Source organism: Numida meleagris, chromosome 1, assembly GCF_002078875.1.
Source record: "Numida meleagris isolate 19003 breed g44 Domestic line chromosome 1, NumMel1.0, whole genome shotgun sequence".
NCBI lineage: Eukaryota > Metazoa > Chordata > Aves > Galliformes > Numididae > Numida > Numida meleagris.
The window spans coordinates 123,801,870-123,946,048 of NC_034409.1; the positions used below are offsets into that span (position 1 = coordinate 123,801,870).

Below are 144,179 nucleotides of genomic sequence, written 5' to 3' on the forward strand. Positions count from 1 at the left end.
TTCAGTGGTGTGAAGCAACAGGACAATGGGCAATGGACAAAAACTGGAACACAGGAAGTTTCATACAAACATGAGGAGGAACTTTTTTATTTTGAGGGTGACAGAGCACAGGAACAGGCTGCCCAGAGAGGCTATAAAGTCTCCTTCTCTGGGGATATTCAAAACCCACATGGATGCTTTCCTGTGCAACCTGTTGTAGGGAACCTGCTTTAGCAGAGCGTGGGACTGGATGATCCCCAGAGGTCCCTTTCAGCCCCCAGTGTTCTGTGATTCTATGATTCTTTGATCCTCTGAGTTTTATCACATGCAGAAAACCTCTTCTATTGACAGCTTACAAAAGTAACATCAAGATTTTTGGTTAAAATACTCTGTATATTTTAAGCCAAGTTACTAGACAGTTTTGTAATATGAAATGGAGACAGAACAGTGTAGTTAGGCTTGTGCCATCATCTCATGCAATCCAATGTAACAAGGGACTCAATATTCTGATTTGTTGAAGGCAAACAGAGTCCCTTTGCCCACACTGTCTGCTTTGAATTCTCAGAAAAAAATGAAGTAAAGAAACAGGAGTTATTAAATCCCTACCTCAGGAATGAAGGGTGCATGTAGAAGAATGGCAGATCTAAGGATCTAAATAGTTTGTGGGATTAGTGTCAAGGTACAGTAGTTACTTTAAAGTGCCATGGTAACAAACACTACAGAAAATCAGTGTTCTGCTGTTCTAATGTTGGGGTCCATAGAAATTGTTATAGAGAGAAATTACAAAATAATATGTTTGAAATAACAACAGTGAGATTCACACCTCAGTGTGTTTAACTGAGAAAAGATTTTTTTTTTTTTACGCATGAGGTCTTTCCGTGGGCTGGTACTGAATACACTTGTCTGAAATCATGGCAGTATTAAGGATTTTTTGCTAATTGACTAGTTAACACAAGGTTTAAAAATTTAACTGAGTTTTGTCTTCTGAAGTCACTGTTCTAGGTACAGATCATGCTAGATTAATATCTAGGGATAATAATCTACTTTGCACTGGAAAATTACATCCATAACTGCATTTGAACATCTCAGATGAGGGCAAGAAGTGCATGTATTTAGCTCTACATCAAGCGATTAGACATTTTGTAGTGAACCCCATCATAACAAGATGATTTTCTAATGTGAGCTTTCAGATTCCTCTTGCATTAAGTAATAAAGGAATTACACTGTAACTGTCTGATCCAATCATTTTTTTCTGATCTGTACATCTTTTAAAGAAATGTCATTGTGCTACAGTTTCAGAAATCTATTATGTAACCTACAATTATAAGCAAACACTGTTATTAACAAGATTCATATTTTCTGTCTTCATTTCATTGTACTGTTCTTTCGTGTGCTTTTGTCAACTTTCTGTTACAGAAGGGGAAGAGGCGAGCTGGAGGCCTTAAAAATGATAAAAATGGAAATTCTTAATGACAACATTCTTTTATTATTACTTTTAGTCTTCTGTTCCATCACCATTGTCCACAAAATTCTACGTTATCTCGTGACCTCTCCATGAACGAAGAAATGATTATCACATAACACTTGTAAATGGCTTCAAATTGTGGTAAATGTGGAAAATGTATTTTAAGCCAAGACTTAAAGTATGAATTCTTGAGATTCAACCTGAATGCCAAAGCCCTGACCTTTAACACTCACTAGTCTGAAAGAGAAACTATAACAAATATGTGTCAAGAGGTGATGACTCTTCTCTCTGTCATCTTAAGAAACTTAGCAGTATCTGTGTGCTTCCAAGCATAAGCGTTATTACAGCAATGAGAAGTGATGTCCAGATGAAGTAAGCTAATCTTTAACTAATTAGGAAATAAGCTGTTTCATATTGTTTTCTATTTGGTTAGCTTTCATTTGGTGAATGCTATCAAGATCTTATCCTTCCTCAGTTTTCTCATTTTGGAAATAGTACCTAAGAAATAGAGAATACTACTTTGATCATTATAACATTTACAACTATGAGACTTACCAGTTGCTCTGTTAAGCATTAAAAAATACTTCTGCTTTCAATCTAAATGGCTATTAACAGAATATGGATGACTTAAGTGAAGATGTACTTACACATGTATGTACAACCTTCATAGAAAACTCCACAACAGATGTAAAAACTTGGAAGTTAAGTGAATTATGAAATTTGTATGATTAAGTGCACATATGAAAAAGATAATGTCACTATATTAGTGTGGACAATATATTTTCCTTCTTGTAGGAGCAACATGAAACTAGAGAGTGGTACGCCGTGTCTAAAATTAATGCAATGCCAATACTATTTTATTGCTGTTTTGTTTTCCCCTAGAACAGTGTCAATGAGAGAAGAAAACAGTAAAAATAGATCCTTGTTTTTCTCTACAGTGCTACAGAAAGTGATATTAAAAGTACTGAAACACTAACACAGGAAAAATGTAGTTAGTAAATTCTAATGGTGTGTCATTCCATTTTGAAAAACCTGGAAATAGGTATCTGATGCAAGTACAAAAGGATTATTGCAATGCAAAGAATTTATCAGAAAACACAGAATATCAGGAACATGATGTCAAATCTGTGCTTTAAGACTACAAAGAAGCAGTCAGCAAATCAATAGCATTTATATGCAGTTTACTGATAAATCCAGGAAATAAAATGACCTCTCTTCAGCTAAGCCTCTAATCTATGATTATCGTACCATCAAAGTAAGTCTTCCATTTTCCCAGGGCATAACTGGATGCAAACAAATTTGCAAAGAAGATTGAATCCATTTTGCAAGAATAACACCCTGTTATCATAAATCACACTGCAACTAAACGTTATAAGTCATTATAATTTGACTACCAGTGGGAGAAGAGTACAGAGAATGTCTTTTTAGGAGTGAAAGGGAGTAAAATAACCTGAAATTGCATGGAACTACTGTCAATAATGCAGTTAGCACTATAGCTATACTACTGTACTTGCAGAACATGGATAGCCTTTTCCTTTTGAGTGGTTTGTGAATCCATTTAATCACCTTTTTCCTCCCAGGGACAGCTCTCAATTCTGATAATCTTCTCTTTTTTTTTTTGCTGACAGTTGCAGCTTTTTTTGTCAGTTTCTAAGGTGAAAGATTTTCTGTAAATGACAAGCAAAGAGAATGGTTCATACATTGTTGATGAGCCAATAAAATTTCTAGCAGGCCATTTAATCATCATATTTTTCTTGTGTACGTAATCACATGTGCATATTTTTGCTATTTTATGAGCTCACTTCTATAACTACTGATTTTTTTTCTATAAGAGTCCATATTTTATCTGTGAAAAAGAAGTTACAATAACTGGTCTGCACTCATTTTAGATAATAAATCTGTAAAATATTAGAGACTATTTTTAATTAAATTAATATAATTTAATGAATTATATTGAGTGACAACTTATTCAACAGCACTGTCATAAATGTGCATAACACTTCACATTTTATACTGAAATGACTGGTCAGTCTTTTCTCAGTTTCTCTTGCTCTCTAGAAAATAATATAGATAATAATAATACCTATAAAATTATAGTGATTCTGTCTATATACTAATTAGAAATACCAAATTAATAAAGATTTTTGAAATGCTGATAGCAGATAATCTGAAAACTCTTTTTCTATACTGCAGAAATTAACATTTGCATTTTACTTCTCATTTTAATACTATTATCTCAATCCTCCTCATCAATATTAGTATATGCAAGAATACTGAACAGTGTCCTTCAGAACACAATCTTTCAGTGTGCCTTCTAGAGAAAAAAAGAGTCATTAATGTATTCAAAATAAATACATTAGGAAAAAAATACTTCGGGGAAAAAAAGAAGTTCAAACTTGACAGTCAAATGTCATTATGTCATAAAATGTTGTCGGACAAACTGGCTGCAAACAATCTCACCAGCAGTCATTGCTCCTTTTCTTTGTATTGCAGTGCCCCCAGCAGGTGTAAAAGAGCCTCCGTTCCTCCATAGCGTCTTCAGTTCTTGGAGTGGAGCATTTCATCATGCAGAGAACAAGACTTCAAAAAACCCTGCTAATTCCAAAACCTTGTTTGAAGAACAGACCAAATATATAAAACTAGAAAATAGAAGACAGATGGAACAACAAAATTTATCTATGCTGTATTTCAGATGGAGAAGGCAATATTCATAAGACACAGGAAGAAGAAAAACAAAACAACAAAAATAACAACAACAAGATAGCACCTTACAGAGGCTAGTGAAAACTTGTGTCCTGACTTTTACTCTTTAGGTCTCAAGAGTTTTAAACTGGAGGAGAATATAATGGTCCTCTAATGCAATTTAAATCAAAACACTACTGGCCTCAGTCTTAAATGATCTGCAAGTTGCTATTATTTTTTCTTATATAAACAGAAGAGAAAAAGGTAAATGAATCACCTCAGGATAATATATGTTCCAAACTACAACACCAGTGTATGTTATGCATGAAACTAGATGACTGACTTTACGTAATTACATTTCAATACATATTTTGACAAAAAATCTATGATCATTCCTTTTTGATAGGATTGAGATAGCAAGCTATAGAGCAGACAATTGAAAAGGCTGAGGAAGAGATGTGGACTTCTGAAACTCAGATGGGGTCTTGATGTCACTCAACAGCAGTTGTGCTGGCATGATTAAAGTGATTATTAATCTCTCCAAATTACATTGTAAACAGGGAGATTTTTTGAAATTGTTCACAGACTAGTAGCTTCATTAAAGAAGCATGTCAAAAAAGAGACAAAGCAAGGAGATTTCATGATTGTTGGTAGGTAACATTTGTTAGTTAAATGCCATGTTTCCTACTTTGTTAAACTCTGGAAGAGTGCTAAGCAGAAACTCCACAAAATAATTACAACATAGTTACAGCAGAAATGGCACAGATCAGGCAGGAAAGAGTGGATAGTGTTTTCTCCATTTCTGCAGAACACACACAGTCTCAATATAGGCAAAGAAGATGCTTTCACCTCAGTCTGTAGGCATGGTCCTTTGTCCACCCCTCATCCACTAGTTTGAAATATGATGGTTAAACCTATTAATGAATTTATGCTGTTGACTGCTCTGCAAACAAAGATGTTTCTATGTAAATACTGACAAAACTAAATTAAGAGAATAGTTATTCAGCTGCAACAGAACTTATATATACATTATTGATTACAAAAATAAATAAGCAACATTTCAAAATACTTCTGTACAAGTAGTCTCTGCTAATTTTAAATTGACTTAATCTTCAGTGGCATTGCAATATCATTTTGGAAGAGTTGAAGAGTGAATTCTAGTTCTAGAGCTTTGATTAAAAACTTCCATTATATAGCTGTTGTAGTTGGTTAATTAGTAGTGACTGATGAAGTTGGGCAAATGCTACTTTTTTGCACAATTGATATATTCCAAGCTTCAGGACTGAAATTCATAAAATTAGTCCACAAAAAATTCATTAAGAAACTATTTAACTCAACTTTAGATTTAGAGATCTCACTTTATGAAATGAGGGGTTATAGTGCAGCAATGGTGGTTATACATAAAAATATATATAAAGAGAGACAGATGCACATAAATACATATACATACACACATATATCTGGACATGTCCTTCATTTTTGAACTGTTAAATAACTACACTAGGTTTTAGCTCTATCTTGAAAATTAAAATGTTCATGTGGAATTTGATTCTCTTTAACCCTGCTGACAATGACAGATTCACTCAGGATGTATGCTGTAGAAATAGAACATTATAAGCTTTAGGAAAGGCAAGGCAATTGTCATATGTAAGTATTTTCCTTAACTTATACCTTGATCCAAGGTCACCTGCTTCATCTTCTTTTCTACTCACCTTTTTTCTTCTATTTCTGCACATCCTCTTATGCCAGTTATCTTGCTGATTACTACCTCAGACAATATTTCCTCTTGTCATTAATGGAGAAGTGTCTATTAAAACTGAAAGGAGATAGGTCTTAACTTAAGAACATAGATGGGGTTAATAATAGATCAACACATTTTTAGTGGTCAACAGGTTGACCAGTGAGGAGTGGTGTCCCCCAAGGGTCCATCTTGGGACTGGTGCTCTTCAACATCTTTATCGATAACGTAGACAGTGGGATTGAGTGCACCCTCACAAATTTGCTGATGACATTAAGCTAAGTGGTACAGTTGATGCAATACAAGAAAGTGATGCCATCCAAAGGGACCTGGACAAGTTTGAAAGGTAAGCCCACTGGAACATAATGAGTTTCAACAAGGCCAAGTACAAAGTATTGCACATGGGTCAGACCAATCCCAGGTATATGTACAGACTGGGAGAAAAACACATTGAGAACAGCCCTTTGGAAAAAGACACGGGAGTCCCGGTGAACAAAAAGTTGGACATCAGCAGTGTGCACTTGCAGCCTAGAAGGCCAACTGTATCCTGGGTTGCATCAAAAGAGGATTGGCCAGCAAGGCAATGGAGGTGATTATTTTCCCCTCTACCTCTCTCTATCCTTGTAAGGTCCCATGTGGAGTACTGCATCCAGATCTGGGGCACACAGTACAAAAAAGACATGGAGCTGTTGAAGTGGGTCCAGAGGAGGGCCATGAAGATGATCAGAGGGCTGGAGCATCTCTCTCATTAAGAAAGGTTGAGGGAGTTGGGTTTGTTCAGCCTGGAGAAGAGAAGACTCTGGGGAGACCTCATTGCAGCCTTCCAGTACTTAAATGGAGCTTATATACAGGAGGAAGACCAACTTTTTAAACAGTCTGATAGAGATAGAATAAGGAGAAATGGTTTTAAACCAAATAAGGGTGATTTAGATTAAATATTAGGAAGAAAATCTTTACTCAGGGGGTGGTGAGGCACTGGAATAGGCTGCCCAGAATTGTGGACGCTCCATCCCTGGAAGTACTTGTGTCCTGCTTGTATGGAGTCCCGGGCAGCCTGAATTAGTGGGTGGTAATGCTGATCACGGCAGGTTGGCTGGAAATAGATGATGCTTCTAATCCAAGCCATTCTGCAATTCTGTGTCTTTCTTTAGGCTCTGTAAGCTGGTGGTCATTTCCTACACACACTCAGTACACTCAGTAAGGTTTTGGTGTCCTGCTATTAAATTACAAACAATAATAATTTGTGACTTTGTAGTATGCCTTTGCCTGTGCAAATTGGATATCAGCAAATTAACCATTCAGTCACTGTTCAGTTTTCAAGATGTGTCAATTCATCTAATTAGTTTATTATTGTGTATCACCTATAAGGTATTTTTGTGTGTGTTTGTTTAGACATTTTTTTTTTTTTAATTCTAATTCTAAGCAGTCTAATCAAAGGAAACAACCTTCATGAGGCAACACTTTATTTGCTAGGCAAGTATATGGAGTTGATGAAAAGATATTTTTAATTGGCCTAGAGATAACTGAAAAATCTAGAAATAATTGGGTGCAGACTTGATTTAACAATTATGTCGCATCTTATGGTTTACCTAAGCACTCTTACACAAGAAGACAATACAAAAAAAAAAGTAAGAAAAATTTAGAATGAAATGTAAAAGCTGCTCAATTATTGTTTTTGTTCAGTGCTGAAGAGGCACATGATATTACCAAGTAAAACTAATTTTAATGCTTTTTCATGTTTTATGTCATTAAACTTCATTTTTCTTAATGAATTTTATATACATAACTTTGGTCAGATGAATACAATGCTAAATATCTAGAAGAAAAGTAGATACTCTAAACTGTTGTTCTATATTCCCTCTGCAGTGAGAGGATTGAAATTTAAGATGGGACAGACATTTAAACAGGCAGTGAAATTGATTGACACCTGGAAATATCCATCTCACTATCCCTCCAAAGTAATCCAGAAGAGTAAATAATAATAATAAAAAAATCAATGTTGTATTTCAGTGGAAATTTTGAGAAATAAAAGTGGATTAGTGTAGTCTTCTCAGTGTAAGAACATCTGAATGCAATCATTATCAAAAGTACTTAGAAACTAAAGGCAAATAACTAACAACTTATTAAAAAAAAAACATGTTGAGAGCAAAATAATAATGAAACTACCCTAGATTAAAATTTTTCTAAAAACAGTGAATAAAAATGGTCCAGAGGCTATGTTTGAGTTCAATAACTACAAATTATTAAACACAGCACTAATATTTTGCCATAATACTGGAAACTTTTGAAATGAAATCCTTTAAAGTACATGTGGGTGAAAGTGAATCAGCTTCCCCATGTATCACTGAAATATCCAGGTAAATTGTTGCCTGATACTAAAACCATTTTCAGATCACAAAGTTCTTCTTAAGGTTCATAATGCTATAAATTAAACTCCAGTATAATGATCTTTCCTCGAAGTCAAAAGATTGTGGCTGCATGACTGAAAGAAGAACCGAAGCAAACAAAAGCAGTGACTTTTACTTTCATATTCTTGACTCAGGGAGATTTGCTTCTCTACTGGTACATAAAAGGAGATAGCCCAACTTTTCATTTTTAGAGACAGCCAGAAGCTAGGACTACATTCATTGCAGGAGGGGGACCAATTTTTGTACATGATCTGATAGTGATAGAACATAGGGGAATGGCTTTAAACTTAAAGAAGGGAGATTTAGTTTAGATGTTAGGAAGAAATTTTTTGCTCAGAGGGTAGTCAGGCACTGGAACATGTTGGCCGGAGAAGATGTGAATGCCCCATCCCTGGAGGTGTTTGAGGCCAGGTAGGATGGGATCCTGGGCAACCTGAGCCAGTGGCTGGCAACTCCGCCTATAGCAGGGGGATTACAACCAGATGATCTTTCAGGTCTCCTCCAATCTAAGACATTTTATGATTCTATAATTCATATCTTCGACTAACCTCTGCTCCTCCTCTGGTAAACATATATGACATCAGCAATTACATTTGATGCTCAGAGATGGGTAAGATTGTGATGTGCAACAGCAAAGCACTCTAATGTGCTATCAAGGCCAAGTTCTGTGAAGTTCTGATGCTTTTTGTGAAATTCACTAGAAAATATTTCATTTAAATGAGGCATATGAAGATCATCGGAGGTCTGGAGCACTTCCCCTAGGAAGACAAGCTGAGAGAGATGGGCTTGTTCAGCCTGGAGAAGAGAAGTCTGTGAGGAGACCTCATTGCAGCCTTCCAGTATTTAAAAGGGGATTATAAAAAGGAGGGGAATCAACTTTTTACAAGGGTAGATATTGGTAAGACAACGGGGCATGGTTTTAAGCTCAAGGAGGGAAGGTTTAGATTGGATGTCAGGGGTAGTTCTTTACAGAGAGAGTGGTGAGGTGCTGAAACAGGCTGCCCAGAAAGGCTGTGGATGCTCTGTCCCTGGAGGTCCCCAGTTCAAGACCAGGTTGGATGGGGCCCTGGGCAACCTGGTCTAGTACCAGATCTGGAGGTTGGTGGCCCTGCCTGAGGCAGGGGGGTTGGAATTTGATATTCTTTGGGGTCCCTTCCAACCGAAGACATTCTATGATTCTGTTATATGTACTGTTTTCTTGCATACAAACAGCTCAAAGGCTGTGTTGTTCCATTAGAAGAAAGATGCTTGCATGCATTTCTGGATTTCTGGATAAACCTAAGAAAAAAATGCAGCATAGTAAGTTGTTCTACTTCTCACGTCTCCCTGAAGAAAACATCAACAACATTTGTATGAATTCAGCATGAAGGCACCTATCTGTCAATTCTGATTGATAGTGCTGAAAAATAATCAAGCATTTAAAACGATATATCTTTCTAGCTTTATAAATACTGAACAAGTCAGCTTGAAGATAATAACTAGGGCAAGTAAGACTCTTGGTCCAGAACAATGAAGGAGACTGCATTACTTTCTTAAAAGTTAGAAATCTGGTTCCATAATGCCATTTGCTCAGTTTAACTTGAAATTTAATCTATTTTAAATCAAAATGCTTAGGAAGAGGAAACTGGAACTTCAGTAGAGGTTATACAGAGCCTTTCAGAGCACCTGTTGAGATATGTCTTGGGTTGCATTTTTTAAATGAAACAGCTACTACAGTATAAGATCCAAGCTACCACAGTCTTAGAATTGTGACATAGTCAAGCCACTCTGACATAAAAAACTGATGTTATTTCTGCTGTTGGTTGGCATTCTTCTTAAGAGGGGCTTTTTTGCTACATATACATTAAATGTTAAAAACTGAATCAAAATTCTGTTTTGCTTCAAATTTGGGGTTTTGTTTTTGTCTTAAAATGTTACAGTGTCATCAAAGTTTTTCAATTCTAAATCACAGAAACTAGGCAGGCAGAGATGAGTTGTAGAGAAAAGGGAAATATAATGGGAGGTATGCAAACAAGTAATCAAATACATTTATCCTGAGAAAATTACACCACAGATTGAACTATTTTAGGAGTAAGCTTAAAACTGTAGAAGGATTTGAAGAAATTTGCATTTCACAGTTCAAGCCAAGCATATGCAAATTTCTTCATCTTGTACTACTCATAATTACAAGATAAGAATTATTTCCTCATGGATTCACCTTATGTGAGAGCATAAATACCAAGAACTTGTCAAAATATAATCTGCCAATCTTAATATAAAATTCAACAAATTGACTTTAAAGGATGATAAAATCTTTTTGTAGTAAATGCCTGAAGCAAAAAGTACTAACATTACTTTTAGTAAAAAAGTAAAATACAAGACGAAGAATATATGAACTTGAAGGCTTTGTACCACAAGGCCTATATGGTCATGTGGTGGATTGATGACAGTTTTCTGTCTGAGAGTTTGCCCTTCAAAAATTCCCAGTCACGTGTTATCTTAATGTGGATTGTCATAACTAAAGATTCTCTCATTTAAAAAGTTAGTCCAAATGGAAATATGAATCAAGACAAGTATGGATTTGTAGACAAACAGCATCTGAAAAATTTAATTATTTTTAAAGATTCATCTAATTCCTATCAAAATATTGTATTCATTGGTTTATACAGGGCGCCATCACAGTCTTGTCCATGAACATCCCACTCAGGGCAAGTGTTATCTTTCATTTCTGAGAGACTGGAGAGCAGCCCTGTGGAAAGGGATTTTGGGATTCTAGTTGATGGCAAGTTGAACAGCCAGCAGTATGCCCTGGCAGCCAAAAAGGCCAATCGTGCCTTGGGGTGCATCAGTCCCAGCACCGCCACAGGGAGAGGGGAGGGATTGTCCCACTCTGCTTTGAGCTGCGCAGCCTCACCTTGAGTACTGCATGCAAGTTTGGGCACCAAAATATAAGAAGAACATAAAACTATTAGAGAGTGTCTAAAGGAGGGCTACAAAGATAGTGAAGGGTCTGGAGGGCAAGATGCATGAGGAGCAGCCGAGGTCCTTTGTTTTGTTCAGCACAGAGGAGACTGAGGGGAGGCCTCATGGTGGCCTACAGTTCCTTATGAGGGAAGGTGGAGTTCAAGGAGTGTTTGGGCAATGCTCTCAGAAATAAGGTTTAATATTTAGGTAGCCCTGCGTGGAGCTAGGATTTGGACACAATGATCTTTGTGGATCCCTTCCAACTCGGGATATTCTATGATTCTAACCTCATGCTTCAGTGAGACTGCAAGGATAAAAAACTGTTTTTCGTCTCAGATTCTTTAAGGTCAGTTACCACTCCTGAAAGAACTGAACTCAATTAAATGTAACTGAGGGTTTTTTTTTTTTTTTTGCAGCTTACACATTCATGCAAAAGTGCAAAGACTGACCAATGTACAAAGTACAATTTCAAAGTTATAGATCTATTATTTATCAAAAAAAATGAAACTTTATATTGCTCGAAACAGAATGCTTCAAAAAGACTTCAGTATGCATTTGAAGGTTGCATATCCACTAAAATATCATGAAATGTACTTTTCCCTGCCAACCATGTTGACTGATCAAGATAAAATAAAAATGCAGCTCCCTTCTTTAGGTTCTGTGAATTCCCCTGTTGTCAGAGAGAAGCAGAGGCAGCCCGTCTTCCAAATTCAGAAGTGCATTCACTTATTCTCCTCATAAAATCAGCATATGTCATGATTTTCTCTGGGATAGAGTTAATTTTCTTCTATGAGTCTTGCATGATTCTGTGTTTTGGATTTTTGATGAAAATAGTGGTGATAACACACTAATGATTTTAGTTGTTGAAGAGAAGCGCTTTCACAGAGGCAAAGATATTTCTACTCATGCTGCCCTGCCAGTGAGCAGGCTAGGGGTGCACAAGCAGGTGGGATACAGCCAGGGTAGCTGATCCAGACTGACCAAAGGGCTATGCTGTACCACATGGCATCATGCTCAGCAATAAAAGCTGGAGTAAAGAAAGAGGAACAAGAGGGCATTCAGAGTTTCCCAAGAAACCATTATGCAGGATGAGTCCTCACGTCCTGGAAGTAGCTGAACACCTGCCTGCTGATGGGAAGGAGTGAATGAACTCCTTATTTTGTTTTGCTTGCGCACAGAGCTTTTGCTTTACTAGTAAATTGTTTTTATTTAAACCCACAGGTTCTCACACTTTTACCTTTCCAGTTCTCTCCCCTATCCCACATGGGGAGAGTGAGCAAGTGGCTGTGTGTTACTTAGCTACCTGTCAGGGTTACACCACAAAAGCATCTAAGGCGAAGTCTCTTTTAAAAATAAGCAAAAATACATTCCTTTATTATGTCCTTTAGACTCTATATTTAAGATGTTCACCAGGCTCTCTAACATTGAGCAGTCATTGCTTTTTTCTGTAAGCATTTTTTTGTATTTTGTATTTCTCACGAGGATCACGATCATAGAGATTCCCATGTATTTTAAAACAGGAGTTACTTGTTCACAATACAATAGTGACAGAAGAGACTTTGTTTTGCAACTAACAGGACCAGCCAAAAGAAATGCTGTCCAGTAAGGACAAAGAAAAAACCTGAAATTAAATATTTCTGCTGAGATATTTACGAGTTCAATTTAGTATTATTTCTCCAGTTCAACAAGTGTTCAGAGATATCTATTCAATGCTTTGTAAATTACAAAATAATGAATTTAAAATTCAATTTTTACAAATTAATGAATTAACTGAATATTTAAGGATTTTTTTTGGTCATAAAAAATGATAAGAAATAGCATAAAATACTGTTTCTGAAATTGTATTCCGTTCTGGTAGGTTATTATTAAACCAGTGTATTTTGCTTTTTGTTTCCAATGGTGTAATATTTTGAAACAAAAACTTAATAAAAATAATTGGTTGGAAAATAGATTGCTATCAAATATGAAAACATAAAAGAAATGAGTAAGTGTCACAAACTCAGAGCAAAATATCACAGAATTGAGCTACATTCAGATACCATGCACTGCCAATATTGATGCACTACATGTTGATGCCAAAGGTCAGCATGGACCATTTACAGCATTTAAGTCTAGTCATAAAATAGCAAATTATACTGAAAGAACTGTGATAGTTTTAAGTGTGTTTGTAAAGGAAAAGCATTTTTTTTGGTTCAAATTTCACCTGCAAGGCTATATGAATGAAGACAATCTAAAATAATTTTGTTGTTCCAAAAGGGCTCTGATCTTCCACAGTATTCCCAGTTCTGATAAGCCTTGCCAGCTGAGAATGAGACAGGCAGATTCCTTGCTCTTGGGCAGAACTTCTTGCTCATGTTTTAGACTCCTGGAAAAGAAAGTCAGGAAACCACCATTTGATGGCTGTTTTGCTGTTTGCTGCCACATGTAACCTGGATTCAGTGAGATGTGACTCTTTTCCTCCTCTGCAGTGGAAAACACTGTAATGCTGCTTATGGAAGAGGTTTGTGCAAAGACTCCTAAGGCTACACAGCAAGAGAATATAATCAGACAAGATTGCCATACAAGGACACAGGGATTTTTCAACAGATTGTTTCCAGCTATAGCAGCAAAATCATTCAGAAGAAAACATCTTTAAAACTCCTTAGTTATGGGATGGCATTTCTAGCACAAGAGCAAGGCCTTCCTCCAGAGTGGTAGACAACGATCTCCCTTCTAAGGCCAGTTCTGCCCCACGTGGAATAGGTTTCACCTCAGGTGAGCTTTTCACCAGTCAGTTATTTCAGGATAGGTATATTTCCACAGCTTCTGTTGGAGCTAAGCTATTTAAATGCCTAAAGAATGTAATTCATGTACCAAGAAAAAAATACTTGATGTGGGAAACAAGATTACCAAAGGGGAATTTTTACGTCTAGAATTCTCATCTTAAAAACATCAGTACTGAAAACAAATTAATTGATATAAGCATAGAGTTCTTTCACATCTTTCACACAGGCCTCATTTAAATCATTCTAGAGTTAGACTAGTTACACTGTTAGAGCTTCACCTTCACTACATGCCACAGTAGTAAGCTTTCCACTTGTTTCAGGATATCTTTCTTTTGGCAGAAGAAGAGCAATATTGAATAACATTCAATAACATCTAATCAAAAACTCTGCTTTGTCAGGGCAAAATCTTGATCTCCTGGTAGATAATGTTATCAGAATAACCTTAATATTTTCATATTTACCTCTCAAGAAAGATTCAGTGGATCTGCCAGCTCTGCAGTCAAGTTTAGCAACATGCATCAGTTCCAACCATCGACCTGACCTACCAACTCCTACAACTAAACCATGTGCCTTAGTGCCATGTACACACATCTCTTACATAACACCAGTGATGGGTACACAACAACTTCCCATGTTTCACTTGAAACAGTGTTACATAGCCAACAAATCCAATGATGTGCTTATATTGTATTCAAACACAAATTACTATTACAAGATCTCAACGTCATTCAAGAGCATACTTACTACAAACATGAACTCATTATATCAGACTGGTGATAGAATTCTCAGAAAGGAAAGCCCCTCCAAACTGAAAGGTTGGATTTATAGCTTTGCCCTATCTCTAAAGTAGAGTACAAGTTAAATCTGACCTTCATATACTACAGTAATGTGGAAAGAGCTTCAACTAGCAAATGTTATGCAAATGTTGCTCAACAGCTTTTAAGTAATACTGCAAAGTATTATTTCAATAATGTCTTTTGCTCATTTTACAGCGTTGGAGATTATTTTAGCCAGTAAAGGTTACTGATATAAAATATAAAGTGAAATATAGAGCTGAAGGATCTGTGGAACTAAAGCAGAATTCAGAGAAGACATATTTGATATTTTTTAGAAAGATCCAATGCTAAAAGTGCCAAAACAGGTCCTACGAATAGGAATTAAGATCATTTTGTCTGTGTATAGAATGAATATTTCAGTCTCAACAAGTCCTTTCCTATTGTTCTGCTCAGCAGATTTTCTCTTGCTCTGGAACAAACTTGATGAAATTCTTTACAAAGAGGTTACTTTTAGATAAAGAATGTCTTTCTCAAAGCAAAACAACAAATAATTTTCTCCTTGCAGTCTAGTACTGTCTCAGGCAGAAAAGGAGACATGTAAGTTAAATGTTAGTGTTGGTACAGTTATATAGTATCTTTAGATAATGTGCTTTTGTCTGAGATCATGTGCTTTTGAAGTATGACTAATGAAAGAGAGGACAAAACACTTCAACTGCTAAATGCCATTTGTGAGCACTTTGGAGCTGTGCTGACCCAGCACATACTGTCTGCACAGAAAGATGATGCTATGGTTTTACAAAGTAGGAAGACAGAAGACAATGGAGTGTACAGAGATCAAAAGTGTCCCCCCAAAAGCTTAAGTGGTCACTTATGTCCTTACTAAGGGAGTTTGTCCTTCAAATCCTTTTTGGATTTTTACAAAGATGAAATTCCTGCCTAAGTATAGGAAGCAAAATATTATCTGTTCTTTCTACCTTTTTATTAACAGAAAATGAAAACAAAGTTGAAAGTGCTTTAATATGCTTTGAGAGCTCCATTTTAACATCCAAACATTATTTATGTCTACAAGTTTCGCTATGGCCATTTTAATTCTGAATCACAAGCTACAAAGAATTAATGAAGCATAACTACTCATAGAATCATAGAATTGCTCCAGTTGGAAAGTACCTTCAAGATCATCAAGTCCAACTGCAACCGAACCATACTGCTCTAACAACCCACCATTAAATCATGTCCCCGAGTACCACATCCAAACCGTTTTTAAACACTTTCAGGGATGGTGACTCAACCACCTCCCTGGGGAGCCTGTTCCAGTGCTTAACAACCCTTTCTGTAAAGAATTTTTTCCTGATATCCAACCTAAACCTCCCCTGGCGCAACTTGAGGCCATTTCCCCTTGTCCTGTCACCTGTCACCACTGAGAAGAGACCAGCCCCACTCCACATCATCTTCTCAACACTAGCTTATTTAGATAAGTTTTCTTTACCATTCCTACACGGAAGAAAGTTCAATAAAGACTAATAAACAGATACAAAGCATATTACAAAAAAATGGATTGGCAATTAGCTTAATCAGTCTCAGAAAGAAAATGCTGTTAGAAACAATTCTATTTCTAGAAATGCCACATACAAAACAATGTGGATTTATATGAAAGATTTGTAAAGAAATATAATGTAAGTTCTCTGCTTTACATGGATTCAGTTCATATAACAGGTGAAATATAAAGAAGATGAGAGAAAATAATGGGAAGATGAGATAAAAGGTTAAAAATAGACAGATGTCAAGAAAATGTGAAAAGAAGATGAAAAAGATGACTTCTGGAAACTGCACGAGCAATAGGTTATGCAATAGAGGGAACACATCAAAAGTACAAAGATTTCAAATTCACTTCCAATTACATAAATCAACTTTTTTTTTCAATTGTAGTACACAACTGGGAAAAAATAAGATATTCAGATAATCAGGTAAAAATGTAATAACTTATCAGTTTGGTAGACTTTAAATATTAGAGAAGGTGCAAAACAGCTAACTAGTTAGTGATTGATTTGGAAGTTGGAAAGGAGCATCAGAAGTCTACACATCAACAGCAATGTTTATGAACTGATACTGTTGGTATACAAAACTTCTTATCAATCCTCCAATAAATCTGAGTCAGTCATATTTAACAGAGAAAACAACTACAAAAAAATACCTACAGAAGATTTTGCAAGGAAGTGGTAGTGAGAAACTTGGGCATGTCAGCTGTGAAGCCAAACACAGGCATCCATGCAGGCTGTGACAAGAGAAAAAAGATGGAGTGCTAAAGTAGACGCTTTAAATGGTGTCTAAGGAAGTTAAATGAGGCAAATTATAAGCAGATGGAGTGATTTAACAACAATGTGCCATTCCCATCTATGGTGTCCATTTTTCTGACTCTATTTTCCATTTAATGGATGACTTCAGGTTTTGCTCTCTGGTTTCCAGACAGTTATTCATCTCACCTCAGAATTACAAATGATGGTGGACACAACATTTGGCAGCTGAGTGTACACTGTTGCCAGGACAGAGGTTCATCTTGAGAAACCAAAGGCATTTACTTCTGAAAAGGTTTCTGAGACCTTTCCAATGTCAATAAAGAAAAAATAAGCAGCTGTAGAGAATTATTATTCTAATATACTTAAAATTATACTGTGAGATATAATGAATTCCTTTCAAAAAATGTATACTTCTGCTTTCTGAACAGTGCGGCAGATCAGAATAACTAGCTTAAATATCCATGTCTAGAATTTAGTCTACACTTACTTCCCTTAGATGAATCCCACCCAAGATGTCAAAAACTGAAAAGGGAAATATAAAAATGATTACTCATATGAAAACACAAACAAAAACTTCTGGGCCTTTTATGAAGTATACGGACATATAACACAATATCAAACAACACGTATATTTTTATGTGAAAAATAAAAAATCTTTGTATCTCGAAGAGTAAAGACCAACAGCAGTTCTAGACTGCTGAATAAAAATCTTCATTGTCATATCAGTCTTTTGTTTCAGTTATAATAAAAATTAGGAAACAAGAAAAAAAAAGCCCACTACCTCTGTTCTGACTACTAGTTTCAGAAAATATTGCTATATTTTATTCAACCTGTTCTAAGATTTCCATGAATTTTTGCAACAAATGACAAAGATCTGTTCTACATTAGTTGATTTATAAAGATTTCTAGTTGGTTTTGTTGTTTTTATCTATGCCCTCAAATTAACCACCTGGCAATGTCATAAAATGATAGAATCACTGAACGGCTTGTGTTGGGAAATTAACGATCATCCAGTTACAACCCCCTGGCTATGGGCAAGGACACTTTACTCTTGAACAGGTTGCCCAGGGCCTCATCCAACTTGACTTTGAATGCTTGCAAGGATGTGGCATCCACACCTTCTCTGGGCTACCTTTTCCTGTGCCTCCACTCTCATAGTGAATAGTTTATTCGTTACATCTAATCTAAACTTACCCCTTTTTATTTTAAAACTGTTGCCCCTTGTCCTATCACTACACTCCCTGATAGAGTCAAGCCCTGTTTAGGTGCTGGAAGGCCACTATAAGGTCTCCCCAGAGCCTTCTCTTCACCAGACTGAATAATCTCAGCTCTTTCAGCCTCTCTTTATAGGTGAAGTACTCCAGAACTCTGAATCTATCTTCTTTATTATTTAGAAAATATTTGCATTTCAGAATTCTGCTTGACTCCTTCACCAGATCAAAGAGACTACGAAAATGGGAACTGGAAAAAGAAAATGTCTTTTGTGTTGATAATATTGATCTATAAAGACAAGACAAACTGCAGTGCCACCTACTGTTTAGACTTTAAATATGGAAATTCCTAACAGCTGATGGGGTAGGGGTATTTTTCTAGCTTATACTAGCTGTCTTTCTCTTGTATTGTTCACATAATTAATAACCTACAGTGATCTTGCTTTGTGTGTGTTCTTTTATTATCTTAACCCTCATATGTGTTACAGACAGATATACATGTATCTATGAGCCTGCTACAAATTTTCTGTTGAGGTTGCCACCAGTAAAACAATCATTGGACTTCTGAAGACACCATTCTAGGAAGTTGTAAGTGCTAAACACTCCACCTCTCTTGCAAAATGATTAAAGTATTCTAACAGTATATAAGTTCTTAAATGTAGGATACATATTAATTGGTTAAGCTATCTGGCAGTTGTTGCTCTAAATCAACCAGCTTACATGTCTGAAAGAAGAGGCTATTCAGAGGATCACTTCATCTTAACATATGATATGAACAGATGTGTTCTGTAAAACACATTGTGTTTATACATGGTGTAATGTGTAAACATTTACAGTGTTTACTGTAAAAGAACGTCAATGTTGTCTACGCATTAAAGACATAAATGAATAATTGGGGCAGAGGGGAGGGACAGAATGAATAGGGCTTAGATAGAAATCATTATCAATCCTTTTGAACAGCCTCCTCTGGAATATCTGCTGTATGTGACAAAGGAAATCAAAGATCAGTTTTACAGGCTATCTGCCAGTGAAGACAAATTTTCTAGTCTAAAACGGTCAGCTGTATACCACAAAGGACAACCAAACTCTTATCTTACTTCTTCTATCAGTGACATGATGATAACCAATACTGAAAATGTCTTTTTAATCTTCCAAATAGATAATAATGTAAATACATAGAGGCAAAAACTAAACTCTCAGAGACTGTTGGGAGATACAAAGTTGCTAAAAGGCTGACCTAGTAAACCTTGTAGGAAGAAAAATCAGATCTAATGCATGATTTACATAATGCTAATCTAGACAGATGAGGCGTTTGGAAATTGAGGAAGAACTATCTTCTCTTTGATACTGAGAACTAACTTGAACGTGTTATCGTCGGACTAGATAGCAGCTATGAATCAACCCAGGGGAAATCTTACACTCAGTCTTTCTGTTAGCTGATGTTACTCAGTTTTAATTAAAAGAATTGTCCAGATAAAGCATAGACAGGAGAATAAAAATGAAGTGCACCTTGCCTATTTAGCTTCAAAGAAGTCACTTTATGTGGCACTCAAGTGATAAACTGCAGGCAGAACTCTGAACAGAGAGAAATGAAGATAAAAATAAGTTTTAACAGATACAACCATGAAAAATCTAAAGTTATGTGTTCTTTTTAAATGAGATCTTATCATTTTATTTAAGAAGCCTTAATACAATATCAGTTACTTTTCACAATATTTGTGTTTGGTTTAATTAATTATGCTGATTATAGCAGCACTTGCAGCTGAAATCAACTACAAGCTGGTCAGAGTGCAAGCTATATTGTATGAGGTTACTAGGCTATATTGGATGTGACTAAACCCAGTCAAAATCATTCAGGCTTGAACTGAACTTCTGCTAAGGTTTGGCATAGTTAGCTAACAGTTTCATACTAGCTATATACTATATTACATAGTACTTTTTTGTTCAGAAAGGCTGAAACCACACCTTCAGTATCTAATGATTTTCTTGGCTAAAATCAACGTAATAGGACAACTGTCTCATATCATATATTTTTTGTTCTGTTGTATCTAAGGGGAAAATTACAGGTCTATATCTTGAAAAATCTGGCCTATGCACTGGAATCCTGGAAACTTAAGTTCCAGCTGCTTAAGATAGATTTATATTTAATAGAATACAACACAGAAGAAAAGACTCTAAGCATCTCAAAGGACAGTTTAAAGGAGGCAGTACAGGGGTTTCCCCCCATTTACTCAGATTTCTATGGAAGAGATTTTTTAACCAGTTAAGGCTTTAGATTTAATAGATGACAAATTTTAGCTTTCTAGAATTTGTACAAACTAATATGCAATGTCTGCACGTCTGCCACAGATGCTTTTGTCTGCTTATATACTGTTGAGAGATTTGGCCTCTAATACTGCGAGACACTGCAATTACTCAGTTTACAGTCAAAAGAACAATTAGAAACCACTAGACAGTAATTAATATCACAAGGCTGTGATAGTTACAATTGTAACCAAAGTTGTTTTCTACACTCCCTGCTCTGAGAAATGATCTTCCCATATGTTTACTCCACTTTTTCAGCACATTTAGCTACAGTCAAACTTTTTTTCCTATTCTTGTAAGTATTTGCATAAAATATAATTTTATAAACATTTTTCCCCCAAATTTTTTTGGAAGTACACCTTAGAAGGATTCCAATCATTATACAGTGATATGCTGGATCTATTTTCACCTTGTCTTTTAAAAAAGACAACTCCAATTTGTTTTATTTTTTTCTTTTCTATTAAATATTTAATAATTCTGTATAAAACATTTTTTGACCAGATCTTTGCTATCTACAAATTCATAAAACTGGCTGTAAGTTTCATAGATGGTTTCTACATCACATGTTGAACTTTCGCTTTCTGAAATTCTTCTGTACTGTTCTGTCATAAGCCTCAACACCAATCTTCAGCTTCTTTAAATACCTCCTTCACTCACAGCTCCCTTGCAGCCAGATATTTCCACCCTAATTCTTCTTCCCTCCCCCATGAAGTTTCCAGCCTCACTCCAAAATAGACTGTTTTTAATCCAAAAGTATCCCTGTTCTTTTGACTTTTTTTTTTTTTTTTTTTTAATGACAATTCCTATATTTGCTTAATTTATGAACTTCTTCCTCCTGTCATCATTCTTCTTTGGGTCACTGTTTGGAAAGCTTAACCATGGACAATGTGATTCTGGAAGCAGAATACACCCAGCTTAGATGTATAAATAAACTATTTATTGGTTGTAATACATAAATAATGCTAGTATAGCAAATATTAATATACTCACCACCTCTTTCAAGAATCATGAAGAATCATTGCTAGCCAAGCAAACAGCTCTGAGGAGAAGGGTCACTTCTTGTAGCTTCCTTGGAGCACAGCCTGGTTCTTGTCTTCCACTTCTGGCACCCTGTCATCTTATACTTGTCCAAATCAGTACTTTTCCTTTTCTCATTTGTCTGCAATTTTATCTCTTTTACCTCACAAGAATCTACAGACTTTCCAATAGCTTTTTCTTTTTTTTTTTTTTTTTCCCCCGCAACATAGCAAATTCCTTACAAATTTGAGCCATGGTTATGTACTTGCGCAGTATCAGCAATGAGCCTTAGTGCACAGACAACCAAAGAGACTTTGGAAGAGAGAGTTACACTCCTTTTAAACAGTTACTGGATGTAAGGAAATGGTTAGCTATAGGTGGCGACCATTAAAACTTACAGGTTGCCCAACAGCAACTCATGTGTTTACTCTTAGACTATAGGAAAAGCTTACCCTTTTCCTTACTAGTTTTGCAGCTGATGGTTTTTTGTTTTTTTTTTTTTCAGTTGTTAAAATATGCTAATAAATCATTGCATTTTCTTGAAGTTTTCAATTCATGTATCACCATTTGGATCTAGGCCAGTCTGAGTTAATGTTGCAAAACACTATGTTGAATTCTTCAATGACATACACCCAAAATAAGAATATCCCATCTTCCCCAAGAAAATTGACTATGCTGAGCTCATAAAAAAGAGCCATTCAACAGAAGACATAATTTTTAAGTATATTTAATTCTGAATAATGCATGGAAAACTTTGTCAGTAATAAGACTTTCAAATTAAGTTTTACTCTCAACTGATTTTCTTTCTATATCTCTTCACTTCTATGTAGGACTCAAACTGTGAAATAAGCATTCACAGTCTTACTAGCAGAGACACATAACAGTAGTCACACCACTAACCAACTTACTCATGCTGACCAAAAATGTACCAATATAAAACCACATTATCAAGATCTTCTTTTGCTGCTGCAGCTTAGCTTGTTAAGGGAACTGATTTAGATACACCTTCAAGTAATTTGAAACTTAACCATCTTGGTTCTTCAAAACACCTGTAACGTCAAACACCACATTGCAAAGCCAAGGAAATTTTTACATACCTCATGCCTTTATATAACTCATGACTCACATACCGTTTTCTGGTGCACTCTAGTCTTAAGAAAATGACAGAGTATTACTAAGAACAGCAACAGTTAAAAGAACAAAAAACAGAAGATAGGTATCTTGCTATAAAATATTGAATAAGGACGAATTTATCTAAGCATCAACACAGGGCAGTTAAATGAGGCTTTGACACTCTGAAGGTAAGGATCCAACTGGTTCTAGTTACAGAAAACGTTAATAGAAAGGATAGAGTTTAAATAGGGACCTGAAGAAGTCTTATTTATACTCTCTTTTAAAAAGTCAGAAGAGACACAAGCAACTGCTGCTACCTTTGAGACAGATACATCTCCTTAACTAATGGGAATGACTATTACTTGCTTTTCCTATACTTGGAACTATCCCTGATTAAAGTTTTAATTCTCACCAATTCAGTAAATTAATCTACATCATTAATTTTCCAGTTCATTAATAGATTAGACAGGAAACAGAAAGTTCCGTTCAATTATTTACTGTTAATCTGTACACATCTGGACAGTTGAGAATGAAAAGGGTCATCCTGTTGTTTTAGAGACATTTGTACTTGCCAAAGCTGTCATCCAAAGTATCACTTCAGACGTAAACATGGTCTCCTAATGCCTGCTACAAATTAGAACTCTCACTACAGTTAAAACAAGATGTTTTTTCCAGTATCAGGCCTCATCTGTTTTCCTCATCTGCAGGCTCACCCTGTCAACAGGAGGAAAGAGTGCAGAATGGTAAAAAAGAGAAGAGAAACCATAAGATGGCTTGGTTGTTGTACACAAGACAATTTTACAGTTCTGTTCCGCAATTTCTTTTTTTTTGTGTGTGTGTGTGTGTGTGTGTGTGGAAATGTGCTGCAAGTCAGTTGCTGTTGTTGCTGCTTCCTCTTCTTGTTCATACAAAAATATTTGCAATAAATTTCAGTTTAAAATAAATTCCCAAAATAATAAATCACTCACAACACAGTCTGTAAAGTATTGAAGAACTATTTCTTAATAAACAGAAAATAAAGCAATGCTTTATGCACAAAGATTTTAGCATAACTTCCATCAATTCCATGGAATTCGTTTTAAAATATTTTTTTACAGATCGCCATTCATGTGAAAATGCCAAATATCCATCTTCTGTTCTGCTGAAAATTGGGACAGTCAGACATTTCTGTACTGTTCTAATGAGAAGGATATTTAGGATCGTGCCACTGATTGTTTTAATTACCTTCTTCCTTCCATAAAAGTAGTATTTTAATTTATAGATTGAGAACGTGCACTAGCTATCACACAAGAAAAAACTCCAAGGTGACTGATTAGATTCACAGCAAGCAGTTCCAAGGTCTCATTAAACAAGAAGATACATTTCCAGAGACATTTTCTAAATGTTGTTTTGCTAGCTTGTGTCATGCTGAATATATCTTTTCCTCACACTGAAAAGCAGTGTGCAAATTGATATCTTCTAGTGTCCAGGCTTATAGACATACATCTGTCCTAGTATCTAATGGTCTGATAATATCCGGTAGCTGCTGGTAACATACATACATCACAGAAGCTGTTAGTTTCCTGTGATTTACTTTTTAAATGTTACATTTTCTTCCTGTCTAAATTCTGCTGATTTATCGTCATTATACATTGACAAGTGCAGCAGTGGGTTATGTTACAGTGGGGTCTGCAGCCTCTACACAAGAAAATATGTACTCTATGTGACGATCCCATGTAGAAACCATCGCGTAAACTTTTATTCCCCAATTTTCTACGTTAGGAAAGGTAATTACCCCCTTACAAATCTGTGTCTGTGGGTAAGGCACGAGGGTCAAAACAATCAGTGTAAAGAATGTATGACTATAAACTGCGTATTCTGCTTCTTAAGCCCTCCTGCTAGCACGGACAACGCAGCGCGGGCGGAGAGCACCCCGCGAACGGCCCGTGCCAGGGAGCCGCGGCGCTCCCGCCTCCGCAGGCCGCCCAGGGGCGGTGGCACGGTGCCGTTGCCATGTTCACCCCCCCGCCCGCGGAGCCCGGCAGTCTCGCGAGCTTTGGCGGGGGAGGCGGCCGTGCGGCGCCGGAGGGCCGGGCTTGGCCTTGAGGTGCGGCTTGGGGCTGCTTGCCGGACCCGCTCTGGAGTTGGCGGCGGATGTGTTAGGGAGAAGTGGGGCCGTGCCTCCAGGCCCCCCCGGGAGCCGATCCGAGGGGAGGGCGCTGCTGCCGTGTGGCGGGTGGGAGACCGATAAAAATGAGGAGTTTAGTTTAAAATTGGAAGGTAGGCGGCCTGCCAAAACATTGGCCTTTTATCTCAAGTCTGCAAGCGTAAACGGCTTAGTTACTCTTCTCAGTGTTACGGTCGTGTACACTGCCGCTTGGCTTTCTGTATTTATTCTGTTTAAAAATTATATCTCACTGTTTCAGCACTGTTGGGCTTGTTGATACCATGTTTTTACTGGGCATACATGGAGGGAGCACCAGTCAAACGGCGTTGTAGGTCTCATCTTACAGCCCGCGGGGTGACGTGGAAAACCTGAAACACACGGAGTGGGATTGCGTTTGAAGCTGCTCATGTACCCCTGAGACCCCGTCCCCTCAGGACTGCGCTGTTCCATTTTACCCAGGTAGACAGAGCAGTAGCCTGCTTTTCTTTTCATACTATTTCCATTATCCTGAACAGTCAAAGTCTTAATGGATGTAAACCAGACTTTGAGCTTGGGGCATGTGTAATCCTTTTGACATGCAACCCTGAAAATTACAAGGCCAACCAGCATGCCTGAGCAATTCTTACTGGCCCTGACGTCACTGCCTGTTTTTTTGTGAACAACAGGTTTGAATTCACTAGAGCAGTCCTTGAACTTCTTTCAGTGGAGACAGAATGCACAGCATGTTCATGTTAATTATAAGGAAGCTTGCATTCGTTTGTTCTCTGTCTTAGTCATTGTAGCTCTTCATGTTTTTGAAATGAACAGTTGACTTCATTGTTGGAGGTGGGTAGCACAGTGCTAGATGGATGCAGAGAGAGAAGGAGCTACTGAGAAAGAGTTACAAAGGAACTTAGACATCTGTGTTTTGTGTTGTGATTCCTTGAGAACTAAATGTGAGGGCTGTAAGGGGAGCCTTGTTACAGGATCAGGGCCTTGGTGTGCAGCCACGTTTCAATTGCTTGTTTTTTTTTATTATTATTCTTTTTCTTCATATTTTTAAACAGGTTACCTTGAGAAGAAAATTCTACACTGTAATTCTGTGGTGTCCAGGCAGCTCATCTATTGATACTTCCTAACTCTGTGGTAAAACAGCTTCTGAGAGTGCCATCATCTGGATCCAGAGGTTACTTTTAAGAAAATGTGGACTGCTAGAAGTCTCTGTACTGCACAATTACTTGAGTTGAAAGAAGGCAGATTGTGTAGTTCCATTTTTCCAAAAAATCAGCAGTTCTGGACTGGAATTCTAAACTATTGTACCCTAAGAACACCACATAACAGAGCTAAATGCCAGGTAAGGATTTACTTCCATAGTGTTCTAGGTATGTGTGATAAGCACCAATACAGTGTTGCTATCACTTTCTTAATAACCTACTTGCCTAAGTGTTTTTTTAATCACAGGTGTCTTTTGATGCCAATGAGAGGCATCTCTATGAATTGAAGATGCCTTTCATAAGTAAAGGTGAAGGGACAGGCAGCAAGAAATTTCAGGATAACCAGTATTGTAGTATGCTTCTTGTGTGTGTGTGTGTGTGTGTGTGTGTGTGTGTGTGTGTGTGTGTGTGTGTGTGTGTGTGTGTGTGTGTGTGTATCTTGTAGTTCTAAGCTGGGGAGAAAGTTTAACTTGTTTCAAGTTATACTCCAGACAATACAGAATGATAACTGACAGAATTAATGGCTGATGAAAACCATTCATTGAAGAATAAGAGCAGAATTCTCTGGAAAATTGTCTTTACTAATTTAGTATTGTGCAGAGGGCAAGAAAAGTCTGTGCTTACCAGATTGGGAAGAGAAGATAAAAATGCATGAATTCGATTATTAAAGAAATCTGTGGATATAAACAGAACTAGTGGGAAATGACACAAAATTAAGGCTTATCTTAGAGACTTGGCTGTTCCAAGTTGTAATGATTTTCTTTTTCTAGATGTCTATTTAATTTAATCTTTAAAATATAAGTTGCTGCACATGGCTTATAAATAGTCAAACTTTGTGGTTTCAAATAGTTTAATGGGAGCTAAGCAGTTACAAGAAATTCTTTCAGACGGATTTATGAGTATTTCAGTAGAATTTTTAGGTCTATATAAGGATAAATAAGGTTTTTTCCCCCCTTATGTGTACTCATTATTTTGCTTTTAAATAGTAATATCTGATTGTAATATTATAGGTTTCCACGATAAATGAAAACCAGTCAGTAATAGATACTGCACTTGCTATTAGTGAAGAAGGAACTAAAAGAGCTTCTGGAAATAGTCCCAGTGGAGAATATGATGGAAGACAACACACACTAGAAGGTATTAAAACTTCTGCTATCTTAAGAAGCCAGCTTTTCCTGTCTTCTCTAGACATTTCGTGTTAGTGATCAAGATGATCAAAACTTGAAAGTCTGACATCATGTGTTTCATTTATTTTTCTTATTTTAAGGGAATTATATGCAACTTTTATACCTTGCAAAGACTCATACAGTTTTCCTAAGAATCTTAATGTTTATTTGGGTAACGTATCAATTTTTTAAATTATTATTGTTATGTTTCTTTTTCTCCAACTCATCAAACTTTTACAGTGCTTATTCATTGTGACTGGATATATGCAAAACTTAGCTTTACCGTTCTCCTGCCAGCTGTTGTAACTCTTAATTAGAGTGCAGTCTGTTAAATGGGCTATCATTTTCTATGCACCTATTTTTGGCTGAGAAAACAATTTATTGAGTATTTACTGAAGGCTGTTAATGGTATGTGGTGCTAGTGAGCAATTTTTTTTTTCTTTGATGTACATGAAGAAGTATTAAACACATGGGTGGTGATTTTTTATTTGGCTAAATTTAAGATTATCATGTCCTTTAGTAGTTACAAATATGACCTTTCTTTTAGCAGTGCTGCTTAGCTGAAAAGTTCTTTCCATACCTTTGCTTGCATTCTCACTCCTAATTACAAATTTTCAAATGTCCTGATATGCGTCATACCTTCTAACTCATTTGTACTCCTGTGCTTCAGGGTGCTTAGTCATTCTTATTCTATGTCTATTTAATTTTTGTTTCTAAAGGCTTTCTAGTCAGTTGCTTTGGGCATTTACAGCTTTTGTTTAGAAACAGACTGACGAAGAGGTAGTTATGACTAGTTAAGGCACTGAGATCATAAAATGTTTATGTAATTACATTGCTCAGGAAACAAAAGTATGAAAAATTGTTTCATGCTTATGACAACTAGGGAAAACAGTGCTCACTAAAAGCTGAGTTGTAACATAACATAGTTCTCCAGTACAAGCGTGTCTCCTTATATATATCCTGGTTGAGATACAAATGGTTGAGATGCAACTGACGATAGATATGACTCCCTTCCAAATATGTTTCTCATCACCAATTAATTCTTTTTGCAGATGTGAGAATCCTTTTAAAAAAAAATCATATGGTTATTTTTATTCCTGAATGCTTTTGCGTTATCTGTGAAGTTGGGAGATCGAGCAGCACCATTGTCCTAGCTTCTTGTATTTATCTGGTCTTACTTTGTTTTTTTTTCTTGTAGGTAACAGAACTATGCCCATCCCTTTAGCCAGTTAAAATACCTTGAAATTTGTCAGTTGTGTAAGTTGAAAATGTTTTTGGAAAGCGAAAGCAAGTACATTTGCCTTGTCTTGTTAAGTCATATTTCTACAGTGTATACACTGTCCAGAGCTATGCTGAGATGTATTTGTGCATCTTGTAAGGTGCATTTAATGTTATTCTTAAGACCATACCCATATGATATTTTTGTAGTTAATAGGTAATATCTCTAAGAGTAAGAATTCCATTAAGCCCTCAAAGAATATTTATTCTGAAGTCTTGCATGTCATACCATTTCTAAGACAACAAGATTTCTGCTGTTTACTCAGTCAGGTGAAAAAATGGTCTTTGTCCGGATGTGACAGTGTTCCCATTTGTGGTGCTCTGTTAGAAACTGGCAGGGAATAGTAATATTCTACACTCGATCACATTTCTCCTTATGTCTCTTGAGAATTGTTATAACCCTACTGTTCTTTTTGATCAAAAAGCAGTGATTCACTGGATCACGAAAGGAAAAGAATTTCTGAATCATACTGTCTCTGAAATGCATTCTAACCATTCTAACTTGCAAATCAAGTGCTGCCATGAAAAATTTGTAAGAATCAAAACAAATGAAACAGTTTATATTCTTACAAAAGTGGGTATGTTGGTTTCCTTCCTCTGTTTTTACAGGACATTCATCTAATGCTGTCTCATCTTTTCCTCTTATAGAATACTTTACAAGGTGAAACAGCATAGCCTAACTACATCTGTCAGATGGTCTCAGATAGTCTCTTATAGAACCATGATTTTTATTCATCTGTGTCATGTTAGTAGAACAACTGCTTTGTTACAGGTTTCTTGTTGCAGTTTGATTTGTTTCTATGTATGTATACGTTTGTAGTGTGTGTTTGTTTGTTTCATGGCGTTCATGCTCACTAATGGATATGAAAGTGTTCCCTATGTGAAGGGGGATAAAGCATGGTTAATAAGTTGATAAACTGCCTTATGGTAGCGTGGTTTAGCAGAATGACTTCTCTTCTAAAACAGAAAATGGTACGCCCTAATGCTATGAGATCTCTCCTTTTGTAACAGAAATAGCAGTCCTTCGATTTAAGCAAAGAGACTCATTCATGGTCTGAATTTAAACATAGTGTATGTAAAGAAGTAGAGTTTAGCATGTCTCCTTATCTCACGGTTTAGAAAGCTGCTGCTTTCCCACTCCTTTCATTGCTGTGCTGAAGAGGCAACTTAAATCAAAATGTGTTGCTGTATATCTGCCAAGATTCATCAGAATTGACACTGTATTGTCTCTTAAGTGGTTTCCAAAAGAAAAATTTCATCAGCTACGTCACTACAGACCAGAACAATCAGGTATACTCTTGAGTGTACTGATGTATTCAGTCCCATTCTTATTGATTTGTACCCAGATACTCTTAGTAGTGAATTAAAATATAAAATTACTGTATCTGGGCAATGTCTGTACATCTGTGCAGTACAATGTAGAATATCTTGCTCTCATAATTTGTGGTCATTTGCAGAAGCAGAAGAGCTAATAAAATATATAGCTTCATATATATATGTAATAAACCACCTCTAACAATCCAAATTCTATGCTTCCTTTTTTTTCTGTGCATAATACCTTCATATTGTGTTCATGTGTTTATGAGCAAACTTTATTTTGCCTCGGTGTTTTTATATTTTTTAGTAGTAACAGCGTTGTTGTGTCTTTTTCCTTTCTAAATAAGAAATGACTTTATATAGGAGTTTATCTGTTGCTGAATACTAGTACTAGTAAGTAAATGAGTTCCAGAGATGAAAGACAAAAAATATTTCACTAGAGAATTTTATTAGTTTCAAGGCTTCATGTGTAACAGAAGTATGATGATACTTAGTGTTCCAGCATCACCTTTAAGTCACTACTTTATTTGATGAAATAGATGAAAATGTGTTGTTATGTTATATATAGATACATACTTCTATGTCCTGATTGAAAAAGGAATTTGTGCTAAGGAGCATTGTAGAGTGATTGTTCTCAATTTTGGAGATGCTAAACTCAAGCAGCTAATTATATGATATACTGGTTAACCAAAAAGTGCTTACTACTCTAAAATAAACAGCTTTTTTAACATAAATGTTATATATATGTTATGTATTATTTGCCAAAAGCATAGTTGTGTGTTGTAAGATAAAAGGAACTGGTCCTCTTCCTGACTGCAAAACTTTTATTTCCACAGCAAAAATGAAGCATGTCAATCTGTCATTTGCATCTTGTGGGTTTCTGGGTATTTACCACTTGGGGGCAGCAGCTGCTCTTTACAGGCATGGTAAGAAGTTACTGAAAGTTGTGAAAGATTTTGCGGGAGCTTCTGCGGGATCCCTGGCTGCCACTGTCTTATTAGCAGTACCTGAAAATATAGAGGTAAATTAATAAACTCGTAGGTATAGGACATAATCATTTTCAAAGATTATTTTAAAATATTTAAATTTTAAAATTTTAATTGTAGACGTCTCCTTAGTTGTTTTTTTTTTTATCTTCACCTTACTTTTTGTAAAGGAACAGCACTCATATATGTTTTCATTAGCAAAATCTGTGAAGCATGAACCAAAAACAAGTATTTAAGCAAAAGCAGGTGCTCAGTTTATAGTAGAAAATTATGTGGACAGTATATTTTAAGCTATGTAAATATAGACTTCATGTGTCTGAATGTTGAATTGCATTCAGCCGGATGTACTTTATTTCTCGTATATCAAAAATATATCTGTGTTTTACTTACTCACTGTGCATTACAAAGTTGATCATTGTTTTCTTAGCTAGAGGCAGACTGTTAAGCAAATGTGTAGCAATGTCCTTTGTGGAAGGATATGAAAATGATGACTGACCCTATCCTTAAAGCCAGAACACCACACACAGGCTCTAATTTTCACAGGCTCCTTTCTGTTTGTTCTTGATTAGACAACTTTAGAAAGGACATGCTTTAGACTTGGTACAATTTAGGACTTAATAGCAATAGCTGCACTGTATGCCTGGGGAAGATTAACCCTCACAAGCTTTTATTCTAGCATGCCGCGTACAGGTTAGGCCTACTGTAAGGACTTTGATACAGTCTCTCACAACATTCTTGCCACTAAATTGGAGGGATATGTTTGATGGATGGTCTGTTAAATGGATAAAGCATTGACTGAATAGATGCATCTAGAGAGTTACACAGCTCAGTGTCCAAGTGGAAAACAGTAATGAGTGCTGTCCCTCAAGGGTGTGTACTGGGACCGATTCTACTTGATATCTTTATGAGTGTCATAGATAGTGGGATTAAGAGCACACTTAGCAAGTTTGACACTGAGATGAAGTGGTGCAGTTATTACACTAGAGGCAAGGGACTGATGGAGCACAGCTCTACGGGGAAGGACTTTGCAATACTGGTGAATGAAGAAGTTGACATGAGCCAGCATGTGTGCATGTAGATCAGAAAACCAAGTGTGTTTCAGGCCCACATAAAAGGAAGTGTGACCAGCAGGATGAGGGAGATTATTTGTCCTCCACTGCTCTCATGAGAACCTACCTGGAGTACTGGATCTGGATCTGGGTTCCCCAATACAAGAGAGATAGAGACCAGTTAGAGAGGAGGGCCACAACAAAGAGACACACACATCAGAGAGCTGGAACACCCTGCTGTGAAGAAAGGCTGAGAGAGTTGGAGTTGTTCAGCCTGGAAAAAAGAAGGTTCAGAGAGACCTTGTTACAGCCTTTCTATACTGAAAGATGTAAAAGGAAGACAGAGAGAACTTTTTACCAAGGCCTGTGGTGACAGAGCAAGGGGATGCAGTAGTAAATAAAAAGGGAGTCGATTTAGACTGGATAAAAGAAAGAAAATCATCACTATGAGATTGATGAGGCAGTCTTTACCCAGAGAAGCTGTGGATGTCCTATCCCTGGAGGTGTTCAAGACCAGGTTGGATGGGACCCTAGGCAGCCTGATCAAGTGGTTGGCAACCCTGCCAGTGGCAGAGGGTTGGAACTTGATGATCTTTAAGGTCCCTTCAAAACCCAAATCGTTCTGTGATGCTATGTTTCTGTGGGGTTTTTTTTTCCCTCTAGAGATGCTACTCTTTTTCTCACCATGGAAATGGTGTAATATAAAGACAGCAAAGTGACATTCAGTGGCTACTTAATGTTTTCCCAGAACACCAATTATTGTTTTTTTCCATTTTTGTTTTGCTTGTTTTTCCCCTTAGTTTAAGGCTACTTTGCCTTCCTGATGTGCTTTTAATGGCTTTCCTTTAATATACTTAGAGGAGCAGGCCTTGCTGAAATGTTAGTAGTCATTTAATATTTTAAATTGTTATAAACAGCATTTTTGGGGATGAGGGAGAACACTGTTAGAGAACTCTTTTTTTTTTTTTTTTTCCCCTAAGTTCTTTTACGTTTCAGTCTAATGAACATTAGGTAAATTTCTCCAGTTTTCTTGGTAAATACTTCGGCATCTTTTGATTTGAATACTGTCAGCCCAGATCACTTGTTGCCACTGAACTCTTTGTTTTGCTGTGATACTAGCATAGCCTGCAGTTGGCTGTACTGTTGCTTTTAATAGTAAGTTCTTCCCTGGCTTCTTTTTACCTCCACCTCCACAAATGCTTTCTTTATATGACTCAATATTAGCAAGTTCCACACGGTTGTCAAGATAACTTTATATGTGACTTGTTAAAGTGTAGTCTGTAGTTTCTGATTAGTAGTTCAGTTTCACTTTTGCTTGGTGTAATACTTACCTCTGCCCCTAATTTCTTGTATGGTAAGCACGGCAGCTAGCTTTTTTTTTTTTTTTGGAGCCCAAGTAAAATGTCTTTAATTTTTTTCCAGGCACAAACATTTGTTTCTAATCTGATTCAACTTAAAAATATGTCTGTAAGTCAAAATATGAGAAGAGTTTTTGTTTTTGGGAGTTAAGCTTATATTGTATTGGGTTTTGCCCTGACAATATCATTTTAACATAAACTGTAGAATGTGTCATGAACTTTTTATCTCTTTTAGTTTTTTTTATTAACTTTTAAGTCATTCTATTACATTGCTTAAATGTAAATTTGAGAACTCTTTTGGAGTTAGTCAGAAATATTTCCTAGTCATTATGGCATGTAATTAAGGACAGTGTTGTATACCGAGTAGAAAATACTTCATTTTAATATTTTTTATTGACAATTCTACAAAATTTTCATATTGGGATAATTATATTATTACGTTTGTTATAGCATTTCTAGGTGTTGAAATATCCACAAATATAATTCTGACTTCAGTTAGGTTTTCTTTTTTTTCTTTTTTTTTTGGAGTGATGGCTGTGTTAGATAAGCTATAACTAGGAATTTCTCCATGTCCTGTTCTCAAAGCTCTAATATAAACTTCTGTGAACTAGGAGGGAATGTAATGTTGAAGATTCCTTGTCTTGACCATTGTTCTAATATAACAGCTTGCAAATGCGTGTCTGTAATATCTCAGATTTTTGTCACTTTTCAAAAAGCATGGGACTTCAGAACTGTAGGAACAGATTGTCAAATATATGAAGGCTTACAGAATTGCAGATGAGCACTTATTTCTTTCAGAAGTATGTGATCATGTTAGATGTCAAGTTTACTTAAATCAATAGAAGTAGTTACCATTTCTAAACATGTCCTCAGTCGCTATTTGAAATTTAGATACATCATTTAAAGTTTATGACACTAAAAATTATAAATAATTCATAGCTTCAAGGAGACATCCCCTTTGACAGCAAGGATCAAGAGTCTAGGTATGAACTGTTCTTAGCACTTATAATATGGAAAGTAGGTTTTTGTCATTCACTTAAGTTTGCAGTTGTCTAGCTCCCTTTTACTATTACTTCCCTGCCACTTCAGTCACTCTATTAAGACATTTTAGATCTAATGATCCTAATAATTAGGTGCTTCTGTAATCTGTAGCAGTTTAGGGATTTCTTCTGTCCCTTTAGAGAGAGACAGAGGTGCTGAAGATTTGAATCACTGTCTGAATATGCTGCTTTCCTGCTGATTGGCTACAGAAGCCTTGGAATAAACTGAAGACCTGGTGGATGTAACTGGTTTTATATATTTGAACTGGGCTGGAACTGGCAATGGTGAATGAAATACTGCCTAGAGCAGAAGTGAAAATTTAACCTATGTGTAATGAATTAGTGGCCATTGCTTTAAGAGATATAGAGCTCTTAATTTTCACTAGCATTTTTGATGCATTTACTGGTAGAACATATAGAAAAAGTGGGTGCAAGATCTTCATCTCTGCATTTTGCTTAGACAAGTGCTCTATCGCACTTGTACAGAGTACAAGTGATTTGAGGGAACTAAACTGCTCCAACCAGCTTGCTCCTGATCTTCAACTCAGTTTTTTTTCCTGTTTCTTCTTGCACACGCTCCCTGTCTTCTTTTTTTTTCCCCAGTCACATCAATCATTTATTCTGTTACTATCAATATATTTCTTCATGCAATAAGCTAATAATCCAAAAACTCCAAACTATTTATAGACAGTTCTTATATTCTTTTAAAAAATGTGCTTATATAGGTACATGTAGATGCAGTATGTTTTTTGAGTACCAATTAAAGAAAGTTGGGAAAGACTGAATTCTAGATTTTTCCCAAGTCTCCGAAGTCATATAGTTTGCATGGGAGAATAATAATAAAGTAAAAGTGATACTGAATAGCAAGTCTTATGCATTTAGAATGATAATTCAAAGTTTCAAAATTTTTTTCCTAAAAAATAAACACTTCATATTCTTTTATTTGTTTTTTTAGTTCTGGTGCACACTTCAGGCTATTTTTTCACAGTAACTAAAACTAGGCATTTCAGCTTAAGTAAGAGAGCTTCTCTGGCTGTGGAATCTATGGCCTGGTTTTCTGCAGTTGTCTTTTGTTCCTTTGTCTTCCATCAGTTGTAGTAAATATAGTATTTTATTCACGAAAGGTGTGTTAATAGCATTTTTTTTTCTATTAGGAGAAATTATGATGTTTTTAATTCTTACAGCCATCTTAAGATACTTATGTCCGGTTTTAGTAGAAAAGTAGACTTTAACATAAAAGGTGGCTGTATGCTTAGATAAAATCATCATTTCTGGTAATGACATGATTCAGAGAAATGATTATCAAGCAATAGTAATACCTAGAAAAGTAGCCTTTAACTTTCCTTGGGTGATGGAATGGTATTGTTGGGAGGTTTGGCTTTTGGGGTTTTTGTTTGTTTGTTTTTTCCTTTTAAATATATTTGTTATTAACTAATTAGTTTTCTTACAAATTACTTTGTATGACAGGATCAACAGTTTGTTACACGTATCTTGATGCAAACCACTCACATGTGGAAAAATGTCTTAGTCTGGCCTTGTAGGTTGTTCTTGATTAAAGGTTTAGGTGTTAGTATGTTCTAGAAACCACAGTTGAACATACTTTCTATAATGGAAACAATAATGAAAACATCTTTAACGGTGGATATTTTAATTTTCAGAAATGTCAGCAGTTTACCTATGAATTTGCAGAGGAAGTTAGAAAATTGGACTTCGGTGCAGCAACTCCTGGTTATGATTTTATGAAAAGACTTAGGTACCTATCTTAAAGCATCTATTAAATCATTTTTGTGTGAAGCTCTCTAAATAACAGTGGAGAGTAAAGCATATTTTGTTTCATACTGTGGAGAGCTTTATCCCTCAATGTATTTGTAAGATTTTTACATGGTGAATAATACGTAGTGCTTTCTTCATTCTAGGGAAGGCATAGAATCTATTCTTCCTTCTAATGCTCATGAGATAGCTGAGAATCGACTCTATGTGTCTGTTACTAATGTGAGAAATGGGAAAAATTACTTGTTTTCAAGTTTTGACTCCAGGGAGGACCTCATTAAGGTAATGAAGTTGCATATTTCTGCTTGAAATAAAAGTTCATGAGTTTCTTCAGTGTGTAAGAGTGTTATTATTAGGTGTATAATAAATAACTATTTTATTCAAATAGTCACACTACAGTGCTGCTATGTAGGTGAACAACAGGCAGAATTTGATACTGAAGTTTTGAAGATTTTGCTAAAATTTATTTTTGATCTGTCTCCTTAATTTGTTTCAGAAGTATTACATTGTAGGCAAGCAAGCCCTATTGAAAATAACAGGATAACTGTTAATTACCATTTAATGGTTAATTGCTTAGGAGATGAGAATAAAATAAATAATAGTCAAGTTTTATAACAATTCTGTGAATCTTTTTGCATCTTTTGATTCACTGATATTCACTGAAGTTCAATCACAAGACAAAGTGAACAAAAGGAATTCCTGTCTTAAAAATAAATTAACAAATCCTAGTACTGTGTGGGGAATAGACATACTGCCATATTAAGTATCATACATAAACTATATTTTAACTGTTAGCAGAAAGCATATCTTTTACTGCCCATCTCTTCTCTTTTGAATGCCATTTTAAAAATCTAGTTCAGGATTGTAAACGTAAACTGGTTTATGAAATGCTTGGAGGAATGCACCTGCACTTAAAGGAAATGTTCTTTCTAATAATTGCTTGTATTTTAGTGGAGGATATTATGTGATACCGCAGAAAAAAAGTATGAAATAAGCAGGAAGCTTTAAAGAGGAATTCCTTTTTTCACCATCTTTCTAGATGCTTTGAGGAATGGGTTAGAGGTGGATGTTATCTTACTGTTTCGTCAGGGAAAGGGCCTGTTGCTAGAGAAATGTTTCTATTTTTTAAAGTAGAAGACAAAACCTTCCTGTTTAAGCTCAGACAAATATCTGGTGCTTTAGATCACTGGGAATAGAAATAGGCAGGAAAAAGTATGAGGTAAAGCCTTCATGTAAAACCTTAATCCAAATTCGTATGGGGAGAAAAAATGTTTAACACTGAACGTAGCTTAATTTGTTGTAAAAATAAATACAATTCCTGGGGGGGGAAAAAAAAAAAACACCTTGGACTTTTTTTTTCCATAATCTCAATGAATTATTTGTTTGTTTCAAGCTGGTGACATTTTGCATGTGTGTAAGCTGGTTGTGTTCCCAAGATCTGTTTGTCATTCACTCCCATGCATATGAGCCACATTTACCTGTACTGAAATATCTGACGTATCTGACACGTCTAGCTATATACAGATCCCATACACAGATCATTAGGTACATGTACATATACATAGATGCACATGCACACATTCATAGGTACTGTTATGAATGGATAGAAAGGTATATGAATGTGCAAATCTGTACATAGCAGAAGTGTCCTAGTGTAAAATAAATCTGAGAACTGCTCTAGACATCAGTGTAGCTTGCAGAAGAAAAGGTAGTGATTTGTTAATACCTGAATATATCAAAGGTAACATATTGAACTAATATGTAGTTCAATAGAAAGATGTACACAATGAATTTCCAGGCTTTTTATAATGTTTAATGTTCTGGATACATGCATGAAAATATTTATTGGTTCAGAATTACTTGGTTACCTTTTCTTCACTCTTCGTCTCCAGTCCTTCTTCTTTCTTTTATCTAGGTCCTGCTAGCAAGTAGTTTTGTACCAGTATATGCTGGAATGAAGCCAGTCGAATATAAAGGAGAGGTAAAGTTTCACTGTGTTTAAGTTTGGTTTTTTTTTATTATTATTTTCCAGGAGCATCCTTCATTTATGATATAATTGTTTGATCTCAAGGGAAGTCAGGTGGGAATTGCAGTACTTTATTCTGTAGAATCTTTATTGTTTCTGTTGACATTGCAGGGTAACATGAAAGATGCCATGAGTTCGTTCATAGATTGTTTCAAAAATTGAGAGTGCGGAGACTGAAGTGATCTGTGCAGTATGAAACTGTTTCCTAAACATAATGTCTAACATTTACCAAGAGAGGAAGCCTCTCTTAGAACAAATGCTTCTTCTGACAAGTTGCATTACTGACTCCAAAATGATCACTGCAACTTAAAGATCTGTCATTCTGCTTTTCTGTGTAGTGGAGGGAATTATAAGGGAAGCCTTGACGTCTCCTACTCTGCTTGAGTACTTCTGTCTGTGTACATGTTGCAGTTGTGTTCAGAACATGGTAATAAGTTCACCAAACACATATAAATCTTTTATCTCTGGGCAAACATTATACAATAAACTTTTCCTTATCTCACAATGCTGTGAAGTTTTGAGAGGCATATGCTACTATAGGAAAAAACATTCACAGTTTTCTAGACTTAATTTAGTTCCAGTAACTTTTTTGTCTTCTATAGATATAATAACATTTTAAGAATTATTTTTTATTTAGTTTTTAATTACTAGAACCAGTAAAATCTTTTCTTTCTAAAAAATGTTACTTCTTCCTTTTTGTTTCTCATAGAAGTCCAAATACTGTATTTAGCTTATCTTTCATCCTCATGACCACCACGCATGCGCGCGCGTGCACACAAAAAATCCACTAAAACAACACTAAGCTATATCCATTTGTCTCTAAAGATTATATTTCTATCAAGGGACTTTGAGTTCTTTTCCGATATCAGAAAACTGGTCTGCTTTACGGCTATTTATACATCAATAGATATCAGCTAAAATGCCTGAAGAATTCAAATCAAAGTTTACTTGAATGCTTGAGTTAAATGAGACTGCTTGCATTTTGCCAAGATCTGGAGATTTTGTTGATTGAAGACCTTGTTTGTTGCTTATGCAGCTCAAGGGGCATACATGGATGTTTGAGGTTCATTCTGCCACTTCTCACAGGGAAGGGAGTATCTTTGTTAAACTTTTTACATCATTCTTTCAATTAACAAATTGAAAAGCTGGATCAGAGATCTGTCTAAATTGATTGAAAAACCATTTTGCTGGATGAACATTGCTATTAGGATTTGCCCAAGTTTTGTGGTATTTACTGAAATACATGCAACCTCTTCTTAGTGGACAACTCTCATTCCTGTTTAGCTTTAGTTTTTGCATTCAGAAGTTAAATCAATGAATGTTTCTGGATGGCTAGTTCTTCTGTTATTTAAAAGCTGCTTGTCATTCCCAGAGTCTCTTATTACACTCATGTCAGGTACATCAAAGGTACTTTTCTGAGAAAGAGGTTAGTTTTAATTTTATTTGTTGGAATTTCTTGGATTGGTGCAGTGGATGAGGGAGTGTGAGTAGGCAATAGGGGATGTAGAGCGTGCAGAGTAGAGCCAAGTATATGGTTGCTTATGTCACCTGCTTGCACATCACCAGGTCATCTGAGGTGGGGGTGAATGTGCTAAGTAGCATGTTAGCGTAGGCATCGCATCAGTCTGTTCATAGCATGTTTTCTTTTGGTTTGATAAGCCTGAAAATACGCTGAAGGAAAAGGATGTGTAATACAAAGAAAACATCTGATAACTTGGTCTGTTAGTGGTCTTAACCAGACTGGGCTAGTATTTAAGATTGACTTGGGTTGCACTTCCATTAACAGTAGAGTGGCCTTGACTATGCATACTTGGGCATACTGGCTTTTGTTGAAACAAACTTTTACTGGAAGTGGTGGGACACCCTTCTTGTGCACATCTAGATGGACGAAACCTGCTCCAAGTGAAATTACCTTATTTTGAGTTGAGTTGGTGTCTGAATGCCTGGGAAGGTTGATCTTTGAACTGAAAAAATGTTCACAGATGACTGAGTTGACTGCATGTGATGATGAAGCTGAAGTTTGAGTCACTGTAGGTCTTAGAGAATGCCTTTGTAAAAGTGATCTACTGGTAAATTGGTAGACTCCATTAGGTCCAGCCTGCATCCTTAAATTCTGTGTTTGTCTTGGTTTTCATTGCACATTATTTTAGAATTTTCTCTGTCTTTGGACTGTACTTACATAAAAAAGGAACTGATTCAGAAGTTACCAGAAATTTGTCTCATCAGCTGAGAAGCGTTTTTGAAGAACTGATTAATAGAATTACAAGAAGCTGGAGCATTACATCTCTTTACTTGCAGCATGGAAATATTCTGTTTTTAACTGTAACGTGAAGGACTTTGGAGCCAAAATATTTTTGACTGAGAAACAGTTTCTCACAGGTACTTGAAAGAAAAGGAAATGCTATAGAGAGCATCGTACAGGAAGTACGTAATCTAGAAGAGATAGTGCTTAATGAAAGGTGTTGCCGTTGCTTTGGTAAATGTTTTTCAAATTTTCAAGAAATCTTTAAGTTGCATTAAGAGAAGAAGGAGGGAAAAATAAATAATCAGAATTTTTAAATGTAGAGGATCTTGAAGGGTGGAAAAAGACTAAGCTAGACTTGTGAAAGGTGTTAATAAAGTCTTCTGTTATAGTATCCTTGATTTGGCTTAGGCAGGGATTTCACTGTTCTCATTGCTATCGAAATCAGAATAAAAAGAACACTTTTGAAAATCCAAGGATTGTTGCATCTAAATCAATAAAAAAGCAGCTATCTATTGACCAAAAAAAAGGTCAAGAATAGATTCAAACTGATAGGCATTGGTGTTAGTTTCAAGGTACATCTCAGCTTTACTGAGAGTAGTACTACTGTAATGGAGTTTGATAAATCTGAAAGATAGTTTTAGATGGCTTTTTTCCCCCCTCTTCTAAGGCAAAATAATCTCCATACTAGTGTATTTTTGTGGGAAGTGAAGGAATTCAGTGGTGTATTATGGCTACAGACATCAGCAGCTAATGTCAAGAGTCTTAAAGCTGATCATGAAGTAATAGGACGAGAAGGGTCATATACATATTGAATATATAGGTCTGTAGCTTATATTTTGATTCTGCGATTCTATGATACTTTAAGCTCAGGAGCATAAAAGAAATTTGAAATGTCAAATTGAATCCAAGAAGGTGAAGAGGTGTGGATGGGTGGACAAAAATCCAACAACCTGGTTCTTGCTGTATATGCATATGAAGAAGTCTTAAGTCCATCCTGTATTAGAAGATATGGAAGTTGACAATGGAGTAAGGCACTAGTGCCAACAAAATCTTCCGACTGCGTGAACTCTTGACATGGCACTGGGGAAAAATCTATACCTATGGAATTAAGAGGAGGTTTCCTTCAAGTGAGAGTGAAGGATACAGCTAAGAGCAGTCTATACAACCAAATCATGAACCTCAGTGATCTGAAGGGCTTCAGAAGCACAGGCACTATAACCTGAGATTTTGCTTTCTGTATAGCAGCCATTACACAGAATTCTGGTTCCTTGCCAACAGTATGAAGACAGTTTAATTTGAATACCATAAACAATTTGCCAGTAGTGTGTTTTTTATTGGAAATGGGTTTTTTTGCTGCTTTTGTGTCTCAATTCCTGTAGCATTTTCAGGAATTTTGTGAGATAACTTGCATTATTTTAGCAACTTTATTGTGGTCGCAACACCAGGTAGACTCAACTCCTATAGCAGACTTGATGTCTGCTCCCTCTCAAGTCCTCTAAGTGTCCATCTCCTCCCCACCTTTATCCTCTGCTTTCCAGCTACTGCTGTTTCGTGGTGCACAACTTTTTCTGTGTGTAAGAAAACAAGACATTCTAGGAGAGGTGAACTCGCATTTGTTTTAGCTCATGCAGCCATTTTCCTTCCACGTGCACATTTTCCAGCTCCTAGTTTGCAACAGATTAAAGCTTATAAAAGTATATGTTATGTGGTATGGTTCATGTGTAATAGTAATGATCTTACCTTTTCCTTTATCCATAGATAAAGATAGATATCCTATAAAAAATAGATATTTTTAAACTCTCTAGAATGTTTTGTTAATAGATCAACTAAACAGGACTTATTCGATTTAAATGTCTGGGAAGCGTATGAATATGTTTCAGCTTTGTCAAATGCTCATAAATTGAACACTGTATACATTGTTGGTTCTTAGATTTCAAGGCCTGTTAAAGTTGCCTATTCATTGAGAATAAAACTTCTAGATTTCCTTGAGAGTGTTGTAGAAGAGGCAGGGACAGAAAAGATAAAGCGTTCAGTTATTATCATGTTGTACTTAAGCTATTTTGGAAATTTTATTTTGCAGTAGAAGTGGGTTGATGGTGGCATTACCAATGGCCTTCCTATCTTGCCTTTTGGACGAACAATTACGATTTCTCCTTTCAGTGGTCGATTAGATATCTGTCCACAAGATAAAGGACGTGTGGATCTGTATGTTAAATTTGCAAAACAAGATATAATGGTGAGATGCTTGTTTATTTATTAACTTCAGAAGAAGAAAAGGTAGTTGAGCAGTTCATGCTTATTTTTAAGTGTTTATTTTTTGTGTATAATTTTCTTTATGTAATGTTTTTTGCATTTTCTGTTTTGAAATGTAAACTTTTCCTTAGACACAAAGGAAAGAAAACTATTGTAAAAATTCGGCCAGAAAGGTTGAAAGGCATGTATCTAGTACAAAATAGAGCAAGTATGTCACAGGCTATTCAATTTAAATAACATAGGCTGGCTATACATATCAGCTACTCCCGTAAAATACCCGAGAGGGAAACTGTCACATCTGTTCGTACTTACTAAGATTAGCTGCTCTGAGTTTAAAATAGGTATTTAAGTTCTACATTTGAAACTGTATCCAATGACTTGACACTTAATTGCTCGATTGAGTTCATGTTAAGATTTTAAAACTCGAGACTGCAACACTTTTCCAAAAATTTTGTTAGATGTTATAGAAATGTTTATGTAAGCCAACACTGATTTTTATGACCTTTTCATTGTTAACATTTCTGTCTGTTTAGACTTTCTCGCAAACTTTTACTACACCATTGCATCCTTTGTCATGATGAAAGAAAATACTGAATAGCAGTAGATCTATCATTGCTGTCAAAGAAACAGAAAGGAAAAAAAAACTGGTTAGCAATAGTTGCTACACTTCTAAAGTTTCACTTAAACTGTGTTTAATATGTTTTCTTAAATTGGGTAAAATTAGTGTTCTTTAATGTTCTAAATTGGACCAATTTGTAAATCTTTGTAGTCTTTCACAGCATTGTAGTACATGGTAAATGATCATAAAGTATGAGTTTATAAATTTATTTTCAGTAAGATAAATAACTTTTTTTGCATTTCTTGATTATTGTTTATGTCCAATATCCACTGCATCTAGAGGAAGAAAATGAGTTGATGAGTGGAATAATTCTGAGAATAAATTGCAGAATTGCATTGCTTCTACGATCATCCAAATGCAGTCTTATGTAAAATCTCAGGCAGCGTTTTAAACTATTCTTTTTGAACTATTTTCGGCTTTTAGAGCTGCAAAAATGTGAACTAAGAATGATTCTCTTTCAGCAACATCATACATAAAAGGAACAGTTGTCTATGTCTGTTTGTGGATTGGAATGAGAACGGTGTTTTCATTTTGAACGTCCTCCCTCTGTTGGTGTCAGAATTTGAATACTTGTTTCAAATAACAAAGATTATTTTGGCATTGTATTGAAAAATATACATAAATAAAGTATGTGGCTAAAATGTGATTAATTGCACTAGGAAGTGGTAAAAATACTTCCTTGCAGAAGTATAGTATGTGTCAGCTACCGCTGTCTCAGGCAGTTACTGGTGTGCTTCTGTACTTAAAACATTTCAGAAACTCTGGGCAGTTTTACAGTCAGCTTGTCTTAGAGGCTGTGAATTTACTGGAGCATACTCAGACTATTTGTACAAGTTTGCCTTGATTTTCAGCAGTGTGCCTGAACATACGTGATTTACTAGCATTGACAGTTTTTACATATGCTAACCTAAACAGGTGACAGAACACGTAACAACAGACAAGTCTAAGATAAGTTGGTTTAATAAATTAATTTCTAGCACCTCTCTCTTTTGCAGTTGTCTTTGGCCAACCTAGTAAGACTTAATCAAGCTATGTTCCCACCAAACCAGGAGAAAATGGAATCACTGTACCAAAATGGATTTGATGATGCTGTACATTTTTTGCTAAAAGAAAATTGGTTTGAATAGGCAAAACATAAAAAATAAAACCTGATGGCTTTCAAAACACAGCTATAGGCATTCTGCCTCAAATCTAAGAGATTGTTATCACAATTTCTGTTTATTGAAATAAAAATCCCATCGTCATCTGCCAAGAACGTAGAGACTCCATTCAGAAGACCTGATAAACTTGTCGGATTGAGAACTGTGCTTGCCTAGTGGTTGGCTTGTTTGAGAAGATTCAATTTTAGATCCATTGTGCTTCAGAAATGGACTTTATGTTGGCAATTGTAAAAGCTTGTGTTACCATGATTGTAGAAATTTTGAAAGTCTTTTCCAGTATTATTTCAGAGACTAATCATTGCTGTACCATGAAAAATTTTAGTCTGTATTCCTCACTTAACATAGTAGTTGTGCATACTCATTGAGTGTTTGCAGTATTGATAGTTTAATTTCCTTCTTAAAGTGTTTTAAAGGATCTGAACTCTTAGCACTAGCCACAAGAAATAAGACATTTGCACTTTCACCTCTGATACGTTTATTTTTTTAAAACATTATAAGTTCTTGTGGTTCTCAGTGAATGCACTTCCTAAATTAGAAATACTATTTGAAACTTTTTTAACAGAATTGTGGTGTTTTGTTCATTAAAATATCTTATAAAGAAGAGTAGTTATTTTTGTGTTTCCTTACGCTGCTAAAACGGAATAAATTTATTTTCTTGAAACTTTCGTGAAGAGCTTATTTATAAATTTCTTAGAACGCTTTGTTTAAAAATAAATGTTTTATAACAACCTGATACAGTCGTTGGAAAGAAGTAAGTCGGCAGGTAGTAACTCTGACACAGATGTTGTTCTTTTACCATTCACCTTGCAGTGATTTCCTTAAATGCAGGTTCAAAAATTTCAGTCCTAATGCTTAAATTCTAAATTCAACAACTACTTAAAATCGAAGTGTTTGTTTGTTAAGTGTACTTCTTAAGATGAGTTCTTAATGCTTACAAAAAATTGAGATTGAAGTATGTATAGCACTCCTCCAAAATAATTGAAAATCTAGGTAGGTGAGAATTACAGTTAAACATGCATGTGTAATATTTTGTAGCTGTTTGAATGTCTCTTACTGTAAGTAACAGTTTAATATTCATATGTAGGTAATATGAGGATAGGATTCATGTGGCAGGATTGAATTCATCTGTTAGCTGCTTTTGCTAGAGTGAATAAATAATAATGCTTTGCATCAGCATTTTTAGATGCGTCAACACTTTTAGATGCATGAGGTTGTGTATGCAGTGAAAAAAGGGTATAATTTCCAGCAGGACTCCAGATATGTAGGACAGCATTTCTACAGGTAGAGCTGAAATACTTTTGTGGTACAAAGGCACTTGTGGCTTACTTGTTCATCCTTATTCACACAGATGAGAACTTTTAACATAAATAGAAATAGCGAATAATGCTATTAAAAGATTATTGCAAACTGGTCTGCTATAGCCTAAGTTTGTAGTTCAATTTCAATACTTATTTTGGTATTATGGCAGAATCTTCTTTTTCACATAGCATTTTCGAGGGCTTGGAGCTATTCACGAGCTTTCAGAAGTAGCAGAACCAGCACTACAGCTTCCTGAGCAGTCATGGAGCCATGTATATTTAGCAAATCTATACAAAGCTTGTTTACCTGGATGCAGTTTTGTAAGAGTTGCCTTTTAATATTATTAAATGGAAAGCTCAATTCTTGATAATGTATATTGCTTTTGAGCATGGTGTGTTGCAGTTTGATGCGCTGTTTACTTTATGAAAACCTGACTTCTTTCTGCATGCATAATGCCACCTGCAGGAGTATATGCCATATCCTGTTTACCAAGTTCTGAGTGCCCCAGGCAATGTTCAGTGCTTTAGAAACTGACCTTCAGATGTTTATGATAACATAATACTTTTCATAGGGAATAAAATCATAGTAATGCAGAGGAAAGGTGTAGAAATGTTTATTATGATAATAGGAGGATTTTTTTTTATCTTAGAGTATTAAAGTTGAATGAGAATGGCAAGACTCAGAGATTTTTCATTTAGCACCATTTAATATTTTTTTTCTTATTGCAGATGACCCACCAAAAGCAAAACAGTACAAGCTTACTGTCTTAAGGCTGCTAATTTGGTTATAGTGAAGCATAGCGAAGCACGTTCAGAAATGTTTTATTCTCAGCCAACAATGTTTGAGTCTTTGAAATAAAATGTTTATTGACCAGTTAGCCTTTTAGGGAAGTATTTGCCATTTTAAATCAGGAGAATAGATGTAATCTCTTTGTTTCATAGAGGAAATCATCTACTTCTGTGCGTTCCAATTTTGTGAAAACCACCCATTTTATTTCCTCCTTCCCCAGTGCACAGGCTGTACCACCTTGAAAATTTCAGATGCTGCTTTAAGAAAATCTTTTGTTTTTCCAAATAAAGTAGTACTTTTACAATAGTGGCATACCTTATAAAATACAAATTTATTTTCTTCCTGTTTTAGTCTCCAAGATTGTGTGGATTGGTTACAATTGCCTTCTATTTATCTGTGTGAAACTCAAGACTTTTAATATCTCTTATAAAATAATAATTTCTGTTGCTGAAAATAATTCAGAATAGGAAAGTCCATATGAATTTGGTGAATATTGCTTCCATTTTTGCAGAATGTGCACGGTGTTTGCCACTACACAGGTAAGAGATAACCTAGAAATGTTTGCAGAAGCTGTTTCTAGGTTAGAAGGGCTAAAGTACCTTCAGGTCCATTGGTTTTATGGCAAACAATCTGATCCCTTTCAAATACTTTCTTACCCACCTCTCTTCATCTGTAGTAGTGCCAATTCTTTGCACTCCCCTTCTAGCTCTCTCAGTTGTACATAAATAAGGCTGATTGTGTTCCTAACCTACTCCTTTGTTCTGTATTTTATCTCTTCTGCGTATGGGCTTACTGGACAACTCGTATACATCTTTATTGTTTAAATATTTTCTGTTAAAAAGGGAAACATCTAATAAAATGAGAGCCTCTTGAACTTTGTTTCCTATTATCAACAGTCGTGTTTTCAAGAAGTGAATATTGGCTTTTCTACGTGAAGGACATTTACTTTAGTTTGTTGTATTTGTGTGTGTGTTTGGTTTTTGCTTTGTTTTAAACCATGCTGCAAGTTCCATAGTTTGGCATTTCCTGGCGAATTTTGCTGGCTAATAGCAGGAGTTTTCTGGTAGAGCATCATAAATCTGTTATAGTGAGAAAGGATTCTGACCACCTTATTAACGTTTATCACAAAAGTCTAAGGTAATAGGGAGTTCTCTTTCTCCTCTTCAAAGAAATGCTAGGTAAATTAATTAGAATTGAATTTGGATCTCTTCTGTCAATACAAAGTCAAACATATAAGATTTTTGAATTTTAAGAATATTTCTTAAATAGATTCTGTTGTTCATTTGCTGTTAGAGGTGTTTTAAGTGAAGTCCTTGTACGGCCGGAAGCATAATTTGTGCTTGCTAGAATTTTGCCTTCTGTTAGGCTTACTACATAAATAGGCTGTTTAGCTTTTTAAGAAAATACATCATTAGTATCTTAAATGGTTGAAGGAAATCAAACTTGCCAAAACTCATATCTATTTTCTACCTTTATGCTGCTGCTAAGTTATTGCAGTCAAGATACAGACAGTACAGAGAGCCCACTTCGGGGACACAAAAATCATTAAAGGACTGGGACATCTTACTTATGTGGTGAGGCTGAGTTCTGGATCTGTTTAGCCCAGCAAGGAGAGAAAGTCCATGAGGATCTCAAATGTGTATAAATAGCTGGTGAGAAGGAATGAAAAAGATGAATCCAAGCTCTTCTTAGTGTTGCTCAGTGTCAGGACAAGAGGCAGTGGGCACAAGCTGGAACACAGCAGTTCTCTCTGACCATTAGGAAGCACTTCTGTGCTGTACAGATACCGGAGCACTGGAAGAGGCTAGAGTTGCCCAGGGAGGGCAACTTCAAAAGTCACTTGGGTATGGACATGGACAACCTGCTCTTAGGAGGCTTTGCTTGAGGAGAGATTGGACCAAATGAGCTGTAGAGGTCTCCTCTAAGCAATAGTTCTCTGATTCTTTAATTTACTGTAGAATCAGAATTTCATATAAATGTTAACATTACTTATGCTACAATATGTGTGTTTAAAAATATATAAATTAGAAAATGTAGTATTTCATAGATCTGGTACTAAAAATTGCTTGTGCTCTAAACTAATTCTGAATTCAGTCCCAGTGACCTAAAATTTCCACAACCTTGCTGACTGCAACGTAGCAAATAATGATTTGGGTGTTTTACTATGCTTGTGCTGTTACACATATGTCCTATTATTTGTTTTCAGACCCTCAAAACTTTGGAATATTTAACCTTTCTGACTTGAACACTATGTCCAACTTATTTGGAAACTTTACATAGAAATACCTCTGGTGTTTCTAAGAAGCATGTGAAAAAGTGTAAACATTGTGCTGACAGTTTTGAAGGACCACTGATCTAAAATGGAAGCAGCACTGTAACACAGAAAGAAAACAGCCCCATTCTAGTATATGTGTTATCTGAATGAGACGCCTTAAAAGGCATCTGCCTTGCAGTTATGTCTGCTAGATTAAGAATGAATTATTGTTATTTTTGCCAAAATGCAAGAGATGGAAGGTTCTACTGAATGCATTAACGTCTTTGCGCTTCTTGAAGGTAATTTTGGTTCACTGAATGCCTTCACAGAACTGCATCTTCCTTTCAGATGGATCCTCGTAAGGGATCTTCTCTAAAGCTACATGTAAGATGTATAAACGATCCCTGTATTTAATCCCTTAGTATGTAAGCCAACTAAAAAAAATAACTTTAAAACAAAGAGGTTAGTCATGTATTATAATCAACAGGATTTTTTAAAGATTTTTAAAATAGGAAATCTGAGGTGCATCTGAAGAGCTAGTTTCTCTGGAAATTTATGTATTTTCAACCCCAGTTAGAGCTTGAATTTCTGAATCTGGAAACCTGAAGATGCACTCAGAACCCAGTTTGAGTAGAGAAGTGAGGAAGACCATTATTTAGTTCCTGCTATCCAAATTTAAGAAAATATGATTTTTTCTTGACTTCATGGTTGCCCTCCTCCTCTCCAACTGCACAAGCATTGTTTGTCTGTCCTTCTGGAAGTCACACTTTACTTCTGATTCACTTAGAGAAAGTTCTTTCAACAAAAGGAGTCAAATAGTGACGTCAGTTTTAAAGATTATTTTTATTACTTTTTTTACTTATAGAACAGGCAAATATATTTTAGAAAAATACAGTACCGATAAAGCTTTAGCTGAATTTCACTAGCAACGTGCATCCATGTCATAATGTACAGCCTTGAATATTAACTATGACTTGTTGCCCCTTTGAGTAAAAAAGTAAAAAAAGCTTACTCTTTGCTTTGTAATTACTGCATAGTTAATGTATAAGTCTATAATCTTTGGCATTTTAGCCTATGAACATTTTCCTTTCATAATGTATATTTTCAGTGTTAAAAAAAACTTGATACACAGTACTCAGATTGTGATATGTAATTGTCTGAGGGAAAAAAATGTCAATAACTCAAATAGAGTTTGTCGAAGTATTAACCTCTCTCAAGTCACATGTATATAACTATTCCAAGGCAACACTTCCTCTGAGCACTTAATTATTATGCAAATTATGATAAACTCTTTCTATTAAGTTTAATTCTATTGTTGCTATTTACATGGACTCCAAAAGCATTCTAAGTACATTAAAACAAGTTTTAGAGATATTTTTAATCCAAATACCTTACATTATAATCTTAGATATGCCACGAGAACAGCAAAGACAAGCTCTTCACCAGTAATTATTATGTTTTCTTCTGAAATTATAACTATTAAAAACATTCAGTATTTTAATTCTGTTGAGAGAAGCAAGTACGAATGTGCGTTATATGAGTGGCATAGCTGGCTACACAACTGAAAGGGGAAGAAGCTGCAGGGATGTATCAACATGAGGGCAGGATAAGGAGCTGGAAATAAGGTCAGTACATCAGGAGCACATGAGAAATTCATCTATGACAAAATCTTTTTTAAAATTTATCTCAGCAGTGGGCAAATACTGTAGTATAGAATTTGCCATTGTTTTTATAAGACAAACAAGCTATCTTAACCCAGATAAAAACAAAATAACAGATGTTTCTTTGAGTTTGAAATAGAAAAAAAAAAAAGAAATTCAGCATATATGATCAGCTTTCTTGGCATTTAAGTTTGAATACCTTTAGCTTTTACAGTACTTTTGTGGTAGCTGTGCATACTAAATATCATTGCATTTGTAGCTGCACAGAGTGTTAATTTCATTAGTTTTGAAGTAAATACATGAATAGATGAAAAAAATCTTGAACAAAGAAGATTCCAGGTTTACAGTATGACTCGTGCGTATGTTTCCTCTGTATCCTGAAGTAGTACACATCATTCACATGCTCATAGCTTTATGGTTACAACTGTGAGGCTTGTTTTTCATATCACTTTCCTTTCAATGTGACTGAAAGTTCTTATTAGTGACATATCTTCGTATTCTTGGTTAGACCCATTATTAACAGGTTTGGATGGCTTATCATAAATCCATTCACTTGGCAGGGTAGTGCTGCTATCTGTATTTCTTGAATCATTCTTGCACTTTTTACAGTACTGATGAATCTGTTGCAATATTCCAAAAGATATATTGTTAAGCTATTAAAATGTTTTTCCATCAGATTCCCCATTTTTAGAGAATATATTCCTAATGTCACTAAGATACTAATGAGTATTAATTCTGAATTGCTCGTAATGTTACAATGTGTATCACAGTCACAATGAAATACAGAAAAACTAATGTTTACAGGTTGTGGAATAAGGGTAATTCTTATCTTTTTACAGGCAGAATGTGAGTCTGACTGTATATCAGTGTTTTCATTTGGTTTTTCTTCAATGCATGGTACTATTTTTTAAGGTGCATAAATTTTTTTACTTTATTTAAACACAAAGTTTTTTTAGAGAGAAAGAGGGGTTTTAAAATTTTTTCCTGTATTCTTATGTAGCTTAAATGATCTTTTTGGAGAGTTGATGGGATGGATATCTTCTTCTGGGGAGAATCCAGAACTGATAGCTCTAATGGCTTCCACATAAAATATGCACAATTGTTGTGCAGGTTTCATGGGAATAACATGTTGCTATGCCCTAGTCTTGATTTTGAAGCGCAGAAAAAAGTTTGACAGAAGTAAGAAGAAATATAAGAGAAATTTAAGCTAAGAAAATACAAGTCAGACTTCTTCCTCTGATAGCAGCTCCTTCCAGAAGGTACCTGAGGGGCTCAGCCAACCCTGACATACCAAATTTAAGCAGTGGCCTAGAAGTGTCAAAAAGCCAAGGGGCTTTTGAGTGATCTAGTACCTCTGTCATTATTTCACGCTCTGATTTTGACACTATACACATTTTCATGATACAGCACATTTGTCATTTAGTGAAGAAATGACCTGTAAGAAGTTATAGACTCCCTAACTTCAAAAATGTCAGTGTCTTTCTCTTTAGCTGCTGTGCTGCCTTGACCCTGGCCAGCAGCCAAACACTCACAGAGCTGCTCACTCACCACCCCCTCCCCAGCAGGACAGGGGAGAGGACAAGAAGAACAAAAAAGAGAAACCTCCTGGGTCAAGGTAAAGACAGTTTGATAGGTGAAGGAATGAGGAAGAAAAAAACAACAACCAAGAAGTCCTAAATGAAACAGGGGAAATCACTCACCACCTCCCTCCATCAGACCGATGCACAGCCAGTCAGTAAGCAATGGTCATCTTGTTGGCCAACAAAAACCCTTTGTTCTTCCTCTACCCCTGATTTTATTGATGAACACAATGTTATGTGGCATGGAATATCCCCTTTAACAGCTGTGGCCAAGCATCCTGGCTGCATTCCCTCCCAGCCTCTTAATCACCCCCAGCCACCTCTCTGGGGAAGCAGATTCAGAAATGGAAAATGACTTAATGCCATGCCAGTGCTGTGCAGCCAGTATACTGGTATGCTATTGATACTGTTTTAACTACAAATCCAAAATGTAGCACTGTATGAGCTCAATTCTCCATTGAGTTTACTCAATGAAGAAAGTTAACTTCATCCCTGCCAGACCTGGTACATTTTGCTACCAGTAATTTTACTCATGGTGACTCATTTTAGGAAAGATTCAGTTGGCTCTTTTTGTATATTCAGATGTGAAAGTGCATTTTGACAGGCTTCTACTGCTATTGTATCTTAGCAAATGTTGTTTGTTTACCACCTCTCTTACTTGATTTTTCTCTGTCTTCTTAAATACGTATCCCTTGTCACCTACTGCCTGAACTGTGTGAGCATTTCTGATTTTGATGTGGCTTTGAAGTAACAGCACTTAACAACTGGTTTCCAAAGAAAACAAAACCCAAACCTTACTTAACCCAGAAGGGCAATCAGATACCGTAAATGTCTGTAGGTCTTGTAACGTATCAGTGGCGCTGCATCTTTTGATAATGAAATCAGCAGAGAGGGAGCTGTTGCTATAACGCTAGACTCAGTAACACTTAAATGGCCCTTTTAACTGTGCAAGCTGAGAAAACCTGGCAAGTTAGTTACCTATTGCCTCTTGGTCCAATTTAGCCTGCATCTGTTAACTTCTAAGGGACTCCACAGTATTGTTTTTGGATGGGAAAGGTTACTGGTGATGAACAAGGAATTTTTTAGGTCTCATAAATTATGATTTTATACGCTTGCAATTAAGGACTGTGTAATTACAACTAGAGCCCATTTTAGTACTGTCCATACCTTCAGAGACAGAGATTCTAATTTGCATCATGTTATGGCATAGCTTAGATTTATTTCCTTCCAAATGGTTTCTGTCACATAAAGTGTATTCCCAAATACGACCAAGATAGAACTATTATTTGAAAGCTATCTTTTTAGTATTTGGATCCATAAGAAGTGGTTGATTAAAATGATTATGAGATAGGGAACAGAGCCACAACTAGGAAAGGGAAAAAGATTTCTAAAATATCTTGGGAAGTATAAGAAATCACTTGGGCTTAGACAATTTTGTGTCAAAAAATGTTTTCTTCTCTTGAAAAGTATTTTCAAGTTGTCAATGTGATGCACTGCTGGCTAAGGAAATGTCAGGTGGGCACCCAGACCAACTGGTGAGTGGGAGAAGGCATAAAGCCCTGGCATGACTGTTTGGTTGGCTAGAATGTATATAAAATAAAACATAAGCAGACATTAATGTATGCCCAGTGGAGCTCAAGAAATTAGGAGCTGGAGCCCAAAAGCATGGAAGAAGTGGGATGTGTTTTGAACGGTGAATCATTTAAAAGATTATTTTTTTCTATTTCTCTTATTTCCAGGTGAAAATAATAACTCTAGGTCATCCAGCAACATAAAGAATAGCTTCTCAGTGGTCAGAAAGCTCTGAAAATAGCAGTTTTTATTTTTCTAAGTATCTCCACTGCCAGAGCTTTCTTTTATGGTCATACCCTCAAAACATGCAAACGCAGGGGGTTCTATCTCTAAATTTTTAGTTAACAGAAAAGAGACAGATTTTTTTTTTTTTTTACTTTGCCATAGCTTCATGATCATCTTTCTTTCATTTACTTATAGTATCTTTCAATCAAAAAATGCTACCCATCTTTAGGTCCGTAGTATTTATTTCTGAAGTTATTACTTACACCAAAAGCTATGATAACTGTGGTGACAAAGAGAGTGTATCCAAGAAGAAGGAACCAACACCACCAGGTCGGTTCTGATCTTATACATTCTTTGCATATGAAATCTGAAATGAAGAGGAAGAAAATTAAGTATCTGAAAAATAAGTAGTTGCTTTTCTGATATGATTTAATATGAAGGATTAGTGAGGACTGACAAGTCAGCGTAGTTGTCTTTATCACATTTTATTTCACTCTCTTTTTCCAGACTTAAAGGTTAAACTTCTCATGGAAGAACTATTGTCTTCTTTCTACTTCAGTGACGAATTTTTTAAACTGCTGTGATCTAATTATAAAATGAATAGTAAACAAATTTCACAGTGTACTAAAGGTGATAGATCCAAAAACTTCTTTATTATATCGCACATACTTAAGTTATGATGAAAAATTTTCTCGTTTTTTAAAATAAATCAATCAAACATATTCTTATGGTGTGAAAGTCAGAAGAATTTCATTGACAGCTGTTTTTCTTTAGGGACTCAGAAGAACTGCATTGGGCAATTATCATATATAAAGTGAAATCAAGAAACACAGAGATGCTTTGCAGCCTTTAGCATACGCTTGTCAGATATGCCTGCAAGTCTACAAGCAAAAAACTTGGCTCCTCTAAAACTATCTACCTCAATCACTGAGGTCACAGTCCCCTTCAGGATTACAGAAATAGTTCATATAAATAGAGGCTAGGAGAAGAGTTATGAAGTGCTGAAAATGATTTTGGAATTATGTGGAAAGAATCTCTTGCTCCCATGTATCCCTACTTTCACACACACTTTCTAAAACCGCCCACACTACTTAATTTACTATTAATTTTTCAGTAACTGGAGGTCAAAGCAGAGACTGCATACTTCAAAACAGTATCATTGGCATACAAGGTCTGAGGAAAATGATGAAAATGAACGTCATGGATCTTTTATTTTGTATGGAGCGAAGTAAAGTTTCAGTAAATGTCTGTGGATAATATTGAGAAAAATATTTAATATTCCAAATATATGATGTATATATTAATATAGAAGATTAACTAAAATACTATATAAATATTTAATATATATAATATATGAATTATTGAATCAATGTTTTATTGCCCACATTCAGATCCTCAGCTCATAACTGTAGACTGCTTTTTCCCCCATCCTTCTTCTCTCAGCACTGAGTGATAGAGTAGAAATCAGTAAAACTGTTGGAATATTTAACTCACCTTGCGTATATTAACACACTTTCTTTGACTATCAGATACTTCTTACCGTGTACTGTCAGCTTGGTGCCGTTTCCGCATTTGCCCTGGGTTTTCTGGGTTAGTATCACATCACAGAAATATGAGTTGCTGTCATTCTTGTCAACATTGCTCAGTTTTAAGATAGAGAATCCCCTGAATACGTCCTTGGTAATGTGTATGTGTGGCCTGCCTGCTCCTGAACTTGACCGAAGACTCTGCTGATTGTCACAGCTGGGGCCCTTCCTCCAGTATACAACTGGCTCCTCATTCTCTTCCTTGGGATATTCAAAGACACACAGCATCCACACAGTGGAATTAAGCAGCACGCTGGCATCTTCGGGGTATTGCAAAACGAAGAGCTCTGGCCCAATGCTAGCTGTAATTAATAATTAATTAATAATCACCTATATTAAAAACTAAGGTTGATGTTCTAGTAATATTCTTCTTATTAGCCCAGTACATCATTATTTAAATATTTGATTGCAACTTGTTTTGTGCAGGAATAATTGAAAACAAGTACAAATAAAAGATAAATACAGCAGTAAAAAACTTTTGCAATAACGTATTGGTATATATATATTCTTGTAGTAAGATAAATATAAGAATATTCAAGTTTACTCATATTCACTACTTTTGGTATTTTTATACAATGCAAAAACCTTTGTTTCTGTGCCATGTCAGTACAAGACTTAAATTTCCATAATTTTTCAGCTTCATTAATTCCTGACATTGTATGTAGGTCCTTTGCTGTTTTTTTCTTTTTTTCTTATTTTTTAATTTTTATTCTTTAAGTCTATATGCAGTAAGACTTTATGAGTGCTGTGTGCACAGAAAATAACCAAATAGAGCTAATGCAGAAGGATGATGTATCCATAGATGACAGATATTTTGAGTGAGATTTGTTATATATACCTGCTGTTCAGGCAACAATAACATAAAGGACTGGAAGTATGCCTGAACACATCTATTGCTATGCCTTGAGCAGGTAAAGTAAAAAACAAAACCCAAAAGTAAAAAACAACAACAAAAGAAACCACCTATTAATTGAAGTAAGATTTCAATGAACAAGTCAACACAACTTAGGTATTAAATGGAAAGAATTCAGAAGGTTAAGCTGATAGTACACTTAAATATTCCCTCTCCCAGAGGGTTGGAAGGGACCTTAAGGATATCTAGTTCCAACTATGTGCTGTGGGCAGGGCTGCCACTCTCCAGATCAGGCTGCCCAGGGCAACATCCAGTCTGGCCTTGAATGATTCCAGAGATGGGACATCCACAATTTCTCTAAGCAACCTGTTTTGGTGCCTGTTGATCACCCTTATCAATGTTTCTTCCTTATGTTCAATTAGATCTACCTTCTTTCAGAGTAATTGTGTCCCCTCGACCTGTCACTAGAGGCCCTGGTAAAAAAATCTTGATCTTTGTTATAAGCTCTCTTTATGTCTTGAAAGGCCACAGTGAGGTTTCCCTGGAACATTCTCTTCTCCAGGCTAAACAAGCCCAACTACCTCAGCCTTTCTACACGGGAGAGGTGCTCCAGCCCTCTGATCATCCTCTGAACTAGTGAGACTCCTCTGGATCCATGACAAATACTGAGAAATTTTTGTGAATAACAATAATATTTGATACCCATTTCCGATCAGCTAGCAGTGACATCTCACAATTTCTAGCAACTTACATGACCAAACTTTTTCTCCATTTGAGTCTCATCCTAAAATACCCAAAATTTTAACTGACAGATCACGAGACCTGTCTGCTTCAAAGGCAGTTATTTAAACTTTAAATAATCACATTGGAACTCCAACATTTAACCCTACTCTCCCTTTCTAGTCAATTAACATAAATAATAGTTTAAAGTAAAGCTTGATTTTAACACCATAATAAAGATTTAAACAGATAAAACAATTTATTTACTCATCTACTATAAAAGTATTTCTCATGTTCAGAAAAATACATAAAAATTCTGTGAAGTGAATCATTTTCATTCTGAGGAGGTGAAACCAGATTTCCGTTATAAATGATCTTATATTTAAGGAATTGCTTTGAAATGAAGCAATTTGTCATATGCAAATATACATATGAATTTTTTATACTGAGTATAAAAAATTGGAAAGTCATTACAAAACACAGACAACAAATGCTTTTAAAAAATATTAGAAAAAATGTTTTAAAATAGTTGAATACCTCTTTTTTATATATTATATTTACTAGACTTTTTGTCATTAGAAGACATGTAAGAAATGTATGTTCAGAAATAAATGTGTTGTACTTTAAGGGGATTTGGTTTTCTGAGCTCTAACACGGAACACATTTTAAAATGTATATAATCCATAGGAGTACAGGACCTTTCTGGGCTACTTTCTTCATTTAAGTATAAAACAAATAACTTAAAAAATTCCTCCATCACATTGATTGCAATATTCCAAAACCCACGGAAAACCATTCTCATCTTAATCAATGAAGGAAATAAACTCTGTGAGAAGAAAAAATGGCTTGTATCTGAAATATCTTTTGCATTTTCATCATATCATACAAAAATTAAAAAAATAATCCCAAATATTAGGTTTTATTTTCCTTTTATGCTTGTTAGTGTAAGTTAACTCAGTTTTGAAAACATTCCAAGATCCACTTACACTAAAAACCTGTTGACTTATTGACCTAAGCATAAAAATGTCAGCACAGATTCTTAACACATAAAAGAGAACCTCCATTTTTTCTTTCTAAAATGTATGTTAGTCAGATAGAATTTTTATTTTTGGAACTTTCATCCCTGATTAAATATTAGCATTGCCTTTCTTGATCAGTTTGGTTTTGAAATATTCTGGAATAAATAAAAGTTTTGTGTTTTTTTTTTTTCTTTTTAAAAAGCTAACAACAAAACAACAGCAAAAAAACCTACTTACCTATAACGTTAACAAGGTAAGATATCATAAGTAATATGCCAGTCTTCATCGTTTTGGGAGGATTCCTTACTGAATGGTTTTAAAAACTCAGATGAGACTGCTAGTACCACAGCTGTCAGCGCCTAGCTGAAAAGTAAATTGAAGTTCTCCAAAAAACATGTTTTTAACCTTGTTTCTAGGGGGGAGGTTCTTGTGGTTTTACTCACTTATTTCCCTTTCTGCCATTGCACATCCTGGACATTGCAATAGATCAGCTTCTAATGCTGTAGTTTCAAACTTAACTCTATTGTGACTGTTTTTCCATTCTGAGATTTTTCTTCAGACAGCTAGGAGGAGGAGAATCAGTTATGTGTGGTGAGTTTAGTCAAAGCAGCCCACCTTAACAACAAAAAAAATAATTGTTAACAGCTGTGATGATGTAATACAGCAAAGTTTTCAACAGACACCTGTCTCTGACGCTCTTAAAGCCCTGTTGCCACTAGCACCAGCTACATGAATATGACTTTGCTCTATCTTTGTAGCTAGAAAAATAACATACTGCAAAGGTTTTTCAGAATAAACATTATTTCTCTTTGCTGAAGTGATACTGAGTGTCTAATAATCACCATGCAGTCCAGCATACATAAACATTAGCTGCTAAAACCCATGAAGTGTCAAAGAAGGCAATGAGGTTACCATCCTAACGTATACCTTTGCAATTCACATAGGACCACGAGATCAGCTAACTTCCTTGCAGCTCCTATTAAATTTCATCCCGCACCATTACCCCTGGGTTTTATTAAATCTTGGTTTCATCCCTCTCTCCTGCCTACTGATGTGAATGCCTGGATTTGATTTAGGATAACTTCCATGGAAATAGCCAGTTTTGATTTGAAGGTTTTGAGAAGAAGAGCATCTACAAACTCAGTGGTTAACTGCTGCAATGAGTAATCATTCTCACTATGAAAGACTATGCCTTCATTTCTACTCTGACCTCTGCTTTCAGCATATAGCTACCTCTCTTTTTTAAAAAAAAATTTCTTTCTTTTTTTTTTTTTTTAAGATGGTAGTTAAGATTCCTTAAACCCATTTTATAAAGCACTAAAATCAAATGCCTTTCCTTCTGCTCCTCTGACTTATCTACATATACAAGACTACTACTCCACATGTGCTGCTGGGAAGTAACTCTCAGCTCTTTGACAACTTGAAATGTCATGTAGCTTTGCAGAGTCACTGTATTCTGAAGGGGCACAGGTGTATTCTGTGCCCTATTCATTAGATAGCGTTTAGGCTAGAAACAAAAGATTTGACTTTAAGGTCAGCATGATCTATGATGTTTCCTAGATGATGACTTTTTTTTAGAGAGGTTTGCTAAGCTGATCTTATATTCCTAACTGTATACTCTAATCATTTTATTACTATTATCTACTTCTTAAATAATTCCAATCTTCTGATTTACATTCATTCAAACATATGTTTTAGAAAAAAATGTGGTCTATTTAAACGCACATTTGCAGGTATAGAATCTACTGTTGTTATGAATTGATTAAGTAAAATTAAAATTGAAATAGAGCAAAAAATGTTTTCTAGAAACATCAAGTATCTAATTAAATGCACAAAGGAAATAAACAACTAAAAAAAAAAAAGAGAAAACAAAGTCTTATTCCCTGATCTAATTGTTTAAAAATAGTATACTATTTAAACTACGCTAAGTGTTACCTTATTTTGTTTTGCAGATAAATATATGTATTTATTACCAACATTATTGAATATGTTAGATAATACAGATATGAGAATAATACAAAGAATACATACAAGAATATCAAATAAATTGGATGTAAGTTTTGTCAGTCATCTGTTTTTAACAGGGTGAAGAGAAAAATGAAAGAAGAGCAAAATTCTTTGAATTTCCTGTTTCTGTAAGGCCTCATAGAACACTATTTTTATATGTGATATTTTGAACGAAAGTGATAAAAGCCCTTTAAGATATCAATTTCAATACTAAATGACAGATGCAAAGAAAACTGATCAAAATCAAGGATATGGTCTGTGATTCACACATACCTTTATTCCGTATCAGAATAAACACGAGTTTTCTGTTGTTATTATTCCAGAATAGTAATGTATTTAATCTGATAGTGTTAAAGTTACTCTATATTCTATTCAGTATTTGATCCAATGGATTTTCTATAGTTTATCCTGGTTTTGATTACAGGTAATTACAATAGTACTGAACTATAACACAAAATTTCAGGTTTTAAATAAGCATTGGTTTATTGGCTAAGTAAGTGTGCAGCAAACAAAAAAAATTAACTACAATTGTAACTAAATAAGTCATTAAGAAATTATTATTGTAATTGCTTTATGTGTTAATGATACACAAGGAAAATATATATATATTTCTTTCAAATACCAGACAAAATTCATAACAAAATGAAATCCTGCCAGTGCTTTGAGTTTCAGCTAACCAAAAAAATTTAACAATAAGCATGTGCTTAAGTCTATTGCTGTGTGGTAAAGATGTTTGAAAAGAATGGATAGGAGTGACGTATATGTGGCATGAACACTTTCATGAAGACAAATCAGAAGACTTTTGTACTTACTGCAGAGTATCTATGTGAGTGAAACTGCTTATCAAGAAAACATGGTGAAGGATTTGAAATAATGAAGAGCTTAAATAAGATCAAATCTAAAAAATTTTACCATATGACATACAATAGAAGCTATTAAAATGTCATTGTAAAAAAAAAAAAAAAAAAGTGATTTTACTCTCCAGCACTGCAGAGACATGAATCTTTAAATATTTTATATTCTTCCTGCATGTTAAATAACCATCTGCAAAGAATTTTAAACTCTGAAACTTAAGTTAATAACTGGACAATGACCTTCTAACCTCCTCCTCTAGAAAGTAGCGCATAACTTCGATATAGACTGGAGGATTGATGTGTAGACCTTTTTCGGGACCACCTCATGGAGATGAAAATAAGAATCAGCTCTAATAAAATATCAGAGATATACCAACATATAAGTACAATCACATTTAGACTTCTGTCAGTCCTGGGTTGTTTCTTATTACCAGCTTGAGCTATGATGTCAGGGAAGTTAGAAATATTAATTTATCTAAAAATATCTTTTTAATTATCTGCTGAAATGATGATTGGTTTTAGGACTATAATAGAGACAATACATATTTAAAAGGCCTAGATTCCAGCAGATTATTATCCTACAGGACTGGAAAAATATGAATATATTTCTCTAGTAGGCTGTATTTTCTCTGTTAGCAGCGTCATTTTCTCTATGCTAAATGGGAGAATTAAGAGTTTAACTGCATGTCTCTGTGGTTGTAGTCTGGAGGAGTGGCATAGTTAAACAATTTCTAAATGAAAAACAAATACACGATCAGTTTTGAAAAATTATAACGGCATCACCAAGAGATGAGAAAATAAATTTTGTGCCAATTTCTATGGAAGCAATGAAAATGAATAACAACATGAGGGCAGAAGTAAACAATTTCAAAGAGTAATAGCTTTTCACCAATCCCTATTTGGAAGTATTTATCTATGAAGAGCAATCAAGCATTTTATGAATGTCTATAAAAATGCAGATGAATATAGCTGTATGAAAAAAAATGATGCCTTGTAGTTCAACTACTACTCCAAGGTAGCTACTGTACAATATACAACTGCTTAAAGCAAGCGTCTCCTTAGCATACCTTAAACAAATAAGGTAAGTTGCATCTAGTTTATCATTTAGGTTAATTCAGCATAAATTTCATCTACAAAAATTATAGAAAACTTCAATGGTAAGAGTAGCAAAGCAGATCCTCTGGGCAGATTGGGAACCTTTGGGAAAGCTGGGACAAGCCTGTGTCAAGAACCACATGAGAATAGTGCACATGACCTCAGGATTTCTCTGTGTTTTCTGATCAGTTGTACAAGATAGGAGAGAACTAGCACAAACTGAGAAACATGCAAAGGCTGTTTTACATCCAGTGGCTCCTTCTGAAAGTCTGAGAGAAAATCTACAGTTTGCCCAAATAGTGCAAGCTATGTAAACTCCTGCTGGGTGTCTGTGTAGAAATGTGTTGTTTAGCCTACTAGAAAGTTAAAGACACTACAGGATCCTTTCTACTAGTTACCAGAACAAAACATGATCAAAAATGAAATACACACTAAAAGCAAATAATTCAATGGCACCCTACCGTCACAATTAGGAGGGAAATGAGATGAATGACAGGAGAAACATGGAAAGAGTATGTAGGCTCATTTGACAAAAACTACTAGCTTAGTTTAATTATTTAGCTGTTCCTAATTCTTCTGGCCAAGAGAGGAAATTCCAGCAATACAAGAGTATTTTCCATGTTCATACATCTCTTTAGTAACCACTATGTGTTGAAAAATTTTTGTGTGGATCTTTTCGATTGGATTTGGAGACAAAATTTTTTGCACTGTTCCTCTTAATAACATGGTACGGATGAAATTGCCAGCACTGTAGATCAGTAATGGATCTGCAGCTTGCAGGTTGAATTTAGAGCTAGTTGGGTATGAAGCAAGCTAATCTCAGATTACAGTATTGTGTCTTACTAATAAATAACAAGCTAATTACTTTTGAAACACAGGTCATTAGCTTTTTTAAACTTCTGGATTAATCTGAATAGTTGGAGATCAGGAATTTCGGACTATCTTTGTATAGGAACGTGGAACCTGCTAGTAGTTCCCTGTTCTCCTGGGTGTGTCTACATACAGAGATGATTTTAACTCTGCAATGAAATGTTCTTCCAAATTCTGGACGCTTCCATACTGTTAGTGTATGAGTGGAAAAAGCTTGAAACTCTTTGAGATGCCATTATAATCAAAGAAGATGCGGCCAGGTTATCCAGTTGAGTCCATAAGATATTTTGTTTGATCTACTGAGGGGAGTCTACAGTATATATAGACAACTTATTCTTCCTGGGATTTCTTTTCTTTAATCTAGCATGGAGAGATCCAAATAGTAGTTAAATGCTTAACAAACAAACCAAGCAGGATAGCAACATTAAATTCTGTCAGGCTGCATGCATCCTTACCTGATGCATCAAAATACTTCTGCCAAAAGCCAACACAGCAGCTCAGTGTTCTAGTCCTGGATATACTGAAATGTGAAAAATCCATAGTTTCACTAATCACGTATGTGCTTTTGAGATTTAGCTATGCCAGTCCTTCACACATGTTCAGAGGAGTCTCAACACACATGACCAGATCTCAACCAATCTCAAAAATGCTGTAATGAACATATTTTTTCCTCATGCTGTATAGCACTTGCATAAGAAATGGAAAGCTGCAAATCTTCCTCATCTTATCAAAGTAGAATTCTGCATTTCAGAAAGCACCACAGTGTGCAGTATGAATCAAGCTATTACGGAGTTAAAACATCTCTTAATTCTCTCTTCATCTTCACCTCTCTCTTTCCATCCTCATTTCCATTGCTCTCTTCTGCATTGAAGTTGGAGAAGTACATTGATGGCAGCCCTCTTGCCTGGAAATACTCTATTCCCTGTTAAATTGAGGAAATTTATTAGATAGACAGAAACAGAACAATTTTATCCTTTATAGATCAATATCAAAACTTTAAAATCCACACAGATATCTAAAGGCAGCTAGTGCAAAGAAAAAACTTTGTGTTTTTTTCTATTCCCACCGAGAAATCAGTTCAGTAATGAAGCCACAGATTTTTACGCAGGTTTCGGTTTATAAGCTCTTAACTTCACAAACCTGTGGGGGAGGATATAAGTCTGAAATATAATTGTACCTTCAAGAACAGCTAGTTGCTCTGGCACTTATGTCAGTGTTCTCGGACTGGCATTGAACAAGACAATCACTCCAACTTTGAGAGCATAATGCTGATGCCTTTCAAATCCCATTTACTTACATTACTGCAATATATAGAGATTTTACTGAGGCATCAAGCCATGAACTTTTATCTCTACAGAAACTATACTTCACACATAGGAATAAAAAACTTAAAGAGGAAAGGAAGAGTAAGGAAATATTAAAGGGAGAATGACAAAAAGGAAGAGAACATCCTAAAGATAAATGTAAAACCACTGACTTACATATATTGAATGTCTTTAGATACATGGTGCACAGCCTACGGTTCCCAGACAGGATTCTTTCTGGAAGGACCTTTGGTTTTTTTGACAGATGCACAAATGGAATTATCTGATGGGCATTTTTTACTATAAGAGACTGAAGGCTTCAATTCCTTACGGTAGTATTCCAATCAGTAACGTAAAATTATGAAACCAATATCATGTAGATGTTTATTTTGATTTATCTGTAAACCAGTAATCTGGATTGTCAGGAACTATATTCTATTTTATGAAGACCTAAAAATGTAATTCCGTCAGTTGAAATATATATATATATATATTTTGCTCAGGGCTCCTTGACTCCTTGTAATTCATAGAATTGTTTTCTTTTGTTTGTTTGTTTGTTTTCCTCTTTCCAAGTATCATGAGGAAATGAAGAAGAAAGCGTACTTTTGAGAAGCTAGATCTCCAAATTCCACCATTAAAAAAAATGAAAAAATGAGTTTTTAAAATAATTACATTAATGAGTTCCCTGGGGGCAGTGTAAAACTTCAGTATAAAACCTCAGATATCTGTTCATATATCTGGAAGTTAGAGCTTATTACACTAACTTTTTTGTTAATTCCTTTGAGAGATATTAAAAATTGAAAAAAAAAATGCTTTAATGTCAGAGAATAAAGTTAACTCATAACTGGGTATTAGCTGTGTGATTCATGAAATGTTATGCTACCACAGTCAGATTTTGTCTTTTTCCTTTTCCTTTTATAAATACTATCAAGATTTTCCAGTGCTGGCAGTCTTTCACCTTTATCTAACATTAAGTACGTTTCTGAAAGGAAGGACCTGAAAGTTAATATGGCTTTCTCAAGAACACAACATATTCTCAGCCAGGAAAAACCACAGGTGTTAATAATAAAGCAACTAAATTACTGTCTTGTATCCCTGTGGAGAAGCCAGTAGCAATCTGGGAAACAAATGATCTAGCAGGAGATAATTCAGATTCTTACATGTGAGATAAAACTGCAAAATAGTTGGGTCCTACATTAATCAGAAAACATTTTATATGTTACACTGTGAAACAAACATTGAAAATGCTTTACCAGCAGTGACTGGGGAGACAAAGCTTACCCTTTTTAATTTACTTTCTTAAGGTTAAGGTTAGAAGAAAATTCATGACAAGTAATTAAAGGTAGTGCTTTTCAGTATTTGTCCAGTGAGTTCTTTTTTTCTTTAAAAGAGAAATGAGAAAAGGTAAATACAAAGAGTGGTATTGTTAGAGGTGATACCCTCAGATCTGCAAGGAAACATTTTTACTAGCCAGTATAAACATTTAACATTACATTTAACGCGCTCCTGAAAACACGAGTTTCCAGGAAACTGCCAAACTTCTTGCATTTGTGTGAAATGTCACGTTTTATTAAATACTTATTATCTGTTTCGATTGTGGTGAAAGTTTCCTTTCCTCAACACAATTCCTTTTCAGTCTCTGAAATTTCCTGTGTAAAATAAACAGTTTTCAGGTGAGTTAATCCATAAAAAGTATTTAGGCTTAATATTCCCAGTCTACTACAATGTAATAATGGCAAAGCTTAAAAACAAGAGTCAAGGAGAGTTTTTAAAAATCCTTCTGAGTTTGTTCAGGTCATAAATGGCAGTAGAAATGCAAGAATCTTGGCTTGGCAATTTCTTTTCTAATACTACATTGGCTTTCTAATCCAAGCTTCTTTCTATGTAAGATAATCCCTCTAAGGGCCCAGACATACTGGGAGCAATGTATTCTAATGTGGCTGAGTTCAGCAGAAGCACCCACATCAACTTTCTTTCACAAACACAACCAGCAAAACGGTAGATGCTGCAACCCATGCATCATAACAGCCAGTTGCTAAAGCATCTTTAGATGGAAAGAGGGACTGGAGTTTCATTATGAAAGTGTATTAATGTTACTGAAGACCTCCCATACACAACTCCCTGCTCTCGGAAGCTTAAAATAACTTTAGAACAATATGAATAAATAAAAATACAAAGTTTTTTTCCCCGTCTCCATAAAACTCGCAGCATTGTTAACCATTCTGAAAAGCATTTATTGCTTTATCTTCTTCTTTTAAGCAAGAAACTAAGCAAAAATGAAACCATTCCACTTTTCTCCATTGTCTAACACTTCATACCACCAGAAAGCTGTAGACTCAGTTCTCTATCTTATCATCTTGTTTTGGTATATAGAAGGGAAACTGTTTCAGAGTCCAATAAGGCTGACACACTAAAGTCTTGAAGGGTGATGGTGAATGGAAAATGTGATGTGCTGATTGTATTTATCTCTCTTGCAGGATCTTTCTCTTCTGTTTGTGATGAGTACGTATATGTTTTCCATTAGCAGATAATTACTGATAGCATCAACATCTCCGTGCTTCAGAAACTGAGGCATAGATACATCTGATGTTTGCAAATCCTGATACTGAAAAGGAAAATTGGGAATTATTCAAATTTCATGCTACGGTATTTAGTAATGGAAGGTGGCTGCTAAATTCATTGTCAGTAAATTAAACGTGTGAAGGGTGAGCGGGGAAGCTAAGAATGATAAAAGCAGACAATATTTTCACTTATTTTTCTTTCTTTTGCTTTTTCAGATTTCAATTCCATTTTCTACTTTATATGGGATGGTTGTGTTCCATTTGAATGTTTGTGAAAATGTAAGAGAGAAAATCTTTTCAGATCTCTCAAAGTTGTCATTTTAATGGTGTCCAAAGCTCATGGGTAGCCTCTACTGGAATAAAGTTGTATATGTTGTTGGGGGAAACCAAGATAAGTCTGTGTTCTAACAGACCTGTTACTGTCATCAAGTCTACCTTCCACCTAAATTGGAAATTAGAAAGATTTTATTCATTTATTTATTTGGTGGGATGGAAGGAGACTGCTAAGTTAGCAAGTATAAGACCAGGAAGTTTAAAATTGTTAACACTATGCTTAAATTATAATGCTTATGCTTCCAAAAGAGTTTGAAGAGAAGAGAAAAAGAAGGAAAGAAAGAGAGGGGGAGGCAAGGCAAGTGTAAAGTGTATTATGGATGATGGAGATCTGACAAATCATTTTGAAATTACCAGACTCAACTGCTGAAGAATGCAGCAAGTTCAATTTCACCTCTGTGTCAGAAGTCTGTACAGTGTATTATGGGAAAACAACGTCTTAAGTTTTTAATCTTTCCATTTTCTCTTCTGTGATGAAAATGGAAAAAGTGTTTAACTTTTCAAATATTGTTAAGTATGCAGTCATATTGTTCATTATAGATATGTGAAATTTGACTCTGGGAGCTAGAAAGACAAGGTTAAATGATTAATATTTGATATATCTTAAGAGAAGCTTTTTCTCAGTGCAAGGGGTCGATGTCAGACTGGCAAATGGAAGAGGTCTTCTGAGGATGATTTGCCAGAGCAGGTCAGCAGGTGATAAATAATTTCCAAAATGCTGCCTTCCGGCAAAATTTCCACTAGCCATAATTTCAGTTCATCCCTATACCTACTGCCCATTACCTGTCTCAGAGTAATGCTATTGTCATTGATTATAAACAATAATGTTTGGGGTATTTTTACTGCTGGTTATTGCAGTATTTCTTTTGATCATCACTGCAACAACCCTAATGTTTTCTAATACTGACTGTTACAACCTTATTCAGTTGACAGCCTGACCCAGCTGTTGTTTTATTACTAGTAGCAGTTGAGATATGAGAGGTACATAGTTCCCAATGGCAACAGTAAACAGAAAGCAAACAGACGTGTCTCTGAAATCCTCAAAAGAAACACATTTCTAAGCAAGGAAACCGTATGACCTCTGTGGGGCCTTCAATGAGTAAGTATTCCTTTGATCCTTTAACTAGACTATCTGTTTTTATAGTTGGCAGGATAGGTTCACTTAAAAAGACATCAAAGATTTATCTTTCCCTAAGATGATATATTGGTTTTGTGGCTACTTCATCATAACAGGCCATACCACAAAATCTTGCACTGTCTTGTACGGCAGAATATCGTAACAAAAGGAATTATGTTATATATCCTAGCATAAATATATTGTCTGCACTTCTTTATCTAGAAGTTCTTTTATCAGTAAAGACATTCGGGTGATAAACTGTAATATTTTGTGGCAAAAACCATAGCAAATTATTGCAGCAGTTTGCCCTTTGCAGAAAGAAGTGCTTCAGGCACAGGTTCCTTCTAAACTCTCCACATCCTTTTACCTACACTGCATCATTTGAAACAGTTGCTGTGAGAATACTGTATGTTCTGCAAACTGCTTCTAGGTGAGATTCTGATTCTGGAGAAGCTACAATAAGACATTATCACTTTGGTTTAATGTAGAGCTTAAGCCAAGTGTGTGCTTTTATGTGTCTTCATAGAAAAGACTGAATCAACGGTGAACACAGGGAAACTGTGTTGAGGTCTAGTGCTCTTTCTGACTTATTTCAGAAGCATGGGTAAAACCAAATGTGCATCTCTCACAAGGGCCCTTAAAACTCTGTCTTATGGGCCTCTAAATGGTAAATGTAATGTAAAACTCTAAATACTGTTACCTGCTGCTGGCTGTGGAAGAGCCCTTACTGCAATATTTGGCTTTGACAGAAGAAGTTGCTCTTCTGTCACCTCTCACAGAGTAACTACCAGCAGTCTTTCTCCTTAGCTCTTCTGACATCTCTAGACCTACTTGGTATCCTGTAGCTAATCTCATCTCAGGACAGAGATCAGAGAAGGTTAATTCCAGGAAAGGAAATGCTCTCTGGGAGCTGCTCACTGAAAATCTCTGAATGCTCACACTCAGTTCATGCATGGCACCTAAAATGCCAGAGTGTGCAAACAGCCAGAGCAACACCAGAAAAGTACCAAGAAAAAAGAGTTATGAGTACTTGGAGTTGAAAAGTAAGTCTTGTTCCACTGCTACCAGTGGAAAAAACCTTCTATTTTTAAATAGAAGGAAGAAAGAAACCATCTGTGAGTTGCCCTGTAATTCATGTCACCTCTGATGCCGAGATCCAAGACAAGTAATTTTCTGTTTAGATTTCCTTCCCTGTATTATGAAATTACCTATTGGAAGTATTTGGGAAATACCATAACATGCCCATAACTACTTTTGGATAAAAGCTTGTCACTTAATTTTGTTCTCTGCTGTAGTTTAAGGAGAGATTTCTGGAAGGATCTCCCGTGGCTGGCAATGTGAGAATTTACAAGAAAAGGCATGTGGCAAGCAGGCTGTTGTGTTGAAAAACTTTTCTATTCATTGAATCACAGAATCATAGAAAGGCTTAGGTTGGAGAGGACCTTAAAGATCACCTAGTTCCAACCCCCCTGCCACGATCAGGCTGCCCAGAGCCCCATCCAACCTGGCCTTGAGCACCTCCAGGGATGGGGCACCCACAGCTTCTCTGGGCAGCCTGTGCCAGTACCTCACAGCCCTCTGATTAAAAATTTCTTCCTAACATCTAACCTAGATTTCCCCTTTTTTTATTTTAAAGCCATTCCCCCTTGTCCCAGTCAGTCTCTCTCCTTGTAAAGCTCCCCTCAAGTACCTGAAAGCCACAATGAGGTTTCCCCAGAATCTTCTCCAAGCTAAACATGCCCAACTCCCTCAGCTTTTTCATAGAAGAGGTGCTCCAGTCTTCTGATCATCCTCATGGCCCTATTGTTAAGAGGACATTCTTCGAGTATATTTTCCTGCTATTTCTCTATTCATCTATTTTCTTTATCTATCTTCATGCTTTTATCTCAGTGTTCATATTTGCCATTTATTCATTAGGCACACTACAGAACAAACCTAATCTATCACTTATTAGATGTACATTTTATGAAGGATAGATATTTGCCACCTTTCTAGACTCCTATAAGCACAGGAATCTGTGCCTTACCTGACTGAGCACATGTTTACAAAACAGAAACTTTTGCTTAAACTTTCTGCAGGCTATAGACCTAACTAAACTAACATGTGCATTTCTTGATCTAGTTAATCCTTCGGCACACAAGAGAGTCACTGTAGAATTAATGCAAAAGGAGTTTACTTTTTGAGCAGTGAGAATGAAAATAAACACTTTTCCTTTCTCTAGTTTACAGTGTGCTATATCATAAAATTTTGTGAGTTTTTTTCCTTTTGAATAATGACCTTTGAAGCCAGAAGGTTTCTTTAATGCATTTATTTACTTTCAATTTAATTTCACAGTAATATTGAAGAACACTGATAACATAATTGATATTACAGTGTGTGTACTAACTGGAGCCTTAAGATCAAAGTTCAAAGGATAGTTTGGTATTTTAATATAACTTGGCATTTTAAATTGTCTCACAGAACTAACAAGTGAATCTGTACACAAAAGTAATTAAAGTGATTCTCAAGAATCAGGAGGCTTTTTATCTTTCGTATCTTGTTTTTGGTTGCAATTTGAATTTGTTTTTCTGTCTTAAGGAATATCTGTTCTTGCATCGAGAAACTGTCAAGGAACTTCCTGTAATAGTGGCTGGCATTAAAAAATAAAAACTTAAAACAACAAAAACATTTAAAAAAAGGAACATTTAAGGAAGTTTTGGAAATAAGCTATTAAAAACCACATTGCACTCCTTTCAGATTGGGAACACAGATTTTTCCTTTGATTCATTTTATTCTTTATATCTGTACAGATACAGACTTGGATTTAAATTTACCTATTTATATTTATGTTGTAAGAGTTCCATGCTATTGCAAAAAAGAAATATTTTGCAAGATTCTGTTCTACCTGTATTCCATCTTTATTTAGCTTGAATTTGATGCAGTTTTTCTCCTTGGTTGGCTTCTCAAGCAATGTTCAATTATTCTACAGAGAAAGGGATTGTACTGTAGGAAGTCTTGCACCAGTGAGTTAGCTACTGTGAATGTAAAACACATGCAGAATGTAAAAGAGACCACAAGTCCTAGCTAATTTTCAGCCGATAATTTTCAGTGTCTTTTTTCACTTCCTGTTTTATGAAACATAGAAAAATTTATCTAGTTGTATGAAATATTGTACATATAAGATAAATATATGAGACACTGAGAAAAAGAGTATGTATTTTTGTTAAAGGAATACATTTGTTTACTATCTGTACCTTCAATATAATTTCCACAGCTTTGGCAAATATCATATTTTCACATATAGTAACTGTTTTTTTGTTCACTACTTCAATTAAGTGAATCCAAAACTATTACATGAGCATCAATTTTGTTCACCAATTAAATGCCTTTCACAGTATTTTCCCCACAGCTTCATTCTATTTACCAAGTGCTGATGTGCTTTCTATGCATCTAAAGGGTGAACATCTGTTTGTATGAGGGAGTTCCATTAGACCATAATAATCTCCAGTTAATTGCACAGCAAATATTTATTTCTCACACATCAAATTAATGAAACAGTGAGAGAATAATCACATCAGCTTGGCAAACAACATCTATAGAGCTATCTAAGTCTTCCAAGACGTTCTTGGCAGAAATCCTGTATTTAGAAGAATTGTGTACCTTCGAGAATACTATCATCATTTAATTACCAGCTGATAGTGTTGTTTTGGCTTTGTTTTCTGTTGGCTTGTTGTTTACATGGAAGGAATTAAAAATTAAAAATAAAAATAAAAATAAAAATGAACTGAATATTCTAATATGCCATGTCCACAACATTGTAACTGAACAGTTATTATTTTCAAGTTACTGCAAAACTCATTTAATGTTAAATAAGATTTGGTCACTTCAGTCACTCTACAACAATGCCTGTAACATTCTTAACAGCAGAGCAGACACTTTTCATGTGAATACGGCAAAATTTTTTTCCTATCCCACACATATTTTGGTATTCTCCTCTCACCAGGCTGTGCTAATATTCTCTATGCTGTACAGTGAGTAAAAGCAATCACACTATATGCAAGTGACAAAGGTCAATGATGCATAGCAGAATAAAGTTTTTTTGAGGAGAGGAAGTGGAAATCCAAACTGACTATTCTCGTTTATGTCTTTGCTATAAAATTCATACCATTCTTCTTAATTCAAATTCTGAGAGACTCATAAATATTTATTTTGTTTGAATAAGGTTTTCTTTTTAGACTATATTCTTTTTCTGAAGCTCATCCAAAAGTAGATGCATGGCATTTGTGTCAAATATAAGGGCTCTTAGGCTGTGCATAGAAATTCAATTTTAATAACTAGAAACAGTGTTCATTTTTCTTTATGTTAATTGAATTGGATGCCAACTACCTGGACTTACAAACCCTACTTTTTATGAAACTGAGATGAAAAGATTGGCACATTCTTTGTTTCCTTTTTTTTTTTTACCTTGAAACAATTCAAATCACAATTAATGTTGTTCTGAAAGTACTGCCTCCTATGTTATTATGTTGGCCCAGGACATCAGAGGCAGATGCTGATGGTATGGTAGTAGAGGTTGAACCTTCTGTCCAATATCCCATTACATTTTGTTGCTGTGTGACAGATGGCAGCAGAGGGATAGTCTTACAAAATGGCGTCTGACATGGAAGTGTGGATGAAGCAAAGGTATTGAATTTTATTACTCTGTGCAGAAAAAAAGCACCTTTTGACATTCATCAATGCATGCTGAATGCTTATGGAGACCAAACAGTGGATATGAGCACAGCAAAGCGGTGGGCAGTGCATTTCAGCAGTTGTGACAGCAATGTAAAAGACGAACCATGTTCCAGATGGCCATACAGATGTTTTTGAGCACAACATTCAGGCTCTTGTTCATCTCTGGCAAGAAAAAATAGTGTTATTGTGATCTTTGCATCTGTTGTAGCTTCCACTGAAATAAACAGGAGGCATTACTTTCAGAGTGACCTACATATATGCCACTATCCAAGCAGTATTCACTTTTCGTGTGAACTGTGTTCATGAATGTGGAAAATTTGTCTTAATTTCTCCCTGGCTGTACAGAAAAATGTCATAGCTTAAACTAAAAGAGCTGTTTATCACAAGTTAAGAAAGTAACCCGAAGAAGAGCAAAGTTTGTAAGATCCACGGGTGCAAACTGTACTTCTGAAATTTTGATGGTTTTGATGTCTTTTGAAAATTGATCAGTTACAACCTTAAAGTCTTGTGATTTGGAAGGATTTAGATTAGTTAGTACTTCAGTTCTCTGTTTCATGTACGAGACAGATTAGAAAAGAGGACTAGCCACAATATATTATTTTAGTCAAACTTAAATCAAAAGGTCTGATTTCTTACTCTTGCACCAAGTCTTTGTTGTCTTGCCCTCAGGAACAAATGTTCCTTATTTAAATCCAAAACATTTTTGTATTCTAACAAATTCATGCGCAGAATTGATGAAATAAACGATGTAAAAAGTGATCTTAAAAATAAAATCTTCCTATATTCTTAAATATGTACATGCAGATATATATCTTAGTTATCTTACTGTTAAAATGCTGTTACATTCCAGAGATGTAATGTGAAGCACTGCATCTGAAAACCCTTGTTCCTTGAATTCTTCTTGACTATGTTGTTAGTCATCAAATATCCTTATGTTTTGGAAACAATGAATACTGTTGCAGAAAAAAAAAAAAAACCCTCAATAAAGGTATACCAAATATCATTTCATAAATTTCTTTTTAAAAAAATCTGAAACATTTCAAATTAATGCTATATTTTGCAACTTTACTTTTGAATTGTTGGCAAAAATACACAATCCAGACAATACAACAACAAATTATCTCCTAAAATAATTTGGTTTCTTTTTTTTTTCTTTCTTTCTTTTTTTTTTTTGTATATGTATTACTGCAGAATAGGACAGAGAAGTATGGTATGAAATTTTCATTTAATTTCTCTAGAAGATGCCATACTGCATTGTTCTTACCAAGGATTAAAGTGACCATCCCAAACTCTTACAGCATAAAACCTTAAAATATTGCATAGTTAAGGAACATTGCTGTAGCATTAAAAGTTTGGTAACATTCAGAAAATGCCTGGCTAAAGAAAAAAGTCTTCTTGCTTCTCTTCCTCTTTCCTGTTCCCATGCATTACCTATGCTGTCTGTTGTTGTGGAGACATCTTTGTGAGAGTTGATGACCTGGTCTAAATCCTATACACAAAGAAAAAGCAAGCAGACAACAATAATAACAGCAAGTGCATGAAATAAAAACAGTGATTTGCCAAATCAATTTAAAGTGAATTTGAATATCATTATTGTAAGAAGTTGTTCATAGGGATAATAAAACATAATAGACTAATACAGAACTAATATACTAATATAGAACCGCTGTTTGCTTGATATATGCTAGAAATCATTACACTGTGATCTTGAATGCAGAAAATTCTAAACTGGTTGACTATTGCAACCATATTGCAGTATTAGAGTGTTTGTTAAGTGTATGAACGTGGAAGATCAGAGAAACAGGAGGAGAGAGGGAGAGAGATATGAGCATGTTTCCAGTGAGAAAGAGATGGAGAGGTTGTGCCCAGAAAATGATTTCTGTCTCCAGTTCTGACTACAACAGACTCATCTTCCGGCCTACGTTTTTGAAGCTGACTGTAAAGACAGGGATTTTCTTTTTTCCACTGAAAGCCCTAACTAGGTCTCTGAGCAGTGAGGAAAACATGCACAGAAAGAAACAGTGGACAGGAGGCAGTGGACTTGTGAGTGGCTTCAATCAGAAAAGAATTTCCACCAGGCAGATTTTGTTGCAGTCCTGTTACACCTCAAAATGAGATATTTGAGTGGTATTTTTCAAACCACTTTACTGGGATAGAACTTTCCTTCCTTTTTTGTGGATGGAAGAGCATCTAATTTACCTGAACACATCAGTCCTACCACCTAAATATACCAATAGAAATCTCATGAATTATTTTGCAAAATCCTTTCTTCTTCAGATCTTTTAGTTTGAAGTGCTCCTTAGCAACCGCCAATCAGAAGAGCTAAATCTTTCATTATATGATCTTACTCTTTCACAGAACAACAACAACAACAAATTAAATCTCCCAAGTTTTATCTAAAAACTTTATCAAGCTTCACGTCATTATTAAACTAAATATAATGCCCGACAATACTATCTCAGTCACTGAAAGGTTTTTTTATCACTTTGTTTCACTAAAGATGTCACTAGGATTTTAACATCCGAATTCAATACATAACAGAATACTGAAAATCTACCAGTTATAGTTATGTTTCAGCCATTCTTGGTCACACAGTGCCTTAAATGCAGATCTCTTACAGCTAGACTTAGCTTCTTATCACAGTTTAGTACCCAAAGTCCAATAAAGTCTTAAGCAGCACACTTGAATGGATTTCATTTTTTTTTTTAAGTGACATGCAGAAAAATAGTTACTATTCTCATTTCCTACAGATACACAAAATCTGAAATGAAACTTCTACCTACTCTGAGGCACAGGATATATTATTTTCTGTTATTAGATTGATACTGAATGCAAACTTATCCATTCACCTATAAAGTTTACACTGTATAGAATGACACTATTTTTGTCTGTTTTTGGCTGCTGATAAAGCTGTGGGGTTTCTCTCTGAGTTACCCTGTAAAAATGTTTCGTCTGCTTTCAGTCAGATTGAGATCTCATTATAATTTCAGTCAATTTTTATAAAATTATAGCTATAGTATTTAGGAAATTGTAAAGATCCTTTGTAAATTAACATTAAAGAAATCCTTAACCTAATGAAGGTTGTGTTAATTCTTCTGAAGCTTGGTATTTTCATCCTCTCTATCTCTCTGTCTCTCTTTCCCTCCTGTTGTTTAAGGATCATCATTTTTTTTTCTTGTGAGGTGTGCTGGATCAGTGGATGTTAAGAATGAGCTGGTGTAAGAGTACTGTGAACAGCTATAACCTATAGACCTCCATAGTTTATGAACTGAAGTAATTTTAGCGAACTGGAGATGCTTCATAGCTTTTCAGTCATCAAGGTTTTAATAGTTTTTTTTCTGCGATTATCAAATATACCAGTACTAAAAACCATCTTGTGACTTTTATAGCTAAATATACATAACCAGCTAGATACATGTACCTGTATCTGTAGATATAGTTGAATCTGTATGTACATATAGCTTAGATATACCCAAGATGTAAGGGATAAAAAAAGAGGGACACAGACAAAAAAAACCCCAACAACATCAAATTGAATCCCTAGAAATATTTTAGTAAATATGGCGTTTGCTCCTAATTCATCTACAATTCTGAGATCTAACAGGAAACAGCTCTTTTTCATGAAAGTCATTGTGGGATATCATTAATCTTTATATTAATCTTTACCTATGTAAAGAAAACTTATGTTTTGTAGTCGAAGTTCTTCTGGAAATCAAAAACACTCCATTAATAACACAGTCATTGTTGTAGATTTCCCTGTACTCTTTCCCTTGCTGTCATTGACATTATCCTTTCTCTGTGTGTGTGTAATTGCGTGATGGGATCATGATGATGAAGACCAGGAGAAAAGCAAGCCTTCCTTAGAAGGCAATCTGTCTTCAAAGAAATCTCTGTAAACTAACCTGTATTACACTTAAAATTGATCTTAACCACTTAATTACTAAATTCTACCTAACTGAAAATAGTGTTAGCAATTATAAGCTTTTAAACTAAATGTGTTAAAGAATTGCTGTCTTCAGCACTTGTGGATACAAACAAACAAAAAAAAACCAATAAAAAACACACACTCACAAAAAAGAAACCCACAGAAAAATCCACAACAACCAAAAAACCGCCTTGCAGCCATAGATGAAGTATATGTGTGTGTTGCAAGAAGTACTTTACAGCAGGAAAAACAACTCATAAAATGATGCATCTTAAGATAAGCATCACATCAACCATTTTGTCTTTTCCTGTTACACCTAAAGCTCTTCCTGCTAGCTTGTGTTCTCACACTTGCATCCACATACGTAACAATTATTTTTTACATAGTCAAAATATCAGTTCATTGCATTAATTCTGTTGAGTTAACAGTAAACAGCTCTGACAGATTCAAATATGTCAGTGTGACAGGGAGAAAATAAGAAACTCCTTGTGTTTAAAGGATAGAGGCTGCTGGATTACACAGCCGTAAGAAATTAAATAGATTGTAAAATAACTTACAAGTACGTTTTTTTCAAATAACATGTTCAACATACATTTCAAATAGAATTTTATTGGAACATCTTAATCAACGTTTAACACTGCTTATGAAATTTGGTGCCAAAATGTACTTCTGAATTCAGAAACGGTGTTTATCACGCACAGTTCTTGCTGGTAAGCTAATAGCCTACCCATAAGAACTCTGTATTATTTGACAAATAACATGATTGTAAGACATCTAACAATCTGTTAAGCACAGTATTAGAGATGATTCCAGAATAGCTGTCCTTTCTCTGGGTAACTATATATAAATTTGATAGGACTTACCTTACTATTCATTTACTATATGTAGAAATCTTTTCTTATCCTCTTTCATTCATTTTAGTAGTTTCTGCAATGATACTTTTTATCAGGATTTCTTCTGTCACAATTGTTAAGATGATCATCAGGGATATCATAACAGGTTTAACATTGCTTTCTTGTTAGACTTCAGAAAAAAATGCTTGTATGTACTCCTTAATTTTAAATGAGTATCATGCTCAAAGTCAAGATTTCTTTTTTTTGTATAAGATAGAAGATGCAGCCTCTAAGAAGGATGGTAATTTGAGTAAGAAAGTAACATACTAGATATGTGCTGTGCTGTTGCCAGTGTGATATTATATTTAAATACTGATTTGGTATTTCACTAAGGAAGAATACTGCATGAAATATCTAAATTCTCACTACAGTACAAGGGGGGAGCTAAGTGACCCAGCAAGCAGCATGCTGAGAAAGACATGCCTGGAACCATCCGACCAGTATGGAGCTTTATGATCCAGCCTGTGTCAGAAATCAGAGGTCTTTCCAATCTAGTATTACTCTTCCCATATCTGCTCCTCCGTTCACAGAAATAATTGTTTCCGTCCAAGAAGTACTTAGAATTGTTTCTGGAAAATGAAGTAGAACTGAACTGAGCACAATATATGCTTTCTAAGCCTAAGTTCATTATTTTTTATAACAATTTTTAGTGGGTAGAGTACTTATACAAGGGAAGAATGACGTGGCTGTAAGTACTCCTCTCTTCCCACACCTGCATCACAGTTTTAGACGAGTCCAGTTCATTGAATTTGAAGTCATTCTTCCACTAAAAATTATGTGCTAAATTATCTGTTTGAAAAATTGCAGTTCCCTATTCAAAACAGATCTAAAAGTGGCTATTGCACAATCTCACATTGATTACAGCACACACAACGTGCTTTGATGAGATTTTTATATATATGTATATTTATGGGATTGTTTCACTACGAACTTAGAACAAAAACATGAAGATGTATGATATAAATTTAAAATAATTTGTTGGAGCTTTTTATATGACAACCATATCTGTCATTCAGCAGCAACTGCTTCATTTCTGACATTAGAAGTCATAGGTGTCTGAGAGGACTTACTCAGCTCACAGCAGGCTTTCTTTCTTGTTTCTAAGGGTCTGAACTATGTTGGAAACTCAGAAGTTGCCACTGACCTCTCCTTTCCACTCTTGAAATCCTTAGACTGGTAATGTGACATGCAAGGAAGCTGTGCCAATATGATCTACCACTGGGAAAAGCATGTGTTGACCAAGAAGGTTGAGATCTGTATGCCTACTTTCAGTGGGGAAATAGCAAAAGTACAGATAGATCTTGTGTTTACCCAGCAGTCCAGCCACATCCATAACTTCTTTTTATTCTATTCAGTTTCCCCTATATTCTGAAAGCTAGTTTCAACTTCATATCTTGTTATGGAGTGTAATTTTTCCTCTTTTCACATCAGTCGTGTTGCTGTTGGGCATGAAGAGCAAGGGTTAGTCTTTGTGAAGACATATAAAAAGTACTATTTTCTTGGAAAGAAACACTCTGTTCTTTGCATCATTTGCCCTTCCTCAAGGTTAAAGGTGTTGTTTCAATCACAAATTCTTCATAACAAAACTCAGACATAGTTTAGTCTCTGGAGAAGGAAAGAGTGGTATATTTCCTTTTTAATGCTGATTATGAACAACTTAAAATAATAATAGACCAATCACCATTAAGGACAGAAAGAGCTCTCTAAGCAACTCAAATTGTGTGTTTCGATTTGTTTCCTAGCTACCTTTATTTATTGATTATCTGTTAATACATACACATGTAATGTGTCTTTAAATACTTGTATGATGCTATATTTTACATTGAAATATTAGAGTTCAAGAAGCAGCACACAATTTAGTTCATGGACACTGATCCTGGCACAAGATTTTACACTGACTCTTGTTGTACTGATGCATTCCAGGAATCAGTGACTGGCAGCCAAAGAAAATAAAAAGGAAATAGCACTTTTCTGTACCTCACCCATTTAGGAATACAGAAGTGCTAAGCACTAATTAGCATTTGCACGTAAAGTATTAGAATGGTGCACAGTTTCTTCCCTTTGTATATTGATTCAGTGCCCCATGCCCATGCATGAAAGCAGTTCCTTTAAATCAAAAATAAAACAAAAATCAGGATGTGAAGATTTGAATTTACAAAACTGTGCTACTGATGAAACTGAAACAAGGAGGTCCTAATTTACTTCTACTCAGTTGCTTTGACTCTGTAGCACATACAAAAGTAAAGAGCTATTATTTACTTCTTCCCTCTTAAACCAGCAGGCTGAGATATACAAAATGACATTCACAAAATAAGGTATAAGATATAAGAAAGAAAATGTCAAAATAAGTTGTTTTTGCTTCCTCTTTTCCTTTTTTTATTCAGTTCTTGGTCGTGCTTCATCTTTGCCTTGACTCTAGTGAGGTGCCCAGTGCTGAGGCTGCCCCATGCCCCCTGCTGCCTGCTCCTGATGTGATGGTGGGAAGACATATGCTCCCCTGAGCCGCTATGGTCAGTTCTAACAGTCTGGATGTGCCCTGACAAAAGCTAAAAGCTGTTTAGAAGCTGAAAATTTGTCTGGGAAAAACTGCGCTCGCTTCACCCTTTGAAATCCTTTCGGTCTTCAAAGAGTCGTCGTGCAAGGTGATGTCTAAGGACATTTACATAGTTGCTTTTATACCATGCAGGCATCTCCAAGAGAAGACGTTGACAGGTATCATCCAAATGCATCCAGGTCCTCAACAGGTATTTCCAGATCTTTTATAGAGCTTGAAAAGGAATTAAAAGGTTTATCTGTATTTTACTGAGTTGCTTTATGCCTCCAGGTAAAGGCAGTAAGGCCCTGTTAGATTCTGACGCACTAATTATGCTGCTATTGAGACTCTGTTTACTGTTGGATAATGGTGTTCCAGGAAGAAAAGACCATGAGATAGTCTGTTCTGCTTGTAAAATAGATTAAGTATAACATAACTGTTACTTCTACTGCCAGTCTTTGAAATCTTGTTCTTGAGGAGCAATGTGGTGGTTAAAAATTATTCCAGAGAAGTAGCATGTAGGTCCTAGTGTGCTGAATCTCAGGAGCTTTGTTCTGCCATTTGATTTGTGCTAGGAAAGAATTTTAAAATATTTATGCTTGTGGCACTGAGGAAACACTGAATGTAAAAGAGAAAGGAATTGTTAAGGTATTGGCAGTGGAGACTGAGGGTTGTTTGTTGTTTTTGTTTTTGTTTTCAGTGAATCTGTAGAGTGCAAAAAGAGTAAATTGATGGTAATGCAAGTGAGACATAAATCTGATAAACAGAAGTGGTCTTCTTCCACTGGATCAATCTCTTTCAATTTCAGCTTCCTTTCAGTCAGAGCTATAAAAGCTAGAAAGCATCACTGTGATATGTGAATTCAAGACAAAAGAGAGTTAGAAGGGAAGCATTCTTCTTTGCTTCTTTGCTTTATTTTTTGTCACTATCCTAACTAATCTACATTGTGGAATCACTCGCAATTATTTTCAAATGTAAGGTTTCCTTCTGTTCAGGAGAGGAAACATGATCACAAAACTATGAGAATCATAAATGCTAATAATGCAATAGTCTCACACCAGAAATTAATCTGAATTCTTGAAGTTGTATTTAATAATTAACAATTGTAAACTAGTTGCCAATGAAAATTACTGAAGAAATATCTTACTCATTTTATTCTTTACTAAGAAATGGCAATGTCTAAATTTTGGAAACATGCATTTTGTATTTAACAAAATTTACTAAGCTATTGTATTTTTTTCCTTTTTTTTCTGTTAAATAAACAGAAAGAGTTGCTTGGAATAAAACCAAAATATCTCAATCTTACAGTGTGACAAAGTTTTATAGTTTACTTTAATAAAAATTTTAAATCAACTAATAGTTGATCACCACTCAAACTGAAATAGCGATGGGATTGATATAATGCCCTGTACTAGCTAATGCAAAATATCAGTTTGAAGGATCAGACTGATAAGGAAGGAAAAAAAATCTGCTAAGATACACGTACATATTTGTCATTAGCAGTGAAGAAAAAGAAAGTGCAGATAAAAAACTGAATTTAATGAGATTTTTGGCATATACATTCATTTTTGGCACTCATTTCAGTGTGAACAATTTTTTTTAAGTACTGTCATGTCATTGCTAAATCTCTTATTGCGAGATGTTTTTTTCAGGGCCAGCACTCCAAAGCCTGGGGATATTAAAGCAGATGTTCATAATAAGAATGAAGAGAGGGTGTGAATACTGTTTATAAGGTTATTTTTACGACTTTTTGGCATCTGGATCTGAACTTGTATAGAGTCAGAATTGGGCAGTGAAAAGAGCTAGGTCTCTTATTACTACTTACTTTAATTTCATTAATCCACATTGGTGCTCTGGATGAGATCCATATGAGTTTACTTTGACAGGTAGTTTAGGTTCCTTTACCCTCTTCTTCATCCATTTTGCTTTTGTCTAATTCTTAAAGGAAAACAGAATGAAGAATAAGAAAGGATCACATTAACTTCCTGAGTTTTGCCTGCTGCAATTGATATAAAAAAAGGACGCTGCTGAGTGAAGGTGGGTAGTTACAACTGAATTCTTGTTGCCAGCATTTCCAACCGGAAAAATTTGCACAGAAGAAAACTCTGATCCTACCATCTTTTACTCATGGCATCCATAAAGAGATGCAAATTTCTATGAAAGATTTAGATAAAGAAATGAGAGAAAGAATTACGCACAAACTAACTTGGAATACAGCAAAGAAGTAATTTATGCTCAGATGACTTGTACTCTTTCAGACCAGGTAGCAGCCTAGGTCTTGGTTTTTGTGTATTATGCGACAAGCAGTAATTATTAGAAAGAGCTGGTTGAATTCCTCTGTCAAATAGCTCCTGAGGGAAGATCCTTCAAAGCTGCTCAATTAAAAAACACCTTCAGGAACAGGCCTCTGAACACACCTTTGTCTTCCAGTTCTAAGGCTGTCCTTGGATCTGATGACCAGCCTTAACTCAAAAGACTTCTATAACTTCAGACAGATTCAGTCTTTCAACTTAAATCATTTTCTCTATTCAAGAGGTGGTCTGTCCATTCTTTTTAACTAAAAATAAGATCTGCTTTACTTCACTGTAGATGGAAAAGTTTCTTTAGATCACACACACTTACTAAGATAGTAAATAATTTCTATCATCAACAAGGGGGATTTATTTCTGTGCTTGGCTGGAATGTGCCCTCCTCAAGATCAACACACTGCATCCATCTGAACATATATATATATATATACACATATAAAACATGAACTTCTAAATTGGGTAGATCTTGCTAAACATTGTCTGTTTGACTCAGACTAAATGTGAAGGTGGGATGGCAATGTGTTTAAAGTGAGACACAGCCTCTCGGTCTTAAACAAACCACAACAGTAAGATACATACCCTCACTTCCTGGAGAAGTTATATTAATGTATTAGAGAGTATGTAAATATAAGCAGGTGGTATGAAAAGACAAGAAGAACAGAGTCTTTACAGGCATGAGTCTTAGCGTGGTGCTCCTCTGAACCCCTCTGTGCTCTGTCTCTCCAAAGGACCTAAATCAGTCATTAGTCATATTGGAGGTATATGACCCTTGTATAACTTTGGCCACAGGATACCTCATGTGGACACCTCATGTATTTGTATTGGATTTTTTTTGCCTCTGCCTATCACATTTCTTTGTTTCTAAACTGGTTTGCCATGTGTAATTCTTGGTTGCTTTTTTTTTTCTTTTATTCCCCCAGTATTTTTAACCAGGTATTAGCTTAGGTGGTGGGAAATCCAGTATGGCCACATGTTCTTCCTTGTTTGAATTAGCTACATACTTTGTAGTTGTAGTTACATGGTTCATTTTTTCACATTTTTATTTTCCTGTGCAGTTTTTGTTTCTTAGCCTATATTTGTTGCTTTGCTTTGTCCTAGTCAACAAGTGCTATGTGGTCTATTTCCTTGGTGGGAAATAGACTTTTCAATACTTGTTTCCCACACATGCTATAGATGTGAAGACTTATGGGCTTTCCCTGGAAAGAAACTGAGCTAGAACCATAAGAATCATTAAGAGTCCAGGTCTGAAGGGGAGAATGGGAATGTAAAAAGTATGAAGAAAACAACTTAAATAAATTTCTCTGTTAGATTTAATAGGGGTTTCTTCTGGCATGTGCCCATTCCTTGATCTGTGCAAGTAGTTTTCTTGGAGCTGAAGAAAATTTACTGAGTCAAAAGAGAGAACCTATGAGAAAAAACAACGTGAGAAGTTTGAAGACATCTTATTAGAAATAAGGAGACCTGGGAAAATAAATGCTTTTTTTTTTTTTTTTTTTTTTTTTTCCAAAAAATGTGTACAAACTTGGAGATACGTGCACCCACTGTGTGAAGAACGGGGAGTGAGTTTTTTTTTTTTTTTTTTTTTTTTTTAAGATTTTGAGTTTGGAAGAAAGGAAAGTAGCAATTTTTTCACCATCCTTGGTTAGGGAAAAGGTTGATTCAAGAAAGAAAAAAAGTTTTATGTTTTCTTTTTCTTAATTTTCTGCCTTTTCTCCTGTAAAAATTATAAGGAAATAGCATATCACTGCAAATGGCAGAATGAAAGTAATGTCTTTTTCTTTTCTGTATCTAGGAAGCCTACTTACTACTGGCTATGAAATCTGTTTAGATAGGTAAGGGCTAGAATAGCTAATTTTCTAGCCATACAGGAAGAATTCTTGCTTTTGTGGGTGAGCTGATACTACAGGCTGGAGTTTTGTGTGAGTCTTGAACCAGGATATGCTGCTGCCATTGCCCAGCATACTAAAACAATATAGGAAGTCACAGTTCTGACTTCAAACCTGATGAAATGGATCATTATTACCTTAACACAGTCTATTCAAAATGCTAGCATCAGACTCCCCCTTAGAGTCTCCCAGTACTCAACCAACCAGAAGAGCAATATATTTTGATGTTATGTGAGCTCAGGGCCTAGTCAAAGGTGCACGTGATCTTGGGTTGTGCAGGAACTGTGGCATAGTAAGAGTGACAATGTTTATATTGTGCTATCCATTCTGAAGATTTTACACAAGACTCACAGAGGATGGCATCTCCTGGGGAAAGGAGGTCTCAGCCTATTCATGTCTTTCCAGATCTTTGAGCTGTGGAAAGCAGTCTTTGCAAGCTTAACTGTATTGAGGGTTTATTATATTCATAAATCTACAGAATAAACCATTTGTATGAAAGCATTAGCTTTCTTTACTACTTTTTGTATTGCAACACTAGTTTTGTGAGAAACAGATGAATTGTGAGCATAACTTGTGCTAGAAAGTGCTGTAGACATAGAGAATTATCAGGAGATATGCTAAGTGTGCTTACAAATTTATTGTCCCCAGAGCCAGAACCTATTGTGGGCCAGTCTATTAAGATGCTAAAAATTGCTCATTAATTTGTTGTTGTGTTCCTCATGTCATCAAGTTTTTTGCTACAAGAAAAACTTTGTTTCTTTGCAGTTAGAATGTCCAGTTCTACTAGGGAAGTGCTCTGTTCATATTTTCTTGCACACATAAGAAAATCCTCTGTCAAATCTGCTACAACAGCGCTTTTTATTCTATGAAGCATGCTGGTTTGCAATATGGGATGTTAAAATAAAAAAAAAAATTAAAAAGCAGAATGACAAAGAAATGCTCTAACCAGTAGTGGGCTTTTGCCACTGATTACAACATGGAAAGATTGGTTTCTGGCTGTATAACTCTGAAATCTGACTTACATATTAATGCAGCTGTAAGTCAGGATTTCTGACTGCAGGAATCAGAGAGCTAGATGTACTCATGAATGATCAGTCACATTCTCTAATTGGCATTCGTTGCTATCCATCTTTTTTTTGATAAAATTATTTCCTTCTTCACTTCATTATGTTTTGATTATACTTGTCTTTGTAGCTGAGGATTGCTGCAGTAATTGAATACAAAATTATTATAGTGATGTATAGCATTTATGATATTTTCCTTCCATTTCTCATCAGTTCAGTGTGGTGCAAAGGTAAAAAAAATTCTCAGGTACTTTGTGGACTGTGTTGACAGAAACTACTTGTAACTGACCAACTCCTTATGTCTATACTGTTCAAGGTTACAATAAGCGTTAAAGCAAATATCACCTGAAAAAGTATTAAAATTAAAGGAAATCAGTATGAAGAAACTGATTTTTAACATATTTTGGAAACTGAGTAATTTAGAAGAAGATTTATTGTAGGACAAGTTGTAGCTGCATAGGAATTAAGGGGTGTATTTACAGATTGCTTAGATGTATCATGCAAAACTTTTTTCAGTAAGACTCTTATATGCACATTTTAATGTTATGTCTGTTAAAATATATTTCACAATATACTGATAATATATTGATAATGCTCCAGGATGTTAATGCAGAGAACAAAAATGTAACAGACTCAGTTCTGCTTATTCAGAATATATTTACAATCATTTTTCTTTCAGATGAACAGTCATCTTTCCTATCTTTGTTTTTTAAGTTTAAGATTTGTGCTAATCAGTAGAAAGTAATAAGATAGTATTTGATTACCCAGTAAGTATGGGTAATCATCTTTTTAAAGTATGAGGGTTATATTTACTGACTGTCCTTCTACTTCTGTCTCCCTTTTTCTCCCTCTCTTTAATTTTCTTTTTTTTTTTTTTTTTTTTTTACTTTCTGTGTGGGATTTCAGTCTGGCCTCAAGAAATTTCTGGAAGATGCCATAGTTGCAGATCATCTTTGCTAGGCTCATACAGAGGACTTAGACATCCAAGGAAATCAAGTTGGTACTAGTTATAAATATTGTAAGAACTGAATAGGCCTCTTTCTCCTGTTTACCTGTCAGCCATAGCTTTCACTTACATTCTCTAAAAAAAGAAATTACAGTTCTCCATCTGAGCTTTGCATTTTTTTAAATGCATTGTTTCTGAGTACTAGTAACCACTCTACTATTAGACTTGTTTCACAGCCTAGTGCTAAGAGACCTCAGATCCTTTCACTATTGGCTTCTTTCCTATAGTCTGTAACCTATTCAGAACTCTTCTTCCTAAGGAACTATGATCAACTCTCATAACCTAAACCAGCCGTGAGATTGCTTCCAAATCACTGAAGTGGAAAGAGAGTGAAAAATCTTCATAGTTCACGCACTTTGGGTTTGTAGAGCATTACTCTGACATTGAAAGATATATATTTGGTTATTGAGACACATCAAAGAACAAAGAAAAAAAAACACATCTGGGCTTTATGGCAGCTATATTGGAAAGCAGTGTTTTTAAAAGAAATTAAGGAGTAGAGTGACTGCCTGAGCCAGTAGGTACAAGAGAGTGTTTGTGAAGAAAATCCATTTTTCCAAGTGATACACTAGTTAAGAGAATATTTGCATTCAAATAAAAAAGAATTTCAACTCTTCAAGTGGAAAGGGAGCAATTTAAGTGTCTACAAATACAATATTCTTTTGTGTGTGTATCAGGAGTTTAGTTTTGTCTTAGTGAAGAATTTATACTTCTGTATCTCTGTATAATAAAAATTTGGAAAATGGATAAAGTCTGCTTTATAAATAGTATTTTTTTTTCCTGGAGGCAAGCAATACCTGATCTCATACAGTGTGTATGATACTTAAGACCATCTGGGCTTTTTTCCAGAAGTACCAGCAGTACTGGAATTGCACTAGACACAGCTTGAAGTTGAACTTAGGGCTGAACTCCATCATGCAGAAATTGCTTTGAAAACGGAAAACTATAGGTTACAACAAGGAAGAGTAAACTAAAATATTGTGTTAGTTTATTTTCCTTGTGCTATTGCTTTGCTGCTGTAACAAAAGATAAGTCTAATTTTCTATTCTTTATGAAGTGTGACTTCAGTAAAGTTATAGTTGCTTTACAGTAGTACAAGGAATAGAACAAACATCAAGCTTTGGTTTAAAGTTAGTAGAAAAAGATTAAGTGCAAAATAGCATGTATCTCATATGACCCTTATGCAGCTTTTGTAGTTAAAATCTGATACTCACTGCTACTAAGACATCAATATTCGATTGAAATATCGTGAATGGAATATCTGATTCTAGGTATATATTCAGATTACTTTAGTGTTTCCTTTGGCATTCAGCTCATTTCAGGGACAATTTAGCTCCAAGATCAATAATTATTTTTCAGATATAATTAAGGGTTAAGTTTTAGTTTATGGATGTATTTCTGTAAGCCCTTGGCCAAGATTTAAAATAAAAACCTCTGTGAGGTGGAAAAGAAAAGAGGATTTATTTAGTTTCTACTGCATTTAGTATTTTTTCTTATTATTAAAATGTTAAAATGGTTCTGAACTTATTCTAACAATGTATTCAGAATGAGGATATCAACATACACCATTCAGTGATACATACAATAGTTTTAGAAAGGATCCCATAAAATATATTTCTATTTGAATTCCATTTTTACTTATTTTCTTGCATTTACACAAGTATAAATGATAACAGAATTAAACTCTGAAGTAGACCATGTCCTCTCCTTCAGTTAAATAAGAGGAATCATTTCAGAGCTGTACTCCTGCTGGCATGTGTAATCTCACTTCCCCAGCTCTAAGAGTCCCTTCAAAAATTCCCTTCACAGAACAGACACCTTATGGGGTTTGTGGCAGATAAAGAGGAAAACAAAAATTAGTTATTCCTTTGCATTTAAGTGGGACAAGGAATAAGCCTCTATATGGATACAGAGTAACAACAAAGAATCAAATTCGTCTATGTATAAGCTAATTCACTACCTTGGAAAGTAGACTTTTACATAAACTGTCAAAATGCGGTGGCCTAAGAAATCTGCCCAAGTGTTACAGGTCACAGATGCAACGTGATCAGGCCAATATTTTACTTTCTGTTTCTCTAACAGAAAAAATGATAATGTTGCTCTCCCAGTGGAGTATGTTAATAAAGAAAACACATTTATGTACTTCGGCGTTCAAGTTTCTTTGTTTTGTTTCCTATAGAACTTTTGTGGTATGTTCCTGCCCAAGGCTTGCTTGAGGGCATAGGCATTTAAAGTTAAGCACACCTTTTTAAAACTTACTGCAGGGAAACAAGTGGATCTCTTCTGAGTTCAGAATTACATGATGTTCTTGCAATGGAAGCTTGAATCCCAAGGTCATTGATCTCCATGCAACCAATCAAACTGAACAATATGGGTCTGAACATTTGGTTTTCTGTTCCTTGTCTAGTGAATGCCAGTGACATTCTGACTGGGTGAAAAATATGAGTTATTTTGTAAAAAGCAAATCACATAAACATAGCTGTTGTGGTAAAAATGAATGTCCAAATGATGGAGAAATACTTGCTTACTGAACCACACTGAAGATATTGAAATTGAGTTGAAAATGTACACAGTTAACTATTAAAAGCAGTCATTGTTCAGTTTCTTATTTAACAGGAACATATATGAGGGGTGCTCCAAAAGTAATGCCTCTTGTTTTATTATGTTGGCCCACGATGTCAGAGGTGGTTGTTGGTGCTATAGTAGTAAACGTTGAACCTTCCCACCAATATTCCATCACACTTCGTTGCTGTGTGACAGATGGCAGCAGAGGAGCAGTCTGACAAAACAGCATCTGATGTGGAAGTGTGAATAAAGCAAAGGTGCAGAAATGAATTCATCCATGCAGAAAAAACATTCATCAACACTTGCTGAACATTTCTGGAGATAAGACAGTGGATGTGAGCACAATGAGGCAGGGGGTGGTGCGTTTCAGCAGAGGCAACAGCAACAGTGGGTCACCTCCACTGGCGGAGATTTTTATGAGCAGGCTCTTGTTCATTCCTGGTGAAAAAATGTAGTTAATGGTGGTGATGATATTGAAAACTAGTGTTTTGTAGCTGAGAATTTTTTCTATCAAATAGTGCTATTGCGCTCTTCTGTATCTGCTGTAGTTTCCATGGGAATAAATAGAAGACATAACTTTTGGAGCAAGCTAAATGTTTTCTAAAATCAAAAGGAAACTATTCATGTTTTTTATTGTGCCTTTCTGCATCATTAAATGTTTGGTATCTTTTCACTTCCGTCTTAAATGCGTATGTCTAGAATTTATTAGTGCTAATTTTGAGATAGCTACAGAATTCTAGTATTTTTTAGCCTTTCAAAATTATTTAAACATCCTTAAATGTTTAGCTATTCTAAATAGGCATGCATAGTAAAAACAAAGAACTTCATTCAAAGTTGTGGAGTCTAGTCACATTCAAGTTCTGCACTGTGTCAAAGAGAATTGTATCTAAACACATTCTCCTCCAAGATTTTGTCAAAGTTTTATCAAACACAAAACTACAAACTTGGAAGTGCTGGTGGCATTTGAAGATTTTGACTCCAGTCTTACCTGATTCCAAAGGATTCCAACATTATAGAATGTCCAAGTTCATTGATATTATCCAGGTTAATATAAAAATTGAGGACAGACTGTGAAATTTTATTTTATTTCATAACTCATTCTGTTGCAAGGTACACTATTCAGGGCCCAATCTAGCACCATAAGCTGAAAAGATACTATTTACAAGCCATAAATTTAAGAAATAAAATGAGGAAAGGTTAAGGCAAGGATAAATCTACAAAAAATCTTAGCAATATATATATATATATATATGCAGTTTGGGAAAGGGAATACTGGGATAAAAAAAGTGTGTGACTTACACAAAACTTCTAAAACAGTATAGTACTCTAGAGATCAGGGTCTGTAGCTGCCCCAGATGAAGCATGTGAGCTACCTAATTTATTTCTTGAAATTCTTCTTTTCTGTTTCATATATTTTCATTCTCCTCAAAGCTAATAAGGAATATTATTTTGGCTTAGCACAAGGGTCTTGCATTGACAAACTTTCATCCAGAAAACCTCACTGTAGCCTCCACAAAAATAGAGAAAACGTATTCTAATTGTGTAGTGGGAATGTAAGAATTTGCTTTCATTTTAATCTACAATTCCTTTGAAACTTACTTTGAAAAAGCTGCAAGGAATTGTGGGAGATAGGATCAAGTTCTACAGAAAGAGATAAAGGCAACTTAACAAAGAATATGTGAAGGAGTTGGAAAAGAAACAGACAAACTATAGTAGAATGTGGAGTAAAATTTTATTTTTAATAATCACTGGATAGATTGCAATACATATCAGGCTTTATTATATTTATTTCTTTTACCAATAAACTGGTAAACATCATCTCTATTTTGAATATACATTTCTGTTTGTCCAAATGGACTTTTACCAAAGCTTTGTTTTGCTGATAATCATGATAGCTTTCACAGTATTAGTTGCAAAATTTTATTTACTGTATGTTTCTTTGTGAAAGACTGTTTTTATTTTTTTCCTGAAACTTAAAGTTGATTCCAGCTCCTTAATAACAGGACTGTTGTTAATGTCTCTTGCTTGCCACAGAGAGTGATCACGAATGCAGTAAAAATCAGCTAAGGTTTCTATCATCTTCTAAGAAGGTGGTCAGAGGGTGAGTCCCGTTAGTTCTTGCACACATATTGGTGAGCTGTAAGAGGCAGGTTGTCTCATTCCTCTTGGTCTGAGAGTTTCCCTGCTGTAAACCATTAAGCATTAGAAACACATACTTCAAGACATTAAGTTGCAGTGTCAGCTTTACTGGCAGATACGGCACAAAACCATGAAATAGATGAAAAGGCAGTAATGTTTGCTAAATGATTACATATGTATCTACAATACTTTTCCTCCACAGTGAATTTAAAAGCATAAAACAAATTTAGCCCCATGACATTAGCTGCTGCAAGTGTGCAGAATGCCAGGATCCAAATTTAGTTAGGTAGAGAAGATGAGAAAATATGGTGTGTATTTAAGAACAATTTATTGCAAATTCCTGGAAAAAGAAGAAATATCTTTTTTGGTTGATCTTTGTTTCTTTGTTTTTGTTTTTCAAACTAAGGGATTATATTGTAGCTGAATTGATGTGAAATTTAATGATAATGTCTTGATATAAAATAGTTCTAAAATTCTATTTTCTGATGCTTCAGTTAACGTCTATGGACCCATCTGGCTCTAACATCTAATGCAATGTCTTTTCTATTGACTTCCAATGCAGTCATTTGCAGAATGTTTTCTGTCTGTTTTTTTTTATGTGATTGAAGTCTGCAATCTCTACCAGCAAGACGTGATTTAGGATTGATTTTTGTGCTACTTAGAAAGCCAGTGTGATGATAGATGATGGCAAACTGGAATATACCCCTATCTGACCCATCCAGCTTGTGAAACTCTCTCTTAAATGCTCAAGTGCCTGTTTCCAGCAAACCATGCCTATTATTTTTTTTCTCCCTCTAAACTAATTTCTTCTAACCTTCAAAAAAAGAATGTATATATGTAACATTTTGTAGATTAAACTGCCATCTAAACGAAGAATTATGTAAAGTCAAAATGCTATCACCTGGAAGGCAGTTCTTTATCAGAATCCAAAATGAGATTTAAGATAATGAAACTTCCTTGAGACTTCCTTCCTGAATATTTTCCAAACTTGCAAATTGCACCAGGAAGGATTTCTTTCACTTTTCTTCTTTTTTTTTTTTCTTTTTTAAAAACATTATTAATAAGAAAAATGCTGATTTTAGAAGAGATACGTGGAGTTCCTTAAATCCTGAGAACTGAATTCATAAATAAAGGATGTGAATGTAATTAATTCATAAATATTAACAGAATTAAGATGAAAAGGAACCTACTTCTTATCATACACAGTCCTTGCTTTTTTTCTAGATAAATATGTTTTTAGTTGAATTTATTCAGTGCTTAAGTGAATTATAGGAGACAATCTCATTCGTTTGTGGTGGAGTAATGCTATTAGTTGACAAACGTATTTTCAAGTGTCTGATATATACCAGGTTATCATAAATACTTATCCAAATAAAGGGCAAAAAAATTTTGATTTTGTAAGTCGCTTCAACTTGAGTTGAGAAACATTCCAAGGTGAAAAAAATTGTTTAAGTTTAAAAATATCTGTAAAAACTATTGTAACTATTAAGCTATTGTAATAGATAGGCAACTGGGGCAGAAGGAATATAAACCAATTCAGTTACGCCAAAATTGAAATCTCTCGACTGGTAATTGCTGTAATTCCAGTGAAGTCAACAGAACTTCTTGTTTTTCAGAAATGCCAGTTAGTGTAAGTGGTACAATTATATTGTTCTTTAGATAGCACTCTTATCCTAAACAGTTCCTGTTCAGTTTTCATAATGTAAAGGTGATGGAACAATCTTCAAATACATTTTACTGAAAATATTACAAAATATGCCACTATAACATTAACCAGACGATTTCATTCATCCATGTTTATGTTTTTAGAAATAGTCAGTTTTGAGATTTTGAATGAGATTTTGTCATTATAAGTCAGCCACAAGAAGATGTATCTCGATATTTGTAAAACAGAACTTAATTTAAAATGTCAAAAACCACAACTCCTCAAATCTTTTTTTATATTAGTTATAAAAGTTATTAATAGTTCATAGATATTAAAGAACAAAAATTAAGATCGTTTTGGTTATTATTCTGGAAAAAAAATCTTCAGTGTGCTTACCACAGTAATTTTTTTTTTCCAGACTTTTAACTACTACTTTAATAGAATTACAAGACAGATTTATAATAAGTGATCTGGGCATAAAATTTAAGCCTAAAAAAATGTGTGGTAACAGGAAATATCAAACCAATTTCCTAACATATTTTTAAAGCTATTATGGTTTTATAGAGAAAAGCATGACAACAGTTTATGCAACTTTTGAATAAAACAACAACATACAGATATCCAATCTACTTGTAGTAGGTATTAAAGTTATAAACAAACTCTTTACTCATCTAAACAGTTGAAAAGGAAATGTTTAGGAAAAACTGTTTTGTTTTAAACAAAAAAAAAATTGATGCTGTCGTTTGATTTCTAGCGTTGCTGAAAAAAATAAAGATAGAATGTAACAGGAGAAACTAACTCTATTTGCATCACAGTATAAATATACATGGAGTTAGATGGTATGTTGTAAAATCTACTATATTATAAATAAAAATAAAAAACCTTTCTAGTATTAAAATGTCTTTACATGCAAATACTTAGGATATCACTGATATTCTATCGTACATTGAAAGTTATTTATCCTTCAAGCTTAGAAGGGTTAGAAGCTTATACTTCATCCCAAGTTACAAGAAATAGTAGTCTTGTAGCCTGACTTTCTAAAATAGGATTTTATGTCTGAATGATTGAAAATAAAAATATTCACTTTAAAATGTTTGTAGAGTTACTCTGTCTATCACAACTAAGTCATATAACTACATTGTCAAAGGAAGCAAAATGAATCAAAATAACTCTAATAATTCAGCTATGTCATTGTTACAGATATTTTCTTTAGATATGTATTTATCTTTGTAAATATTAGAACACCTGCATAAAGTAATCAAATATTTGCTTATATAAAATATATTCCTACCAGTTCTAATGAGGAAGACAGCACAGGAAAAATAATCAAAATGCAACATCCTTTTTGAATTTGTTCTTCAAACATATATCTGAGAGCAGAGAATAGCCCTGTTTTTTTTTTGTTGTTTTGTAATAGTTCAAATAATAAATTCATACACTCTTTCATTATGCCATTAAGCAACCACGGAATTAATAGTATACTTTATCTCGAAGGGTAAAAGTGGAGATGTTAGAGGGAGAGAGAGAGATGAATGTGTAGAAGTTATTTCTGCGTTCCATAGAAATCATCCATGCTTTCTTTTCATAAAGAGTATGTCTCATTAGTTAGGTGTAAATACATAATTAAAAGAGACAGAATTAAGTAATAAAATGAATTTGAATGAAACTTTATCAATGCATATACTCTGAGACTGTATCACTTTGTTTTCACAATGCCAGTTTCTGCTGGCATTCAATGTCATGAATGTCATTGACTTTGAAAGGTGGATAGCAGAATTTGGAGATTCCCATGTGTATATGGAGAAGCTCCACAAATGCATTTTCCTTGAAGAATATAAATGGTTTTATATGCTAGGAAAGATGACTTTGCTCTTGTCACAAATTGTAAAGAGAATACTGCATTTTCATATTTACTCCTTTGTTGGACTCTTTCCCATTATATGTTTATTAGAAGATTATAGAATATCAATTAATTGTTTTTCTGCCTGAGGAATGGACTGTTGGTAGATTTTAGTATAAAAGGTAGGCTCTTTTTGATTAGAAGTTTCCTTTGGTCTAGCCTGAATTTACACACCAAGGCACTACTTAGTGCCCCACTTGCTGTAGGGATGCAGAGTCCCTCAGCTTTTATCTATCCATGAATTAGCAGTGTACATCCAACAATCAGTGTGAACTTAATTAGTAATAGGGATACAGTGTGGATATGTAGACTGCAGCAAATCAGACATGTCTTTTTCCTAGTATACCAGTTGCTCTGTAAGAGAAAGCACCTGAACTGCAACATTCACAATAGAGGTGAGGGAAACTTGGAGGAAATTGATTTAAGCAACCATGAATTAAACTTATCTGATCATTGAAGGCTTTCTGAGTACTGGGAAAAGAAGCAGTTTTGTGACAATCTCTAATAATGAGAAAAAACAAATTTGCTTTTCTGATGGCAGTTCAGTAAAAAACAAACAAACAACTCTTACTAAAATTCTGATTGGATTTATTCTTCTCAATTCCTTGCCTAAATTCTCAGGTGTCTGTAGATTGTAAATTTACCTTGGCATTCTGTAGGTGCCTGCAAATCATACAGACACAAACTTAGAACTACTTCCAACCGAGAGGACTGTGGTGTCCTTCACTCTCCCCACTCCTCTCAATAACCATGCTTAATACTGCCTCGTGGAAGCTACAATTCTTTCTGACTGGACTCCCAGCTGGATGATAGAAGAGGTGAGAGATTTTGCTCTCAGAAGTAGGCATTTTCAGCAGCTGGGTCAGGCTGGGGCACTCATCATAATTGGCAGACTTTCTGTAGTTTTTTATCTTTTTACAATTTTCATCTCTTCTGTATGACCAGACCTTTTTTTCCCCTCTGTATTCTATATGAAATAGACTGAATAAAATGCACAAAAGGTACCAGGAACAAAATGTAGGATTCACTGTAATCATTGACCTTGAACTAACTCTTCCTTTTATTCCTTGTAGAACAAGAAGAGGCATATGTAGCAATAGCCTGTTGAGTAAAGCCTCTTCTGGGAGATGGAAGGTTTCAGTTAAAAACATACAAAGTTGATAAGTGAACTGATTCCCAATCTTACACTTCTACAAAGATTTCTCTGAGTTGTTATGTACAGCATATTATCAGTGTAGAACCAAATAGAAGGAAAAAGTGGCCTGTTTTACTTTTCTAAAAGGAATAATCTAAATCCCTAAGAAAATGTTCTGGGCTAGGAATCCCATTTCTAAATTCTCAGCTCCTCACTTCATTTTATGCATCTGAATGGAAGACTATTTATTTTCAGCACTCTTAAAACAGTGATAGTACTATTAATATACTATATTAATATCTCACTGAAAATTAACTACAGTTGTCATTTAAAATGAAAAGCAAAAAGCAATTCAAATTGGTGTCAGTAAGAAGAATCTAAGTTCAGATTTCAATCCAATCTTACTTTTCATCTTGGACACTTGAAAGGAACCATGACAGGAACTAAACAGAAATAATATACCCTAATATAGCAACCATAACTAATTTCATTTAAATCATTAATAGCAATAAAACATTAAAATTATGTAAAGTGTATGGGGAAAAAAGATCAGGGAACTGTAGAAGACAGTGCTGAAGTATACTTAAAAAGCAAACAAACAAAAACACATGCATGCTATTCCTCCATTTCAAAGCAATGATTACTGGGGAGGAAGATTTTAGGCTAAATGCTTATTATTTATTTTGGGGAAAAAAAAAAAAAGAAACATATCATAGAATCATAGAATGGCCTGGGTTGAAAAGGACCTCAAAGATGACCCAGCTTCAATCCCCCTGCTGTGTGCAGGGTCGCCAACCACCAGACTAGACTGCCCAGAGCCATGTCCAGCCTTGCCTTGAGTACCTCCAGAGACGGGGCATCCACAACCTCCTTGGGCAACCTGTTCCAGTGCATCACCACCCTCTGAGTTAAAAACTTCCTCCCAATATCCAACCCAAATCTCCCCTGTCTCAGTTTAAAACCATTCCCCCTTGTCTTATCCACCCTCGTAAACAATTGTTCCCCCTCCTGTTTATATGCTCCCTTCAAGTATTGGAAGGCCACAAGGAGGTCCCCCCAGAGCCCTCTCCTCTCCAAGCTAAACAAGCCCAGTTCCCTCAACCATTCCCCATAGGAGAGATGCTCCAGCCCTCTGATCATCTTAGTGGCCCTCTGAACTCGTTCCAAGAGCTCTGCGTCTTTCTTGTACTGGGTGCCCCAGGCTGTGATAGTACATGGAAAACTATTAGTGAAAGCTGTAACCATATTATCTACGAATTTGTAAATGCCTGTGAGGTTGAAAAGATTAAACTGATACTGAAATAATGAAAAGAAAAAAATATGGAAACCAGGAAAAAAAATGCATGTAGTGAAACTAATTGGTCAGGGATGTGCTTTTTATGTATATGCTATTTATGGAAGAACACTCTTGATGATTTTGATCATGCAAGACTGAAGTTTCACTTAGAGGCACATAAGAATATTTATAACTTGATGTTCGGAAGTTATTTCTTCAGTGTCAGGAATCAGGATGCATATATATCTTTTTCTTGTTTCTCTTTTCATTATTTCTTTGATTTTATAAAATAATTCCTGCCATTAGCACAACAACTAAATTTATGGAAAAACAAAAAGAAGTATGATGCTTCTGAATGCATTTAATTCTGTCGGTACCTAACATAATTCTTCGCTATTTTCTATCACATCTCATGTTACAGTGTGCTTTGCTTTCTTTTGAGACCTGTAAGAGTCTTTGCAGAGAAAGTATAAGACTGTATGAGAAAAAGTATTCCTAATTTAACTGTTCAGATCAAAGGTATTGTAGTTGCTATTGATAACTTACATCATCTCACAATTTAATGTGTTGCAGCTATTAACTAAATGTGAAATTATAGCTATGAATGTCATGTCAGGATTGTTATGAAATATATAAACAGGTGAAAAGTGGAACAAGTAATATGTTCCAGATTTACTGAAAGAGAATAACGTTGCGAGTGAAATTCAATGTACATATCTATCCATAGAGGAACTGGAAAAGGCTGGAGTAAGTAGACTTCTCACTCACAGAGGCAACCTCTACAATCCCCCCTGCAACCAAAACCTTGTCACGTAAATCCAAGACAGTTATAGAATCATAGAATGATTTGGGTTGGAAGGGACCTTAAATATCATCTATTTCCAACTCCATGGGCAAGGATACTTTCTATTAGATGAGGTTCAGCAAAGCTCTGTCCAACCTGGCCTTGACAACTTCCAGGGTCGTAAAAGCTTGGTCCAGCCTGACCTCAAATATCTCCAGGAATGGGGCATTCACAACTTCTCTGGGCTACCTGTTCCAGTGCCTCACAAACTTCATAGTAAATAATTGCTTCCTGATATCTAATCTATCCTCTTTTAGTTTAAAGCCATTATCCCTTCCTCTATCTTTACACACTCCCCGATAAAAGAGTACTTCTCTGTCTTGCTTGCAGGCCCTTGCTGGGTGCTGGAAAGCCTCTTCGGAGCCATTTATTCTCCAGGCTGAAGAATACAAACTCTTTCATCTCTCTTCATAAGAGAGGTGCTCCACCACTCTGATCATCCTTTCTCTTGATCTGCTCCAACAGATCCATATTCCTCTTACACTAGAGTTCTCAAAGCTGTATACAATAGTTCATGACAAAGAGATCTGAAGTTCAAGAAGACTAATTTAGTAAAGCTCAGCCTATACTTAGCCGTTATGGACTTTTCACTTTTCCCACTGCCTTATCCTTCCTATATTTCAATGACCAAGCACTCCTTCCACATCTGGAAGAACAAGGGAGATGACAAGGACAAGTCTCGAGCAGAGTTCTTCTGGTCTGGAGACAGGTTAATGAGAGATCCCGTGACAGAAAATGATGGAAGAAGATATCATAGAGGAAAATGAAGGGGGAAAAGTTGAAAAAAACAGCTAAAATTAGAATCTATGCATTTTCTGTGCCTACAATTTAGCCAGTTTCTTCTGGCTGCTGACTTGAAGAGTAATCTATTTTATCTTAGACAGTTCCACTTCCATTCCATATATTCAATAATATAGAACTAAAAGACCAGAAAAGGTCAGTGATCACATCCTCAAGCCTTAAGCTAGACTTAAGATGCTGAAACTTTACATTAGCCATCATTACGTTTGCTAAACATCCTTTCATTTCCAAGGAAAATTTTAATGAACTAAAACAAAAAGGAGAAAAGCAAGAGTTCCTTTCCAATGATGTAAAACTTGTTTTCAGAAATTAATTATTTGCACCACTTCCAAATGTCACTTCTCTATGATGTTTTAAGGCAGTGTGGTTATAAAATGTCTCTCAAGTCGTTTTACAAATCTTTAGTGGCAAAGTTTCAACAGATCCTTTTCATGGCCATTCTACAGTAAATGCCACAGTCAGGGAGCTTTTCATGATAAAAAGTCTTTATGAGCCAGGAACAAATAAACCATAATAAAGTGAGTGCATATCTAATTACATGCCATTTAAATGATTCACAAATGACACACTTGGAATAAAGTTTTCATATTTTGAGATTTTTAATTTACAAGCTTGTCACTTGCAGTTTAGTCATTTTGCTCAGATAGAGTGAAAAATTGCTTAAGGTTCCTCTAATTGCCAATTCTTATTTATCAGTTCTAATTATGCATAACACTTGTATTAAATATTCCCTTCTCCTCCCCAAACACACACGAAGAGCAACCTGTGGTACAGAATTTAAGAAGGCAGGCACTGAGTGTAGAGAACTATGGTAGATTGTGTATGCTGAATATTAATGTGCAATGCTTAAAATTGTTTTCTTTAACAGACATTTCTTACTGCACTGGGCAAGTGCATATATGCTCACAGAGTCTCACTAAGAGTCTCACTAAAATAAATGGTACTGGGACAATGCTACATTCTTTCTAGACATACAGGATTAGTACAAAGCTGACAATTAGAGAATTGATGGATCAAGGCAAGGCTGGATGTGGCTCTGGGCAGCCTGGTCTAGTGGTTGGTGACCCTACACAAAGCAGGGGGGTTGAAACCAGATGATCCTTGAGGTCCTTTTCAACCCAGGCCATTCTATGATTCCATGATTCTATGATTCTATGATATCTGGAAAGCTCACTACTTACACTTCTTGCTGACTGAAAAAAAGTCAGACTAATGGAGAACTATGGGTGGAAAAATCTTGAGTAAGGCTATCTGAACAAAACCCCTCCACCGATGATTCCACAAGAAAGAGCTAATCAGTTACTCTTGTAGGGTTCAGTTTCCAAGTGATTTTTGGTGCAGTTAGGGTTACTTTTTTTGTATATTCTTTTCTGCTCTTCTTGGAAGTAAAATAGTGCTCCCACTGACACTTCTTATGCTCTGCTGATATGTTCTATTAGTCCATTTTGCTAGGCTGCCCTGGAAGTGATGGAAGTAGTATTGCAGAAGTCAAATGAGGAGGAAGAAAACTGGTCAGCAGTGGCTTCCTTTTATTACAAGAATTTAGGGAAGAGATCTTATTTACTACTGGTTCTTCCCTGATAAACAGTAGGAGGTGACTGGAGAAGGTGAGCAGAGCTCTGTCATTGGAATCACAAGGATGGGAAAGGAGACATTGTGGTAGTCATAGTGAAATAATGAGAGGTAAGTTTAAGAGTTAGTAGTACTAAGTTTTACTACAGACTGGTATCTTGGGGAGGGTTATGATTCTATGATTCTACAATACAGACACTTGCTAATTTAGTTTTCTCTGAGCTGCTTTTTATCTTCTGTGACTCTCCATAAAGTTCTGCTTGCTTAAATCCCCTTACTCACAACTGGAAAAATACAGTTTATCATGGGTGCCCATGGGTCATTTCTTTACCCAGCTCACTGGGAAGCAAACTGAGCTCATGCACAACCTTCCTGCCTAGCTTTAGCTCTCATTTGAATGTTCTCTGGGCCATTCTGTTCCTACTTTACTTTCTTCTGCTGAAACTGACAAAAATAGAGCAAGATTTTTCTAGTATGAATGCCCTTACTTTTGCTAGGAATACATCTCTGGCTTATTCCAGAAAGAAAAAGAAAAAAAGATGGTTATGTGATGATACCACTGCTTGTTTGCTAATATTCTGAAGTAGAGCAGGGCTAGAAGGAAAATACAATACTCTGTTGCTGGCCATGAGAATACAAGTTCTCTGCTTAGCTGTTTCACCTTCACTTTACAAGCCTTATTCTTCCACAACCTTTTCACTCCAAAGCTTTCTGTTTAAATCGTCTGTACTTGAATGATTAACTCTTGGAACATAATACCATTGTCAAGACTTACAAGAAAGGAAGTTCAATTTTTCTTGGTTAGAAGGGGCTGCTCTGAGTAGCACAATTCAATGCAGAAACTCATCTTCTTGAGGGCTATTTCCAAAAGCCCTTCATGTGCAGAAATCTGACTGTGTGCTCCTTAATTTCTGTTCATAGTAATTGCACTCTATAATTCCTAGGAAGATTTTCCAGAGAATTTATTTGTATTGACTAAAAATTTGAGAGACCCATAATTTTAAATGGGAAGGTTACATTTCAAGATTACAGTCCTTGACATTTAAAAAATATGTTAAAATAAAAAGGAACTCCTACTGTGGTGTCATAGAACCATAACTAGTATTGTGAAGGGATCATAATTCAGAGTTCAGGATTTCCTCTCAGAAATAGACAATATTAAATGTCCAGAGAAAAAACTAAAATTAAAACTGATAATTATTCAGTATGATGGCTATTACAGAGGATGACAGAATTTTTTTTTCTTAACGAGAAAGAGATTATTATTTTTTTTTGAAAGACAATATTAACACCGTAATTTAGAGAGTAATTCTCTGAAACTTATATACGTACATTCTTGTTTGCATGCACCTCAACTCTTCAACAAACAACTATTTAAACTGAAAGCACACAATCTAGGTGTCAAATACACGAGGATCAGTGCACAAACCAAGAGTTTCAACAGTAAACATCATAACACATTTTTAAAAACTCCTAAATCATGTAGTGTTGAATATTACTGAAAGTCAAAAAAACAATTTTGAAAAATAATCTGATTGTTATCATTTTATAATGCTGACAGGTAAAACAATGAGAATCATTTTTTGTTATGGTACCTTAAGCATTGGTTTTGTCAGGTAGTTTCACAGTTTGGTGTTTGTAACTACTGGATTTGTACTCTCTTCAAGTCTTCATTTACTTTTGTTAAGACTGTTGTTACAGAAGAGAAACCAGTTTCTGAACATAGTCATAGTAAATATAATGCTGCAAAGATTTAATCTATACTTGAATATAGCCTGCAACCTTGACATATAAAGTTCCAAAAGCTTTAAAAATAGATGGCTTTCAGGAATTTACCAGATCTACATTTGCTATGAATGGATTCTTATATATACAAATACAATAAAGTATGGATGTTTGTGAAGTAAGCTACCCATAGCTTCTTGGCCTTGATAAAAAGGAAATCTTCATTTAGAGGTATTTTTGTCCTGAGATTACATTTAGTAACTTCTGTTTAAGCAGCTAAAACATGTAAAAATGCAATATTTTTCTCTAGAAGCTAGATATAGATTTAATGTCTGAACTTTCTTTCTGCTTTTTCTTATTAGAGTAACAATTCCTGTGGTCCCTGGAGATAATATTACAGCCATGCATGGATTTACAAACAACGTAAGACCACTGATTTATTATTATGAAATCACAGCCATAGACTCTCTTACACTTGCCTGAGACCATGTTACTTAGTAGCAGCACTCTCGCTGCGTTTAATCAAGATATTTCAACAGCAACCTCAGAGAAAATGCACTCTACTGCTAGCTGGCATATCTGAGTGCCACCACCAGTGGGCAATAGTGGGCTTTTTATTCTCGTTTGAGGCTAAAATCTTTCTGTGAGAGAAGTAGAAATAGGAATCCTTATCATGTCTGAAAGCTATTAATTCATAGCTAAATTTAGCCTGTTTCTTTTCTTTGTACTGCCTTCATGGAGCATGACTATCTCTCTATCCAGCATTAGATGCCTGTATAATGTTAAATATAATCAGTTCTTCACAAAATCATCTTTTCTCTATTCCTCTTCTTCTCATCAAACCTGGCAATCAAGCACTCTCTGTGCTATTGCAGAAGCCTTTTGAAGTGCTGAAAATGTGACAAAACCTGCAGCCAATACAATGAGCTAAGCCCTTTAAACAAAGATAATGGCAGAGAGGGAGGGGGAGATGGAGAAGACAAAGCTTCACAGAGAAATGATGTCAGAGAGATGAAAATCTTGATCAAATCAAAGCATGCTCTGTGACCTACCTGTGCACCAGTGCCTATATCTATAGGTATGATTCAATCTTTCAGCTGTGCTTCATGATGGACAGTCTTATGAAATTTGTGTTTATTCCCCTGAATCCCAGCTATAGGTATGTTTTACTGCTTGCAGTTGCATCATACTCTCTTATATTTGTTCCCAGTGATGGAAAAAAAGGGAAATATCACTCCCATTTTTAAGACAGGGAGAGAAGAAGATCCAGGGAACTACAGGTTGGTGAGCATCACCTCTGTGCAAGGAAAGATCATGGAGCATATGCTCCCGGAAGCTAAGTCAAGGCACATGAGAGACAAGGAAGTGATCCATGACAGCCAGCATGGCTTTACCAAGGGAAAATCATGTCTTACCAATCTGATTGCCTTCTATGATGGAGTGACAGTAATGATGGACAAAGGAAGGGCAACTGGTGTCATCTACCTGGACTTCAGTCTGCAAGGCTTTTGACATGGTCCCACATGACATTGTTACCTCTAAATTGGAAAGATGTGGATTTGAAGGGTGGACTATTCAGTGGATAAATAATTGCTTGGTTACAGCCAGAGGGTTGTGGTCAATGACTTTATGTCCAGGTGGAGACAGGTGGTGAGTGGTGTTCTCCAAGGGTCCGTCTTTGAATCAGTGCTCTTTGATAGCTCTATCAATGATCTGGATAGTGAGATTGAGTGCACCCTCAGCAAGTTTGCAGATGACATCAAGCTGAATGGTGCAGATGATAAAGCAGAAGAAAGGGATCTCATCCAAAGGGACATGGATAAGCTCAAAAAGTGGGCCAATGTGAACCTAATGACATTCAACAAAGCCAACTGCAAAGTGTTGCGTTTGAGTGGTGGCAATCTCAGGTGTGTGTACAGACTGGGAGGAGAACTCCTTGGTAACAGCCCTACCAAGTAAGGTTGGGGTCTCTAGAGGACAAAAAGCTGGATATGAGCCAGCAGTATGAGTTTGCAGCCTGGAAGGCCAACTGTAACCTGAGCTACATCAAAGGAGGGATGGCCAGCAGGGAGAGAGAAATGATTGTCACCGACTACCCTGTGAAGACCCACCTGCAGTACTGTGTCCCAGTCTGGTGACCCAAGCTCAAGAATGATGTGGAGCTGTTGGAGTGGGTCCAGAGGAGGGCCATGCATATAACCAGAGGATTGTAGCACCTTTTCTATGAAGAAAGATTGACAGAACTGGGCTTGTTCAGACTGAAGAAAAGAAGGCACAAGGGAGACTTCATTGTGGCCTTCCAGTACTTGAAGAGAGTTTATAAACAGGAGGGAAACAAACTTCTTACATGTGTAGATAGTGATAGGAAAAGGGGGAATAGTTTTCAACTAAAATAGGGGATATTTATTTTAAAGTGCAGGGAGAAATTCTTTACTCAGAAGGTGATCAAACACTGGCACAGATTGTGCAGAAAAGCTATGGATGCCTGGAGGTGTTCAAAGGCCAGGTTGGATGGGGCCCTGGGCAGTGATCTCCTGCTTGATCTAGTTGGTGGCTACTCTGCTCATGGCAGGGGAATGGAACTAGATGATACTTAAAGTCCCTTCTAACCCAAGCCATTCTATGATTCTATAATACCTCTTTATTAGTTTTTCTCAAGGATCAGCTTAAAGAAGGCCTCTTCATATACAGCAATTAATGCACAGACAAGAACAAAAACTAATTGGCTCTATGGAAACAGAGTAAGAAATGTTTTTGATTTTCTGCAATAGGCAGCAATAATGATGAAATTTATTTATCAGTAGAAATGTGAACCCTACAGCCATTACTGGCAGAGTAACCAGCAGAAGTATTATGAAAGAGGAGAAACTGCAAACAAGAAGCATATGGCAACTCCTGTAGCATAAGTATGCTATTGTGAGGAGCACAGACATAGCCAAGGTACAGCATTCACAGCTGGGTAACCTTAGGACATCTGTTTCCTGCCAATCCACAATAGCTGACAAGTTCATTGTCAGGCATTGGTTATTAAGTAATTTTAGTGATGCTTCCATATGCATAGGTTTTAAAGGTTTTCATCATACATGATTGCCTTTCTAGATGCCCTAGGCTGGTAATATCCTGCATGGGATGGAAGTCTTTGAGAAAAGAAAGGATCACACAGTAATAGAAGATAACACTGAAAGGTTTCTTTATTGTCCCTGCTTAATAAGGCAAAACACAGACACGAGTCTACACTCCATCCTAGATCACAGAATAGTTACTTTGGCTCTCTGACCTTGTTGGATCCTAAGTTAGTTAAGCACCTTCCTATTAAATCTGGAAGTTTCCTGACTACCTCTCTTGGACATGAATATTTAGTATTTATGCTGGGTGACTAGAGGCAATATCCAAAGTGACCATGACCATTTAAAGATTTTGGTCTTCGGTTCTGGCTATAAATTATAGCTGTCTTCTGGGCTGTGGGAGAGAGTCCTGTGTTGCCTGTGTAAAACTCAGAGCCCAGTAAAACAAAAAACAAAAAAACTGTTCTTAAAATTGTTGCTAAACTAACACTATATTAGAAGGAAGGACTGAATCCCTCTCTACTGGTCTTAAAAGGTATCAGCTTCACAGAAAATTGGAGTGGCAGAGTTTCCATTTTAACTTTTCTTATTTTCTTGTCCAGAACTCCTGAAGTTGGGAACTGAGGAAAGGGAACCAGACATAACTTCTACAAAAAGGAATAGAGGTCCAATTATTACTACTGTATATCCTGTGTCTATAGGTTCAAATAAGCAAAAGGAGAGAAGAATATTATTTAAAATATTAGAAGGAACTTCCCCTGTATTCCATTATACATGTGCTGAATGAGGGAAGCATAAAAAAAGAAAAGAGAAAAATTGCTGGATATTCTCTCTCTCTCTCTTTTCTTCAATAGCTTTAGAAACCAGTAAACATCACTAATTCACTGAATCAGCTGAGGCAGCTTGCTTCAGAGATTCTCTTGAGGTACAGTCAGATGTGTAACACTTTGATTTATCAATAGACAATTCTCATTTTACAGCAATATGTTTATAGTTTCTTATTTACTGGTAAACTTCTCATTGAATCTGTATTGAAATAGCCCTAATAAACAACAGATATAATATGGATGTTTTGTAACAAGATGTGGAAGAAGAGAAATTGGATCTTGAGGAAGATTTTGTAATAAATCACTGTAGTTATGTGTATATTTATATATGTATTTGTCTGTGAAGATGTTTAAAGAAGGAAAATAGAGAACATTTATCTTCAATTAGTCATTTAACTTCTGTGTCTATCTGAATAGAAGGTGGGAAAACACTGAAAAAAATATATATTTAGAAATATTTATCCAAAATCTCTGAGAGAATACTTCATTTGTTTATAAAAAGAGACATGAATATCTGTGGTGTGAATAAGCTGCATACAAATACTCACTCAGATGCATTCATTCAGGAAAATTTTGTAAAGCCATTTTGAAAGCTCTGTATACATTTAATAATTGTTTGACAGGGAAAAGAAACGTGATTTCGGAGATTAATTGCACAGCATGCATATCAGTCATAAGCTCCTACTACTGAAACAATAACTCAGCCCATCCACGGGCAATGATTTGCTTTCCCTCAGCATTCGTCAAATAACAAGCAAATTGTTGTCACTGAATGAAAATAATAAGGAAAACAGCTCATGAATAGTCTGCCTTGCAGAAACCAGAATTTCCTTAGAGACACTGTGAGTCAGTGAAACATGCTGAGAATGTGCAGGCTGTGGGCCATGAGTGGTACATAGTGTCTTGCCATGGCAGCCTGCCTTCTGATGGGTGAGGGGTGCACGATGTGCTGAGATTAAGCCTGATCTTTCTCTGAGCACAGCTGCAGCTTCAATAAGAAGGGCAACCTACCAGAGATTGGTTGCAAACAGGAATATAGGTTAGATAGTTCAAGGTTCAGTCTGGACAGGCCCTCATTTTAATTCCCTTTTTCTATCTCCAGGTAAATACGGGGACATGTTAATTTGTATCTAGAGCATCTCTGTTGACTTCCTTACTATTCAAACTCTCAGGCTCACAAGCTATATTCTACACCTACACCAAAAGAGCATTTTGATTATATTTGATGCAAATTTAGTGGCTTGCTTGAGAAAGCCCCCGTTTGGTCTGACCAAGTAAGATCTTCTGCAAGGGATAGCAAGGCAAAGAAAGAGCAAATGAGCTGCAGTTAAGGAGGCCAATTATTAGCTGTCCAAAGCAGCTAAGCTCTGGCTGAGAAGTGGGGAGAGCATAGATAATAATATGGAGCTGTACATTTCATACACACTGGAAAAAGTGCTTGACTGAAGATAGAGAGATATGTGTATCCAAAAGAGGATTCTAACTCATACAATTATTCCTCAACAAATCTATGTGTCAGGACCATAAATCTCCTTACCAGACCTCTAATCCTCACAATGAAATATGTAGAAAGACATGCATATGGAACTTGAGTTTAAGCAGAACAAAAATCTAGATGTAGATCATTGCCCTTCATAAGATAATCAGAAGCTTTAAATTAAGAAGTTGAGGGTGTAATGTGCTGAAAGGATGTCATCACACTTACATTACCCAGAGAGCACAGAGACTGATGAAATTTTACTGAGGGTCTGGTCATTGTTATAAATTAAATTGTCTTGACAAGGGCATACACTGTGTGATTTTTTTCCCCAGGAGGCTAGGCTTCTCTGTTAATTTTCCCAGGAAAAAAAAAACCTAACAACAACAAAGCTTAGTGATGAGTTTGGCAGGAAAAAAATGGGAAATTCTGGTGTTAAATGTAGAATAAGAAAAACAATGTAAAGCAAAGCAAGGAGTTGCTTTGTGGGTACTTGAGGATTAGAAGTGAGGCATGACATGGATTCTCACAGTGAGCTGATGCACAATTTACCTTTCAAGCACAGAGTAAAATGTTGTGGGTGAGAATTCAGCATACAGTCTCTAACAGCAGCACCCCTATATATCCTATAATGAAAGTTAGATTTCTCCAAATAATTTGCCTAACTGTACAACAAGTAAGGAGCTGCTTCACGTTAACTCATAGGAACTGGTAAACATGAGACAGTATTGGTATCTCCCTATCTCCAGAGTTGGACTCAGGGTTGCAGGGGAGCTGTCTTCATGCAAGTGGGAATTATGGCTCAGAAACTTTCTTGAAGACTATAATTTGAAAAATTATTTTGAATGTAATGAACAGTATGAGCGTGTGATACTATCCTTCAGCCTACTGATCAGAGATGGGCTGTCATCCTTGTCTGTGTGGTACGTGAGGGACTTCAAGCATATTTTTTCCTGCCTCACTGGAGTACCCTTGCTGTCATGTTTACATGTTCATGAGGAGAGGTAAATGCTCTCTGGGGCTTCTGCTACAACTGAGCTCTTATGCAGCTGGGATTATTCAGCTCATGGGTGGGTGAGCATGGCTCTGTAGCCTATTCGTCATTATTATCTGTTTTGAAGTTGCAGGAACTGGTTGCAAAGAAAGGCAGAAATTGTATTAGTGCAGTGTATTTTGAACAGCAACTAGATGAAAATCAGAAATAATCCTTAAGGGCCCTTTCTTATTTAGAAACAGAAACAAGCATCCTAACGGTAACAGCTCTCTCCTCTGCATTGCAGTCAAAAGATGCAGTTTGCAAGTATACCCTGCTGACCGGTGTACAGCAGTAGCTCAGTCATTGTGCGCCTGATGAACTCAGTGTGATTCCTGATGAACTCATCTACTGCCTTTGCTAAAAATCCAGCACGACTGTACACTCTCCCGCACTCCCAAGTTCAGAAGTCATACAACTCACATTTGCTCTTTTAGGTGATAACATCAGATCGTTCTGGTGATGCCAGAGCTCAAGTGGGATAGACACATTCTTAAACTGATGAACTTTGCACGTACTGCTGTTTTTTGTGGATAAATCATGACATACCAAAAATTTATAGATTTATAGATGGCTGAGATAGAAGAAAAATAATGCTCATAATCTTTCTCTAATCATACACAATATAAACAATCTTGGAAGTGTCTGAAGATGATAAAGATCCCCAAAGTCTATTCTGAAATATTTTGTACAGTCCTGCATTAAAGTAAGGAAGTGTGATCTCACATAAGTAGGTAAAATTCCAAAAGCACTTTATAACTTCAGTTCCATGTTTGTGCATAACATTTTCTGTGGAAATATATACTTTCTGTTCTGAAACGCAAAATGACCTCTTCTCATCTCAGATGCAGTGTCCACTGTGTCATGGTTTTATGATTTTCGGTTATTGGTATTCCACATCATAACATCATGTAGTGGATGTACCTGGTTCTCAGAAGAGAAGGACTACTACATTCCCCACGGCACTTTGCTCCTCTGTTACCATTTTCCAGCCGGAGGGAAAAGATAAAAGCTCACAGTATAAAAACTTGCAGATCACGAGACCTCGTCCCTTTTTCCGCCGTCTCTCGTCTTGGCAGCACCTCGCTCTCCAGCCGTCTTATCGTCGGTAGTAGAGTAAGGCCTACCTTGATTTTGGGACATTCTCTCTCTCTGTATTGGATTTATCAGCTTAAATTGTAATTATATTGTATTATAGTGTGTTGTTTTGCATTCCGATATTTTATTTAGTAAATTAGTTTGTTTCTCCTCAGATTGTTGCCGCTGTTCTTTGCTCTCAGGGCCATCTCCCTACCCTTTTCCCCTTTCCCCTTTTCCTGGGACGTGGGCTCTTGGGTCCCCCGTCCCCTTTGTCACGGAATCGGGCCTAACGCCTGTAAACCGTTGACACAGTGTTATATCATAATATTCCAGGATGTCACGCCTCCACCAATTTTACCTCACATCTAACTTGCAGTGAGCTAGCGTGTGGCTCTTCTGTGGCATTGTGTAGCTTAAGATATGGGACTAACAATGACACACAGTGATTATACAAAGAGTATTTTCAATTGTACTGGTTTTATACATTGCCTTAATTGACTTCAATCCCATCTCTGAAATACTATCTCCTCTTTTGAAAACTATTTTCTGTTTTATTCATTCAGTGCAAATGAAAAAAAAATTAATTAGTTTTATTTCTTTTTAAACCCTGTTGTTCTGATACTTCAGTGCACAGGATTTTTAACTCAGAAGTTCTGAGACCATAAGATGCCTTATTTGTTGTCTGTGACTTGGTTGCTGGTAGCAGCCTTTCTCTCAGGATTACACAGGAGCTCATCTCTGAATGCAAAGGAGCTCCAATCTGCGAGAAGTGTTACTGATTTAATACATCAGTGTCATTGCCTGGGGGCCAAGGCTGAAATAACCATTTGTCATGACTGGTAAACTCCACATTTTCCATGCTACCTGAACTCAATCTTCTATGTGTTCTTAAAAGCAGGAGAAATTATTGTTCCTATGCGTATGTGAGATTTAACCTCTCTTGAACTGATGTATTGTTGCATGTTAATCATTTAATATTTTGTGTTTCATCTTTGTTTGAGAAGATAAAAGTAACAGTGTTTATCCACTCTAGCTTTTGTGTTTGAATAGATACTGCAAATTCCTGCAAGAGACTGTTGAGTATTGAATGCAGAAAATATACAGGAAGATAAAACAGATTGTGAGGATGCACAGGAAATCTAAGTATGACAAAAGTGCAGGGAAATGATATCTAGAGTATCCTCTCTTAAATTCACAAATATAAAAGCGGTGACATCCGGGGGGGTGTTTCAGTTCTTACTACCGACAGTTTCAGAAATATTATAGAAAATGTGTGGTATGGATGTAGTTGGATTTTGTGGATGAAGAAACAACATGTAGCGGGGTAAAATAACTGAATGCAGGGAGCCTTCTAATATACAACTCAGGTAACTAGAGCTTCTCTGCTTGATCTCTGAGAGTGTAAAAAACCTGTGTATGCTAATATGATCTTGTTCCTGTTAAATTAACCTGAAAGTGTAATAAATAACCAGCAATTAAATAAGCAAGAAGCAAACAATGATTTTCATGTTCATGATATCACATATAACCAGGACTATAAAGTAAAAACTTACAGCAATCTGCACAAATCATTTACTTGTTCTGGGGACTTGTACAATATTTTTTGCAGCTAAGACAGAAATAAATTAGTAGTGGCAGATATCCAAAAGTGCCTCTTGTTTTCTTAGGGGTGTTGTATATGTTAGGATTTCTTCCTGCTTCTGTGGTTACCATTTAGATGGAAAAAAAAAAAACAAAAAACACAAAACAAGGTCTGTTTGAAGCTTTTAGTGCCATACCTTATTATTTTGTTCTTTTCTCTATCAGTGTGTAACAGTGTGTGTTTGTAGTATATACTTCTGCAATGCATGCTGAAAAAATTGTCTAACAATACTGAGGCAGCTCCATACTTGCATGATCCTGCTGAAACCAGTGCAGTAGTGAATTAAACAACAGTAGTAAACTACAATAACACCATATTGGTTTTGGGTCCAGAATAAAAGAGATGTTTTGCAAGCTGTGAGACTAGATTCATACTCTGCTAGCAGAAACTTTAAGATGGACTCAGAGGTTGAGAAGATACCTTTCCTGTTCAAAAAGGAAGATTTCTATGCAAAGAGCTGTAGACAGTCCTCCTCTGTGTGGAATCCAGAATTTGAAACCGTGATTTGCCACAAAGCTGGAACCAAGCAGTGAGTCACAATATGTTTCTGAGGAATTAAATCTGACTATTTGTATGATGCTGAATGTTGGTACAAGAGAGGCATGAAGTTAACTAATGTATGTAGGTAGCCGCAAAAGTATTGCCTCCTATTTATCTCCATGGAAACTACAACAGATACAAAGAGCACAATAGCACTGTTTGATAGAGCAAACCTCAGCTACAAAACAGTCTTTTCAATGTAGTCACCATCTTTTGCCAATTTGCGTGGTTGAACTGATTGAGATGCTCTTCATTTCCTGGTGTGACACTTGTGCACAGCTGTCCAGAATATGGCTTGTCTGTCACGTTGCTGTCATCAGAGCTGAAATGCACCACCCATCACCTCACTGTGCTCATATCCACTGTTTGGTCTCCATAAATATTCAGCAAGCCTCAATGAATATTAATGGATGCTATTTATTCCACATGGAGGAATTCAATTCCACACCTTTACTTTGTTGGCACTTCCATGTCAGATGTCATTTGGTCAGACTGCCCCTCTGCTGCCATCTGTTGTACAGCAACAAAATGTAATAGAATGTTGGTGGGAAGTTTCAGCATCTACTTCCATGCCACAAACATCTGCCTCTGATATTGCAGGACAATATAATAGAACAGGAGGCATTACTTTTGGAGCAGCCCCCATATAAAATATATTAGTTAATTTTAATTTGATGGAGGAAAGTAGTCTCACAAAGAAACAAAAGAAAAAAATCAGATATTTATATTTTTTCCATCAGCTACTAAGATATGGTTTGAAAAGACAAGCGAGGATCCATGATTGTATAATTTCTGTACTAATTTGGCAGCAAAAGGTGTGACAGAGGAATTTTATTTATATGCTTAAAGTGCATTGTTGCCAATAATCTGCCTAGTGCGTTTGTACCTAGGGCATCTTCCTCATTAATAGAAAAGAACCTTTCTGCCAGCCTGCCTTACAATCACTTCATCACCATGCTTACCCATTTTCTATTACTCTTTGATTTCATCTGTGCGAATTTAAACTCTGGATGTTGTTGTCACATTGAGCTTTGTAAATCTTTTTTGATGGCAAGAAATTTCTGCAGCACTAAACTATTTACAGTAAAAAGGGTTTTTGGCTCTTGTAACTTGTGAAGAGGTTTTTTGATCTCTTATGTTTAGCACAGATCTATCCCTCATCCTAATACTCACAATTTCTCTTGTCAAACTCAAAATATCCAGCAAAACCTGTTCAGCTGAAGAAGCAGAGGAGTGTACTTTCATATAGTAAAAATTAATCTTGTTTTGGAAGACCATCCTCATTCTTTTTCACTCTGAGAAGTGGAAAGATTTTAAAATATACCTTGTTTGCTTTTTTTTTTTTTTTAAGAGATATGAGCACACTTGGACAATTTCTATTTTTTTCTCTTCCATGTAATAACATGCTGGTGTCCAGAAATTCCTTTTTTTTTTTTTAATTCTTACCAAAGTGTTTTCATGACCAAAAAATAAAACTTAACTCTTCCATCAGAATGTGAATACCTCTGTGTAATGTTGAATCCTTCACATATGAACTCCTACAAGTTTCATCTGTGCAAAAGTCTAATTTAAGCTGAAAAGTCTTTCAGCTTAAAGCCTTCTGCTGCAGCTACTGTAGAGAAGTCCATAATAATAATAATAATAATAATAATAATAATAATAATAATAATAATAATAATAATAAACTAATGAAGAATTAAAATATTTTGATACTTTTTTTTCCACAGATTTCAATGTCTGTGTCCTAACATTTTCACAAAGTGATTCTTAATTTTACCCCTGAGACCATAACAGGAGAAATACGGTGAAAAAGTCTGACTCCCTAAACACGAACTTATGTCCCAGTAGGGAAGATTTTGATAGACACAAAGGTAGTTCCCATTTTTGGAAACTGAATAAATAAATTTGAACATCTCTCCACTGTTGTTCATCTCTGCTCCCATGACCAACTTCCATGATTTCTAGTTCTAGTTAGAAAGTGAGAGTTATCTAGGAAGATGAACTGATCTTTGCAGCAGGAGGCTTCATAGTCACGTGTAGTCTTTTAAAAAAATCTGTCAATTGTGCTGTTTGTTCCAGTTGCTGATGTATTTCATCCCAATGGTATGCAGTCATTTTTTCTCAGCATGCTTGAAGGCACAGAAAAATAAGTGGCAGTGGTAAGTGTTGGCGGTTTTTTCCTTTTGTTGACAGTATGTATGAAAAGACCTTTTACCTACTGTGTGTCCTGCGTGAATCCAGACAGACAGTAACGCACATCTTTAGGCAGTACCTCAACTCTCTTTATTCACTGGAACTGAGAAGGGATGAGGTGAAGATGAAGCCACAACACATGCTGTCCCTGGAGCTGGGATGTTCCTGCTGGGGGTTTACAGTGACCTCTGTGCTTTTCAGGATCCAAAGGATCAATGGCCTAAAACCTGAACAGAGGAAGTTCCATACAAACATGCAGAAGAGCTTCTTTATGGTAAGGGTGATGGAGCACTTGAATAGGTTGCCCAGAGAGTTGTGGAGTCTCCTTCTATGGAGATATTCAAGACCCATCTGGGTGCCTACCTGTGTGACCTATTGTAGGGCACCTGCTTTAGCAGGGGGGTTGGACTTGACGATCTCTTGAGGTCCCTTACAACCCCTGCAGTTCTGTGATTCTGTGAAAGTGCACTACACATCCCACATGGCTGCAATGCCTTTGTAATGCCAAACACCCTAACAGAGCCTATGTGAAGTGTGTATGCCAAATAACTCTGCCCAAACTAGCACCAGTCATCACATGTGTACACAAAGATGTTTAGCAATAAAGCACAGCTTGAAAGATAGAGGGAAAGAAATATCTGGATTAAGGAAGTTTAAGACAATTGTTATTAGAGTGCAGCTGTGCGTGGGGCTGATATTAGTCCTGGGGAATGTTTGCTTTCCCGCTCTGCCTCCATGACTGCCATTGCCTCTCACTGATACTTGTGTACCATTGTATCCTGGTTTTAGCTGGGCTAGATTTTTTTCTCATAGTAGCTGGTATGTTGTTGTGCTTTGATGTAAGGAGAAAAACAATGTTGGCCACACAGCAATGTTTTAGTTGTTGCTGAGCTATGCTGCACAGAGGCAAGGATGTTTCTCACACTGTCCTACCAGAGAGGAGCTGGAGTGCACAAGGAGTTGGCATGGGACAGAACAAGTCCAGATGACCCAAATGTCTGATGAGATATCTCACATGAAGTCCTGCAGGAAACTGTCAAACCTGGGAGAGTTGGCCGTGGGAGGGATTAGCTTCTACTCGAAGACTGGCTGGGAATCAGTCAGAGAGTGGTGAGCAATTGCATTGTGCATCACCTGTTTTGGAAATATATACATATAAAAATACATATAATATTATCATTATTGTTATTTTTACCTTCCTTTTGTGTCTTAGTAAATACTTCCTATCTCTACCCATGAGTTCCACTTTGTTTTTTTTCTGATTATCCCCTTATCTCACTGAGAAGGGGAGTGAGTGAACCACTGCATGTTGCTTAGCTGTCTGCCAGGTTAAACTACAGCTCATTGTAACTTGCATCATCTTTGTTTTATGCCTCTGAGCACACAATACTGAACAAGAAATTCTCACATATAAAATCTTGCCATGAGCTGTGTCATTCTACTCTAAGTTTTGCTTGGGTACCTAATGATTTGTTTAAGAACTTGCTTTTTATATGCTTTTTTCATTTGTGAGTGGCTTCTTCTCCTTCTGGTCAGGGGGTCTAAAATGTATTTTCTATACATAGCCTTCCCCATGAAGCATCTCTTGTGTCCAAAGTATTCTTTTCCTCTCCACTCTCCCTCATGTCTTGAAGTTAACTCTTGGTGTAAACATATGTTCTGGACTGCTTCTGAATACTTACAAAAATCTTCAGCTCCGGGCTTATGAGAGACGTGCTGACACACATAAATAAACAAATGTTGAATCATTATTCATAAAGTCATGCAGAAAAATGTATGCTATCTTGAATAATAATAATAATAATAATAATAATAATAATAATAATCTTGAGATGTTTGTGTGTGAATCACAGAATTCCATTGTCTTCCTGGACCTGCTCAGTAGAATTATTTGGAGATGATTTTTTCCTCATACATGATGGGTGAATTTCATAGAGCAATCTGATGTGAATTAATCTGTTTAAGTTGTAAAATTACATATGTTGGAATTTCCACTTTGGAATACTTTCACAACATTCTCTTAAAACCCCAGCTCCTCGTCATCACTTCTTCACTCTTCCAAGTCTAAATAGTGTGAGATATACTTCAGCTTTATATGCTCTCTTGATGTAATATTCATGAATTCAAGATGTGGAAGATAATGCTAAGGAAGTGCCCGAGGCCTCCAGCAATTGCCAGGATACCAACTGAGATCATGTCTCTCTGACTGTTGGTAGTATTTATTTGGAACAACAGCTGAGTTTGTGCTCTTTTTGTGCTTGTCTCAGTTTATTAACACAATTTTAGGTATGTAGGTTATTATAGTTTGAATCTACAGTCCTGTTAAAGGCAACAAATGGATTTATTTTAAGCATCTGACTTAATCTTTCTTGCTCCATAGAATCATAGATTATTCTAAATCACAAGGGACCCACAAGGATTATCAAGTCCAACTTCTGGCTCTACACAGGACTACCTAAAAATTAAAGCCATATTTCTGAGAGTTGTCCAAATGCTTCTTGAATTCCAGCAGGTTTAGTGCCTTGACGACTACCCTGGGGAACCTGTTCCAGTGCCTGACCACTCTCTGTTGAAGAACCTTTCCCTAACCCCCAACCTGACCCTCCCCTGACACAGCTCCATGCCATTGCCCCAGGTCCTGTCACTGTCACCAGAGAGCAGAGCTCAGTGCTGCCCCTCCACTCCCCTCATGAGGAGCTGCAGCTGCCATGAGGCCTCCCCTCAGCTTCCTCTGCTCTGGGCTGAACAAGCCAAGGGACCTCAGTGGCTCCTCATACACGTTGCTCTCTAAACCCTTCATCATATTCCTCCTCTAGATGCTCTCTAATAGTTTTATGCCTTTTTTATACTGTGGCACCCAAAAGCACATCCAGTGCTTGAGGTGGGGCTGCACCAAGCATGGAGCAGAGCAGGACAACCCCTCCCTTCACCTAGCAGGCAGTGCTGTGCCTGATGTACCTTAGGACACAGATGGTCCTTTTGACTGCCAAGAGAACACTGCTGATTCCTGTTCAAGTTGTCATCAACTAGAACCCCTCAATACCTCTTTCCATGGCAATGCTCTCTAGTCTTCTCTCTCCTGGTCTTCACATATACCCAGAGTTACCCCATCCCCTTTGCTGAATCCGACACTTATGCTTGTTAAACTTAATGCAATTGGTGATTTAACAACCTTCCAGTTTGCCAAGATCTCTCTGTAGAACTTCTCTATCCTAGAACGAGTCAACAGCTCCTCCCAATTTGGAGTTGTCTGCTATCTTTCTTAATATATCTTCAAGTCCTGTATTCAAGTAATTGCTGAAAATATTGAAGAGAACTTCCCTTGGACACCTACAGAACCCCATTAATGACATGCTACCAGCCTGATGCGACTCTTTGAGCCTGACATGTCAGCCAGTTGTTTACTGATCACTATGCTTTTGTCTAACATGTTAATGCTAAAATCTCTAACAAATTATATAACTTACCTGATGGAAATATATAGCAACTTTATGAATGAGCATGTCAAGTTATGATGAGTCAAGATTTTCAGTAACTCTTTGCTAAAATATACTAAATTATTTGTTCCTAGAACTCTTTTTAATTCTATAATAGTCGTAGAAGCTAGTTTTGACTATAGACTTTTATTACTTCAAAAATAGCCAGAAAACCTAAATAAAAATATAGGTGAAGGTATTTAAATTAACATAATTATATTGGATATGAACTGCTGTGTTACTCTAAATTCACAGAGTATAATGACTTCTGTTTCTTCACAAGATTCATAGACTTCATCAATACGGTGTGGCAGAACATATGCTAAGGAATTGCAAGTAAATATTGTCAGCCATGTCTGTGGACTGCGCAGCTGCGTTTGAGAACCAGCTGGCAGATAGCAGAAAAAAAAGGGAATAAGCTGACACATATCTGGGCTTGAAAAAGCCTTTTGAAAAAGGCCATCACATCAGATTTAAAAGAAAAACTGGTATTCATGAGATGAGCCATGAATGACATATTGGGACTGATTAATCAAAATAAAAAAAGAAAATGGAAAAAAAAAAGAGAAAACAAAAACACAACAGCGCTTGAATAGGAATGAAAGGGCAGTACGTAAACCAAAATATTTTAAGGATGCTGCAGTGAAATAAAGTCTGCCAAGGACCAAGAAACATTTTGTATTACTCACAGTTAAAGAAGGTGGTAAAAAATAGACAGATAAGGAAGTGCAGACTCCTTGGCATATTTTTTTCTCTTTATCTTTCTACTAAATAGAAAATTATATAAGAAAATAAGCAAATAAATAGAAGGACAAATCTGTTTCATTAGAAGCTGTTATTTTTATTCCTTGTCTTTAAGAAGACTTACTATATGTCAACAGATAATTCTGTTTGGGGAAAATAATCAGAAAGGCTGTGCATCTGTTATTGATGGGATGATACTAATCTACTCAGTAAACATTGGAAAGAAATATTGGGAATTTGGATTCCTGGGTATTTGTTTCTTCGGAAGCAAAGTGTGTATAGAGGGGCACACACACTCTTCACTTCAATGATTTTGGGATACAGAAAAGTTGAGCTGGGAAAACAACCACTGCAGTAAAGTTTTTTCTTGGAGTGAAAAAAATTATGGTATTTACATGCACCTAGCCAATTTTTTGGATTTACTATAGTCAAGAGAGAATTATGCCATTGACTTCAACAGGATCAGGATTTGGCCTCATGTTTATAGATCAGAAATCCTTTAAACAAACACTGCATCATATTTACACAGATCACTAATCCACTTCTCTGAACCAAAACACAATTCCACTTTCCTTTTATGTTTGCTCTTTTCTCAAGCAACAGCAGTATTACAGAAGTCAGCAAACAATGTCATTCTGTTCACAGTAAACATGCTCTATTTTCAGTACGAATGACTGCAAAAACATCACCCTGGCTTTTCATCTCCAAACATGCCAAAACAAAGTTTCAGAGCATCTGAACAAGCAACTACTTCCATTTCGTTTTTTACTATTCAATAAATTGACTAGATACAAATGTGCTAGTTTTTCATAATATTCTTTCCTGAAAATTTCAGGTTACACAAGATAACATTTATTTTGTCTTTTACTTTCACTACACTACATAATACTATTAGAATTAACTATTTTTTTGCTGGTTTTTTTTTTGAAACACTTTGAACCTCTCTCTTATTTATTTATTTATTTATTTATTTTTAGATAACACAATCCTGAGCTTTAATAAATCTCTTAACAATTGAAGTATATTTAGACTTTTGGAATTAAATATTAATAATAACAATAATAAACCACAGAATTTTCTCTAGGATCAGGAATGAAGATCTTTTCAAGCTTTGTACTTTTTTTTAAATCACAAAAAACCCTTGTGACATTGCCAGTTTAATTTACATTTATGCATTTCCCGTGAAGACATGTAATTTCCCCAAACAGCTCTATCTGCAAAGATTCCCATCAGAGTCCTTTAGAAGTCACCTTTATCTCTGCAGTCTCTCAAATGCCTTTCCCTCCTTTTTCTATGACATTTATTTAGTGTAATACACTAAGAATGTTTTTTCTTGCTTACCTTATTTTTATTCTAGTGAAACCTTACTAATTTAATGACATTAAATGACCAGACATTAAATGACTAGTTTAATGACATTTAATCTCTTGCATGCATGAAGTTAAGCTTGAGCTTATGTGATTTAAAGATTCCAATCACAATAAACCTACTATATTGATTATAATTGATTGGGCAGAGAAAGTATAAGTATATTATTCAGAGGTCCCTTTCTCCAAAAGCACTTTTGAAACTTAGCTAATCACATCTAGGAGTCTCTTGTTTAATTCCCTGGGCAGAATTAAGGCATTTTTTTTTTACTGTCATTAGTCTCTACCATTTTATTTCTTTATAGAATCACTCATGGTTTGTCTAGCCAAGTCAATTCCACAACAGCAAGCTATATGAAATAGAGTTTCAGCCATTACAACTCTCACCTCTTTAACTGAGATCAAACATCAGGAAAATAAAAAGTGGATGTACGTTTAAGAAGACATTTTCTTTTCTCTGCAAAGTAGAAGTCTGGAATCATACATTTCATTTCATTTCATTATCTTTTTCATTAATATTTAGATAATGAATTAATCTACGTGTTTACAACCTGGTACTGGTTTCTGTAAATGTTTATCATAGAATAAATGCCACATTTGAGCAGACATGAGACATCAATCCATTAATTTCCTTGTTCCCACATTTTACATCATTAACCTTTTAGTCCTGGTAACTGCAAGGGATGCTCTTATTCTATTATCCTGGCCAGTGACGTCAGAGGTGGCATGGAACCAGATATTGAACCTTCCTGCCAATATTCCATTACAATTTGTTGCTGTGCTACAGATGGCAGCAGAGGGGCAGTCTGACAAAATGATGTCTGACATGGAAGTGCGGATGAAGAAAAGTGTGTAATTTAATTCCTTCATGAAGAAAAAATGGCACCAGTTGACATTAATCAATACTTGCTGAATGTTTATGGAGATCAGACAGTGGACGTGAGCACACTGAGGCAGTGGCTGGTGTGTTTCTACAGTGGTGACATTGACAGTGGTTAATATCCACTGGTGCAGATTTTGACAAGTTGTTCATTGCTAATGGTGGTGACTATGCTTAAAAATAGTGTTTTATCAATGAGAATTTGCTCTATCAAATAGTGTCATTATAATCTTTCATATCTGTCATAGTTTCTATGGAAATAAATAGGCATTATTTTTGAAGCAAACTATATAGTAAAGAAATGCAGGAAATGTTAGGGTAATTAGAAATAACGACAAGATTCAGACAGGTGGCAGACTGGAATTTGACCATTAAGCTTTCATAGATGTTAATTATTTGTTATATACTTGAATCCATGAGCTTATTTATTTTTCATGTGTACATTTGCTAAGGACATCTAATGGGGAATTTCCAACCCACAGGTGAATTTTTATAAAAACTAATCTGTCAAATGAATTAATATGTTAGAAATGAATGCAGCTCGAGGGACAGGGAGGGTTGTGGTTAACAAATATTCGTGTCTGAGCTTCACTTAACAAAAAAGTGTATTAAAAAACAACAACGACAACAACAACAACAAAAACAAATAAAAATCCCTGCTGAGAAGGACTTAGGGTTAGGGTTAGGGCTAGGGTTAGGTGGTTGTTCCCCTATACTCTGTCCTTGTGAGGCTTCATTTGGAGTACTGAATCCAGATCTTAGGCACCCTGAACAAGAAAGATGTAGAGTTGCTGGAGCAGGTCGAGAGGAGGGCCACAAAGATGAACAAAGGGCTGGAGCACCTATCCTAAGAAGAAAGGTTGAGGGAACTGGGGTTCTTTAGCCTGGGGAAGAGAAAGTTCTATGGAGAGCTAATTGCAGCCTTCCAATACTTAAAAGGAGCTTATAATCAGGAGGGAGACTGACTTTTTTTTACACAGTCTGATAGTGATAGGACAAGGTCTCCAATTAAGAATTATAGTTAGTACCAACAAGTAATGACATTTTTCTTAATCCTTCTTTATTATTAATTCTTAATTCTCAACCTCTCAGTGGGTAAGATCAAATCCGTGTAACAAAAAACTCTGTCTTCATTCACCACTGACGATATTGAGGGAAGAATTTGGGACAAAGCTGCAACCTTGTTTCCAATCCATTTTTCCTCTTGTGTTTCCTTACACTGTATGTTGTATTGATGGAATTTGCATAAATGCAGCTCAGGAGAATCACCCTATAGTCACTTTGCATGGCACCTCACAAGATCTGCCTTTTGGTACCAGAGCGGAGAGACAACATTTCTAGGGTATACAAAGATAGCTCAGTATGTTCTCTTGAACAGAAGCCAGACAAGTCAGCTTTAATTTGGGAACAAAATAGTACAAATAGTTTGAATCCCCTAAGAAAACTGTGCTCAGAATGTATGTTGGTCTACCGGGGAATTTTTGCCTCAGATGGTATTAGCTAAAGATATCTCTAGGCACGCTTAGATTTTTAACTGGTTACTGTGAAATCCTAATGACAAATTATACGATACTATCAGAATCAGTGTTTTGAAGATCTTTATAAGATTCTGAAATCTAGCTTCAGTGTTGTGCAAGCTGCTGCACACAAGGGGCAGGACATTAAGAATCAGCAGAAGACTTCTGAGTGCCTACTCCTTTACTCTGTGAAGTACTCCCAAGAAAACAGGAGGCTGGACATCCACATAGAGCACATAATCAAAACTTAGGTGCCAGTGAATTTTAAAGAGTACAAGTAATGCCTTAGAAATCAGGGACTTAATTTGTGAAGCTAAAATTATCTCTAAGATGATGGTGAGAGAATGGCACTAATATAAACTCTTCTGTAGAATGAATCCCTCCCTCTTTTTGCTGTTTGGGATGCATCAGCTAGAGATACTTATTTCCGTGAGAATTACCTGGATTTAATAATTTACAGAAGTGGTTTGTCTCAAATACAGAGATTTCTGTTGCTCTGTACCCCTCCATTTTACATCAATACACAAATATATGAACTTCTTTTATGGCCTTCGCAATACGTCCTGCCACAGTCCTCCGGCTTCTGAGATTAGCAGCAGTGCATCCCACAGTGCAGTGCAAGTTAGAAGGTAGGGCTGAAATGCTGTCAATAGCAGGATTCAGAGTATGCATTCATGTATTGGGACTGAAGGATGAGTAAAATTTTAGGATTATGTATCCTTTAAATTCTTGAGCTGAGGTGAAATAAGTTGCTTTGATTTTTTCTAAAGATGGCACAGAGAAGCCTTCTCCCAGTGGACTGCTGATGTTTACACTGCTAAAGATATTCTTTCAGCCAGACTTACCCATCTCTTAGTAACTTTCAAACTTAACAAATCTCATTTTATGTAAACCATTCTCTTCTACAAAAGGAAATGTAAGCGTTATGTTTATGAAACAAGAGCCACCAAATCTTCAAAAACCTAACTGCTTATGTATTCCAAGCTCTATATTTAAGAACAAAAAGAGACTATGTAAAGCTGAGGTACAACTGATGAATTTCTCATTGGAATACACTGGCAAGCTCTTAATAGTAAAAAATAAATTGAATTTTATAAAAAGTTCTACGATCATTAAAGGACAAAATCTCACTCAAGAGCCCTAGCATAATAAATTCAGCAGATCAGCAATTTCAAACTATTCAAACACATAAAGCAGATTTTTTAACATATGCTATGCAGCATGTAATAAGTCTCATATGGGAAACAGGCTGGTTCTAATGATAATTGTTTAATATTACAGGGAGTCCAATCAACGATGTTGAAAGAGCGTTGCATCTGCCAAATAACTAAATTCTTTGTACACCTCAAAACATGAACATGGTTATAACTTAGACCTCTGGGAGATATGTTCAGCACATAGGGTTAGTCTTTCAAGGGATTTGAATGTAGTCATGGTGACCTGAGATGTAGTTAAGCATCCTGATGGATTTGCAAGAATCCTGAAAACCTGTTTTCACAGGAGGCATCTGTCTGTACGTCTTTTATGCCTAATTATCCTTCAAAATCTGACCTACTTGGTATAAAATGTTAAATTATTTATAGTTGTTTCTGGAAATAGGTGATTTGTCTGTACAGAGCTGCAAGAGAAGATTCATGGGAACATTGGTTTAATTATCTTCTTGATTAAAGTATATATTTATAGATGAGAAGATAGAGACTTTAAGAAGGATCTAGTGATAAGCTAGTCATTTATTTTATTTCAGTTATACATCAGAGGGTGTGAAAGTGCATAAACTGTTTAAAAAGAAGCTTTGTTGTTTCATTAACCCCATTCTCAAGAAATAAAATTGTCTCAGTATGGGGGATTGAAGAAAGAAAACATATATCTCTTGATTTTTTTTTTAAATCAAAGTGACATCCACCCTTAATTTTTATTGTTTTCTCATTTTTTGTAATATGCCCTAATGTCCCTTCAGATATACTGTCTTAAACACTGAAAGCATTTTCAGATTTGCTTCAGTGCAACCAAAATTTTTGTTGGTTAGATCCTTTTAATGTGAGCGTACTTGATTTTTTTAAAAAATGGCCTTTTAAACCCAGAAAATTCAGGTTTTATTTGGATATAAAGAAGATTATTGTATTTTATATTGAGAATATACATAGTGACTAGATCAGCGTAAATTTAAGCTAGTTATAACTAACTCCTCACCAACTTCTTTGTAAGCTTCCGTTTCCATTTAGGTCATCAGACCACTGCATAGTCTACTGGTCCCTAGGAAGCTTCTCTTTTTGTCAGACCCAGAGTGCACAGAAGAACACTCTGCTGATGGAAATGAATAGCTGAATAGCTGTCTCCTCTATGAAGCCAGGGATAAAGCTATGAAAGAGGATATGTTGAACCTTTCTTCCCTCAAGAGGAGCAGCTGCTCCCCAGGAAGCAAGGAATTTCCCCCAGTCTGGCCCCCTCTCTCTAGAGGGATCCATCTAAACCTGCCAAAATTCTTAAAGGAAAGCAGGAAACAAAATGAGAATAAACATACAAATCATGCATCAGCCACCACATGGAGCCAAACAAATCCTATTTTTTTTCCCCAAAACAAGTGAAGTGGAAAAAAATCTACAATATTTAACTATATAAAATTAAATTATAAAGAGGAAATATAATGTTTCATATATCTTATTGGTGAAAACTTAGAAATATGTTCATAGTAAAAAAGTTCAGTAGGACAATCATCTACCATAAAATTAATGAGTTAGATTTAAAAAATTTTGTGGAAATATTGATTTCAAATAATGCATTATAAACATACTTCATATAAGTTGTTAATATTTTAAACATATTTATATTTATCAAATTAAAAATTTAAAACACTAACATGAAACATTCTATTTTTCTAAATTGAGATGGAATGTTATTTTTCAGCATGAGGACAGCTAAGAAGTGAAGTAATTTGTTCCAGTAGTTCGCACAGTCTTCTCTGGAGGATTTTAAAACTGTACTGACTGTACTGACACCAAGCTATCCATGAACCAGTGATGTGCTCTTGTGGCAAAGAAAGCTATCAGACCCTGGGTTGCTCTAGGAGATGTGAAGGTAGCAGGTCAAGGAAGATGATCCTTTCTCTTTCTTCAGGCCTAATGAGACACACTTGGGCTTCTTTGTTCAGTTCTGGGATTCTCAGTATAGGAGAGACAAGAAGCTACTGAACAGAGTCCAGCAAAGAGGCACAAAGATGATGAAGGGATTGGAGTATTTCTCCTATGATGAAAGACTGAGAGAACCATGACTGTTCATCCTGGAGAAAAGATCATACCAAAGCATCTAAATAACTGATGGGAGAGTGTACAGAAGATGGAGCCCAATGACAGGGCAAGAGACAATGAATCACAGGAGGTTCTGTTTGAACACCAAGAAACATTTTTTCATTAGGCAGGGGACTGATTACTGGAACAAGCTGCCCAGAGAAGTTATAGAGTCCCCATACTTGGATATATTCAAAACCTGACTGTACAGCCAAGAGCAATCTCCTTTAGCTGACCCTGCTGTGAGCAGGGAGATTGGACGACACACCTCCAGAGATGTTTTTCAACTTCAGTCATCCTGTGATCCTATGATTCTAAAATTTGGTTGTTACTGGGAAAGTCAACATTTTAAGTTGTCCATGAGACTAGTAATTATATCAAATTAAAAATGTTTGGATTTTACTATGGGACAGAAAATTTGTCTCCCAACTGTTCATCTTTATGTCATTTTAGTTGTGCAAATCCACCAACACTTGACATATTTATCTGAAACACTGTTAAAGTAAAATAACTTACTATTAAAATAACAGATTTACCAAAGGGATGGCAAGAGACAGAAATTCATTTTTTACTCTTTTCCAAAGCTCATAAAGAAGCATAATTTTCTTCATTTGGCATAGAAGTAGATAAGTAACTATATCATATACCAGCTATACCAACTACCAACATGGCTGCATCCTAACCAGAATTAGTGAAAAATACATTGATGACTGCTTAAGTAATCAGCAAGGTTATTTAAAAAAAAAAAAAAAAAAAAAAAAAAAGGAAAAAAGCACTAAGACTTCCTGACAAGGAGGAAGGAAGACTTTTTCCTAGAAAACCCAAGCCTATGCTACTTTGTATTCAAGTAGCTTGTCAGGTCAGGATCCTGACTTCTAACTAAATTTTTGATTCCATAACAGCTGCATGATAAACACACATACGAAAGCACTTCTGAAAAAAGTTAAGTAAGCCTAACTAAAGAAGACAATGCTTTCCTGTGGAAACTTAGAGAATTTAAAAGCCCTTTAGAAAACACTATAAAATTCCATATTCTCTATTGCTTCTGCTTTTAACTGACTTATAATGCAACAAAGAATATGTGTCATAAAAAACACAGTGAGACATGGCTATAAAGAAAAAAAATTCATGCATAAATATCTAACATATTCAAAGAAAAAAGACACTAATATTTTAATTTTGAAAATGTCCAAGAAATAAAAATCATTGTTTTACATTGTCAAATAATTACAGTGAAGTTCATAAAACTATTAAAACTTTTCCCTTCTGCATTTTTTAAATGTCATGAATCATATTACTGGAGGTAAATAACTAAGGTTAATTAACCAGAAAACCGATATGTCATCAGCAGTCTCATTTCAGCCCTCCAGAATGTAACTGCATATTTCAAAAGAAAAAAAAAAAAAACTGAAGAAAAAAAAGGACAAAAAATAACATATGAAAGGCTTTATTTATGTAGATAAAATCAATCTTTTGTTGTCAACAGTATTAGCTGAACTCCCACATAACATTTTAACTTTTTATAACTGAATCAACAGTATTTTCACCTTTAACTAAAGTAGGAGGTGAAAAAGATTTGGCCCTTTTATTATTTATTATTTTTATCTTATTCTGCCTCTTCTGCTGAAGTATGGTGATTAATATAGCAACAGAAGTTTTACCAGCATGATTTCTTAGATCTTCTAATAACCCTCTAAGCCTGAATATGCTTTCCTTTTATTAGTTATCAAATCCTGAAGTTTTAACAAATGTCTTGCCTTATTCAAAGATTTTCTCATTTCTTCAAATGCTTTATAATAATTTTCTACCAGAGCTCTAGAGAGTTGTTTTTTTCTTGGCTGTTACAGGAAAAATATTTGATGCATATACCACAAAATCCCTTTACAATCAGTAGCAGGAAACAAAAAATTCCCAAAAGGAAGAGCAGAGAAAAATGGGAAAATAAATTCCCTCGTGTGTTCTTTATTTGTTTTATTGATTTATTTATATGTCTGCTTACTTATTTATTTATTTTTATCAGAGGAAAGTATTAAAGAAGAGGAGGAGTATTTCAACAAGTCAAATTTTGATCTCATATATTTATGATTCTTTTACATCTACAAAAATTGGTACTTAACCACAATACTTAGAATCATAGAATCACCGAGGCTGGAAAAGTCCTCTAAGATCATCCAGTTCAACCATCCACATATCACCAATATTTCCCACTAAACCATGTCCCTCAGTACAACGTCTAAGCATTTCTTGAACACCTCCAGGGATAGTGACCAACCACTTCCCTGGGCAGCCCATTCCAGAGTCTGATCACTCTCTCGGAGAAGTATTTCCTAATGTCCAACCTGAATCTCCCCTGGCACAACTTAAGGCCATTCCTTCTAGTCCTATTGCTAGTTTCATGGGAGAAGAGGCCAACTCGCACCTCACCACAACCTTCAGGCAGTTGTAGAGAACAATAAGGTCTCCCCTGAGCCTCCTCTTCTCCAAACGGAACAATCCCAGCTCCCTCAGCCACTCCTCATAAGGCCTGTGCTCCAGACCCCTCACCATCTTCATTGCCCTTCTCTGGACATGCTCCGGGGCCTCAATGTCTTTCTTGCAGTGAGGGCCCAAAACTGGACGCAGTACTTGAGGTGTGGCCTCACCAGTGCTAAGTACAGAGGGACAATTACTTCCCTACTCCTACTGGCAACACTATTTCTGATACAAGCCAGGATGCCATTGGCCTTCTTGGCCACCTGGGCACACTGCTGGCTCACGTTCAACCAAGCGTCGACCAATACTCCCAGGTCCGTCTTCTTCCAGTAGAAAGAGAATCACAAACTTCTACAAGGCATTTTAAGACATTTGTATTACGCATTTATTATTTTTACTGAGTTGTTTATAAATTGTTTAACTTCTGATATTTAGCTTATGGTTATACCATTATAAATTATGAAAAAATGCCATATCAATATCATATCTTATCCTGAACATCTTAAGTAGATCAGAAAAATGAAAGTGCCAGTTTATTTTGGCTAACTCTTCATGCAGGGATTGAAGTCTGATTAACTCGGGTGTAAAACTACAGCTATAGTCCCTGGAAATTGCTGCAGAAATAATATGCTTTCTTTCCTCCTGAAACCTGTTTCCTGTTTTCTTTCCTCAGAGACGTTCTTCCCTTCTTATCCTCATTCACCTAGTATTCCCTGTATTCAGCTGACTTCTTTTTTTTTTTTAACATGGAACATATTTTGTGTTTTACTCTCTGAAGATTCTTTCATCATATTTATTTTCTATTCCTTGTATATCACAAAATGAGTTTCCTATAAAGCTTATAATGTGTCCTTATCAATGCTCCATTTTTCTGTTTCTTAAATAATTTGATATTTCTCTAATGTTTCTCTCCCCATCCTGTAAAAATTGCTTTCTATCTCTGTTTGAGAGAATCAGTTTAGGAATATTTCAACCCAGAACACAGGTGGTGTCTTTAACTTTCCCCAAAGCCAGATTTCTGTCTTTATTCAGGGTCTTCCTTAAAAAATTATTAACTGAAATCTCTGTCACTGACTTAACAGAAGTGATAGGATTTAATTACAGTCAACTGTAGATCATTACATCTGAACTTGTTACCTTAAACTCTTTTTACAGTCAATGGAGAAAAAAACCCTGTGGTATTTCTTCATAAAGAACAATGGCATCTTATTATGGCTTTCCATTGACAAATCTCCTTGTGGTGACTGTGGTTATCTCTTGCCTTAGCTTATAAACTCTTCAGAGCAATGTAAAGAGGGAGATAGTGAGTTACACATTATGATAGGTGTCTATATACAATACAACATTGTAGAGTAAAGATTAATCTTAAAAAAAAATAAAGTATAGAAAGGATAGTGGATACGAATAAGAAACTGCTACTAATGGATTTCTTAAATTTCAGACATCTATACAAATATGAAATCAATTTACAACAAAAATAAGGGATTACTACCAAAAGCAATCATATCATGCATTAGTGTCATCACATTTATTTAAGTTACACTTCATCCTATTCTGATTAGTAATTTTCCTAAATATTAATCTATGACAACTAAAAAACTCAATCTAACAGCATGGAGCTAAACAGTTTCCGGAGGGGAAAATTTAATTTGCTATAATCAGAAGATTATAATATATCTCTAATTCTTTGTCATATCAATTTTAAAGAAATAACTGCAGTGTCTTTCACAGACCCAGAATTACCAATTAGATTTCTCACAACAAAAACTAAAAAGATGTATCCAAAAACTGGATTTATCCAATTATTAATAACAAATGTGTGTAGTTTTGTTCACATATGATGCAGTCATTCAATGGTAAAAGAAAAGTTAGAGGGACTTTTTCAGGATGGCTTTTTTCACAAGAAAACAGAGAAGTTGTAAAGGTGAAGATAAAAAAAAAGTTCTAACTCTGTAGCTTCAAAGGCCCAGTCTAATGTTTTTAAAGAAGAGTTAGTAATCTAGCTTCCTGTTTCCAATCCTTCTCACATGCAGATTGACAAAAAGAAGAGCAATTTATAGGACACAATTCTAGATTTTGAAAGAGAAATTAAAAAGAAACATTTCCAGAACAGGAATGGAAGGTATCAGCTAATGACTTGAGGTAGAAAATAATCCAGGTGGATAAACTGATTAAATATTACGTCACTGAATCTCACTGTTATCCTCATGGTCTCAGCAATAATGACTTCCTGTTGAGTAAATCCAATAGGAAGATCATAGACTAAAAAATTCCAAACTAATGAGAATGGAAGATATTCATAGAATCATACAATCATAGAATTAGCTAGGTTGGAAAAGACCTACAAGATCATCCAGTCCAACCATCCACCTACCACCAATATTAACCCACTAAACCATGTCTCTCAATGCTATATCTAAATATTTCTTGAACACCTCCAGGGACGGTGACTCAACCACCTCCCTGGGCAGCCCATTCCAGCGCCTGACCACTCTTTCAGAAAAGTAGTACTTCCTAATGTCCAGCCTAAATCTCCCCTGGCACAACTTGAGGCCATTCCCCTTTGTCCTATTGCTAGTTACAAGAGAGAAGAGGACGACCCCCAGCTCACTACAACATCCCTTAAGGCAGTTGTAGAGAGCGATAAGGTACTCTCTGAGCCTCCTCTTCTCCAGACTGAACAATCCCAGTTCCCTCAGCCGCTCCTCATAAGGCCTGTGGTCCAGACCCCTCACCAGCTTTGCTGCCCTCCTCTGGATACAGCCATTGGCCTTCTTGGCCACCTGGGCACACTGCTGGCTCATGCTCAGCTGAGCATCAACCAATACCCCCAGGTCTGTTTCTTCCACCCAGTCTTCCATCCACTTATATAAAGTTTGTGAGATTTTGCCTGACAGTTTATCTCCTTATTAATAGTTATAGCTTTAATAATGAAAAAAATTGTACACACTAAACTGATCTGAGCTTGGTAATAGACAATTATGGATAAAAAATTGTATTAAGAGGCAAATTGTATAGAATTTATTCCTTCACTGATGTATGTAGAAAAAAAGTTTTAATTTAAGTTAAGCATACTTGAGCCTTCTATATTCAGTAGATTGATACAGAAAGATCTGGTGAACTTTCACTGGCCCTCTTTTACACAGGACTGTCAAGTTAAGGTGCAATATCACAGCAAGTCACATTAATCTACTCTAACATCATGAAGGAAATTGTCAGACTTTCTGTGTCAAAATACAAACTGACTGTAAATTGGCAGAGAATTGATGAGCATTGCTTGAGGAAGGGCATAAGTGGAGTAACTTGCTTATCTGAAGAAAGATGCTGATTGCTTATCAGAACAGATGTGGATATGTGTGTTTGAACATTCTATTGGATTGAGCAGATCACTGGATCTGACTTATTTTCCTTCCACTGTTTGCAGTGATGTCTTTTTCAGTAAGATATTGTGCCTCCATTATTTTTCAGATGATACCTGGGTGAAAGTTAATATGGCTTAATTAATTACTAGCTAGCCATAAGATATGTGGTGGTGATACTGCTAGCATTTAGATCAATGTATTTATTCTGAACCTGTTACATCTGCTGCCTCAACAAACCACCTATTTTCAACTTCTCAAAACTGTTTCAGTGAAAACCCTTGAGAGAGCTCTGACAGACAAACGTTGACTGATAAGACACTGCACGCATAATCTTTTAGAGACAAACCATTGACCAAGTCTGGAACTAAGACTTGACCTAGCCACACCTAGACTTCTCTCTAAGAAGTAGTTCAGAAAGCAAGGAAGTCCTTTCTGAACCCTGTGACTCAAGAGAAGGCTTTGCTTCCCCCCTATAGCAATGTGTCAGACTCATACCCAGAATGTGACATAACAGAAATTATAAAATAATAATATATTTATCTTCAGAACTCCATCTTAGTTTTCAACGTACTTTTGAGATAAAAATTCCAGAACAAAAGAGACTACAGTATTCAGATTTTGATCTCCACAATGCCGTTAAAAGAAGTTATTCGGTCTGATATTTTCCTCCAAGAAATTCCATGGCAGTGCACCCTGAAACTAAAATATCTCTCTTTCAAAGAGCTTCATATATACCTTGTGCAGTGTGAGTCATCAGTTAAGAACTTTAAACATTTTATTGTTCAGCACTGCTTTTTGAGATATGAACGATGGTCCATGGTTCAGAAGTGCTACTTGAATCATACTAGATGTCATCAACAGCTAAGTCACATAATTGATATGTCTAATTGATATAATTAATCTGGCTACACTTTCCATTGATTATAAACTGGATTTAGACATCTAAATGCATAGGCAGGTACCTACAGTGGGAATGTCTAAATTTGGTCAGAATCATCCGTTCTTTGATGTCTGGCTTTGCATCGGTATTCATTAATATTTCAAAAAGCTGTCTTTCATTGGAGTTTGTCATTTGATCAATACTGAAACCTTCTGCAAATCTATGATGTTGATGAAATATTTTATATATTTCAGAAAATACCACCTGTGCCAGGTTCTTTGTTTTGGCAGACCATTGAGGAGCTCAAGTTTCCGGTATATCTCTTTTAAAGTTCTCAGAAGGGGAGAGTGAGATTCTAAATAGCCCTGAAATTTCCAGTTCTTAGCTTCACCTCCAGTACAGCTACAGCTGGTATTTAGATTCATGCTTCTGAGAGAGTCAGTACTTTCTCGCATGTGGGAAGGGAGTAGCAATTAACTTTAGCTTGAAGCTTTGAAAAATCCTGACTTTGTTTTAAACTAGAATAAAATTACATTACAAAGATTTTAAACCTCTTAAACATGGAAATGCTAATCTTGTCAAAGCTCCATTTAAAATGCAATTTACTCAGATGAGCTTACTTTAGTACATGGTCAAATACATTTGTATAATTAATCTACTGTCTTCTTTATGTACTTTTCCTTCACCATTTATATAAAATTTTCTAGCAAATATTTTATTATTTATTTTGGAATTTTTGATGAAAATATTGATCCAATTGGTTTTCTCTACAAACATGAGCCCAAAATAAGTTTGTGCATAACTGTACTAGATACTCTGAAAACACAATAACTTCCAAATGAAAGTTTTTGACCTAGAATTAAATGAGATTTGCTTTCTTTTAATGCATTTATTCTGGGCTACACTGATATTGTGTAGCAATGTTCTTGCTACCAGAATTGTTTTGCTAGAGTCAGTCTGATGACTTACAGTATTATTTATATATGATAATGGCACTACCATTATCCGCATTGTGACAAGAACTGCAGAAATTCAACTTTGTTCTTTAATCATAACCGCGATGCAGTTGGATTTCAAGGTTGTGCCTGTGTGTCCACCCTTAGATCATTAATTCTCTTGGTGATCCAGGAAGTCCTCTGTCAGTTATCTTCCTAGATGAGACAGTGTACTGCATTGAATTTAAGTGATTAACCTGACTGAATCCCTACCATGTTCACAGTGAAGGAATCTGACTTAGTGCAGTTCTCCTGGTAGGAGTTTTAGACTGTCCTGATGATTCTCATTAGTTAGATTCTGCTGTGCCCAAACAAATTAGTATGCTTAAAGTTTTCATTGACATGCTGTGTAGAGAAACTCCTATGAACATCTCCCTCAGCAGGTGCTTCCTGCTACAAATCGATCCATTTGTGTACAGTAAATGCAGCAGATGTAGAAATTATCATAGAATCATATCATAGAATCATAGAATGGATTGGGATGAAAAGGACCTTAAAGATCATCTGGCTCCAACTCCCACTCCATAGACAGGGTTAAACTGAGTTATCCAGGGCCCCATCCAACCTGGTCTTGAACACTTCAAGGATGAGGCAACTTCTCTGGGCAACTTCCAATCCTCTTTAGATACAGTTGTTCTGGGCTGCAAGCACATGCTGTTGGCTTGTGTTGAGCATTTTGTACATCAGAATGCTACAGGAGTAGAGATGATGTCGTTATTTGTCAAGATAATTAAGAAATGTCTTATATGTGGATTAAGATGGTCGTCAGTAGTGGATCATGTATATATGCTGGAACAGCAGAGCCATAGTTAATCTGGATTTTAAGGCATGAGCAGAAGAGCAAGTTAGGCAATTCTTACCTATTCCAGCTGAAGATGCTTTTGAAAGTACTCTTGCAGCAGGAATTCCTGTAACCATCCAAATAGTGACCAAGCATCTTCTTAAAAGGTTTGATTTCCCATTTGAGCCTTACCCTCCTAATATTTTTTATTTTATTTTGTTTTATCTAACTCTCTATCTGTACCACCATAGCAGAATGACTTATCCAGAATTATTTTACATTACAAATTACGTATATACATACATATTCATTAACATAGGCATGTATAATCAATAACATTCCATTAAATCTCATTAACTACTTGCTCATTCTAGTCTTTAACCTTTTCTGGCATACGTACAGGATTGTTATTAATACTATGTCGCTCAGTTATCCAAATCAGTCTGTCTGCCTTTTTTAAAAAATAATGACATGCTGTGTGTTTTTTAAAATTGGAAATTTCCCAAAATTTCATAGTCATTCCAAGATTTTACTTCAAAATACTTCTGTAACAGCTCTAGATTCGGTAGAATGTGGAATCAAGGGAGAGTTTTGTCTGGAAGGTTTGTAAACATTTTCAGGAATAAAACTGGATTTGTTGTGTGTTTTTGCCATATTTAAAACAGTAGAGTCTTGTTTCATACACTGGCTCCTTGGATAAGAATAAATTGTGAGTATTAATGAAAATATTTTTGAGAAGATTAAAAATGAATCCCTGAACCTCACTTCGTTATATGAATAGCAGTCTAAGCACAGTTTTTAATACAAAACACTCTAGTTAAGAAAACCTTAATCAGTGCATCTTAAATATTTTTTTATGAATAAAAAATAATAAATGCTCCTATTGCAGCTAAAATCAAAGTGAAATTTATTCAAAGGAATTTTTAATGAAAGAAATAGAGCAACCCAAAAGCAATAAGAACGCATCAAAATAAATTATTTTGTGACATTCAGTTATTATTAAAAAGTATTCAGACTTCTAAATTTGAATCTCATAATCCTGGAATGAGATAAGACTCTCCCTCCCTTGAGCCTGCAGGAACAGAAATCTGAATGAGTACCATAGAAATTAATAAACTTAGACCAGATAAGTAATCAATGTTTTCTTGATTCTAATTGGAAAATTCAATAGAAACCAGAAAATATTTGCTCAGGTTTGGTTTCTGTACTTAGTCCTCTAAAAATATTCTTAGTACAGATAAGAAAGTTGCTATTAAACTAACACTTACTGCCTTCCCTTTTCTTCCACTGTTACTAGAACCACCTTGCATTACCAAGCGTGGAATAAACAAAAAATATTCTCAAAACCTTGAGAGAAAATAATTGGAATTTACTGTAAAGATTAACAGTCTTGGGACACACTGACTACAGAGGAAATTGAAAAAAAATATTAAGAGCTTGTAAGCTTTTTCCTAAAATCAATCGAATCAATTTTAATTTTTGTAGTAATTTAATACTGATCAATTTTCAGCATCAAAGAAAACTGACATATCTATCAATAGCCTTAGCAGTTTATACTGAAAATGTGATTGATATAAAACTAAATTAATTATCTAGGAACTGATTTTTACTTTTCTCTCTTCCACTGTACTGCAGAAGATACTAATTAACCTCAAATCCTTGTAGAACTGTTCTTATGATCAGTAATGACTACTTAGCAATGACTAACTCTGCCACTGGCTATGACATGGGATTCCATTATATAGAGAACACATCCTGAGACCATCGCTGATCTTCCTATCAATAAAAAATGCATAATCCCTTTGTTGCCTTTCTCCTGAAATACTCCCTTCTTATATGAAATATGCAACGGTTAAGTATGAAACTATGATAAATGATGCAAAGTCTAAAACCTGATATAAATTTCATGTCTTCATTCTTTTGATTCATTTTCATAGAATCATAGAATCACAGAATGGCCTGGGTTGAAAAGGACCTCAAAGATCATCTAGTTTCAACCTCCCTGCTGAGTGCAGGGTTGCCAACCACCAGACCAGGCTGCCAGAGCCACGTCCAGCCTTGCCTTGAATGACTCCAGGGATGGGGCATCCACAACCTCCTTGGACAACCTGTTCCAGTGCATCACCACCCTCTGAGTTAAAAACTTCCTCCTAATATCTAACCTAAACCTCCCCTGTCTCAGTTTGTCTCAGCCAATCTTGTGTACGCGCAAGTCTGTGTAGCATATCATCATAATTATCGAATTATTATTTGGGCTACAAATTTAAATTTCACCAAAATGGTACTTTTACATGGAGAAAACCTGTACTGTCCTTGAATACTTTTTCTTCAAAGTCATTTACAGAGATGAAATAATCAGTAAGGGAAGTTGATAAGTAAGTTAAGACAGATCTAGAAAACAAAAACAAAACAATAAAAAAGAGAAGTTATTTACCATGAATTTGTAAAATATTAGAGGTACTTTTCACAAGCACAGCTTTTTGTAAACAACTATCTCATGAAGTAAGAACAAGAAAGAGGAGCTGGAAGAATCTGTATACTTATTTCACTATAAAATTATTGTAGGGATCTAGAATGTTTGTCAGAAGAAGCCTATGATATGTATGATGGAAATCTAAGAAGGCTAATCAGAATTAAATAATTAGGTCTGGGCAACTTGGCATTATGATGTGCAATATTATATTGCTATTCTTGAATAAAAAATGTAAAATCTACTGAGTTTTAGTTCAGCCACTGCATTTATGGCTCCAAGGAGAACCTGGATAGTTTGAGTTTCACACTTCAGATGATCCTTAGCTATTCTCAAATCAGGGAAGATTCAGCGGTATCACATAATTCAGGCCTGCAGAATGCTCTGTCCAAAGTCCTTGTTAAAACTGATTAATCTCACTATTTTCCCTAAATTAGCTGGCAAATTTTTGCAACTCTGTTTGAAGAATCAATCTGAAATTAAAGTTTAGGTATTTAACGGAAATGAGTAAGAGAAGTACAATTAAAAAAGATAGTGTCATTTTCTTAAATATTACAAACACAGTAGTGATAACATTTCCATGAAAACCACGAATGTTGAATATATATATAAAGACAAGAAAGTTAACAGTATAAAATGATAGCAATACTATTTGATTAATAGTTTTATTTGCTTTGATTATAATTCTTTTTGAACATCAAGTTTACCACACATAAATTACCAGTAACATAGAGAAGAAGAGATTAAATTTGAATGCTTGCTCCTTGTACTGGAAAGAGGAAAGCTTCTTTAGTATTTTCTTTATTCTTTTAAGAAATATCAGATGTTTTTGTAATGCAGTTCTTTAATATATTCATGGAGAGAAAGATCACAGTGATCAGAATATCAAATAAGAATCTTATTGAAAATAATAGTATCCTAAATATCAACAAATAAGTTAGAGCCAGAACAGCTGTAATAGTCTATGAACTCTATCTCAAAATAACAAAGTAAATGCTATCTAATGTTGTCACCATGTAAAACCACAATCTGAGAAAGTCTGAGGATACAAACTATGTAAGATACATAAATCTATTAACATGAGGACAATCCCGGCACTATCATCACAAGGCTTTACTTTCCTCATTAGAAACAGAAAGCCATTTTCCCAGACACTGAGAAACTGCATCAATTAAATTTACTCACTAGCAGGTTTCTTAAAAATTTCCCTTTGCCACATCTATCTGGCTGGATCTTGTGTAAAATGACTTAGGCAGCAACTAAGGCAAAAAAAGTGGGTCAATTTTAATAATTAATTGGATTAGAACTCACTCACCTCCTGACAGAAAGGAAAAAGTTTTTTCATGAAGGGGAAATCACAGTCTCTTTATTTATTCATTATGAACTGTGTGATACGGTTGTCAGAAGGTGGTCAAACTACACAGATACTGCTGTCTTCCTCCCAGGAACAAGTCTTTCTTTGTAAGTATCTGTGACAAAGTTTGATTCAAAAAATTTGATATTAAAAAATCATCTTCAATAAAGTAAATTTATTTTTGTACATACAGCAATTAATTTAACAGCATTTTATTTCTGATTCTGAACCTCTTCCATATAGCAACTCATGTAAGTATCACATAGCTAAATTTCAGAAAGAGCACTTGCAACACAGTGCACCATCTGGTAAATCCTGAAAAACACCGAGATGCATTTTCAAGAGCAATTCATATTACATTTCCTGAGTGTTTTGCTGTAGCAGCTCAGGCCTTGATGTGATAATGGGAGTGGATGGAGGAAAGTGCATCTCTGAGTTTTTATCAATTCAGATCCTACTGACAGCAAAATTAAACTACGTTTTCACACAAGAGACAATGCTTTCCTATTCGCTGACCTTGCTTTAATTAAAGAAGAACAGACAAGAGTTGTTTGTGTTTGATGTAAAATAGATATATACATTTTAATATCATAACAAAAGTCACTCAGGAAAAAAAAATTATGAGTAATTAAACTTGTGACCAAAGCAGCTGATTTTTATAAACTAACATTATGGACTGAAACATGATCCAGGATTGAATGCAAACAGGAAACTTTAAGTGGATGTGTAAAGCTCTCCATCTTCACAACATAAATTATTTACTGATGCTTGGGTTTAATGGCAATATTTGAATGAATAACTAATTTCATGTGATCTGTTTGGGCCACACATCTCTCAGGTGGAATTCTGGACTAAAAGAACTACAGCAAATACAATGGCATTGTTGCAGCTACAGTACTCTGTATCTAAGGTTGAGAAAGCTTAAAACAGGCCTCCAAGAATGTGTAACAGTTCTTTCACCTTTCTAAATGTCAAGGAGAAAGTTACTCAACCCAGTAATTTTCACATGCTCTCTCTAAAAAAGATCACTTAATCCATCCAGTAACTCTAGTATACTAAAAAAAAAAAAAAAAAAAAAAAAAAAAGATCCTGACAGTGATCGTTTTGAAAGCGGCAATTTTCTAGGTCAAGCTGAGATAACTCAAGTTCCTTGAATATTAAGTAGTGAGAATTTTGTGTCACAGACTGGAATTTAATCTGTATACTAAACAAGGAAGCTTAAAACTGTTAGTATGAAACGTAAGAAAAGTAAGTCTTGCATCTTTCAGAGCATGTTATTATACTGAGATGTAAAACTATGCATTCAGGGAGAACTGGTGGGTTGTGTTGTTTTGGATTTATAATATCTGTTACAAAGCTCATATGGGATGCAGAAGATCTGTTACACACTTTAGAGAGGGTCTTATTTGTAATTTCCAAATTTTTGAATTCTAAAGAAAACAATCAGGCTTAGAAATGGTCTAGATATTCCTTGCTTTACAGAGACTGGAACCATGTGTAGAGAACAGCGGAAGGTGCCTAGGTCCAGAGAGAGATAATAAGGATCACTGCCTATAAGAGAAAAGTCACATGCTACTTTAAAACAAAAGTCAGAACTAGCAGTTTGTAAAGGGCACTGCCTGCACAACTAAATAAATGAGAACAGGGAACAAGCTCAGGATCCCTTACTGCCTGCAAGGCCAAAGTCTAGAGCAGCTCTCTCCACTTTGGATCATCCCATTCAGCTCCCTCTAATACCATACAGTAGCACATTTCCAGTTCAGGCCAGGAACTATCGCCAAGGGATGAAACTCCACTAGATTTGGCTCCTCTGCTATACTTGACTCCCTCTGCAGTCTTTCAACTTTGTTCCAGGAGGTCTTGCATTTGTAGACATCCCATTATGATCTCCATGTATGTCCACAAATATACTGTGTCATGTCTTAAAATAATCTCTCTCATGTGCTACACCGTAACTCACATAAGATATTTGAAACTAGAAATCAAATCACAAAACAATTATTCTGCCTTATTGTCACTGTGCATCATAATGAGATCCTGAGAAAAACTATAGGTGATATAGGTAGGGCCAGTTAGCCTGAGACAGTGCTAGCTATAAACAGTGTGGTCTTAAAACTTATACATAATCCACGAATTTCTATTATTTAGCAGTGAAAATATAGCAAAAGATGATGTTGCTTCATCTTTGACAATTTCTTTGTTTTTTCTTTTTATCTTTTTTTTTTCCTCATAAAAATTCAGCAGCTCTACAGCTTACTAATTTGCAATTTTTCATAATCATCCATTAAGAACTGCAAATTGTACTGGCAGTAGAGCAGCTGAGTGATGAAAAAAAGTGCCTAACTAAAAACAGAGGGGATAGAAGAAAATGAGCATTGGGAAGCAGCATCTAACAACAGCTGCTACGAAGGTGGAGCTCTAAGGAACGCAGTACAAGACTGGAAGAAGTTTAAATATACAAAATATTGTAGAAAAATATTACTACTATCTAAAAAGAAAGAAAATACACATATACCACAAAAATTATATGGCTTGTTTACATGGATCTTGAGAACATTTGAGAAAGATAAAGTAGCAGCTTGAGTGCAAGAGAAACCCAAAATAAGTCAATCATTGCAGATAGTATTACAATATTCTCTCTAAAAGACATAAGAGGGGTCGGAGTTTTTACAGTTGTATTTATTAGACTGTTACCATCATATTTTATTTTTATTTTAAAAACCCTGTGATGAGCTGTATGTTTTTATCCCATTTGACTGTACAAAGTTTCTGTGAACTTTGAGTCTGATAAAAAACAAAGTTCAATATATTGATATGCTTCACAATGAAATGTGCACATTGAGTCACCAAGGGCAAAGCGAAGGAAGAATATTACCATTGCTGAGTAAAAAAATAGTTAATTTATGAGCCTAATACATGAGGAGACACCTGGTCTGAGTAAGTGATATTTATGTATCTCTTGAGAGTTGATAAGTAAGGAAAGTGTCAAGACTGCCTACAAATCGGGAAGAAATAAGATAAAGAAGAAGTATTAATAAGGAAGGTTAAATATATCTGGACTTACTGGAACATTCAACTACAAAAGAAACGTATTCCATCAAGAAAGTTTCTGAGACATCAAGTATCCTGGGGGAGGAATTCTTGTCTGAGTGACTGTCAAGAAAATGTTCCCAACAGAATAAATCATTTCAGGGAGAGAGAGTTCTTTCATTCTAAATTTGATGTAGAAAGATCAAATTTGTTGTTATTGTTGCTGTTTAAATAAAGAACACAAAATTGCTTTTCTCATTTTAACCATAGAAGGTATGTATTTTTATTTGCATTTCACCTTGGCTTTAATTACATTAAGGTTAATATGAATACAAGAGTCTGGTAAGAGATCATTCTTTGGGAAGTCATTTTCAAACAAATGAGGTGTGGGAATACTTCAACAAATGCCTAAGTCATAATTGCATTCCTTGGAGTACTGCAAATATGCAGGTTGTTTCTCCCTGGCAGTTGTATAGCATACAGTAGAAGTATCCTCTACGGACTGCTGATGAACACAAAAATTCTGAAATGATGTAAAATAGCAAGAAGCTTGCCTGCAAAGATCCTTAGAAATGTTGGTAAATTCATGGTGCAAGTGGAAGAGAGCTGGGCTCATGAGAGACATAACTAATTTGGAACTTTACTGGGAACAAAAATTGAAGAGGTGATGAATTGACTTGGAAACAAGAGCAAACCTTTACTTCTACTAAACAGATAAAATGTAGTGTAATCTTTTAATGTGTTAGTTTCTCATACTTGAATAAAATTATTCCCAGACATGGACAATAACAAAAAATACATTGTCAAGGACACCTGAGTAAGGGGTTTGATACGTATAAGATCATTTTAACCCTGAGAGTGTAAACATAGAAGTAATATATAAATAAATATATTAATGATCAAGACAAGGAACAGAAATCTTTTGTTAAAGGAATAGTTCTTTAGAATTTTTCTCAAGAACTTACTTTTAACAAATTCTTATGATTTTATTTATAATCTTATTTCAAATTAACATAAATGTAAGTACGAAAGCAAAAGAACTTTTATGAAATGTATGTTCTACAAAATTTTTTCTTTATGTCGATCAGCAATGTATATTTAGTCTCCTTAATTAATTTTAATTGTCAAGCAAAAGTGATAATTATCAACTTCTCTCAATATCTGATGTTTTAGAATATAAAATGAAAAAAAAACCACTAAAACTAGGGCTTAGGATTTTTGGTTGTTGTTGTAGTTTTTTCATAAGAAATTTTGAGAGAAATTGGTTGAAAGACTGATATTGTCATTTTTTTTTTTTTTTTTTTTTTTTTTGCAGCCTCAGAATAAGAAAGATTTAAAAATCTCTAAGCTTTTCAGTAGGGTAAACTCTGTTCTGTCCGGCTCTAATGGGAAAACTTAAAACATATACAAGGAATTAACATTATTTTAATAACAATAAAAGAGACCAGATCATTTTCCATATATTCAGGTTTTTAAATGAAAAAGAGAACTAAGATATGTTTAATATGCGATTGAACATACCTATACATTAATGAGTATATTTATGAGCTTTGTTCAAGGGATCTCTTAAATCAGAGGCATCCTTCTGATTGGACTTGCTAGATAATATAGCACATCTTCATAACAGAAATGGTCAATTATAAATTCAAAGATGTGTGTTTTCATTACATTTATTTATGGCTGCAATATTTCCAATTGAATAGAAATAGATCACTTCCTTATTAAAAATAAAATTAACAGAAACGGGCATGAAAGATCATTTTTCCAGCTTTTTATTTTAACTCTTCAACTCAGCATAACATTATAAAATCAGTATATTGAGATTACAGAATTAAACTCCAATTTGAGCACTTATCAAGGTTGATGATGATTTCAAACATGAAATTAATTAATTACTTTCTCTTTCCACCTAAAATGTTTTTTTTTTTGTCTATATCTATTCTGTTCAGGTTCTTTTATAGTATTTATCCATAGCAGTCTTTGTTTCCTTGAAGTACCCTGAACAGTGAAAATGTTGCCATGCTTCAGATCTTCTAGTAAAAGTCTTATCATTTGCATAATATTCATATTAGTTTCCTATTTATTCTGTGTGGCCCATCTCTTTATCACTGTTGTGTCTGATCACATAACAGTGAAGATCAAATCTGAACCACATTATGACTGGCACATATTTGTCTTCTTGTCTTCTTGTCTTCTCAACACTGAGCAATAAAAGACAGAAATTTTATACTCTTTCTGATAAAATATATCACATGCTTTTCCAGGCTTTAAGAGGATTTGAGAGCTCTGATGGATTCCCCCAAATCCGTTGCTGCTTCATTGCTGAATTTTGATGACATTGAAGTGCAAAGAAATAAAATCAAAGAAATATTCTTTCAGGAGAAATCTAATAGCATGGATGCTAGGCATTTTTTAAACATCAACAGCTAAACTTTTAGGTATTATAACATTTAGTCTGACATTACATAAATTGTTTTGAACAAAGAAATGCAAAGATTAACTTTGAAAATTATCCTCGTTACTCTGTTTTTTCAACTCTGATCTGAACTTTAGCACTTTTCTAGTTATCACAAGCATCAAATTCTGTATTTTTATTTCTTTCAACCGCTCTTCAAACTACTTATGTGTTATGTTACTAATGCTTTTAATATCTTAACTACTTACTTAGCTTTTTAAAGTTTTTCTACAATTTTCAGATCCTTTTTAAAATGCTACTGCATAAAGTAACAGTTGGGGAGTGTCATGGATTGAAATTTTTTCATATACATCACATTTCACAAGGCATATATTATTTGAGGAGACATGGCACTTGTATGAAGAAATAATATTATTCTCATTTACATGGAGAACTGAAGCTCATGGATACATTCAAAAAGAATCAATGGCTGACTGATGGTTACAGATTAAGAAGCAGATGATCAGTAACCTCTTTGCACCATGTTACACAAGCCATAAAAATCCCAGTTGTAGCCAGAAATTATTTCCCTGATCCTGCATTTACAGGAGATGCTCAATGGCTTACTGAGGAGCCAGCTACAAGGCTATATGCCTGAAGCAGAGATACTACTGTGTGCTTCAGTGCACAGACTGCTCTGGGAATAGCGGCAGAACTGCGAATGTGTCTTTACCGCCAGATGCAGGTAATCACTTGACGGTTCTGCCTGGACTTTGAACAGGGTAGCTTTGATCTGGAAAGCAAATTCAGACTACCTACCCAGGTCACACTGACTCTGACCAAAAGACACGTATAAAATAAATCTATTTTAGGGCCATAGGAAGCAGGAGTGCAAAGAAAAGGTAAAAATGTGATGAGTTTTATAAAATTTCTTTATTTAGGGATTGGAGTAAACACTGGGAGAACGTTTCTCAGTTTGAAGGTTTTCTTGTGTCTGTAAATCACAGTCCTTGCCTGGCCCTGTAGCATTTTTTTTCTTGTCTAGGATTTTAAAGCATGTTCCCACACAGACTAAATTGAACATCACTTCTACTGTTCTCCAGAGAATATAAAAAAGAATGAAGCAGAATAAATGAATCTGCCAACTTTAAGCCACTTGCAACCACTGAGGTTATAAGAATGCTTTAAGCTTAAATTTCAGGTGTACAGTCTCTTTTTTTTTCTTCTGAACTGCCCATCACTATCCATTTGACAAGAGTGTCTCATTAGGTTGCAGAACTGCTCAAAGTGAAAAATTCTGTTCAGCCTGCATTAACAAATGGGGATTTTTTTCTTCCAAAAGTGGAACTGATCCCAAGAGCTCCATTATCTGGCTCCCCTTGGC

The 144,179-nt window shown here is 35.6% G+C and overlaps 1 protein-coding gene and 1 long non-coding RNA gene across 17 annotated transcripts; one reads left to right on the top strand and one right to left on the bottom strand.

Annotated features, from left to right (window-relative positions):
• PNPLA4 (patatin like phospholipase domain containing 4) lies at positions 24,674–82,101 on the top strand. Of its 14 annotated transcripts, XR_002442943.1 has the most exons (12): positions 24,720–24,954; positions 25,101–25,300; positions 25,888–26,174; positions 27,045–27,171; positions 29,598–29,768; positions 30,632–30,816; positions 35,887–35,981; positions 36,145–36,280; positions 37,914–37,979; positions 79,916–80,041; positions 80,218–80,275; positions 82,010–82,101. XR_002442943.1 is itself a non-coding variant. In XM_021410904.1 (11 exons), the coding sequence occupies exons 3-11, from the start codon at positions 26,022–26,024 to the stop codon at positions 44,266–44,268; spliced, it is 1,218 nt and encodes a 405-aa protein (XP_021266579.1). In that variant the 5' UTR covers positions 24,674–24,781; positions 25,101–25,300; positions 25,888–26,021; the 3' UTR covers positions 44,269–44,904. The 14 variants fall into 14 exon arrangements, 13 of the variants coding, with proteins under 13 accessions (XP_021266579.1, XP_021266611.1, XP_021266604.1 ...); XM_021410904.1 differs by lacking the exons at positions 79,916–80,041; positions 80,218–80,275; positions 82,010–82,101 and adding exons at positions 42,353–42,505; positions 44,137–44,904 and having other exon boundaries at positions 24,674–24,781; XM_021410894.1 differs by lacking the exons at positions 79,916–80,041; positions 80,218–80,275; positions 82,010–82,101 and adding exons at positions 42,353–42,505; positions 44,137–44,904 and having other exon boundaries at positions 24,733–24,954.
• Positions 45,113–59,000, bottom strand: LOC110405584. Of its 3 annotated transcripts, none has more exons than XR_002443002.1 (3): positions 58,097–59,000; positions 53,945–55,569; positions 45,113–50,924 (listed from the first exon to the last, which is right to left on the bottom strand). It is a non-coding gene; the product is annotated as an uncharacterized LOC110405584 (long non-coding RNA). The 3 variants fall into 3 exon arrangements; XR_002442992.1 differs by having other exon boundaries at positions 45,113–55,569; positions 58,097–58,222; positions 58,303–58,588; XR_002443004.1 differs by having other exon boundaries at positions 45,113–54,048; positions 55,222–55,569; positions 58,097–58,234.

Excerpts from the sequence above, each read along its gene's own strand:
- PNPLA4 (XM_021410904.1), top strand. The coding sequence starts at position 26,022 with ATGTGGACTGCTAGAAGTCTCTGTACTGCACAATTACTTGAGTTGAAA. Across the intron at positions 36,281-37,913 it reads CCAGGGAGGACCTCATTAAG|GTCCTGCTAGCAAGTAGTTT; the intron begins GTAATGAAGTTG and ends TCTTTTATCTAG. Across the intron at positions 37,980-42,352 it reads CAGTCGAATATAAAGGAGAG|AAGTGGGTTGATGGTGGCAT; the intron begins GTAAAGTTTCAC and ends ATTTTGCAGTAG.